The 104,737-nt window shown below is 38.5% G+C and overlaps 2 protein-coding genes across 2 annotated transcripts; both read right to left on the bottom strand.

Annotated features, from left to right (window-relative positions):
• Positions 1–11,704: 11,704 nt before the first annotated feature.
• LOC134841405 (NPC intracellular cholesterol transporter 1-like) lies at positions 11,705–48,510 on the bottom strand. Its single transcript, XM_063857375.1, has 18 exons — positions 47,673–48,510; positions 47,221–47,358; positions 42,535–42,700; positions 39,230–39,372; positions 31,419–31,560; positions 27,794–28,006; positions 25,886–26,009; positions 25,091–25,263; positions 24,404–24,655; positions 23,932–24,109; positions 23,045–23,209; positions 22,637–22,755; positions 18,813–18,971; positions 18,211–18,336; positions 13,672–13,816; positions 13,185–13,306; positions 12,527–12,709; positions 11,705–11,938 (listed from the first exon to the last, which is right to left on the bottom strand). The coding sequence occupies exons 1-18, from the start codon at positions 47,885–47,887 to the stop codon at positions 11,879–11,881; spliced, it is 2,823 nt and encodes a 940-aa protein (XP_063713445.1). The 5' UTR covers positions 47,888–48,510; the 3' UTR covers positions 11,705–11,878.
• A 5,131-nt stretch (positions 48,511–53,641) lies between these two features.
• On the bottom strand, positions 53,642–59,510 carry LOC134841771 (uncharacterized). The gene is made up of 3 exons (XM_063857808.1): positions 58,851–59,510; positions 58,398–58,535; positions 53,642–53,840 (listed from the first exon to the last, which is right to left on the bottom strand). The coding sequence occupies exons 1-3, from the start codon at positions 59,063–59,065 to the stop codon at positions 53,642–53,644; spliced, it is 552 nt and encodes a 183-aa protein (XP_063713878.1). The 5' UTR covers positions 59,066–59,510.
• Positions 59,511–104,737: the final 45,227 nt, after the last annotated feature.

Below are 104,737 nucleotides of genomic sequence, written 5' to 3'. Positions count from 1 at the left end.
TGTAAACGGAATAACTAGTTTTCCATCCATATATAATAGTCCGTCGGATTCATGAAGTTCTTTCGAAAATTGGTGTAGATAACGGGAATTTGCATTGATGTTATCTACTTTTTTCTGTAGAGCTTTAACAATTGGGTTTAATAATTCATCATCTTCCGTTAATAAAGCGACCAATTTTGCATTGAATAATGTATTTAAGTCCAAAGGTCTTTCGAGTAACTTGAGATTTTCTCGGAATTTAGTTACTAACTTCTTGTGTTCTGATGAAATTTGAAAATCGATAGAGACCTGTATCCCGGAAGTGGAAGGATTTACTACAATTTGGTTATTTGACATATTTACACTATTTATAAGTTTGAGATCCGAAGGATTACTAATTAAGCTACTGTTAAGGATTAAAAAATAGATAAAGGCTGAATTTGATAGGATAATTTTAGTAAAATCAGTGTTTGAGAAATCCGAAGGAATACATTTAGAATTACAAAGTTCTGTTCTATAATGTTTTTGATTGCAGATTGAAATGGAAGAGCTGACGAAATTCAATGCTGTGATTATTTGTGTGACAATGCTGTGATTATGCAATAAGATGTATTTATTGTTTCCCCAGTTGTTATCTAGTGGGCCGGCAAAATCAAGATTTATTTCCTCATTAGGTTCAAATAAGGTGGGAAGTTCACTAATTTGTGAAGTTGGAATGATGCTTTTTATGTTCTTACCGGTTTGCGTGCATTGTGTGCAATTAATCCCGTGGAAGTAAATTTGTCGATATATGTGTGGCCACCAAATGTATTGTGCCAAGTATTTCATACCGAATTGGCCAGGGTGAGATTCATGTAATGTTTTTAAAACGGCGTTTCTAAGTGTAAACGGAATAACTAGTTTTCCATCCATATATAATAGTCCGTCGGATTCATGAAGTTTTTTCGAAAATTGGTGTAGATAACGGGAATTTGCATTGATGTTATCTACTTTTTTCTGTAGAGCTTTAACAATTGGGTTTAATAATTCATCATCTTCCGTTAATAAAGCGACCAATTTTGCATTGAATAATGTATTTAAATCCAAAGGTCTTTCGAGTAACTTGAGATTTTCTCGGAATTTAGTTACTAACTTCTTGTGTTCTGATGAAATTTGAAAATCGATAGAGACCTGTATCCCGGAAGTGGAAGGATTTACTACAATTTGGTTATTTGACATATTTACACTATTTATAAGTTTGAGATCCGAAGGATTACTAATTAAGCTACTGTTAAGGATTAAAAAATAGATAAAGGCTGAATTTGATAGGATAATTTTAGTAAAATCAGTGTTTGAGAAATCCGAAGGAATACATTTAGAATTACAAAGTTCTGTTCTATAATATTTTTGATTGCAGATTGAAATGGAAGAGCTGACGAAATTCAATGCTGTGATTATTACGTGATTTCGTAATTTCATGTAATGGGAATTTTCCGAAATCGAATTAATTGAATTACGTAATGGATTTTCATTATCCGAAGGATTGAGTGCACTATATATTTTTTTTTGGTAGTAGTAGCTAGAAATTCTTCGTCGTAGTGTGATGAGGGAATTGCTTTACCCGAAGGAGTTCTTGAAATTAAGTCTGTAAAACCCATATCTTTTCCCGCTAAGTCTTTGATAGTAAAATTGAATGGTAGGAGACGATCTACCCATCTTGTCAATCGGCTATGGTATGTTTTGTTTCCGTGATTTGGTGACAAAGCGGAAAGGAGAGCTTTGTGGTCGGTGATAATTTCAAATTCGGAGCCATAGAGATAATTTTTGTAATGTTCAACCGCCCATACAACTCCTAATAACTCTAATTCGTTTGTTGAATATTTCGATTCGTGCGGATTTAAAAATCTTGAAGCAAATGACACTGTTTTCCAAACTTTCTCATGAAGTTGTTCAAGGGATGCACCTAATCCATTATGTGAAGCATCTGTTTTTACTCTCGTGGGCTTTTTTACGTCGAAATGAGTGTTTTCGGTAAGATTTACTATTTCAGATTTAATCTTGACAAAAGCTTTTGAGTGATCTTCATTCCAAAGGAAAATTGACTTCTAGTTTAAAAGAGGTCTAAGCGGGCTTCCGAGGGATGCTAGATTTGGTACAAATTTAATGTACTGATTAGTTGACCCGAAGAATGATCTTAATTCTTTTAGATTCTTTGGGGTTGGAATATCTTTGATTGCCTTGGTTTTATCGAATAATGGGGCGATTCCGGATTTCGATATTTTAAAACCGAGCCATTCAATTTCTTTTTGGAAGAATTTGCACTTCGACCATTTAACTGCGAAATTGTAAGTGTCTAACGTTGATAAAATTTTGTAAACGATTTTCTTGTGATCGTTAAAACTTCCTTTGGAAGCGACTAATATATCGTCGAGGTAGCAATTTGTAAAAGGAATGTTTCCCAAAGTTGAGTCCATGACTCTCTGAAACTCGTTTGGCATGTCGCCGAGTCCGTAAAAACCCGTTAAAAATTGATAAGTATCTCCGCCGACTAGACTAAAGTTGCATTGGCTGCTAGTAAAATTGTCCAGTGCGAGTTGACTATATGCGTTCTTTAGGTCTAGGTTTGTAAACCATACTTCTCCGGCGGAATTGTCCGAAATTTGAGCCGCCACGTTATCAACTAATTCGTGTATATTAGGCATCTGATATTTGTTCTTGTATATTTGTTTGTTGATGAATTTTGAATCAAGGGCTAACTTTATCGATTTGTCTTTTTTACAAGTAATAACTATCGGACTAATAAATCTGTCCTCGTCACAGTTTTCTAATTTTTTGATGTGTCCTTTGGATTTAAGCCTGTATAATTCTGTTTTTACTGAGTCTAGTAAGTGTAAAGGGACCCTCCTGCCTTTTAGTTGAATTGGCTTTAATGGTTCATGAAAATAAGTTATTTTTGTTTGATTCTTTATTTTTCCAATCCGAAGGAATAGTTGTTTGAAGGTTTTTCCAATCATTTCTATTTCATTATCTATGTCAAGTGAAGTAACGGATTTGATAAACTTACAAGTTCTCTTGTTGGTGAGTGTTGCGTATTGTTTTTGTGAAACTTCGATTCCGACTTTTGGTAAATTGTCGTTTCCCAAGATGTTTCTTTCATGACCTTGAGTTAGAAAGAAGTGGCATTCCTTGTGGGACCATACATTTGAGAAAATTGGGACAATTACTTTTCCAGTGATATTTATTGCATTGTTCGTAAATCCACAATAGAGTTCCTTGTTAGCTTTATCCACTGGATATATTTTCACGTAGGGGTCTCGTAGTCTCAACTCGTGTAACACATTCTGTTTAAGGAAGCTTACAGGGCTTGCTGAATCCACCTGTATGTTCAGAATTACTTGGTTTTCATTTCCTAAGCCGATATTTAGTAGTTTCTTTATCTCCTTTCCTTGATCATCGTAGATAGTTGTTACGTTTAATACTGAGTAATCGTCGTTATCGCTTTGTCCAGACTCTGACCATGCATTTATTACTCCACAGCATTCTCTATTAGCGTGGTCAATATGTACATCTGGTTGTTCCGAAGGATAATGATGATCCGTATTGTTTACAATTTGGCTATCCACAATATTTACATTTTTACGGCGTGATTTACAAAGTCTAGTAAAATGTCCTCGATATTTACAAGTCGTACATGTTGTATCTTTAGCAGGGCAAACCGCTAGATGTCCTTTTGTAAAACTTCCGCCGCATTTCATACATGTGTTGTTTCTTTCGATGTTTAGGGTGGGTTCTCTTTTTACATTAAAATGATTAAAAGATTTGTTGGAAGAATATCCGCTGGATTTAAAAGTACTCGTCATCTTTATGTGGTTTGTAATTCCTTTTTCATCAATCAGGGCTAGGTTTAAGGCTTCTAGTGGCGGTAAGGTTTCCGTGAGCAGTTTCCGTTGGATATCTGAATTCTTCATGTTATTAATAAAAATATCTCTAATCCATTCGTCTTCTCCTGTGGGAATGTTACATCGTTTTGCCATTTCAGCCAGTGCCCCCCAGAATTGTTCTAATGATTCTCTGTCCCTCTGTTTTCTGTTTAAGAGTTTGTGTCTTTCGAAGGTTATGTTTGTTTTTCTCACAAAAGCTGTGGACAAATTGTCCCAAAATTCTTTGAAAGAAATTTGTAGAACTTTGACTCTTGTGAACTTCTGGCCGAATATTTTCTTTCCTTCGTTTCCAAGGGCTAGATAAAGTATGGATCTTAGTTTTTTGTCCGCCTCTTCCAGTCTCATACCGTTGAATTTCTTGGTGTCTAACTTTATTGAGGCCATTTCTTCATCATCGAATCTCTTTTGTTCTTGGATATTCCTCTCGATGCGTGATGTTTTTTGAGCGTCGGATTCGTTTTCCGGCGGATTTTCCAATGTTGGGGGAGGTGGGTGATATCGTTCCGTTGGATTCAAGAGATTTTCGATGTCGATATTCTCTTTTGCGATTATCGCTAGCTGGAATAGATCGCTCCACTCTTCCCAAGGAATTGGTGGGTCCACTGTGTGGTTCTGCTAAAATGAAGGTATACCTCTCACGTTTGATTCGTTGCTGTTTGACTGCGCCATGATAAAATGTTCCTTTGTTACGGTTAATTCTACTTAGTTACAAATAAGATATGTTTAAAAAGTGAATTAATCTCTAAGTTAAAACATTAAAAAAGTGAGCGGTCATTCTCTCCGTCGGAGAGAATGAAGATAGCAAGGTCAAATCAAGATTAACCAGTTAAGATACTTTAAAGTAATTAGTGAAATAAAACAAATGGTAAGAATCACAACAATTTGCCATAATTGATTTGCTACTAGAAGCGAAGTTTATCACTTTGTTCTAAATATGGCATGAGGGGGGATGATTTTCACAAAAAATTTCAAATAAAAAAACTATTTTTTTTTTATTGTTTTACCTTTTATTTTTTCATGTGATTACTGCTCCATAGACTTGTATAAACTGAGGAATGTTAGTTGATAAAATTATTTTTTATCAAGTTTATTGGTACTGCTAATGTGTCATAATTGGCTTGCGTCACTTAGCAATTATGTAGAATCATAATTGGCGTGCGTCATTTCAGAAATTCTGTAGACTCCAAGTTTTATTCAGTTTTTCCCAGTAGAGTTATTGGTCAAATTTTTGCTAGTGTATGCGAAGTGCATCTTCGCTTCTTTGCATAAGTTTGTTCAGGTATTAAAAACACAATGGATCCTAAACTGCTACTCCTGCCATCCTGAAGAAAATTAGTTGAAAACCATCAAGGAAAGTGGTCGGACGTGAACTAGTTCGGCAGCAATTGACGTCACTTGAGACCCGTCGGCGTTCTCAAATTGGACTGGTGAGTTAAATTGCTTCAGAAATCTCAATGACGCTAAATTGAGCGAGACCAATTCAGTTATTATTCAGTTTTTACGTTTTGCTAGAAGAGGTGAGAGCGTGGTTTTACATGCTGAGTGATGGCAATATCCTACTGGAGTAATAAAATAGCTTTCTGATCCAGATTTCTTTAAATGAACTTTTTTCAGATTAAAAATCAATACAAAAAGTTTCATTTTAAAGTTTTTTTGAGTTGGGCAACATTTTTCTGACAATCCTGATATATCCTTTAAATTTTTCAACTTGGAAACTTTAAGAATTTTCTAAAACTAATATTATTTGAATAAGTAATTTGAAAATTTTCAATGACTTTTCTGTTCGACTTGCTCAATTGAAACTGTTCAAATCATGCAAGAAGGTAAAAATACTGAAGCAGAGCCGTTTCTTTATTTCAGGCAATCTAAATAGTTTTTCAATTGTTTCCAACCTCATCCCAATTGTTGAAAGTAAGCATTAGCATTTTTGATTGAGCTGAGTGAATTAAGTCCGCTGAAATAAAGGTAAGTCATTGTCGCCTGATATATACACTATAAGTATGCGAAATGAATTTTTGCTTGCAGAGCGATGAGTTAGGAGAAAAGTTTAACGAACTTTGCCAAATGAATTTTTCTTTTGAAAAAGTTGTGCTTCTGTGAAGTAAATTTGAATTTGTTGTGCTTATTCGCATGTTTGCATAGTATGAGTTAGTTAAGGTATTAAATTATGCAATGGAACTCAAACTTTTCATCCCGCTATCCTGAAAAAAAAATAGTTGAAAACCATCAAGAAGAAAAGTGTGCTGGGATGTGAACTATTTCGGCAGCAAAAGCCGTCACTTGAGAATTGTTGGCGTCATCAAATTTTAAGGTAATTTGAACTGTTTTTTGAATAAAATTTAAGGTTAGGGTAATAAACTGTGCAATGGATCTCAAACTGTTAATCCAGCTATGAGAAAAAAAGCTGTTGAAAACCATCAAGTGCGAAAGTAAGATCGTGAACTAGATCGGCAGCAATTGACGTCAATTGAGACCCGTCGGCGTCACCAAATTGTTGGAATCTTGATTTGAGTTGTTTCAGAAAACTTAATGTCGCAAAATAGAGCGAGAAAATTTTCCTTTTTATTCAGTTTTTATGTTGATATGGCAGAAGGCTTGAGATGTGGTTTCGGATGCTGAGTGATGGCAATAACCCTACTGGATTAATGAATTAGCTCTCTGATCCAATGATCTCTAATTGGACTTTTCTTTAGAAGAAAAATTTTTTGAAATACATTTTATGGTTGTGAACTTTATCGGATGTGAACTTAATCGGCAGCAATTGACGTCACTTGAGACTCGTCGGCGTCATCAAATTTTAAAGGTGATTTGAATTGTTTCAGAAATCTAATTAAACTAAACTGAGTGAGCCAAATTCCGTGTTTATTTATTTTTTACGATGTTATGGTAGAGGACGTGAGAATGTGGTTTCACATGCTGAGTGATGGCAAAAATCCTAGTTGAGTAATAAAATAGCTTTCTGATCAAATTTTTTCTAAGTGGACTTTTTTCAGATGAAAATTTAAATCAAAATTTTCATTTGAAGGTTTCTTTGAGTTGGATAGTAGTTTTACAGTCTTGATAGAGCATTTAATTTTGCAACTTGAAAACAAAATTTTTTTTCCAAAACCATTGTTATTTTTTAGGTAACTTGAAAATTTTCATTGATTTTTTTGTTCGACTTGCTCAATTCAAACCGCTCAAATCTTTTGAGAAGGTAAAAATACTGCAACAAAGCTGTTTATCTATTTGAGGCAACCTAAATATATATATTTTTTGTTTCCAACCTCATCCAATTATCGAAAATGAGCTTTAGCTTTTTTATTTGAGCAAATTGAGTTAAATCCGCTCAAAATAAGGTAAGTCGTTGTCGCCTGGTTAATACAATAACTCGTGCGAATTGAATTGTTGTTAACAAAGCAGTTATTTACGAAATGAGGTGCAAAGAAAACTTTGCATAATGCGTTTTTTTTGGAAAGGTTATGCTCCTGTGAAGGAATTTCGTATTTTCTGTGCTTTCTTTAAGTTCTGTGTTTTTCGCATAATACAGTTAGTTAAAGTTTTAAATTATGCAAGAGATCTCAAAGTGTTACTCCCGCCATCCTGAAAACAAAAGTAGTTGAAAATGTGATCGGATGTGAACTAGTTTGGCAGCACTTGATGTCACTTGAGGCTCGACGGCGTCATCAAATTGGAATGGTGAATTGAATTGTTTCAGAAAATAATGACGCTAAATTGAGTGAGCCAATTTCAGTTATCATTCAATTTTTACATTAGTATGGTAGAAGACATGGGAATGTGGTTTCACAAGCGGATTGATGGCAATAAACCTACTGGTCTAATAAAATAGCTTTCTGATCCAATTTTCTCTAATTGGACTTTTTTCAGATGAAAGTGAAATTGAATAATTTCATTTTATGGTTTCTTTGAGTTGAGGAAAAATTTTCTGACAGTCTTGATGGACCCTTTAATTTTTGCAATTTTGAAATGAAAAAGTTTGTTAAAAATCACTATTTTTTTAGGTAACTTGAAAATTTCAAACAATTTTTTGTTCGATTTTCTCAATTCAGACAGCTCAAATAATGCAAAAAGTTAGAACTACTGAAAATAAGCGTTATTTGATTCATGTAATCTTTTCAATCGTTAGCAACCTTCATTTACTTGCAATTTTTCAATTGTTTGCAAGCTTTCTCACAATTTTTTCAATTGTTTGCAGCCTTTCTCACAAAAAAATCTGAAACACAATTAATGGTTCTTGCCCCGCTTCTTTCTGATTCATTTTTCGTTTTTTCAGTTCATATTTTATAATCTTTGATTTATCTAAATTGAGAAAAACAAAATCATCATAGGCAATAATGTGTGTACATATTGAAAACCCAATATTTTTGAAAACTACGAATAGTTTGCCTAAATTTTCTGATTTTCTTGATAATCATTCACTATCCTCTTCAAGTTTTTGTGTATGAACTTTATGAATTTTTTCAGAAAGGCCAAATAGGTGCTCAAAATCATGATGGCACGATAAGCAAGCAGACTCGTCGATCTAGCAATTTTGCAATGAAACCCCTGTTTTCCCAGTCAATGAAAAGGCAGGAAAAAACGCGCCTGTACTGCATGGAGCCCTCTCCAGGAATAGAAATGAGTGATAAGTGATGATTGAAAATTTCAGTTAAGTTGTTAGAAACTTGATTTCAGTTATTGTTAATCTATTGAAGAACGAATTGAGGTCATCAAGATTTTCAATGGCAAAAGATGAAGTATTATAACTTAAGTCTGATTAAATGAACAGAGTCACGTCGGAGATTGATTTATTAGACTCTAAAAGCTGTCGTAAGGCATTGATGGATCGTGAAAATCTGGAAAACTATGAAGCAAAGAAAAAACAATTATAGTTATTGGCCTGAAAGAAAGTAGCAGATCAGGACTTCAAATGCAACAATGTGAAAAGTGAGAAGCATATCGAACGCGGTTAACACAGAAGCCTCTCTCGCAATTGGCAGTTGACGACCTTCTTTCTTTTTTTAGGTCAACCAAATTGATTTTCCGAGCTCTCCTAAAGCACTAAAAGACGCCAGGCAAATTTTTGAAAAAACAGGTGAACAAAAACCGTTTTAGGGCGTTTTTTGGAAAATTTTGGAAAATGTCGGTCAGCCAAAAATGGATTTCTTAAAAAGTACCAAAGGGGGCCCTTTGGGTAGGCAGGGGGTCGAATCTCTGAGAAAGGAGGGCGTCCGCCCGACCCCCCCCCCCCCCCCCCCCCCTTCGCCCCCTCACCCTAAATTCGCTTCTGGTCAACAGCACGTCGCTTACCCTCAAAAGATTATGTATCCAAGCCTATAAATACCCGATTCTCAATACCGCACACTAACATCTTCAGAAAGAATAAAGTGTTGCCGCAGAGTCAGAACCTGATGAAACTTGTACGAGTTTTTGAAAATGTTTTAAAGCCAAGAATGACTTTTTTCATATGATGAAACAAGATGAACACGGAGGAAAACTTTGAACTCGGGATGCGGTGATTAACTACATTTGGAAGGTTTTTGCACATGATAAACATCTTAAACGGTGGAGGAACCGTACTCGTCTACCTCATCAACAATTTCACGAGTTGATTTGGCAAGAAAATAGTTCTTCTAGGAAACAAAATACAAGAAATTACCTAAAAACTCAGGGGCAAAACTTCAAAAAAGTGTGATGTTAATTTTACTTTTTCCATCAATTAAAAAACATCTGGAACTTCTGGCAGCACATTTAAGTAATCGCGACTCTCCAATTAATATCCTGTACTTAACTGAAACATGGTTCAATGGAACAAACAAAATTCAGATATAAATTGAAAAAGTTCAGACAAATAACAGAAAAACTGGAGGAAGTGGAAGAATGGTTCGGTTCAGCTCAAATCAAAACAGTTCAAGCAGTCGAAATTGATTTACCCGTAGCAAATGCTACGATTGTAGAACTAGGACAGAAAATGATTGTATCAAGGTTTTATTTACCACCCCGCTATAAGACTTTTTTTTCAGGAACTAAGGAGTTAGAGTCCCATGCTGAAAAATTTACAATTTTGTCTTGTAGGCGAATATACTCTTAATATCTTCGAAAACAATTTGTTTCGGTCATAATTAAAAGCAATAATGGCTAATATTTTTGAATTTTTTGACAGTAGCGGAATTCGTGTTTGCGACACTTTGCATTGATGATGCTCTAGTAAGTATTTTTGTTTCTCTGCTCTGAAAGCAAAATCAGCAGAATCAAATTCATTGAATTATCTTTGTTTTTTCCCTGTACGATGTTTGAATGTTGCTCAACAAAAAAAACATAACTATGGATCGTGTTGAAAATAAGTTGCTAAACCTATTTCAAAGCTTTTTGGTCTCATAAAAATTTGAAGAAAGTTTTGTCCAAAACTTTCGCTGTAAAAAATCTAGAATAGGACAACGAAAACTATCATAAAAAGAAAAATTTATCTTAAGTGAAAAAAAGTGGCAAAATTCAATAAGGTTGACGTAATAAAAACTGTTTTTTTTTTAAATAATTTTATTAATTGTATATGAGACTCGAGACTAAAAAAATTGCACATAGCTTACTAATTTCGTTGCCTTGATCGTTGATGAGCAACCTGTTCAGAAACAGTTGTGTCAGCCTCCGTTTATGAATAATCAAAAAAGTACATATATAACCACAGACCATAAGGAGGGATTAATTGTAGAAATCCCGAGGTATCATTCGACGCTTAAATGTCAAACCCGTGAATGTTTCGACTGCCCTTGAGCTACTCTCGAAAAAATGTTGTTAGAAAAACATTTGATAGTTAGCAAATTTTAGACTGTAATATCAAATCTGAAGTCCGTCAAATTAATATGATCAAATGGTTTGCTTCAATTCAGTTTGAAACGATTAAGATTGTGGGATATGTCGCAACGCAAAAAAAGTACGCCAACTGAAACTATTAATTATTAATCGAGCTATTGTAACCGGTTCTAGCAGCAAGTCGACAACCGCGAAAGCAAACAGGTCAGTAAGCAGACAAATTTACTATTTTTTAATCTTAGGCGATCTTTTTTTCTTTCATTTTTAAACGAACTGTTTTTCATAACAGTCTCAAAAATCAACTGAGTTAGAGCTTTTCTGGTATATAAAAAAAGTGCTTTTCAAGCTTGTTTCAAAATCACTCTTGACATCGTTTTTTTAGTCCAAATTCGATTTTTTGCAAAAATTTGTCGCCTGCTTACTTGTTCAATTGCTGGCCGTACACCATTCCAGCCGCATTTAGACAAGTGGCAAGCACACTCGATTGGCAATCCACAACTCTGGGATAGATCCACTTTGTAAAATTGGTCTGAATATAATAAAAAAATACCCCATGTATAGATATTCCTCACTGTCTTCGAAATTCGGAAGAATAAGCAGCTTTTGATTGATCCTTTGCGTTTCGCAGAAGAGATTAACAAATTTATCTAAAATCAACCTTGGGTGAATTACGTGCAAAAACCTGCTTGGTTGGTCGTTCTTTTTTCTCAGGGATTCGACCCCATGCCGACCCAAAGGGTCCCCCTTTGTACTATTTTGAGATATCCCTTTTTGGCTGACTGACCCTAAAATTGTTCTAAAGGCGCCAAAATATACTCAAATTGATGGGGAGCGCGCGCCGAAAAAACTTTGGCTTGTTTTTCTTCGAAAATTTTGCTGCGGCGCAGAAACTTAGGTCAAAATGGGGTCTTCATAGATTTGGGAAAGCTCAGAAAATCAATTTGGTCGACCTAAAACCTAAAAAAGTCGACAAAATTTTCGACGAAAATTCTTTGACAATCCGCACCCCCCCCCCCCCCTCGAGAAAATCTTAGATCCGCCGCTGCTCTAATGCATACTGGTATAACTCAAGGAAGCTTCAGTTTTTTTCATCCAAATAAGGATATGATTATTGTTATCATTAATTATTTGGTAAGTTAGTTTTGAGATGTAGTCGGATGACTGTTTGGTCGTTGGTGATTTATGATTCATCACTCTTTGGTAACAAATCCAAAGTTGTTCACTCCGCCTTCCGTTGCTTTATCTTCTGCCTGAAAGACGAAAAGGTAACAGTTTTGAGAATGAAATTTTTAATACTGTTCAGAAAAAAAATTGCAGTTAATATTTTATTTCTAATTTTTGCCGACCGGCGCAAATAGCTGCGCAATGAGGACCGTAGCCTTCTTCTCAGTGACATGCGCAGAAATTTTTCCAGGGGAGCGGTTTTTTGAATGTTTTTAGGTTGACCAATTTCAGGTTTCCAAGCTCTCTGAAAATTTTATAAGGACTGTATTTCCCAAATTTTTCGGCGCGACAGGCGAAATTTTGACAAACAAACAGGCTAAAAGAGACGTTTTTTGCATTTAAAAAAAATGACCAAAAAATAGATTAATATTTTTAAGGTTGTTGGTCCGTTATAAATGGATTTCGGAAAATTATATCGAAGGGGGCCGTTTGGGAAAATTTAGCAACCAGAGTTAAGGGGACTGGAACAGTCGACCCGCCCCTCTCCTCGGCACGCTACTACTTTTCTAACAAACAGTCGTCTATAAAGAAATTTGGCTTTCGCTGAATCATCGTTTTGCCTACTTAAAAAAATGTGATATCTTTTCTCCCTACAGCGTGCAACTCAACCATACCTTGTGCATTTCATTTGATGACGATGTTGGGTTGATTGACTCTTTCTGATGTTGTTGTTGCTGTTGCTGTTGTTGTTGACGCTGTTGTGCCGACAGATAGGGGGAGGGGCCGACGAGACTGAGCATGACTGGGAGGAAAATGAGGCCATGGAACAGACCGAACAGGGAAACTAGGAAGAAGATCTACAGAAACAACCGAGAGAGCGTAAAAAGAGGGAAGGGGGCAAGGTATGGATTTGGTTTGCACGTATCGTTTGGTCATCCATGAAAATGCGAGTCAAATTGAATATCCTACTTGATTTTCTGAGGGTCTTTTTTATCTAATTGCACTGACACGCTCTCCCTCCGGTATTCATTCAATATTCGATTTCAAGTTTCGCGGCGCAGCGCCTTTTTATGCAAACTAAGTTTTGAGATTCGAACGAATAGAATCGATGAAAACTTCGGGATATAAGAATTGATGTACCAAGTCTTTCTTAACTTCTCGGGGTCAACAGAAAATGACCTGTGCTTTTATCATCTGGGTGCTTTTATCATCAGCAAATGACCTGTTCCCTTCTTGGTTATTTATACCTTGGGCAATATAAATTTTTTAACAGTGATAACGCTTGTCCGATATTTTGGGCGATGACATAAAAATTTGTCCTAGTTTGCATGCCTGAAAGAACTTCTGGAACACGAATGAGGTGGCGAACGCGAGGGGGAAGAATGCGAGGAATGTGCTGAAGCCACCGTTGAACACGGCTGTCCCGATGTCACGCAAGGTCACCCGCATTCTTTCTAAAACAAGATATTATAATCGACAGGCCGACAAAACCTACAGCAAACAAGTTCATCGTCGTTGTTTAGTTTTGGAAAACTCAAACTTCGAAAAACAAAAATCGGAAAAATATAAATTGTATTTTTTTTGTCAATCTCGTAGCTTGAGATATAAACTGAAATGCATTTCAATAGCATTTTTGGCTCAATAAAGTTACTGGTTTCCTTAGTTTCTTCTTGATTTACTTTTAAGATTTTATTTGTGAACTTATTTGAGGAAAAACTCGAAACTCAGAAAAAACCTCTGGCTGTTTTTAGTCAATTCAACCTTAAGGCACAAAATCAAGATCATATGGGTCGATCAAAATAAATGTATCACGGCTAACGTTGTTTGGTTCCGGTGGAGACCATGAATGTATGGCCTATGTGGGCAGCGTAGTCCACAGCCAGACCCACTGCCAGGATGACCATAATAGTGGTCACCACATTGATAGTATTTCCCCAGAAGTGCAGGAAACCAATCACGTCAACCTGCAACCACAGCAGAAAATTAGGAATGATTAGGTGTTGTTGTTTTTTTCGCTGTTGTATGTGCACCAGCTTAGTGTACAATTATGATGTGTACAATTAGAAACAGTGATGTGTAGTTATAGACTTAATTGTGTTCATCGGAACCAGGTCATGAATATTTTACCAAGTTTAATTATTAGCTAATTACTTGAGGTCGCTTGAACGTCATCGTCTAATTGTTTTGCCGCTGAGACAGCTCGTGATATTCTTGAGTGATAGACAATTTGTTACGCTAATTGTACATTTGAAAGCTGCCTATCGCTGTTTTACCAAGCAAATGCTGCGCATGTTTTCATTAAAAATTGCTCACACCCTTTCATTACAGACCAATACACTATTTTTGTTCCGACTTTCGATACGAAAGTAACGGAATGTTTGTGCTCGGGGTGGGTTTTTTTTTCTTCAGACAAATTTCGACTTTTTAGCTAGCAATTTTTTACGGAGTTATTTTATATCATTCGAAAGGTATTGTTGTCCTGAGCTCAAATTTGAAAAGATATTTCACCTGTGATCATTTTGCGTAAAGTTATGATGGTTTAAAGATTGCCATTTTGGCCATTTTGACCAATTTGGGACAATTAACGCGCGATATCATTCGCGCTATTAACGCGTAAGCGGAGATTTAATCCGTCGTATAAATCGTTCCAAATTGGTTGAAAGAAGCTTATTTGCCATAACTGATTTGTTACAAGGAACGAAATCTATCTTTTTGTACTTTATATGGCGTGTGGGGGGATGATTTTAATTTAAAAAATTCAAGATTAAAAAAAATTTTTCATTTAATTTTTTATGTTATTACTGCAGCACCATAAACCTTAAAAGGCAGTCGGAACATTCAGGGCTTCACCCTGATACGAGCAGTCTTGTTGTTTTTCCCTTTGAAAATAAAAATAGTGTAAAAATTCACTGACAAATGGTTACTAGGATAAAACAGTAACGCTCTAATACAGCGCTTTCTAACAGGCTGTAGAGCCTTCAGCGTCCGTTCAAGTTCCCTCGGTGCTCGATAATTGATGAATTATACCATATAATCAATCTAACAAACCGCAATTAAAAACAAGTTATTTTTTTATGATTATTGTCCCGACTTTCCTAACGAAAGTTAAAAAATATTTGTGCTCGGGGTGGTTGTTTTCTTCAGACAAATTTCGACTTTTTACTAGCCATTTTTGACGGAATTTTTTTATATCATTCAGTAATTAATGTTATACTGAGCTTAAACTTGAAAAGATAGTTCACTTGTGATCATTTTTTGTAAAATTATGGGGGCTTGAAGATGGCAACTTTGGCTAGATTGGGACAATTAACGCGCGATATATTTCGCGCTACTAACCTGTAACAGGAGATTCAATCCGTCTTAAAAATTGTTGACGAAAGCTTATTTGCCATAATTGATTTGTTACTAGGAGTAAAATTTATCACTTGTACTTTGTATGGCGTGTGGGGGATGGTTTTTACAAATCTCAATTTTCTATTAAAAAACGTTTATTTTGTTTTGTTACATTTAATTTGAACTTTTTTCATGTTATTACTGCTCCATAGACATTAAAGGCAGCCGAAGCATTCAGGGCTTCGCCTTGATGCGAGCAGTCTTATTATTTTTATCACTATTATTATGATGATTATGATTATTGTTCCGACTTTCGCAGAAAATCAGGAATATATATACCCGGGGCGTTTTCTTCACTCACGCCAATTTTAGAACAATAGAATGCGTATGGGCATCAATCCTGAAATATTGTGATTTCCAAGCGAGTATACTTACACTCGACTAAAGTGCGTCTTTGCTGCTGAAATAACAATATGATAATTTTTTTCATTATCGTTCGAAATTGAATTGAGGCGAGCTAATTGGTCTTATTAATTCCTTAAACGACTGAAGTTATAACTTTTTGATTTTATCAGCCTAAAATTTAGTTTGTAATAATTTCATGTACTAAAAACGATTTGAGACAAATTAATGGCCAGTTAGAATCTTCAGTGCTTTGCCCTGATAAAACAAGCCTGGTTATTGTTATTATGAATCATGTTATTTTCATTAAAATTATTATTATGATGATTATTAATTTTATTATGATTATTATTATTAATATAATTATGATTATCGTTCCAACTTTTGAAGAAAGTGACGGATTATTTGTGCTCGGGAATGTTTTTTCTTTACAAACGTTTCGAGTTTTTAACACAATTTTCTGACTGAATTTTTTCATATCAGTCAAAAGCTATTGTTGCATCGCTTTGAGTTCAAACTTAAAAAGATAAATTGTAAAGTTGTGCGGGTTTAAAGATCGTCAATTTGAGATAATTAACGCTCGGCATTTTTTGTGCTACTATACCGCGTACACGGAGGTTCGATCCATCTTAGAAATTGTTCCAAATTTATTGGATGCATGCTATTTGGTTCATTTAATCTTCTGCTATATGCGCATGGGAGATAATTTTCACTAATAAAGACTGAAAACAAAAGGTGTTTTGAAAATTTTATCTTTTTTTCAAAACAATCACTACTCTATGCAACTTAAAAGGCAGTCGGAACACTCAAGGTTTCGCCCTGATACGAGCAGTTTTGTTATTATTATTATTATGAGTTTTATATCATGTTTATTATGATTACCATTATGATTTTTTTTAAATATTTTTTTATGATTATGATTTTTATGATAATAATTTATATTGTTGTTGTTAAATTGCAAAACACAGCAGTAGTACCGACCAGCACTTTGGAACTACTCAAACTACTAGAACTGCTCAATCCATAGCTCAAATATCTCAACTAGTGCAGGAATTGAAAGCCCCTTGACAATCATTTAAAACTGTGAAAGAATCATACAATTTTTTTTTATTTGTGATAGTTTTTTTATAAAATTATATGGGTATAAAAAAATGCCAGTTAAGCTGGTTTTGGCCTGTTAGCACGCGATGTATTTTGTGCTATTAACAAGACAGCGGAAATATAATTCGGCATAGAAATTGTTCCAAAACAAGTTGAAGCGTGTTATTTGAGCTGTTTTGATTTGGCTATGTAGAAATTTCATTATTTGGTAGTTTGTAGCTTGTGGGGAAATGACTTTTAAAAAAAATACGACAAAAATTATGTTTTTTTTTTGACAACTTAACAATTTTTTTTGAAGGGAACGCTACTCCATAGACCTTGCTAGGCAGTCGGAATATCCAGGGTTTGGCCCTGATATGAACAGTTTTGTTGTTCAAATTATTGAAAAAAAAACGACGGAATATCGATATATTTTTACTTTACAAATCGTGTAGGGGGATGGTTTTGAAAAAAAAACAATTATTTTTTTCAGAGCAAACGCTACTCCACAGAACTTAAAAGGCAGTCGAAACATTCAGGGCTTCGCCCTGATATGAGCTTTTTTGTTCTAACTTGCTCATCCGACGAGAGTTTTTTTAATATCATCTCCAGTTACCCGGAGCCCAAATGAAAAAAAAACACCTTTTTTGTAAAAATATGGGGGTTTGAAGATTGCTAATTTGGCCACTTTGGGATAATTAACGCGCGATATTTTGCGTACCTATAAGACGCGTAAGTGGTGGATTGATGCGTTCCGAATTGAATTCAGGCAAGTCATTCGATCATATTGGTGGTACAGACGCTAAATAAATCCCTTGGCAGTTCATAGTACCGTTTGAGGGGATGAATTGATGAAAAAAAGTATTTTATTTTTTTTATTTAATTTTTTTGGTCAATTTTTTTGTTCAATCTGTTACAATTTTTTGGTAAAAAAGGTCAAAATATATCTATGTGGGATCAAAAAAGTACAAGATAATAAAAAATTATCAAATTTGATCAATAAATTAGAAACATGTGTCTGAACTGGGTCGAGCAACGTCGAACACTTTTTTCTTGGGTCGAGAAAGTCGGAACATACCGAAATTTGGCCGACAAAGTCAAATAATACCGAAATTTAGCATAGACGATCAAAACATGCCAATATTTGGTCGAGACGGTCCCAATATAAATGGAACACCTCGACCCAAGAATTTGTCGCGATACCATTAAAGTTAAATGGCGATGGGGAAAATATTTGAAGGTTAAGCTTGCAGCCCGAGCTCAAAACTTGATATTCGCAATCTTTTCTTAGTCAATTTTGATTTTATTTTAGCAGCTTCTTTTATTCAAACTGTATGAAAAAATAGCTGAAAATTAATCGGTCAGTTTTTTCAAGACAAATCATTTGACCACTGAGGAATGGAAAAATAATTTCGATCAAACCTTTGCATCCATCAGTTGTTAAACCATGGTGCAAAGGTACCAACTAAAGTTGCCTTCCATAAAAAGCAATGATATCAAAAGTTTCAATTAATTCGCATGAAATATGATTAAGTATACTGACTAGTGTGAACATGACACAAGCCAACACGAGTAGCACAGTGACGATGTTGGCGATTAGTACCATGCACACCAAGAAGACCACGACGAATGCCAGACCCACGTTCCGGAACAGTTCCAGTCTGATGACCTGCAGATAAGATATAACTTTTCGTCCATTTGAAGATCGCAGAAACTTCATAAACATTATACATTATAGACAGGTCGGTTTTAAGAAATTCTTGAGGGGGCGGGTAGTTTTTCAAGAAATAAAAACGATTTCAGACGTTTTTTGTTTCTTTGAATCGCAGAGGAACTACCAAAGGCTGCTCAGCCTATCAAAGGCTGCTAAAGATAGTCCCTATTATTTCTCACATTCCAACTGATTCATTTCGCTGAGCAAAGATCTTTTTGGCGACTCGAGAGAGTTTTTTGGTGTCAACAAAATCCCATATTGCAGCCTAAATCGGGCAGGCTGTTTTAGACCCGAAGCTGGTGGTCAACTGAGAGATCATCCTCCCGCCATTATTGCTATAGCAGGGAATCGAACACACGATCTGACGCTCTGAAAACTCAAGCCTTACCAACATGCATTGTTCTTGTGTTTTGTATCAAATGTGTATATACCTTGTCGCCCTCCCATGTGAGCATGGCATCTGTGAACACAAACACGTCTTCCGCACTCCACAGGGACCCATCGTCCACTGCGGCTCTGGCCCTGTCCATGGCTCCTATGCCCTCCGAGGAAGTTTCCGTCTTGGCAAACTTCACTGACATGCGGGACCTCTGCACACAACAATACCAAATTAATGACGGTTAGTCAATGAAAGACAACAAGAATCACAATAGTACCTAAAAAACGGCCATCATGGGCGTCCAACTACTAAGTTTAGTGTTTTCAGTCAAAAGTAAGTAAAGTTGCTGATTCTAATTATTAATGGAATTAAAGCATAAAAAGAATAAACATTAAAAAATCAAATATTTTGGCAGAAATCTACAATGCCCCTCTCAAATATCTATTCTACGCACATTAAGAGCACACTGTACAGCTCATCACGGCGAACCGCTGTTGTGCCCCTGTTTAAGAACTACATGCAATTTTTTTTGGTTATTTTTCTGGGCTGGGTAATATTGCCTCACCCTCAAGCAACGAGCACGGATCATGGTGGGCCGCGAACATCCGACCTTTCGATTGAGAGGCGGAGACGTAACCACTTCACCACCGCTCCCCTCAAGATTGTCTAGACACATTAAATTTTGTCAACTCGCGGTAAATTACGCCTTGATTTTCACCTGGCTTGTTTCATACGCGATGTGAAGAATTCAGGGCAAGTAATTGGTCAAATTATTATTTAACTCGAAAAAAAACTACATCTTTAACTTTTTAAAATGGTTTGTAATATTTTTAAGACCATTTATCCACTGGGTAAAGGACCAACACAAAAGCTGTACAGCTCATACGGCGAACAGCTGTTGTGCCCCTGTTTTAAACCGTTATTGGTATACTTTCTTTTTAGATAAAAAATCAATGTACCAATTATCATCACACATTCGTAATTGGTCAGTCGTAAAAACCATCGCAATTTCTTCACATCGCTGAGTAAATAACTGCGCTCACCTTATGCATGCAAACTGGAGACATCAAGGGAGTTTAAATTACCACGAGTAGACAAATCTAATTTTTGCATGACATGCCATCAATTGATTGTTTGGTAAAGATATTTTATTTGATTTTATAAGATCTTTTATTGGGTGTTCTTATGGGACAGCTCATTGCGATTAACAAAATCCGTCTGAAGAACGCAAAAACAGCCCCTATTGAGCAACTTCAGATAAAAAATGAAATTAAATAGTATAACATTGATTTAAGGTAACATATTTGCACAATGAAATTATTGGAATAGATTTCAACGGATTTTTTCAGCAGATGGAAAAAAAATCATTTTCTTTAGACATAAGAAGGAACAATTTTTGTAGATTTAAGATGCAAAGCTTGACATAAAATTGTCCTCAAGAATGATATTTCTGTCAGTGTAACAGGAAGCAAGGACAGTTATGTACCGCAAATCATACATTTCTGTGGAAAATTTGGTAGAAAAGAGAAAATTTTTTATTTTTTTCTTGATTTTTTTGTGTATATAATTTGTGTATTCGTTGAAATGTTCAGAAAGTTTTTGAGACTGAAACAGGTAAAAATCAGCATAAAATGCTTAGAAAATTTAGACTGTGAACTTTCAAAGTTTATATATTAAACATTTGAAAAGAGTCCTAAAAGGCATTTAAATCAATTCGAGTAAGTACAAAAATTGTATACAACTCTTTGTGAAAAACAGCAAAAATATCGTTTTGATTTGGCTTTGATGAAATTGAAATTGATTGTTGCAGCCAGCGGATGCCCCCCTCAGGGTATCGACCCCTGCTGACCCAAAGGGTCCCCCTTTGGCACTTCTTAAGAAATCCATGTTTGGCGGACTGACCCTAAAATATTTCTAAAGGTGCATTTGGCTCCAATATATATTAATTTTGAGGGGAGTGCGCTTTTTTAGTTGCAATTTTTTAAATCAAAATGCTCCAAAAAGTGCCTAAAAATAGTGCACGAAATTTTTTGTCCAAATAGAGTTTTTATAGCGTTCTGGGACCTCATCTCGGTAACTCAATTCGCCCCTACCCTCGAGAAAATCCTAGATCTGCCCCTGTTTGCTGCAATATTTTGGTATCAAACTTAAATTTTTATTTTGAATCAAATCAGAGTAATTTAATTTTTAAAAGTTTTTTCTAGATTATCTCTACATAAATCAATTTCAGTTCCTTTTTTGCCGGTACAGGTCATGCATTTTTTCATTATTTGATTTTAAAAAATCTTTTACAATGCCCCTCTCAGACCCTAATTTTAAGCTAAAAATTAAGAATCGTCTATGGAATCAATAAGACCAATTAGCCTGCCTCAATTGAACTTGGAACGATTTTGTGGTGCTGGATAATTTGCCACGCGTAAATAATGCGCGTTAACATTTCAGTATCAAAGTATCACATTGCTATTATAGTCCCATTAGTTTTTTAGTGAGCGGCTCACAACCATCTTTAAGTCAAGATATTCTAGTGGTGAGCGCGCTCCCTCTAAGACCAAAAACATTCATGTATTGATCACCCGAGGGAAACATTTTTGAGAATTGGTCTGAATAAAAACCACTCTGGATAGATAATTATTACTTTCTGGGAAAGTCGTAACAAAAATGAGATTATCTCACCGGGTACATGAGCTGGGTGGAAATTTTTACAATAGAGAGACCGAATGATGGAAAAAAAATTTCAGCTAATTAGAGTTAAGTGATCAAAAATCTCAGTTTAAGGAAATACATTCAGGCCATTAAAGTTAAAATTGAATGATTGCAAAGTAAGCAGACCAATGAAATTTAAAATTTTGTCAGATCCAAGACGTATTGCAAAAAACTTAAAACATTTCCATTTAAAAATTGAAAATTAAAACAAAATTTATTCAACACTTGCACGAATAAAATTGAATGTATTGCTAAAATTCATTTTCTGCTAATTTTGACATCAATTTTGTGCAAAATCATTTAGCAAATAGGCACGTTAGCGATTCTTATTGGTTGAAATTTTTCCATCATGTAAAAAGCACCCTTTATGCTGGAAAAATATCAAAAGGCTTAAATCACGATAAGAAAAAGGTAAAGTTTTCCTCAATAGCACAAGCGATACAGTACAACAGTGCCAAAGTACAACAGTGCAAAAGTACAACAGTACCGAAAATCAAAATGTAGTTCAACGGTGCCGAATATTATTTGAATACTGTTTTTAATCATCCCAAATCACTGACAAGAAAATTAACTCAAATAGACGGAAGTTGAAAAATCAAAAATGGCCATTTTAATTGATGCCGCTTGTTGTTACAAAAATTCCCGAGCCCGGTGTCATTAAATTTTCTGAATAAACAATTAACTCAGCAAATGGTCAAATTTTCTTCTCGGTTTCTCTCCAAAGCAAAACATTATTCAAGCAAATTGCCAACAATTTGAGACTAAGATTCAAAATTTTCAAATATCCTTAATTTTCGGCACTGGTGAACAATTTTCAGTTTCAGCACTGTTGTACTTCGGTACTGATAAACGCCCAGCACAAACTCCAAACAACTGCAATGCAATTATATTTTCCCCGAGAAAACTTTTTTATGCAGTAGTAAAAACATTTTTGTTGTCAATTGAATATGTGAGCGATATTTCATTTTAAATCTGCAGAACTTTATCAGTGCATTAAACTTACTGTAAGTTAATGATTTATAAACATTCAGTGTTGCGCGCCAAAAAAAAACATTTTTTGTCCAAATTATCCAAAATGCTCATTGACAAAACGATTTTTTCTACCAAAAAATTTTTTGTGGCGCAGAAAATTGCAAAATATGTTCACTCTAGGGTCAGTTAAAAATGACTCACGAGTACTCTGTTGTCTGCTTCGTTGAACTGTACATCAGACCTATAAGCACTGCCCTCTCCCACCTCAGTGATGAACTGGTGCACTAGGTGGTCGAAGTTGGCACTGCTACTCGGCTCACCTGACCAAATCGCATCACTCAAGAAGTTATCATTTGAAAGAAAAACCGACATACAGAAAGGAAGAAAACTGAGCCGGAAGAAAATTGAGCAAAAACAATCCTTAAAATTGGTCAAAAACTTTAGGAACTAATACAAATTCGTGAGGATGAAGGGAGCGCGTTAAAAACACGATATTTTTGATCTTAATGTACACCGTTCAAAAAGTGCCCTAAAACTACCAGTTTTATTGTCCTGTTTTTTCTTCATTAAAAAGTCAGTCAACTATATTAAACTATTATCTTCTTTTACCTGCAGTGATGTATGGAGTGTATGTGGAGTTGGTAGTGGCCGCAGTCCAGTCGTAGAATGCCTCTAGCCAGAAGTCCAGACTGGCTCCAGTCACCCCCCTCACCCCTCCCAGGTCACTCTCCATCGACAGCAGGGCATCCTTCCTGGAGTAGTAGTCGATGCTACCTGAATAAGGATTACCTGAATTAGATAAGAATAGTAGGCTCTTTTTCCTGCCCCCATCTGCCATTTTTTTATGTAAAAGATTTCTTTTGATTTTACCAACTTTTGTGAAAATTGGCATGCGGTATAACTAGGCCTTGACAAACATATTTGGTCTCGTTACTCAACCTTGTAAAACCACTAGCTTCACAATAAAATTGATGCTCATGCAAGGTGGGGGGGGGGGGATAAAAAGAGCTGAATAGTACTATTATAAGAGCAGAAACTCAGAAAATACTGGTCACGGGGTAGAAGTACCAGTCCTCAACAGTCTTTCATTCTTACTTTTCAAAATGAAGAAAAAAAGTTTTGTGGTAAGTATTAACTTTTGTTAAAAAGGGTGTCTGCATAAGCTTATGAATCGAAAATTTAGTTGAAGCATATCCCGCCAGTTAGGGGAAAACTGTTTTCGCGAAAATGACAACTTGTCAGAATTGCAATATCGATCCGTAATTGGGTAAACACTTTGCTTTAACGGCTCTGAAGTTGCAATGGTGATTCGACTACTTTTCAAATCAACATAGCCGTCTTGTTCTTTCATTTTTGGAAGCAATTATGAAAGGAATATCTAGAAAAGAAAGATGGAATTGTCAAAACATCATTAGCTTCTTTTGTTTTTGGAAGCAAAATCTTGAAAGGAATATACGGAAATATAGAATTGTAGAAATATACTTGGTTGTATTTACCCATGTAAACGTATCCGTCCCACCCGTCGTCTGGGAAGTACTCATTCGCAATCTGAAGGTAGTCGTAGAAGTAGTTGCCCTTGGGGATGAACCACTCTTGCTGATAGTCCTGCTCTATCTCCACAACCCCCCACACTCCGAACCCCAACAGAACCACAGCCACTCCAACCACCACTATCTGAACACAGAGAAAAGATATTAGACATTTTACCATGAGTCTTTTCGAACAAAAATCTGATCTATAAGAAACGAATAAGATCCCTTTAATCTTCAATTAAAACATTTTTTCGATTAAAAGACAATTGCTAGCGTTCTTTTAGAAATACATGAAAGTAATTGTGTGTAAGTTTCGGATTTGTAGCTCCCTGCTCCCTAGAAATCTAAGTCACCCCAACTTTCAAAGACAACCTCTTTTGCCAAATCGATTTTCGAACGCAAATCTATTTTGAAATCATAGATTTTTGATGCTAACCTTGACAGGCAAGTAGGAGAGCCCTCTGGCGATGACCTTGTCGAATACTCTTACTGAGAGAGGGTTCTCACTACACTGGTTCGGTTTATAATCCACTGGCAGTCTCAGACAGCACAGACAGGCGTCCCTGGAAGCGGCCGTTCGTTTCTGGTCGTAGGCGAAGCAGCCGGCGAAAAGGAAAAGGGTGACGGAGAAAATACCGAGGATTCCGAGAGCGGCGAAGATACAAAAGGAGCGAAGGGCAGGGATGATCTGAATAAAAAGTATCTTCACCGACAGTGCTTTATGAGCTATATTTGTATGTTATCGTTAAATTGAGATTTTGTGATCTACAAAGTCTTCTAAAAGTACTAGTACCTTCTTTAGATAATACCTGCAAAAAATAGCCCTAAAAATTCACTAATTGTTCAAAATTTGATTATTAAAGGCGCAAGGCGCTACAAATTTGATGATTATGGATTGATTCTTTGGATATTTTTAGCGTTTTATCAAGTCAAGTAACAAATAATTCTACTCTGCTGCAATATGGTTCAATGGGGAGAGAGAGAGGTGGGGGGGGGGGGGGGGGGGGTTATTGGAATATTATGTTTTCTTCTATCTATTTGCATTTTTGCTCAACCAAGCAAAATCTGTCAATCACGACTTTTAAAAAACGATTGATAAAGACTGAATAATTGCGTGAGTTACCGTGATGGCGCCGATGGTGAAAGCAGCGAAGTCGGTTAATGAGGTGATCAGAATGGAGACACCCGCATGTTTGGTCATGTGACCTATCTTCTCTCGCAGGGGGAGTGTCTTCTCGTGGGCACCGAGGTTGTCCCAGGCAGCCACGAACACAAACATGTCGTCCACTCCGATACCTACGACAGAATACTCGAATGTTACGACCGTAAAGAGATTCAGGATTTTTCCTGGTTTCTTTTCCGTATTATTTTTGTGTCTTATATTTAAAATATATTTTAATTCTGTAGAGGCTCCTAAAACATCCATAAACTTATTTCGTGAATTGATTGGTTCCATCGCCAATAAAAGGTCCAAAAATAATCTCTTTTCATTTTTTTTAAATGAATGGTTATTATATATGAATAGTTTTTGCGTTTGCGTCATACCTGGGTCGAAGTTTGCGATTTATGTTCCGACCGACTCGACCACAAACTGGTATGTTTTGACCGTCTCCACCCAGGCTTGATATGTTTCAGCCGTAAAATATTTTGGCCAAAACAAAACTGGCAAACATCGACCCGGAGAGTTCAGCGAATGGTTAATTATTTAAAATTTATATAAAAGCCAAATTCCAAAATAAAATTAATTACTGTAAAGTTCACCAAAAGGCAGTCCTAAAAAATCAAATAATTTTGTATCAAGAATTGCGTGAAAAAATCTTATTCAGACCACAATTTAGACAGCGGTGCTTTAAAACACATGCTAGGTAGGATTAGATGAAGGTGACCTAAGAGTTTGTTCAAGAGTCATTCTGTTTACCAAGTAGTAGAAATGGAAGGATGTTGTGTAGGGGAGAGTAGAACAGTCCGAATGCAGAGGAGAGGCCATAGGAGATGCCCATGGACATACCTATGCACACTATCCCACAAATGGCCATGTAGATCTAAAACAGTTTTTTATTCGATGTACTCGAGATTATACGAGATACTGAAATTTATTCGCAAAAATTTTAAGATCTGAGCACACAAGTGAATACATTGATGGTTTTATCTCTAAAGATTGAAGAGCAAAGTCTTAAAATGAGGAAAACAGAATGAAAAATTAAAGAAGTAAAGTTCGCTTAACAGCAACAAGTAAAAAATATATCAATTAGAGTTAGAATACTCTGCATTACATAGTTCGAGCCATCGGTAACTAAAACTTTTATCAACGTTGAGAAATCGAGGCTTGATGATTATATTCATAATATAAAAGATAATTATTTACATGGCTCTAGGTTATTTTGGTAATTAGTTTTTTTATGAACATTTACTAATGTCGATTAAGTATGATTTTGAGTTTTCCCTGGTGACAGTTTCGTTCCTGCAAATTTTGACATTTCCATCTTTGAAAAGAAAAATAAGCAAAGTTATATTCACTAAAAAATGGTAACAAGGCTGCTCGTATCAGGTCAAAGCCCTGATTGTTCCGACTGGGTTTAATTTTTATGGAGTAATTTAAAATAAATTAATGATGAAATTTTCAAAAAAACTTAACAATTTTTTTTGACGTTGTTTTTGTAAAAATCATCCCCCACACGCTATGTAATGTATAGAGTGATATATTTTGCATATAGCAAAAAAATTATATTGGCTAAAGAGCATGCCTCAATCCAACTTGGAATGATTTCTTCAACTAACTATAACTCCGCTTACGCGTTAATAGTTCGAAATATATCGCACGTTTTTTGTACCAAATTGGCCAAATTTGCAATTTTTAAGCCCTCATAATTTTACTAAAAACAATTCACACGAGAAAATTCTTTTTGAATTTGAGCCCAGAACAACAGTTCTTTTCGATTGCTATAAAATTCTCAACAACTGCTAGTTAAAAAGTCGAAAGTTGTCTGGAGAAAAAAACTCACCTCGAGCACAAATATTAGAAAGTAGGAACAACTAAGCAACACACTGATACGCCAATTTCTAAAAAGCTGTTTGAGAACAATTTTTTTATTATTTGTACTATGACTCAAATGCCACGGAAACAAAACTAGACGGTTTTACTGATATTTAAAAATTTCGAAAACCCTTGAAAATGACAATCGAAGAACAATTACATTTGAAGTGCAGTCTGAAATTCACCAGTCTTAAAAGTATTCTGAAAAACAGAAATTTTCAGACCAGCTTTTCCAGTAACTGTGACATATTTGCTGCAATTTTTAATTTCAAATGACGGCTGAAAAGGCTTTCAATTTTCAGGTAGTCAAAACCGGGTTGAAAAAAATTACAGTCTAATTGATAGATCCTTCGTTTCGGAACAATGCCTAATTAATTGACATAAAATATCTCATTCGATACCAAGTTCGGTGTTCGAACATCAGCGATTTTAAATCATCGTTTGAGTATTTTGTTTTTAAAAAAAGTTGCACACTTTCATATGAGCTGTATTTCGCCATATCAAATATGTGAACGGTTTAAGAGTTCACTCAATAGTTTAAGATCAGGAACCGAATTATCTGTCATATCTAGAGAGATACGCGATATTTCTATTTTCTTTTGTATTTGCCTGACTAAATATTTGTGCATTTATGGAGTCCAAAACGTTGTTCCATATTTTGAAGCCATCAAATACATCCTTCAGATGGGCCAGGGTTAAAATCGCTTGTGTAAGTATTCCGTATATTAAAATTAAAATGTATCTTTTATTTACTTTTGCTCTGAAAGTTTGTAAGAAAAACCCAAAAACGACCTTTTGATCGCGGCGATTGAATTTCCCCAGAGCCATGATGAGATATATGATGACCAGGAAGTATCCCCCTGCCAGAAACTGTAGATCCCCATCAATGGCACTTCCCCCTATGTCGCCCACGCTCCTGGCTGCGAAGTAGTAGACCGAAGCTCCTCCCCCGATACCTTCCTCGCAAATGTCCAGAAATTTCTGCTCCCACTCCAAAATGTAGTCCTATAATCAACATATATTTACCCTGTTATTGCTCTGACCATTTGAAAAATGGGGAGAAACTTTGTACTCGGGTGTTTTATTTTTTTAAATTTTTGTTTCCACGCAAAATCAAGTACCACAAATAATCATCGGACTGGGTTGAGCGATATATCAGATTGGAACCCTTTCAGTCGTGATTCAAAGCACATTAAAAATTCCCAAAATTTTTCTCTAGTGTCGAGAATAACCGATATGAAATTTTTGATTTTTCGTTTTATTTCGAGCAAATAAAGCAAGCGAGCAGGCTTACAACAGCTGAATTGTTGACTAATGCATAATTTAAGACCTTAAAATTTAATTTTAAGCAAGTAAAACTAATTTTTGGAGTTTTGTAAGCTCCGTTTTGGGAATCAAAAGCTTCAAAAAATTCAAAATTTTTCTACAAAATTTTTTGTACACGTTGCCTATATTATAATATGACAGTCTAATATGCCTAAATTATATTTTTACGTCAGATCTTTTCATCACAACAAGCAGAAAAAACTACACTAATTTGGAAAAAAAACGTTCTAAGCCGTAGTTTTCTAAACATTATGGTCGGAACATTCTGTGATATTTGTACAGTAACCGGCTATCCTTGTTTTCTATGTCCCAATCAGAAATCAAAACCTACAATTTGAGTCTTTTTGCGCCGATAGTTAATATTTTCCACTTGCTTTTTGGGCTCTTTTTCCTTCCCCCCCCCCACCTGCAAATTTTTCAATTTGAAATTTCTGTTCACTTTGTCCGATTGTCATGAAAATTGATGACTATCATGACTGATTAGGCCATGTCATGACTGATTAGGCCATAACAAACATATTTGGTTTTCATAATTAACCTTGTAAAACCACTCGTTGACCATAAAATTCATGTTGACCAGAAAAAGAGCCGCTTTTTGTTACAAATGATGACTCTATACACAAATGAATAATTCTCAAAAACATTCTCCACACCGTATAAAAAGTACAACATGAGAAACTCGTTACACCAATTTTTTTTTTCAATTTTAAATATTGCGAACTAAAAGTGTGGAATTTAAAAATATATATAATTTACAATGAGTCAGTTAACCGCTAGATATAATTATAGGCGGATGCTTCACTTCAGGGACTCGACCTCCTGCCGACCCAAAGGGTCCCCCTTTGGTAATCTTTCAAGATGTCCAGGTTTGGGTGACCAGACCGTAAAATTTTTCGGCTCTTTTCCAGTCCCCCCTTTCAAAATACCAAGCTTTATGTTCGTTTTACGTGTTATTACGGCTAAACGCGTGATGTTACGCTGTAAAGTATGAAGAACAAATCTGTTTAGAGTTGTCGATTTGTTCACCACGCCAAATTCTATTGCATTATGATAACGTTAAATAAGCTTTTCAAAATTGAATTTGAAAGGGGGGAACTGGAAAAGAGCCAATTTTTCTAAAGGAGCCTTTGGCGACAACATATATTATTTTTGAGGGGGGTGCGCTTGCAAAAAACGCGATTTTTGGTTAAAATATTCCAAAAAGGAACCACTTTGAAAAATAAAAAAAGGTCGACGAAACTTTGAACTTTTTTAAAAATACGCCGAGAAACTTCTAGATCCGTCCCTGTGTATAGACTAAAGACTAATTGGACCGGTGCTCTTCAAACAGATCGTCACTGCAAGAACAAATGTCATGACTTTAAACGCAACATTGGGCGTAAGGTGATAGAATTGCAATTGCAATTAGAGTGATTTTGCTGAAATTAACATGAGTGCCCCCTAATTTGGAATATATTTGTACCAAGGCCGCGCATATAGAAATTTTGGGGTCGGTCGCCCAAAAATTGAATGGGTGCCGCAAAACAGTACCAAAGGGGAACCTTTGGGTGTTCGAGCTGGATGAAACTCATTTTTGGCAAAACCAGACATGTGGTTTAAATTTTTTTAGAGCAGATACACGTGTAGCTTCTTTTTTTGTAATAATTTTTTCGAAAAAAAAACGAACGAATAAATGAAAAACGCACGTGTTGGCTCTTTTTTCTTACATTGGTTTATCATTTGCAGTTATGCACTTTTTGTTCAGCTAATAAAACCAAAACTCAAAAATGGCTTTTGATTTAGATGAAAAAGATACATACGCTCAAAAAGAAGAATGTTTGGTGTTTTAAAAGTGATCTTACATTCGGACCATTTCAGTTTAATGAGCGATAGGTCAGATAAACAAAAAACGCATCAAGTTTAACATTTATAAACACTTCCAAAAAAGCGATTTTACAGACTTTCTCCGTGGTGCTATTTTTCTTGCTTCTCTTTGTATTACCTGGTTGTATGAGTTTGAAACCGGTATATTCATGTTATTTCTGACAATCATTGACTTATCTTCAACAATTTTTTTAAAATCTTCAACACAATGAGTGTGCGCTCCGAGATATTTGTCAAAATAAAACAAAATTACAAAATCTTTTAACTGAATTAGTGTGTTTATCATTGAACTTTTAATCTGTATACAGGGCTGGCTCTACAACTTTTGCTGTTAAATAATATAAGACCAGTAGCATGCTGAAGAAGAGGGTATCCCTCCTTTGGTATAATTTTTCTTCTCCCATTTTTGGCTCGCCAACAACAAAAAAGTTTTAAAGGCACTTTCGGCGCATAAATAACTAATTTTGAAGGATGAGTGCGCGCCAAAAATACGCAAATTTTTGGTCAGTTTTTAAAAAGTTCTCAAAACGTCTTTTTGCAAATTTAAATGAAAGACACGCAAATGATAAGAGAAAAATTATCAATCAATTTTCGAAAATGTTTCAGTCTGACAATATATGTCGAATTAGAACAGCTGAAATTCTCTGATATCATGATATGATACCGTATCGGCCCAAACTATACTTTGAGGCACTTTGAGTTTGCCCTGAAAATACCCACTGTACGCCATAGTTCTTTTTCACTCTTCGAGTAGTCGCAACAGCACGACTGCTCGTATAAGAGAAAAAAACTGAAGGATCTAGTTGCGCACTCTCAAACTGCCCCAAGTAGTTTTTGCTGAAGGTTCGATGAAATCGAAAAAGAATGATTTTTTTAACTCTTCTTCCCACTCGTGTTGGGAAGATTTGCCAGCGGTCCAGATAAATTGTGATAAAATTGGGTCGTTTTAGTATTTTCGGAGAGCTCGGAAAATCAAATGTGTCTACCTAAAAAAAAACGTTTTCAAAAAAACTGACTCCCCCCCAAAAAAAATTCTGCGCACGCCTCTGTATAAGACTGTACCGTCCCAAACTTTAAATGTACCGAAAAAAACCATGGGCAAACTTTTGAGGCATGTTTAAAATCCTTTGCGCACTTCTGGAATTCTCAATGAGTTTTTTTATAGTTTTTTTTTTCAGTTTTCTCAAATACTCAAATATTGGTGTGAATGGGTGACTCACGAACTGACCTCTGGGTCATCTCCAGATCTGAAGGTCTTAATGAAGTAAGTCAGAGACATAGCCCTGGCTGAATCTATTTTGGCGTCCCCGTCTGCGTCATCGGTTCCTCCCAACCACAGGCTCGCATCTATCTCAGAGTTAGTCACTGGGCTAAAAGAACAAACTGCTATTAATTTGTTTTCATTTGAATTAATAATATAGTGAGTGCACAAAAAAACATAGGACATAAAAATACTCACAGGGATAAGACTCACGTACCATAAAGCCTCTCGAGGAGTCCCAATTACTTAGCAATGAAGTCACAAAACAAAAGGTGAAAAAAAAAATAAAAATGGGTTTAAAGTTTTTTTTTTTAAAAAAGTAGGTTCTTTTTTCAATTCTTTTTAAAAGCACAGGCTTATTTCAATAGCGGAGGTTGCCACCTTGCTCAGTACAAAAAAGCAATGAAGCATTACTAAACAATGCTTCAAAGATTAAAAATTTTCAAATGAGTAAGTTTTTTATCAAATAAGGCCAAGGCAACGTGCTTATGGAAAAAATTTTGCCGTTCATCGACAATAGATTTTCGACAGAGCTAGTAAAATTCGAATGTCTTGACTCTAAAAAAATGTCGATAGAATTTATCAAAAACCGCTTTCGTCAAAAATGGCTGAACGCAAAAATCCGTGCGCAGGGCATTTAGATAAAGAAGAATTTTGCGTCCAAATGCCCCCAAACAATCTTTATGTCTATATTACGTTCGATTGACCTTACATGAATAGAATAACAGCTTCGATATTGTAAATTAATCAGAGGCATAAATTATCAGACAGGCGGAGTTATTTTAGATCTGCATCTTTAAACCAGATTGTAGCCTTATAAGTAGCCCTATAGTTTCAGTAACTTCTTCTCCAAATACCTGCCTGGATATATTTGCCCGAATATTGAAACAACCTCAAAACGTATACCATTCACCTCACAGCTTATACACTTTTATCAATAATTATGGCAAGTAACCTTACCACCTGAGCAATTTCAGTTACCTTAAAATGAACAGCCGACAAAATGGAGCATTTCTGAATTTAAAGAAACGCACATTCGTTATCGAGTTAAGGTTTCAAATTTTTGAAACTTACCATGTATAATGATACTTTTACGGCAATACTGTTAGGTGAAAACTTCACTTTGAATTCGCTTTATTAGGATCTTCGATAATTATACACACCCTAAATTAAACTTGTTTGACCCGTGATATCATATCGTCACAATCGTTAGAGTCAATTGCTTAGCTTAAGGTCGAGCTTGCGAGCTCTTGCTTACCAATATTTATACCATCGAAATTAATTATCTCCTTTCTTACCAGGTACAAGTTAATTATGCGATAATTGTTTTACCTTTTTGTCAACTACTACCTTACAATTACTGAAACTAAATTAATTTAGAACGACACTGAGAATTAGAAAAATGCTGGACCGGAAAAGCGTACTGAAGGTATTTTTTGCCAGCTTTGCCGGAAGTTTTATCACGGTGCTATGTGGAACCATAGCCAAAGTATCTCGGCTTAGAGGGATCGAAATCAACTTCTGCTTTGCTGTTTCGTCGGTGCTTTTATCTTGTGTAGGCCTTCTAAAGAACAACAAAAGCTCACAACTTTCAGCTCACAATTTCCGAAAGCTTCTTAGGTCGGCTCTCAATGGGACAATAGTTAATGGAGTAGCGCAGTTTTGCTTTTTCAGATCTTTCGACCTTTTACCCTATTCGGATGTTTATGCTATTTGCAATATCAGTTTTTTCGTCACAACAATCGCGGTCGAAAGTGTTAAACTAAAAAAGGTACCGCGACCTTTGACATGTCTTGCCGCTGGAGTTAGCTTAAGCGGGCTTATATTTTTTTCGCAGCCCGAAAACTTTGTGCAAAACGTGAAAACTTCAGTATTCGCAACTCTTGTTGGTGTGTTTTTTGCCTCTTGTTCGGGAGTTAGCTTTGCATTGTTCTATCTCAATTTGCAATTTATGAAAACATATCCGATCGAGTTTCATTGGTTGGCCTTTTCTCTTGGATCGTTAGCCTCTAGTTTTGTTAATATTGCCTTAAATGGAATAGCCTTATCACAGTGCCTGCCGTCGACAAGGATCGTCAAAATTAAATTTATAAAGCTGATAAAGTCTCTCTAAAAAATCAATCAAATACTTGCCGCTTAACTGAACTATGAGTTATGAATCGCCTCAACCGGGTACTTCAGTGGACATGACTTAGGATTCGGGCATGTTTTTTCACGCAAAAAAAGGTACCACAAATGAACCTGAGATAACACCGAGCTCTAAAAGCTCAGAAACTTTTTTGAGTCGTTATTTGCACCGGAAGATGTTCCAAAGGTATGAGTTATTGGTCTTAAATGCAAAGAGAGAAAAAAGGATCCAAGACCGAGTCACAAAAAACTCTGTACAAAATCATAATTCATAGCGCTTATAAAACCTTATTTTTTCATCGTGATTAGATCAGGAAAATCCGTCCGTAATAAACTAAATAAGCAAAATTCATTGATCGAAAAAGTAATCTTTTGGATTTCTTACACATGAAAAAAAAACGTTGATAACTGGGGAAAAAATCTATACTCTTTTAGACAAAAATTCATTGCCGCGTTAAGTCTATTTATTCTTTTCCAAGTGTTCAAACAACTTCATATCACTGCTGTTTCTGTAACCATCGTTTTGATCGACTTAATTTCGATCCACTTAAACCCAATGCAGAGTAAAATGCTGTACCGCTTCTACTTTTTAACTTTACCAAAAGTATATTGACGATCCCGTTTTGCTATGCAATTAGACTGATCTGTTCCCTGTCCTGTCTTCTTTGGCCTTTTTACTCTCTCAGCTCAATAATCGGATCCCAACTATCTCTTCCTTCCATCATGCAACTGTTACGACTTATCTCTATCGTCATGAGTTACTTACTGCAGGCAAGGCTTTTGTTTTTTCATCCAAATTCCAAAACTGACTAGAACCAGCTGAGGATTTAGAAAAAAATAGCGGGAAATTCCTTCAGGTATTCTGCCCTTCACTGCTCAAAAAAATTACCCGTTTGGTTTTTTTTTGCAAACTTTTGAGCTTCAATTATTCTAAAGCGTCGCTGGTGCCAATAGATGCCAAGTTTAAAAAAGGAGAGCGCAAGAAAAATTCGTGAACGTGAAATTTTACTAAAGATGAAATTTAATTTGGATTCAGCAAAAACTGAGTTGAAAAATAAAGTGCCGCAGCCTTGTTACAGGTCTTTCTGCTGGACGAAAAACCGAATGTGTTCTCGTGTCTTGGAGCCCTCTCAATTTGTGTGGGAGTGTCGATTCAAGTGATTGCCATGTGCCGACAGACAGCTCAGCCGAAAGTGACTTCTACAAAACGAAGCGATAGTATTCGCAAGTGGTTCAGCATCAAACATTGAGCATAGGGGAAACAAACTTGTATTAAATCACTATCAACTCATCGCAGCAAATTGAAACAACTAAGAAGTTTTAACAACTTTGATCGACTTTTTTCAATTTTGTAAATATTATTAGAATATTAAAATTTTGAGGAAAAAAAATAACACAAAATTTCTCAAAATTTGAAGTTAGAAAAATCATGACCAAAAATATTCATCTCATAAATGCAACTAGGTAAAGCCGGCATAAAGGGTAAACTTCTTTTATCAGAAACTTTATTTTCAGTTACCGAAAGTGTGCTTTTATACATTTTTTTGTAAATAAATTATTACCTTCTTTTGTAATCTATGATAAACCCAGCAGTATTACCGAGAGTCTGAAGAGTATTGGCGAACGCCTTTTGTTCGCTAACTCAAAGTACTACTTTTTCTGGTGCTCCATAAATTGTTCAACACTATCTGCTAGTTAATGCTAGCAAACAGTTCTGAGCCAAAAACTACTTTAGATGAATTAGAGAGCAATTGGATATTCGAGGCTCCGCCCTTATACGAACAGTCTTGTCTCGGTTTTTTGGGTATTGAAATAAGCAGGGATGCAATCTAATGAAATTGGTCCATTTTATGCCACAATGCCAGCCCTCTACAGCATTTGTTGTTCTGGCCAAACCGGATGATGCCGCATGCCTTTGATTCCATAGTGAAAATTATGGTTGCTGGAGAGACTGATAAAACCTGTTTTCTTATTTTCGTTGCATGCTGACTCGTTCTGCAGTTCGAACTATTTTCTTAGTTGCTTGGGCTAGTTGAGGGGCAATGTCGTCTGTAACGGGCTGAATTAAGGTTGCGACTGCGACCTTGGGTATTACTATTGCTCAAATCCTTGATGTTTTGAAAAAATAGTCGAGCATCAAATTTTTCCGTAGAAAAGTTGTAATTAAGTTCACCCCTCATTTCAAAAAAAAACTGCCGCCATCTGTAATTACTGTTGCTCGACAATTAAGAGTTTTGCGTTTAAGATGAAACTCGTGGCCTGGTACTACTAGTATTTGTTTGTCCTTCGTAGATAAGGTAAAATGGAAGGAAGCTTCAAATATTATAGCATTTAATGGTATAACAATAGTAAAAGAGTAAGGAAGCTTGATTTTTCTAAATACAGCTGACAAACGTCCTTTTTTGCCTTTTGTTCTCACCATGTAGTTTATCTCTGTTTTAAACGCATGAAATAGGGATTATTTCTTTAGCTAATCGAAATGCAGTTATTTTTGAGTGACTAAACGCATGAAGTGAATTAAGAATAGCTTTTCTGACCTCAATTTGTACCCGTAATTGGAATACTACTCTCGCTGTAAAAAGGTTTAATTTGAAACAAATTATTGGTAATAAAAGGGGGTTATTTTGATGTGGGGTTATTTTGTTACGGTGTTATAAAAAGGAGGTTAGGGAACATAGGGATTTAATAATGACAGTTGAAAGAGTGGGACGTGATCTTAGAAAGCATTGGGATATTCAGCGCTTGGCCCTGATACGAACATGTTTTAACTGTTGGAATGAGCATCAAATGGAAGTTTTTTATGCTGTATACTGCACAACGCCCTTTTTCGACTGATACGCGCCAACTATTGCTGTTCTTGAATGCAAGTTGCTTGCCTAAAAATTTCCTAATCATTTTTTTTCAAATGTCAATCAAAATGGCCTAGGTGTCACAAACTTACCCAAAACAATTTTCCTGTGGCACAAGTAAAAAAACTTTTTACAAAAAAGCCGTGAAATTTATAAGCAATGATCAAAAATCGCTCAAAATTTAGTTTACTCATGATCAATCCGAGGTTTCTAAATTATCGGTTTGAATATTGCTGATTATACTAGTTGATTTTTGAAAAGAAATGAGTTCATTGTGAAAAACTTATAATTTGAGTCCCAGATGTTCCTGCAGCCTCAAGAGAACCACGATGGTCTAATGCTGGTAGAATAGTACTACAAAGGTAAAACTTTTAATCCAAAATGGTTTCTTTTGTAGATTTTTTGGAGGATCTCCCTCAAATAGTTGATATGTTTGAAACTAACTTTTACGAGCTTGATTTTTGTAGAAAAGAAACTAACTGGGATTCGATCAATAGATATGGTTCTTGACAACTAATCTGTCAATAAAGGATTGGATTATCAAAAATAACAACTCCACAGCTTTACTCATATGATGAGGCAGGCTGCGCAACGTTGTCTAAATAGTTTTTAAAATTAAAATCAGTTTGATTTCGGGCCAATTAGTCAAATATTAACTTGGTAGAACATACCAATGCACTCGCAGCTTCGCTAACAATTGTAATAATTGGGGAATTCCCATACTTAAGTTTTCAGGTGCGAAATACACCAGATGATGGCTTTATTCAGCTCAATTGAGGGGAAAAGTTTAATAACCAGCTTTCGTGATATCTTAAAAAATTTTAGGCCATATCGCCGCCAAAACTCATCAATTTTTAACCACTTTTTCGAAGTTCTAAGTGGCAAAAGGTATCCCGGCCAAAGGGCATCCCTTCGGTACTTTCTTACCGCACCTTTATATATTTGAGCTGAGATGGATGCAGGCACTCAAAAAACTCAATTTTTTGGTCAAAACTTAAACAACCGCCTTTTAACACCTAACTCCCCGAGGTAATCTTGTAGGACTTTTATATTTTAAAAAACAATAATGGAACGGAGCTAATAATGGCATTTGAAACCTTCGAAAATGGATACGTGAGAAAAAATTGCTTTTTTAAGCGAATACCAGCGTTGAGTTTTATTAAAAGCAAATATTGTTTCAAATCTAATTTGAGGCGAAAACGTCAGTCAGAAGCAAACATGGATGACTAGACCAAACGGATATCAAAAAATGAGTAATATCGTTTGATTTTTTGCTAGCTCTAGACTTCTTACCACCGTGGACATTGTATAAGCTCACTCCTATGGAAACAAACGTAATCTGGTAACTTATTTTCTAAAACGGAACTCCTAATAAATATATTTTCAAGACCATATATTCAGAGGAAGGAAATCGACAATCATGATTTATTAGCTCTTAAACGAGAACGGCTATTATGCCGTTTTAGAAGTGCATGCAATGTTTTTGGTTTGACCTTTATGGGCTGCGAATTGTTGCCTTTAGAAATGAGAATTCAAAACCCAGAGCACAACAACTGTTCTCCGCGAAAACAGCGTGTATGCTGGTTTGTTTTTTTCCCACGTGGAGAAAGAACGTTTTGAGCCTCGCCATAAAAAATCTTCAAGAATTCATACCCGCGCGCGTTGAAACTTGCTATTAAAATTAAAGGGTATCTATTGGAAGGAGGAAAGCGGCGATTCGAGGCCCACTATCATCCGTTCTCATTTTATGAGGGTTACACAACATTCCCCTGTCCAGAAAAACAACCAAAAAATGTGAACAGAAAATTCCATTCATTACCAGGCACAACAACGGCTCTCCATGAAAAACTGAGCACCTCGTATGTTGGTCCTTTCTATTGTGGATAAATCGACTTAAGCCAAAGTTGGAAACATTTTGGTTGAAACATAAACTCAGCCAAAAACTGGAAACTTAACGCAAACAGAAACTAAGTCGCAACACAGCCAAAACTCTAACTTGAGCTCAGAAGGCTGAAATTTTCAGCCACTAAAAAACCTGGAGATATTTACCCGAGTTGCTACAAATTGCTAGCTTGACCAATGACATACTATGGCCCATACCTTTCATAGATATAGAAAAATAGCAAAAACAATCTCTTAAAGACTTTGTATTGCAAATAAACATGATTTATTTTGTTTAAAAAAATTCATTTTCAGAAAATTTCAAGTCCCAAATCAGAAAAAAAGAAGAACCAATACTTTTGGGCTCACTTATCTAAAAACGAACTACAAATATTATCAATTGATAGTTGGCCTTGGTGTGTTTTTGCAACGCGTAGTTTCAAGTCAAAAAGAATTCTCGTGGAATCAAGTTTTTGATCAATTTTTCAGAAGAAATAGATAGGACCTTCCCGACCATGCTGACTGTATGCGCGCTACTGAATTCATCAAAAGGAGTAACCAAATAGCAAATAAGCTGAGTTACTACTGAATGACGCTAATAATGAATTCCCGAGTTGATTGACGGTTTTTGAGCGGTTTTTGAGTTTTTAGAAAACGTTAAGAACCTTGACGACTGCGTTTTGGACCCTAAAACATGTTAGGTTGGTTTTTAGTTTTTATTTTGGTATTACGGAAGGTTAGAAGATCAAAGTTTTACAGATTTAGCGGTTTGAGCGATTCTTGCTAGAATTTTAGCAGCTTCGAACGGTCTGATGGTTTCTTTCGAATATTTTGAGCGGTTTGAGCGCAATCGTCTAAAAAACCGCTCAAACCGTTCAAATCTTGAGCGGTTTTTAAGCGGGGCCTCGACTAGGGTTGTACCTTGTAGTGATGGTGTCGATATCCGTCTCGATGGTAGTTTTAGTGAGTGCCTGGATAGTGGTTCGATCGTAAGACCATACCTCCAGCACTGAATTATGTAGACAGTAGGGTCCCGTCTTCTTACACGTATCATCCCACGTCAACTGAAAGCAAAGTGAATAAATATTTTAAAGCCAACAGTGCCATTTGCAAGCATTTGAGTAAAACAGAGCACACAGATCACAAATTCTAAGAGTTTATCAGAAGTTTCGCAAAGTAAACAGATTTCTTTTTGCTAATAGTCAGCTGCAATTTGCTGTTTTATTTAGTTTTGTATGAACATTCGCTGTCAGGACAAAAGATACTACACCAAAAGCCCCCATGGTAAAAGATACCTTACCAAAAAATATCATTTATTAAAATCGCCCATACCATATTACCCTATGCCAATTATAAAAATCCTTTGAATTAATAACAAAAGACATCATCAAAGTGTAATTATACGTAAATCTAGAGCAATGATGCCTCGCCTCAATTAGGTTCATGCTAATAATAAACGAAGCAAAATTACAATAGCAAAATTTGTGTTGAACTCATTCTTAGGATTAACATACCACCAGCTTGTATTAAAATCAATGTTAATACGATCCTGAAGTTGCATTCATTATCTCCTTTTTCAACTTATTGAAAATCTGAAAATGAATTGTTTTTATTGAAGGAACATCACAAAAAAGCCAAATAGTTAGTGTTCTTGACGGCCATGAATACCTGAAAGAAGCGCAAAAAAAGTCAACACACTTCAGCTGCAGCATGTGGGGTAGATCTAATCTCGCTCGAACAGCAACATGCATTGCCACAAGTTCAACGCCGGAAGCTCAGAAGCTCGACTATTAGTTCAACTAATGAAGAACACAATCAGAACTTTCAGAAATTAATTAAATCCAGATCAACGCAAAAAGTTTACAAATGGTGCAGGACGACAATGCAACCAAAATGTCCTTAACATCCCGGTCGGCAATAACGAGATCTCTTAACAGAAGTAATCAAAAGTCATCCCTGCCCACTAATGCAACAGATGCCGTATCCCTGTAATATCGGATTTTTTGTTTACAATTTTTTTTGGTGCCCGAAAACGGAAGGCGGAACGCATATTTATTTTTGGCGATATTGAGAGCCTCCACTCACTCAAAGTGTTCGAAAGAACCTGGATTGTGAACAATAATTTCAAATTTTGTCCCACCCAGTTTTACCTGCTCTGTGTACACTCAGATTGGTGGATTTCTTCTACCTTGCGCTACGCCCTGCTCAGCAATAAAAAAAATAACAACATGTGTCGGCTTTCTAACCGCAATTAAATTACTTAGCAATGACGTAACACCGGAAAAAATTCGAGTTAACTTTGAAATTGCGGCGTTGAATTTTTTTGTGTCTCATTACTGAACTGATATCAAAGAATGTTTGTTTCATCTCTGTCAGAGCTATATGCAAAAAATTCTGTTTTGGACTTTAGAGGACACTCAAATCGAACATCGAGCTAGTCTTAGCGCTGAAAGTGATTCCTACTCTTTATTTTGTGCCAGAATTGAAAAACGGGATCTAGGTGTTTTCGCTTTTTTTGTTTGTTCCTTCAATATATACCTTTACTGAGACAATTCAACTATATTCCTGCAATCAACAATTGAACAGCTTGAAAAAATCCAGCGTTACTATCAACCTATTTCGGAAAAAGTACCGCAATTTGATTGACAAAGTTAAACAGATAACTAGTTGGCACAAAGACTGAAACATATTATCTTATATTCGTTCATTTGCTCATATAACTAATTAAAATACGTTTTACCTTCAGCTATTTTACCTTTATATTAATTTTGTTTGATCAACTTGTTTAATAATGTTTCCATCCAACCTCCAAAAACCCCGAAACGCAACAAAAATGCAGTCTGTAGCAGTTTAATCCAAGATTAATTGTACTTATTTACGGGACGCTACTTTGAGTGCAGGCTCTGATGGCCCTTTGAGTGTTGCGTCTAGCAAAAAATTTGATCAAAAATGAGAAACAATTTTTCTAATCAATGGAACGACAATTGATTTGCAGTGAAAAAGATTTCAAAATTTTTGTGATTTTTGTAAGACCTAATCTTTTTGTAACCAATTGATTTGTCGAAACAATTTGAACATTTTTGGTAAAGCTGTTTTTGTCTAATTGGAACAATTTTTTCAAGTTCAGTTGTAATCTAGTCTGTTTTGAAATTTGAGTTTAATTTTGAAGGCCATGTGATTAGCAACGTAATTTGTGTTCGAAAGTATGCAGCGTATTTTTTGCCGTTTTTTTCATTTTCACTGGCATTCTTTTTGCTTGTTTAGTAAACCGCCTTTATATTCAACTTGTTGATAATTTCGTTTACTTTGTTTTTTATTATAGTATTTTAAGTTGTGGGCGATTGTAGAACGACGTATTTTTTTACTGGGATCTTAAGGTAATGGATTTTTGCCATGTAACCGATCATTCAGTTGATCAGTCCTAAAATACTTGATTGAACGCTACACGTGACAAAATCGTATCTAATTAACAATAGCTTCGCTATTGTTTCTAGTAAAGAACCTCCTTCTCAACAAAAATGGCGAATAAGCAATATAGGTTGCTGCACTCTGGTTGATCTAAAATTGATTGATTTGATGAACTTAACATATCTCTTCCCGTTTCTTAAGAAGGGAGGATTATCGAGATTGTCCACCGGAATAATAGACCTCAGCGTCAAAGACCGATAAGTGAAAATTGATCAGTTGAATGTAATTTTTTGGTAAACCTACTGTTTAAGCCATGTCGATTGGATGTTACCGTCCTGAAAAATACCATCTCATAAATCTTGTAAGGTCTCAAAAGAACACTCTCTGCGGATTTACCTAATTCGCTTTGGCAGCGGAAATGAGGAAAACACGGAAGAAAAGGGTATCTGAAAAGTATTTTAGTTGATTAAACTTTATGCTTACTGTTCTGGGTCATACAAAAAAAGGCAAAAATTTACTTTTCAATGAATCGTTCAAAAAGTTTCGTCCATCCTTGGGAGTTTGATACAGCCGGGAAAAGTTGTAAGCCAGAAATGATCAATTTATTTGTCAAAAAAAGATCAAAAGAAAATTTTTCTTTTAAGCCTGCCTTTACGAAAAGGCAAAAAACGCTACAAATACGGTAAAGTACACTATTTCGTTTGCGGGTCAATTTTCAGAACAAAATGGCTGACTTACACAAATGTTCACTGGCGTATCGCAAACATATTTAAACGTTTTTAAATTTACGTTTGATTCAACTTAATCACTTTACTCACATTTTGATTTCCGCTCTGCACAGTTATGGCTTTGATCTTCTCATCTAGAGTGAGTGCTTCTGTGAGTATGGCGGAGTCCAGCACATCTGTGGCCACTACTATGACCTGTGCTATCCTCTGGTAGCCAGGGAACCAGTCAGTGGACCGCCTGTAGTCCGCAACTGCCCTGCAAACAACAACCAAACCGAATATTACTTTCAGCTTTGTTGAAGGTCTCTTCGACCGTTCCGATTTTTGAAGAAATCTGGATTATCTGAGGCAGCTGAGCATTTTCAACAGCATCCTTTCGACTACAAGGAATTAACGGATGAATTGAGCGTGAAAGATTTTGATTCATGTGGCCAGTAGCGTATGTAGGCAGGAGTCGGGCGATATGACCCGCTCACCAGCCAAATTGATTACAGCTTTGACCCACTAACCAGGCAAATAGTATAGAGATTTGACCCCCTCAATAGGCAAGTCGTCCTTATTTGGTACTACTTACGAGTTTTTTTGACGCCCAAAATTACCACGCCTCCCACCACTGATTTGCGCCAACATCGGGCCATTTTCCAAAGACTTGGTAATAATTGGATTCGAATTCTCTTCAATTAGACTTGAATGTTTAACAAAAATTGTTACTTTTGTATGATAAACGTATAACAAGACTGCTCGTATCAGGGTGAAGCTCTGAATGTTCCGACTGCCTTTTTAAGGTCTATGGAGCAGTAATAACATGAAAAAATTAAATATAATAAGAATACAATGAACTTTTTTTAATTTGAGATTCTTTTTGCAAAAATTATCCCCCCACACATAAAGTACAAAGTGATAAATTCGCTCACAGTAACAAGAATTTTTGCCAAATAATCTTCCTTCAACCAATTTGGAACGATTTTTAAGACGATTTAAATCTCCGCTCACGCATTATTAACGCGAAAAACATCGCTCATTAATTATCCCAAATTGGCCAAAATGGCAACCTTCAAACCCCAATAGCTAAACAAAAAATGATCACAGATGAATTACCTCTTCAAATTTAAGCTCAGGAAACAATACCTTTATTCAAAAAAATTTCATCAAAAATGGCCAATTAAAAAGTCGCAATTTTTCTGAAGAAAAAAACCACCCCGAGCACAAACATTCCATTACTTTCGTTAGAAGAGTCGGAACAAAAAAGAAAAGTCGACCAGAAATTTTGAGCTGCGCTTTTATCTCTTTTGAGCAAACTTTCTGCATATATTTTAAAATGCAGGCAAAAAAAGAAAAGTGAATATTTTTGAATTAGTTTCCCCACACTCAATGTAAACTACACAGAGACTTATTTGGCACAAATCGAAACGTTGTTGTTCCAATTTTCGAACAAAACGGAATATTTAAGCTTGGTGTGGTTCTCTTTTATTCAGTCAGTTTTCGGTGATCAAAATAATAGTTTTTAACAAAAAAAATTATGCCCAAATGAAGATATCGACAATCCGATATCAAATTTAAAAACATTTTACTTCCGATCTTTTTTGCAACATTTTGGGAGTTTGAAAATGGCCAATATATTTTGGGTATACTCTGGACTATTTTATGTGCGCTTTGAGGATTTTATCTATCACCGTGAAAGCGTAAAGCGAATTTCTTATGCATGGTGAATTATTCCGCACAACAAAATTGTTCCAAATTGAATTGAGGCTAGGTAATCGGTAGTATCAGTTTCGTAAGATTCAAAATTTCTCACTTGACATTTGCTATTGTCGAAAATTTAAAGTTTGTCAATATTTTATTTTCCGGAAAAAAATTCGATATGGGAAAGTTGGATCATTCAGGGCTTTGCTTTGATATACGAGCAGTCTTGTTTCTATGAACGAGCGTACCTTCAGTCACTTTACGGCAATCGAAATCATAGTTTTAACAAAGTTTTATTTGCCCCATTGAAAATAATGACTCTCTGAAATTCGATTTAAGGATATATTTTACTTCCAACGTTCTTTTTGCAAAAATTTGGAGGTTTGGAAATTGCCAATATGGCGATGATCTGGGATAATTTATAAGCGCTTTGAAGATTTTCTTCATAATATTGAAAGCGTAACGCGAGTTAATTATTCGTGGCGAATTAACCCGCACAACGAAATCGTGTTAATATGAAGTGAGGATAGCTAATCGGTTGTAATAATTTCGTACGACTCAAACCTTCATTCTTGATATTTTATATTGTCCAAACATTATTGTTTTTCAATATTTTCCCCAAAAACTATTCGATATGTATTAGACGGCACTCGGAACTTTCAGCGCTTTGGTCCGATATACGAGCGGTTTTTTTTGCTGCCTCTGCTACGCATTTTGATTTAAAAATTGAAAATTGAGCGCACTTGTTTATCCCCACACAGTCAAACTGCCCTTGTTCAAAGTCTTATTACATCACAAATTATCATATAGTTTTAATTTGAGCTCTATGCAAAGATTTTTATCAGATGATTAAAAATCACAATTGGTCTGAACAAAAACTGCACAGGCCCTAATTGGTCTAAATATTCCGTCCATTTTTTCAAAGCCGTAAGAAAAAATTTACGAAACTGTTTTGCTGAATAATTGCAGGCAAAAGTGTGTTCGCAATAATTGTTCCGACTTTCGATACGAAAGTAACGGAATATTTGTGCTCGGGTGGGTTTTTTTTCTTCAGACAAATTTCGACTTTTTAACTAGCAATTTTTGACGGAGTTATTTTATATCATTCGAAAGGTATTGTTGTCCTGAGCTCAAATTTGAAAAGATATTTCACCTGTGATCATTTTTCGTAAAGTTATGGGGGTTTAAAAATTGCCATTTTGGCCAATTTGGGACAATTAACGCGCGATATATTTCGCGCTATTAACGCGTAAGCGGAGAGTTAATCCGTCTTAAAAATTGTTCCAAATTGATTCAACGAAGCTTATTTGCCATAATTGATTTGTTACAAGTAGCGAAATCTATCCTTTTGTACTTTATATGGCGTGTGGGGGGATGATTTTTATAAAAAACTTCAAATTTTTGAAGAAAAAAAAATTATTGTGTTATATTACTTTTAGTTTTTATTGATATTACTGCTCCATAAACCTTAATAGGCAGTCGGAACATTCAGGGCTTCGCCCTGATACGAGCAGTCTTGTTTTTTTTTGGAGCCGACTAGAGCTTTAAATTTTACAATAACACAGTTTCAAATTGATTCTTCGATCCTAATTGATTCTTCGATATTTTCAGCTTACCCAATTCACAAATTAAAGTGTTATGAGTTAATTTTTCAAGTTTTGTGCAGAAATTTTGGTCAAAACATGGACTTTTTGTTGCTCAAGGAGAGCTCGGAAAATCAAAAAAAGGTCGACAAAGTTTCGAAAATTTTTTGAAAATCCAAACCCCCCCACAAAACGTGCTCGCCTATTTTGTGAATCAATTTACAAAAGTTTATAACTTTAAACATCCCCATCAAGCAAAAGATCTTCGAAAATTATCCTGTTTTTTCATAGCTTCGATTACTTCAACATCATATAAGTTTTCGGCTTTTTAGAGAATAAAAAAAATTATGCCAGAACTGTCGGTTCAATTGTTGTCGAAACTACATCAAAATAAGCCTCTTATGTGGCCAAACAAATTATACGAATATCCTAACTTAAATTATCCGGAAAAAAACGAAATAAAATGGAAAGTTAAAACTCCAATCCTATTTGCTCGTTTGTCCAATCCTATTTGTTCCAAAATTTTAAATTAGCACTATACTTTTGAAATTTAGCCTAAATAAATTGATTTTTGCTTGATCAATTGCCAAAAAATGTCATTCATACTAAATAAAAATCAATTTTTTGTCTAAACAGATTTGAAATGTTTTGCTCAAACTTTTAGAGCTTATACCCCTCTTAAGCTTTGTTAGGCGAAAAAAGAGGCTCATTTTGATTAAGTGTTTAGAGCAATAAAACGGAAAGTAATGTCGTATTTTTACAGTGACTAAAAAATCTAAAATTGATTGATTTTGGGGTAAAATTTAGGCCCAATTTTTGCAAAACAAATTATACTTCTCCGGGGTTTGTCTAACGCCAACTTAAGTTGTGAACAACGCGTCTTAAGTTCCAAGTTTTGTTCGTTATGTCAGGATAATTTAAATCAGCACCGTAAGGGAAAAATTCGTTTCAAACGTTAAAGATAGCAGCTTTTACCTAATAGGAGCCGAGACCAGGAGAATATTTTAATTGATTTTTCATCGAGAATTCAAATTTGATTTAATTCGTGCCCAAAATTTCTAGGAGCTCAAAATCATGCGTCAATTTTGTGTCTAGAGGTCTAAATTTTGTTGGCCAACGAAAAGATTACAGACGATTTGGCATTTAAAATAGATCAAAATTATCTGAAAAATTAATGAAGTGCCTGGATTTGATCTGGTTTGGAAATCAAGATTATCAAAGTTGTCATTATTTAGTAACAATTATAGAGTGCTAAAACATTTTCATCTAGAATTTTATTTTAAAGAGTAAGCTGGATTGTTTTGACATTATATGCAGTTAAATGACATTTAACTTTAAATCGATTTCGAGATTTGAATTGTCATTGAAATTTCTACTTCGGCATGGAAGTTTTGCTATATATCTGTTTGTGTTTAGAATTAGAAATCAAACTGTTTTTTTAACTAAACTTCTATGATCTATCCGATTTCTATGACAAAAAGTTTTTTCTCTTGCAAAAGTAGAGTTCTACCTTGAGTCCTGAGGAACCCACAGTTTGGACCCGTCTGTCTCCTCGTTGTAGCGGGCAATGCCTGCCAGAGGAATGAAGAAAATGGCCAGACCAATCAGGATACCTGCCCAGGGATAGGATCCAGTGAACAGGCCGATCCTGTTAAAAAAAGCCAAGCAGGGTCATTCATCATTGGAAATTAACCACCGGAGTTGGGTGTGCAAATAAAATGAAGTACTCCTCAGGAATGTCGATAGATAACTTGAGCGACGCTGTCGTTTATTCTCGATTCAATTCAAAATTGTAAAATAATGAGCAATTTACTGCAGTTACCAGCTGAAGACCTATTGTGGACGGTATCTTGGAAAAAATCATCTTTAGAACATTTGGCACAAAAGGAGTCTGGTTCGAATCTTGGGCTCTCCTGCAAAGACCGAAACGTAAGAAAAAAACATAATAAAATCAACTCTTACTTGTAGAAAATGCCCTCGATGAATCCAGTTACAACGTTAGAGAAGGTCTCCAGACAACCGCAGTTCAGGAAGTTGCAGGCGTCATCCTCGCCTCCGCTTCCATCCGAGGAGCTTTCCCGGGTGGTGACTATAGTTGAACTTGATGTCGAATCCTTCTTCCTCAGGTCAACTTCTGTGGGTTGCTTGATCGCCGCGACAGCTGGTGGCGAACTCATAACGTCGGTTTTTTTTTATTTTCGGTCAAGTTTTCTGAGGTCAAATTTGGACTGTTTTTTTTTTGTTTAAGCTGTCATCAGTTTGTTTTTAGTTGCAAGACTGTAATAGCGAGAAAGTAAAATACATTTTTCAACTTCGTACAATTGATTTGAAAGAATTAATAGCTTTCAAATGCTCAAATCAAATTTTCTGTTTCAATAGTACGAACGTACAGCCATTTAATGTTAAAAAGTTAGACGAAGAAAGTAAATATCAGTAAATTCACGCAGAAGGAGCCAAAGCCTCGGCGTCGTCAGACTAAACAAAATTAATTTTCATGTACATCGAAAGTTCACTTAAACTGCTTATTCAGTTTAAAAGGCGTGATAAATGAAGTAGTTTAATAGAGAAAGGGACTTTTCTATTTTTTATATTTCGCTACAAGGACTCAATCGCTTTTTGCGTTCGCTTATTATTTAGAAAATTTTTATTCAATAGTCAACATAACATCCCCACAATTAAATACTTTTTTCCCTTACTTTGAAATAGGGGGAAAACTATGAGCCGATAACATATTTGGGACGTTAAAAAAAGGAAACGATAATATAGAAACAGCATCCTGTGATTAAGGCGAAATCTCTTCCTAGAAAACTGCAAATAAGACGACGGCTGTTGAGACGACAACGGTTTTTGGGACTTTCAGTCCCACACAACTCTTCATTTTTATTGAGAAATGTAAACCGCTTAAATTCCAACAGCTCGTTTTAAACGTTTAAACGCTCATATGGCGTCTCATTATTATATCACTTAATGCCCTGTCGTCATTTTTACCTAGCATCGTAAAAGACAGGTAACGGTTGCGCAGCATAATTTTATGAAACCAATGTGGTAGTATTTTTCATTAGTGAATCTAATTCAAGAGCGCATCATGCGACTACCAAAATGGATAAAAGACTGCTTCTGAAACGAAATAATGAAAGGTACGTCAGAAATGAATTTTCTTCACCGTTTCATTCTCCATTCAAATTGCAACCGCTTTCAAAAATATAATCAAAGCTTTTTACATAAAATGCTTGATAGTCAGTCATGCTAAAAAACGGTATGTTTCGGAGTGTTGCGAGTTACATGGCGGTGTACTATTATATGCGGAAACATTTTCAGCGCAGTTTTGTAGAAAGTATAGCAGTATAGCAATCAGGCAAATTTTTCCAATCAACTCAAATCTCAATTAGAGAACGTTAAGGCGCCATAAAATGTTCTTAAGGCGCCATAAGCCATTTAGGTGTGAATGCTGTGATATTTTTGGTATTCATATGTAATTGTTTTAAAAATAAGAAGGAATATATGAAAATTTCAAATTTTCTAATTCTTAAGAACGCATAAATTGGACCAGTTGGCATTTTTGATTTATTTTGGAATGTTTTACCAGCGGGATGAATTCACCGCCTACACGTGAATGAAAACCTGGAAATAATGCGCCCGCCTTAAATTATCGAAGCTGGTAGAAATGACAATTCTCAGAGCCCCAAACTTGTGTCAAAAAAATCCACCGAGAACAGTTTTTGATCCGACTATAAAACAATTTTTTTCCGACTACTTGTGGTTGGGTGTTCGGGATGGTTTCTTACTCCAGATAAATTTGGCTTCTTTAAATAGCAATTTTTTGATGAATTTTTGAATTATTATTCATAACGTATTGTTATCCTGATCTCAAATTTAAAAAAAGTTTTTCTCCTGTGATAATTTTTGTAAAGTTATAGGATTTAAACATTGACAAGTTGGCCAATCTGGGACAAGTAACGCGCCATGTATTTCGTGTTATAAACATTTTAAGCGTCTACTCTCAATTTAACACCAAAATTTAAGGCTGTGAATTAAGGAGTCTTTTAGTATAAATTCTTTGAGTCTAATTCTCACTGCAGAAAGCTATCAACAATATCTGCTGAACAAACACGTCTTGCCAGTTTGGGATGGCATCGAGACGACTCTTCCGCTGCGCCGACGGAAAGCACGTTCAGAGGGAAAATGCGCTGATACGATCTCAAATTTGGTGAAAAAGAAATGGACTTGCTTCAAGTCATGATGAGTGCAAAACAAGTAGGAAATTGATGCTTTCATACTGCAAAGGCTCAACGATTTCCTGAACAAAGGTCAATTCTGTGGGCAAGATCAAAAACCCCACAGTGCGAGACGGAACACTGGAAACTACGAAAGGAAGGACCATGCTGATCTGAACTATGAAGACATTGACCGTGTATTTCGAGGAAATAGCTGAGGACCAATAGTTGGAACTGATTGATTGAAAATATGGTCAACGAAGTCAACTCATTCTCTCCGCATGGCAGTGGATGGATTATCAATAGAATTAAACACTGCAAACCAGTTTCGCGGTCTTCTCGCCAATAAGAGCAGGTTCCTACCTCCAGCTACATGATGCCCACAGCGCTGCTTCTACTCTGCTCACGAATATCGAAACTAAAGATGATGAACGTTGCTTTCTATACTGCTTTGCTGCAACATGCCACAACTTAAGATTTCGACAAAAAGGAACTGTGAAGTGAATAGGGAATACAAAAAGCCATTGGGTGTGATGGATATGGGCAGATTTGAAAAGCTGAACAATTGTCAAATCTACGTCTTTCGGTAAGCAACCTCTGCATGACTTTTGAAAATCTTATTGGTTCTTCATTTTTATTCTTCCCCTATCCAAAACTACTTTCATATTCCAAACCAAATCTAGATATTAAATTTAAATTTCTGTCCAGGTTCAACGAAGGCGAACCGTTACCCTTAAGAGTATCGAACAGATTCACCACTGCCAGTCTGATCGTGTCTTGTTGCTGTAGAAAAATGGGTCAAAGTATTAATATGTGCTGATAAAGGGTCTCCAGAAACTGGCTGAGTACGGGCGACCACAAGTTGCGTCGATTCAACCTGAGATTTGCTGCAAATTTTTTTAAACAAGCACTTCTTTCGAAACTCTGAAAAGACATCTAGAACTGCGATAGCAAGACAAAGATGTCGTCAACACAGAGCCCAATCCCAGAAAAGATGACCTCAAGCTTAAAAACTGAACAGCTCGATGGTTCGTTCCCAGAATATTTTACTACGATTTGAAGTCACTGATCTTGCAAGTTGACAGACCGCAGTCTGATCCGCAGAAATCTAGCAAGCAAACATTTAAAGTCTATCAATAATGCGACTACGCTTTATTCTGACGTTTTTTAAATTGAATTTGGGAAAAAAAAGACCTGTTAACGTTTGATCTTAAAAAAGGACCGGATGTGATGGACTAGCTTAAGCTTATTACCTCCTTTGAATCGTCAGCGAGACAAATTTTTGTAGAAAAAAAAGTACTACACTTTCACCAATGTAACAGGCACGAACGAGAAGTTGCTGCGGTTTGTTGCATAAGCGTTAAGATTTTTTCAGACATAGATCAATTGGCATTTGATCATTGCAATTACACGAAAAAGTTTCTGGGTTGGACGCATAATTTGTGTAACGGTTAATAGACAAACAACGAATTACAATTTAGTGACCGCTCATGATTTGCCGAATTATGACTTACTTTTCATATTCAAGAGATTCGGAAAGCACTTTTTCTGTTACACATGCATCTGTAGAAAAAAAATACAATCTGGGTATGTTTAAAAACCTGAAAAAAAAAACCAAAGAATCCTTCAGAATTTGATTAGTATGGATTCAATCGATTCGGTATCGATTAGTATAAGTTCATCAATTAGTATCAATTCAAGCTGGCGCCGCTGGCGAATTTTGTCGATAACTGGCAGCACAAAAAACTTTTCTGCTGGAGAACAGTTTTGCAAAAGTCGACAGCTACCCCAAAAAAGTCAGTAAACCGAAACGAAAAGGCATAATCCCTAATCATACTTCAACTCCTTCACCAAGTTCCGACAAACTCAACATCCCCTCGAGCAATGTGAATAATTCCTCTAACAGCAGGATATGCGAGTGTTATCACAATTTGTACTTGACTACAGATGTGATGTTATTTGCTTTTGTTTTGAAAATTTTGCGTACCATTTTAGTATTTGATGTAATTGGTTTATTTTTTGGCTTTCAGAGTTTGTTATCAGGATTTCATCAAGTTACTTTTTTTGTGGCAATTCAAGTTTTTTTTTGTAGCAGTTGTTGGAAACTTTTGCATTCGTTTGTTTTTAGTTCTGTGATTATGTAATTTTTCAGTATGATGCTACATTATAGCAATTAGAGAAAAGGGCACTTTCTTAACCCCAATGCAGGTTGTTTTGTTGCAAATTGTTCATCAATATTTTTGATTTCATTTAGGATCATTTGGGACTCCAAAACGTGAGAAAAAAACCAAGGTCATGACAAAAAAAAAGAATTGAAATTGCGTAGCACCAATCCTTTTTCTGTGTACGTTACTTGATTGTTATAACATTAGATTGTTTTAAATTCATTTCAGTTTTTCACTTTTCCGTTCAGACTTTTTATGCATTATGTTTTGTATTGAAAGTGGTGCGAAGCTCAGCTTCCTCTCTGTGTTCATTTTTTTGAAGTTTTTTTGGCTTTGGTGTACTGCAAGAGGTTGTGTCGCAAGTTTTTTTTATAACCGCCGAGACCCGAGTTACATATCAGTTTTTCTCGAGAACGTATTGAAACGTTTATGAAATGATTGTGCGTGTTTGAGGACTTTTCACGCTTGTGATTAGAAGGGGTTCGTAAATCGGTGTAACATTCGCCCAAATACTACATAGTGACGGAGCGTAGAAAAAGCACCTATTGACGACTGGCCGGCTTCAGTTGCCTAATTGCTACTCGTTTTTCACCGCCTAGACTTAGCAGGTAGATTTCTGGTCTGTTCAGGGCTATGTAAAAATTACCATTTTTAGGCCATCAGTCAAATAACTTTTGATCAGCTTCCGTTTGCATGGAAAGATAATCTCATAGCTGGGTCTCAAATTTTGAAAAACTTCCTTCTAGAATATTCCGACCCTCCTTTTTGTGATAAGTTTGTCATTAACAACGCTAATGTTCTTTTTCTTGCTCTTCGGAGGGTTCGGCTGTGTCAATCTGACGGAATGAGACACGGAACATAATTTGTGACGTTCGACCAGAATGTACGGAAATGCAAAATCGAATTCGAAATTTTATTGTTAGATCGGAGTGGGCAGATTAACGGTTTTAACGAATTAGAGGGTCTTAATCGTTCATTTCGACGAACACGGAAGGGTTAATTTATAGCTTAAAGCTAATTTGTAAAATTTCGTTAAAAAAAGACACGTCGCGACCTTGAGATTTCGCGACAACTGAAAATGAAAAAAAAAATAAGAACAACAAGGTTCGTTGAAATAGACGAAGTGAACGACAAGCTTACGATACAAAGTGAAATAGCAATTGAGATTTTTGTCGGAAGACCATTCCGGTTTGTAACGATTGTGCAGCTACAATCTTTACAAAGCATTTCCCGAGAACCAGGAAGGGTGTTGGGACGACGTGACCAGCCTTCCTGAAAGAAATAAGGACAGAGGCAGCAAATAATAAGTTTCGTCCATCCTTGGGAGTTTGATACAGCCGGGAAAAGTTGTAAGCCAGAAATGATCAATTTATTTGTCAAAAAAAGATCAAAAGAAAATTTTTCTTTTAAGCCTGCCTTTACGAAAAGGCAAAAAACGCTACAAATACGGTAAAGTACACTATTTCGTTTGCGGGTCAATTTTCAGAACAAAATGGCTGACTTACACAAATGTTCACTGGCATATCGCAAACATATTTAAACGTTTTTAAATTTACGTTTGATTCAACTTAATCACTTTACTCACATTTTGATTTCCGCTCTGCACAGTTATGGCTTTGATCTTCTCATCTAGAGTGAGTGCTTCTGTGAGTATGGCGGAGTCCAGCACATCTGTGGCCACTACTATGACCTGTGCTATCCTCTGGTAGCCAGGGAACAAGTCAGTGGACCGCCTGTAGTCCGCAACTGCCCTGCAAACAACAACCAAACCGAATATTACTTTCAGCTTTGTTGAAGGTCTCTTCGACCGTTCCGATTTTTGAAGAAATCTGGATTATCTGAGGCAGCTGAGCATTTTCAACAGCATCCTTTCGACCACAAGGAATTAACGGATGAATTGAGCGTGAAAGATTTTGATTCATGTGGCCAGTAGCGTATGTAGGCAGGAGTCGGGCGATATGACCCGCTCACCAGCCAAATTGATTACAGCTTTGACCCACTAACCAGGCAAATAGTATAGAGATTTGACCCCCTCAATAGGCAAGTCGTCCTTATTTGGTACTACTTACGAGTTTTTTTGACGCCCAAAATTACCACGCCTCCCACCACTGATTTGCGCCAACATCGGGCCATTTTCCAAAGACTTGGTAATAATTGGATTCGAATTCTCTTCAATTAGACTTGAATGTTTAACAAAAATTGTTACTTTTGTATGATAAACGTATAACAAGACTGCTCGTATCAGGGTGAAGCTCTGAATGTTCCGACTGCCTTTTTAAGGTCTATGGAGCAGTAATAACATGAAAAAATTAAATATAATAAGAATACAATGAACTTTTTTTAATTTGAGATTCTTTTTGCAAAAATTATCCCCCCACACATAAAGTACAAAGTGATAAATTCGCTCACAGTAACAAGAATTTTTGCCAAATAATCTTCCTTCAACCAATTTGGAACGATTTTTAAGACGATTTAAATCTCCGCTCACGCATTATTAACGCGAAAAACATCGCTCATTAATTATCCCAAATTGGCCAAAATGGCAACCTTCAAACCCCAATAGCTAAACAAAAAATGATCACAGATGAATTACCTCTTCAAATTTAAGCTCAGGAAACAATACCTTTATTCAAAAAAATTTCATCAAAAATGGCCAATTAAAAAGTCGCAATTTGTCTGAAGAAAAAAACCACCCCGAGCACAAACATTCCATTACTTTCGTTAGAAGAGTCGGAACAAAAAAGAAAAGTCGACCAGAAATTTTGAGCTGCGCTTTTATCTCTTTTGAGCAAACTTTCTGCATATATTTTAAAATGCAGGCAAAAAAAGAAAAGTGAATATTTTTGAATTAGTTTCCCCACACTCAATGTAAACTACACAGAGACTTATTTGGCACAAATCGAAACGTTGTTGTTCCAATTTTCGAACAAAACGGAATATTTAAGCTTGGTGTGGTTCTCTTTTATTCAGTCAGTTTTCGGTGATCAAAATAATAGTTTTTAACAAAAAAAATTATGCCCAAATGAAGATATCGACAATCCGATATCAAATTTAAAAACATTTTACTTCCGATCTTTTTTGCAACATTTTGGGAGTTTGAAAATGGCCAATATATTTTGGGTATACTCTGGACTATTTTATGTGCGCTTTGAGGATTTTATCTATCACCGTGAAAGCGTAAAGCGAATTTCTTATGCATGGTGAATTATTCCGCACAACAAAATTGTTCCAAATTGAATTGAGGCTAGGTAATCGGTAGTATCAGTTTCGTAAGATTCAAAATTTCTCACTTGACATTTGCTATTGTCGAAAATTTAAAGTTTGTCAATATTTTATTTTCCGGAAAAAAATTCGATATGGGAAAGTTGGATCATTCAGGGCTTTGCTTTGATATACGAGCAGTCTTGTTTCTATGAACGAGCGTACCTTCAGTCACTTTACGGCAATCGAAATCATAGTTTTAACAAAGTTTTATTTGCCCCATTGAAAATAATGACTCTCTGAAATTCGATTTAAGGATATATTTTACTTCCAACGTTCTTTTTGCAAAAATTTGGAGGTTTGGAAATTGCCAATATGGCGATGATCTGGGATAATTTATAAGCGCTTTGAAGATTTTCTTCATAATATTGAAAGCGTAACGCGAGTTAATTATTCGTGGCGAATTAACCCGCACAACGAAATCGTGTTAATATGAAGTGAGGATAGCTAATCGGTTGTAATAATTTCGTACGACTCAAACCTTCATTCTTGATATTTTATATTGTCCAAACATTATTGTTTTTCAATATTTTCCCCAAAAACTATTCGATATGTATTAGACGGCACTCGGAACTTTCAGCGCTTTGGTCCGATATACGAGCGGTTTTTTTTGCTGCCTCTGCTACGCATTTTGATTTAAGAATTGAAAATTGAGCGCACTTGTTTATCCCCACACAGTCAAACTGCCCTTGTTCAAAGTCTTATTACATCACAAATTATCATATAGTTTTAATTTGAGCTCTATGCAAAGATTTTTATCAGATGATTAAAAATCACAATTGGTCTGAACAAAAACTGCACAGGCCCTAATTGGTCTAAATATTCCGTCCATTTTTTCAAAGCCGTAAGAAAAAATTTACGAAACTGTTTTGCTGAATAATTGCAGGCAAAAGTGTGTTCGCAATAATTGTTCCGACTTTCGATACGAAAGTAACGGAATATTTGTGCTCGGGTGGGTTTTTTTTCTTCAGACAAATTTCGACTTTTTAACTAGCAATTTTTGACGGAGTTATTTTATATCATTCGAAAGGTATTGTTGTCCTGAGCTCAAATTTGAAAAGATATTTCACCTGTGATCATTTTTCGTAAAGTTATGGGGGTTTAAAAATTGCCATTTTGGCCAATTTGGGACAATTAACGCGCGATATATTTCGCGCTATTAACGCGTAAGCGGAGAGTTAATCCGTCTTAAAAATTGTTCCAAATTGATTCAACGAAGCTTATTTGCCATAATTGATTTGTTACAAGTAGCGAAATCTATCCTTTTGTACTTTATATGGCGTGTGGGGGGATGATTTTTATAAAAAACTTCAAATTTTTGAAGAAAAAAAAATTATTGTGTTATATTACTTTTAGTTTTTATTGATATTACTGCTCCATAAACCTTAATAGGCAGTCGGAACATTCAGGGCTTCGCCCTGATACGAGCAGTCTTGTTTTTTTTTTGGAGCCGACTAGAGCTTTAAATTTTACAATAACACAGTTTCAAATTGATTCTTCGATCCTGACTAAGTGAAAACCATTAAAACTTAAGTTGGAACACTTTGGGAAAACAATATTTTCAGCTTACCCAATTCACAAATTAAAGTGTTATGAGTTAATTTTTCAAGTTTTGTGCAGAAATTTTGGTCAAAACATGGACTTTTTGTTGCTCAAGGAGAGCTCGGAAAATCAAAAAAAGGTCGACAAAGTTTCGAAAATTTTTTGAAAATCCAAACCCCCCCACAAAACGTGCTCGCCTATTTTGTGAATCAATTTACAAAAGTTTATAACTTTAAACATCCCCATCAAGCAAAAGATCTTCGAAAATTATCCTGTTTTTTCATAGCTTCGATTACTTCAACATCATATAAGTTTTCGGCTTTTTAGAGAATAAAAAAAATTATGCCAGAACTGTCGGTTCAATTGTTGTCGAAACTACATCAAAATAAGCCTCTTATGTGGCCAAACAAATTATACGAATATCCTAACTTAAATTATCCGGAAAAAAACGAAATAAAATGGAAAGTTAAAACTCCAATCCTATTTGCTCGTTTGTCCAATCCTATTTGTTCCAAAATTTTAAATTAGCACTATACTTTTGAAATTTAGCCTAAATAAATTGATTTTTGCTTGATCAATTGCCAAAAAATGTCATTCATACTAAATAAAAATCAATTTTTTGTCTAAACAGATTTGAAATGTTTTGCTCAAACTTTTAGAGCTTATACCCCTCTTAAGCTTTGTTAGGCGAAAAAAGAGGCTCATTTTGATTAAGTGTTTAGAGCAATAAAACGGAAAGTAATGTCGTATTTTTACAGTGACTAAAAAATCTAAAATTGATTGATTTTGGGGTAAAATTTAGGCCCAATTTTTGCAAAACAAATTATACTTCTCCGGGGTTTGTCTAACGCCAACTTAAGTTGTGAACAACGCGTCTTAAGTTCCAAGTTTTGTTCGTTATGTCAGGATAATTTAAATCAGCACCGTAAGGGAAAAATTCGTTTCAAACGTTAAAGATAGCAGCTTTTACCTAATAGGAGCCGAGACCAGGAGAATATTTTAATTGATTTTTCATCGAGAATTCAAATTTGATTTAATTCGTGCCCAAAATTTCTAGGAGCTCAAAATCATGCGTCAATTTTGTGTCTAGAGGTCTAAATTTTGTTGGCCAACGAAAAGATTACAGACGATTTGGCATTTAAAATAGATCAAAATTATCTGAAAAATTAATGAAGTGCCTGGATTTGATCTGGTTTGGAAATCAAGATTATCAAAGTTGTCATTATTTAGTAACAATTATAGAGTGCTAAAACATTTTCATCTAGAATTTTATTTTAAAGAGTAAGCTGGATTGTTTTGACATTATATGCAGTTAAATGACATTTAACTTTAAATCGATTTCGAGATTTGAATTGTCATTGAAATTTCTACTTCGGCATGGAAGTTTTGCTATATATCTGTTTGTGTTTAGAATTAGAAATCAAACTGTTTTTTTAACTAAACTTCTATGATCTATCCGATTTCTATGACAAAAAGTTTTTTCTCTTGCAAAAGTAGAGTTCTACCTTGAGTCCTGAGGAACCCACAGTTTGGACCCGTCTGTCTCCTCGTTGTAGCGGGCAATGCCTGCCAGAGGAATGAAGAAAATGGCCAGACCAATCAGGATACCTGCCCAGGGATAGGATCCAGTGAACAGGCCGATCCTGTTAAAAAAAGCCAAGCAGGGTCATTCATCATTGGAAATTAACCACCGGAGTTGGGTGTGCAAATAAAATGAAGTACTCCTCAGGAATGTCGATAGATAACTTGAGCGACGCTGTCGTTTATTCTCGATTCAATTCAAAATTGTAAAATAATGAGCAATTTACTGCAGTTACCAGCTGAAGACCTATTGTGGACGGTATCTTGGAAAAAATCATCTTTAGAACATTTGGCACAAAAGGAGTCTGGTTCGAATCTTGGGCTCTCCTGCAAAGACCGAAACGTAAGAAAAAAAACATAATAAAATCAACTCTTACTTGTAGAAAATGCCCTCGATGAATCCAGTTACAACGTTAGAGAAGGTCTCCAGACAACCGCAGTTCAGGAAGTTGCAGGCGTCATCCTCGCCTCCGCTTCCATCCGAGGAGCTTTCCCGGGTGGTGACTATAGTTGAACTTGATGTCGAATCCTTCTTCCTCAGGTCAACTTCTGTGGGTTGCTTGATCGCCGCGACAGCTGGTGGCGAACTCATAACGTCGGTTTTTTTTTATTTTCGGTCAAGTTTTCTGAGGTCAAATTTGGACTGTTTTTTTTTTTGTTTAAGCTGTCATCAGTTTGTTTTTAGTTGCAAGACTGTAATAGCGAGAAAGTAAAATACATTTTTCAACTTCGTACAATTGATTTGAAAGAATTAATAGCTTTCAAATGCTCAAATCAAATTTTCTGTTTCAATAGTACGAACGTACAGCCATTTAATGTTAAAAAGTTAGACGAAGAAAGTAAATATCAGTAAATTCACGCAGAAGGAGCCAAAGCCTCGGCGTCGTCAGACTAAACAAAATTAATTTTCATGTACATCGAAAGTTCACTTAAACTGCTTATTCAGTTTAAAAGGCGTGATAAATGAAGTAGTTTAATAGAGAAAGGGACTTTTCTATTTTTTATATTTCGCTACAAGGACTCAATCGCTTTTTGCGTTCGCTTATTATTTAGAAAATTTTTATTCAATAGTCAACAAAACATCCCCACAATTAAATACTTTTTTCCCTTACTTTGAAATAGGGGGAAAACTATGAGCCGATAACATATTTGGGACGTTAAAAAAAGGAAACGATAATATAGAAACAGCATCCTGTGATTAAGGCGAAATCTCTTCCTAGAAAACTGCAAATAAGACGACGGCTGTTGAGACGACAACGGTTTTTGGGACTTTCAGTCCCACACAACTCTTCATTTTTATTGAGAAATGTAAACCGCTTAAATTCCAACAGCTCGTTTTAAACGTTTAAACGCTCATATGGCGTCTCATTATTATATCACTTAATGCCCTGTCGTCATTTTTACCTAGCATCGTAAAAGACAGGTAACGGTTGCGCAGCATAATTTTATGAAACCAATGTGGTAGTATTTTTCATTAGTGAATCTAATTCAAGAGCGCATCATGCGACTACCAAAATGGATAAAAGACTGCTTCTGAAACGAAATAATGAAAGGTACGTCAGAAATGAATTTTCTTCACCGTTTCATTCTCCATTCAAATTGCAACCGCTTTCAAAAATATAATCAAAGCTTTTTACATAAAATGCTTGATAGTCAGTCATGCTAAAAAACGGTATGTTTCGGAGTGTTGCGAGTTACATGGCGGTGTACTATTATATGCGGAAACATTTTCAGCGCAGTTTTGTAGAAAGTATAGCAGTATAGCAATCAGGCAAATTTTTCCAATCAACTCAAATCTCAATTAGAGAACGTTAAGGCGCCATAAAATGTTCTTAAGGCGCCATAAGCCATTTAGGTGTGAATGCTGTGATATTTTTGGTATTCATATGTAATTGTTTTAAAAATAAGAAGGAATATATGAAAATTTCAAATTTTCTAATTCTTAAGAACGCATAAATTGGACCAGTTGGCATTTTTGATTTATTTTGGAATGTTTTACCAGCGGGATGAATTCACCGCCTACACGTGAATGAAAACCTGGAAATAATGCGCCCGCCTTAAATTATCGAAGCTGGTAGAAATGACAATTCTCAGAGCCCCAAACTTGTGTCAAAAAAATCCACCGAGAACAGTTTTTGATCCGACTATAAAACAATTTTTTTCCGACTACTTGTGGTTGGGTGTTCGGGATGGTTTCTTACTCCAGATAAATTTGGCTTCTTTAAATAGCAATTTTTTGATGAATTTTTGAATTATTATTCATAACGTATTGTTATCCTGATCTCAAATTTAAAAAAAGTTTTTCTCCTGTGATAATTTTTGTAAAGTTATAGGATTTAAACATTGACAAGTTGGCCAATCTGGGACAAGTAACGCGCCATGTATTTCGTGTTATAAACATTTTAAGCGTCTACTCTCAATTTAACACCAAAATTTAAGGCTGTGAATTAAGGAGTCTTTTAGTATAAATTCTTTGAGTCTAATTCTCACTGCAGAAAGCTATCAACAATATCTGCTGAACAAACACGTCTTGCCAGTTTGGGATGGCATCGAGACGACTCTTCCGCTGCGCCGACGGAAAGCACGTTCAGAGGGAAAATGCGCTGATACGATCTCAAATTTGGTGAAAAAGAAATGGACTTGCTTCAAGTCATGATGAGTGCAAAACAAGTAGGAAATTGATGCTTTCATACTGCAAAGGCTCAACGATTTCCTGAACAAAGGTCAATTCTGTGGGCAAGATCAAAAACCCCACAGTGCGAGACGGAACACTGGAAACTACGAAAGGAAGGACCATGCTGATCTGAACTATGAAGACATTGACCGTGTATTTCGAGGAAATAGCTGAGGACCAATAGTTGGAACTGATTGATTGAAAATATGGTCAACGAAGTCAACTCATTCTCTCCGCATGGCAGTGGATGGATTATCAATAGAATTAAACACTGCAAACCAGTTTCGCGGTCTTCTCGCCAATAAGAGCAGGTTCCTACCTCCAGCTACATGATGCCCACAGCGCTGCTTCTACTCTGCTCACGAATATCGAAACTAAAGATGATGAACGTTGCTTTCTATACTGCTTTGCTGCAACATGCCACAACTTAAGATTTCGACAAAAAGGAACTGTGAAGTGAATAGGGAATACAAAAAGCCATTGGGTGTGATGGATATGGGCAGATTTGAAAAGCTGAACAATTGTCAAATCTACGTCTTTCGGTAAGCAACCTCTGCATGACTTTTGAAAATCTTATTGGTTCTTCATTTTTATTCTTCCCCTATCCAAAACTACTTTCATATTCCAAACCAAATCTAGATATTAAATTTAAATTTCTGTCCAGGTTCAACGAAGGCGAACCGTTACCCTTAAGAGTATCGAACAGATTCACCACTGCCAGTCTGATCGTGTCTTGTTGCTGTAGAAAAATGGGTCAAAGTATTAATATGTGCTGATAAAGGGTCTCCAGAAACTGGCTGAGTACGGGCGACCACAAGTTGCGTCGATTCAACCTGAGATTTGCTGCAAATATTTTTAAACAAGCACTTCTTTCGAAACTCTGAAAAGACATCTAGAACTGCGATAGCAAGACAAAGATGTCGTCAACACAGAGCCCAATCCCAGAAAAGATGACCTCAAGCTTAAAAACTGAACAGCTCGATGGTTCGTTCCCAGAATATTTTACTACGATTTGAAGTCACTGATCTTGCAAGTTGACAGACCGCAGTCTGATCCGCAGAAATCTAGCAAGCAAACATTTAAAGTCTATCAATAATGCGACTACGCTTTATTCTGACGTTTTTTAAATTGAATTTGGGAAAAAAAAGACCTGTTAACGTTTGATCTTAAAAAAGGACCGGATGTGATGGACTAGCTTAAGCTTATTACCTCCTTTGAATCGTCAGCGAGACAAATTTTTGTAGAAAAAAAAGTACTACACTTTCACCAATGTAACAGGCACGAACGAGAAGTTGCTGCGGTTTGTTGCATAAGCGTTAAGATTTTTTCAGACATAGATCAATTGGCATTTGATCATTGCAATTACACGAAAAAGTTTCTGGGTTGGACGCATAATTTGTGTAACGGTTAATAGACAAACAACGAATTACAATTTAGTGACCGCTCATGATTTGCCGAATTATGACTTACTTTTCATATTCAAGAGATTCGGAAAGCACTTTTTCTGTTACACATGCATCTGTAGAAAAAAAATACAATCTGGGTATGTTTAAAAACCTGAAAAAAAAACCAAAGAATCCTTCAGAATTTGATTAGTATGGATTCAATCGATTCGGTATCGATTAGTATAAGTTCATCAATTAGTATCAATTCAAGCTGGCGCCGCTGGCGAATTTTGTCGATAACTGGCAGCACAAAAAACTTTTCTGCTGGAGAACAGTTTTGCAAAAGTCGACAGCTACCCCAAAAAAGTCAGTAAACCGAAACGAAAAGGCATAATCCCTAATCATACTTCAACTCCTTCACCAAGTTCCGACAAACTCAACATCCCCTCGAGCAATGTGAATAATTCCTCTAACAGCAGGATATGCGAGTGTTATCACAATTTGTACTTGACTACAGATGTGATGTTATTTGCTTTTGTTTTGAAAATTTTGCGTACCATTTTAGTATTTGATGTAATTGGTTTATTTTTTGGCTTTCAGAGTTTGTTATCAGGATTTCATCAAGTTACTTTTTTTGTGGCAATTCAAGTTTTTTTTTGTAGCAGTTGTTGGAAACTTTTGCATTCGTTTGTTTTTAGTTCTGTGATTATGTAATTTTTCAGTATGATGCTACATTATAGCAATTAGAGAAAAGGGCACTTTCTTAACCCCAATGCAGGTTGTTTTGTTGCAAATTGTTCATCAATATTTTTGATTTCATTTAGGATCATTTGGGACTCCAAAACGTGAGAAAAAAACCAAGGTCATGACAAAAAAAAAGAATTGAAATTGCGTAGCACCAATCCTTTTTCTGTGTACGTTACTTGATTGTTATAACATTAGATTGTTTTAAATTCATTTCAGTTTTTCACTTTTCCGTTCAGACTTTTTATGCATTATGTTTTGTATTGAAAGTGGTGCGAAGCTCAGCTTCCTCTCTGTGTTCATTTTTTTGAAGTTTTTTTGGCTTTGGTGTACTGCAAGAGGTTGTGTCGCAAGTTTTTTTTTATAACCGCCGAGACCCGAGTTACATATCAGTTTTTCTCGAGAACGTATTGAAACGTTTATGAAATGATTGTGCGTGTTTGAGGACTTTTCACGCTTGTGATTAGAAGGGGTTCGTAAATCGGTGTAACATTCGCCCAAATACTACATAGTGACGGAGCGTAGAAAAAGCACCTATTGACGACTGGCCGGCGTCAGTTGCCTAATTGCTACTCGTTTTTCACCGCCTAGACTTAGCAGGTAGATTTCTGGTCTGTTCAGGGCTATGTAAAAATTACCATTTTTAGGCCATCAGTCAAATAACTTTTGATCAGCTTCCGTTTGCATGGAAAGATAATCTCATAGCTGGGTCTCAAATTTTGAAAAACTTCCTTCTAGAATATTCCGACCCTCCTTTTTGTGATAAGTTTGTCATTAACAACGCTAATGTTCTTTTTCTTGCTCTTCGGAGGGTTCGGCTGTGTCAATCTGACGGAATGAGACACGGAACATAATTTGTGACGTTCGACCAGAATGTACGGAAATGCAAAATCGAATTCGAAATTTTATTGTTAGATCGGAGTGGGCAGATTAACGGTTTTAACGAATTAGAGGGTCTTAATCGTTCATTTCGACGAACACGGAAGGGTTAATTTATAGCTTAAAGCTAATTTGTAAAATTTCGTTAAAAAAAGACACGTCGCGACCTTGAGATTTCGCGACAACTGAAAATGAAAAAAAAAATAAGAACAACAAGGTTCGTTGAAATAGACGAAGTGAACGACAAGCTTACGATACAAAGTGAAATAGCAATTGAGATTTTTGTCGGAAGACCATTCCGGTTTGTAACGATTGTGCAGCTACAATCTTTACAAAGCATTTCCCGAGAACCAGGAAGGGTGTTGGGACGACGTGACCAGCCTTCCTGAAAGAAATAAGGACGTAATTCCCTGGGTTCCAGAATCCGGAGGGGTCTCGGGAGGAGAACTAGAATTGCATTTTATAAATTTTTAGCTTCCTGGACATTTCCTTAATTGAATTAGTAACATCTAAATTCGTTTTCGCGAAGCTAGGATTTGAGGGAAAGGGTTGATCCATCTTCGATGGAGATGATGATTTTCATCTGCTGAATAAAATCAATAGTAATATAATAAATAAGTTGTAGCCGTGATTTTAGGAGTGTTAGGAGTGTTAAATAAGTTAATTAGAGCGTTCTGATCGAAGCCGGAAACAGTAACGTTTTTTTATCGACCCGATGTTAGAAAAACCACCAAAAGAACTGGCTTTGGCAGAGACGGTGAAAAGCATGTAGAGCTGCGTTTAGTCGCTGCCCAGTCGTTTTAGAACCCAGCTTTTTTTTCCGTCGATATGTACTTCCGAGTGAATGCTACATAGATGTTTTTATGGCGCTTCTGGGTGTTATTCGTTTTTTGAACATCATGACCGGCAGAACCCTTAACGAGCATTCTGCGCCGAGCGGATGCTCAAAACAAGGCCCTAACCACCGGCGCGGAAGGGTAGTTTGGAACGCGGAAGCCTTCCGGATTCCCGTGAATAGCTTTTCAACCTAGTTAAGACCGAAAATTCACGAACCAGGAAGGGTGGGGGGATTCGCGGTCCCGTCTTTCCCTGAGTGGAACCTGAACAAAAACAGTTAAAGATATACAGAAAACCAAATTAAAGTAGTATAGTGGCTAAGAAAAATAGAAAAAAAATAAAAAAAAAGAACCGAAAAACCAAAAACAGTAAAAAGTATAAAATCAGTAGAAATTACCCCCCCCAGACGGTAGATGTGATCCGACCCTCCTGTTCTTTGTTCTTAGATATATTGTTGTTACAGGCATTTATATCAGTCAGAATCGTTACGATCAAATATATGGCCCGTTTGGGGTTTTTGTAATGTAGGGTTATTTGAGTGTTTAAGCACGTTAATGCTAATTTGTGCTCAATTCGGAAGGTTCTCGGGATTAGAGAAGAAGACTGAACCGGCAAGCAGTGCAAGAAAGTTCTCAAGGACAACAACAATCGACTGTTGGGCATCGTTAACAAATTTTGAGTCCCTTTTGGTACAAAAACTTAGATATCAATCTGTGGGGAGCTCGACAGTGACTGCACTGTAGTGACCCTTCACCGAATTAAGAATATCCGAGTTAAGCACCTTAATTCGGGTATTGAACAAACCCAGAGAAATATAATATTACTAGTATTACCGTTCATACAGCCTATCTTAATACTCCTATACCGTTTTTCAGTGAAAAACACAGTAAGCAAACCGGTTTTTAGGGTCAAAATAGCGATATTTTGATCCGCCACAAATCGCGATTTTTGAGATATCGATATTTTTTGAAATGGAAAAAAGCAAAAAATTAGTAAATTAAATCGTTACTGTACTAGTATAATAGGTAGAACCGATTGAGTTTAGCTCAGAAAAGGTTGGAACTAATTGGGTACCAAAAACCTAAATTTTTTGATTTTTGAAAAAACGAACGCTACAAAATAGGAAAAAAAATATCTAAATTTTTGAGTTAGGACAATAAAAATTGTTGTTCGAACAACTTTCGCTAGTGAATAGACAGGTTTTAAAACCCGTTTGCCGATAACCTTCCGGGTTACAGTGAAATCGGACTTAACGGGTTTGATTTAGTGAGTTCATCGATCCGGAAGGGTCCAAATAGCATTGTTTTTGGTAAATTTTTTCAGCTGCAACGTTTTAGATCGGATCTTTTGCATCGAACTAGAAGAGTATAGGTTTTCTGAGCTCGGTTAAAAAAAATTTTTGTTGAAAAGATTAGAATTGCGAAAAAAGTTAGGCGCAACCTATAAGAGAGAAATTTTTTTGACTTTAGAAAAAAAACATTTTGTTTAACAACTTTGAAACCACTGGACAGATCCAGTTGATCTTAGTACCATTAGATCAAAAATTAAATGAGCTTTCTCATAAAATCTTCAATTTTTCAAAAAATAAGCGTGAAATTTTTTTTTTAAATTGTTTTTAGCAATTTTACCAATTAGTGAAGGTAGAACCTCCACGTTTTGTAAATTTCTTTTTTCGAAAGCCCTTATACCCCACCAAAGTGTAGTAACGGTTGAATAAGGCAACTGTACGCTGTTTAAGACACAAATGGAGGGCTGAGGAACCCAGAAAACCATAGTAGAGTCGAAACTAGGCTAGTTACAAGACCCTTCACAGTTGAGTAGAGTAGCAAAATAAAAGGCTTAGCTTCGATCCAGAAGGGTCTAGGGACGGAAAAAACACCCTTACTAGTTAGTCCCTACAGCATATTAGCATCGGAGAACTTATCCGGAAGGGTCTCGGGTGAGCTTTTTAAAAGTATCGGAAAAGCTATTTTTGTCAATCCGGAGGGTTCCTTTTTTTGCCAATCCGGAAGGGTCCTATTTTTGCGAATCCGGAAGGGTCCTATTTTTACCAATCCGGAGGCGTCCTATTTTCCAATCCGGAGGGGTCCAATTTTCGCCAATCCAGAAGGGTGCTATTTTTGTCAATCCGGAGGGGTCCTATTTTTGCCAATCTGGAGGGGTCCTATTTTTGTCAATCCGGAGGGGTCCTGTTTTTACAAATCTAAACCCGGATATTCGCGACACTAAGTCTAAATTGAACAAGAATTTATCACTGATTTGTGTGGATTGAAATCCAAATCAGTTTTTTTTGGAAAAGTGATTGCCTTGATAATTTTAGTAGGTCGAGCTCGCGCAATCCGAAGGCAGATAGGTAACACAGGATTCGGTGGGTGCAATAGACGCCCACTTGAGAAAAAAACTGTCTTCAAGTTTTGTCTGTTTGGTGCGGCACCAAACAAGGAAAGCTCTTCTTTAGAAACAAGTTCGATTAATATATTGCGACTAACTAAAGTACAAAACACAAACGTTTTTCATTGAAAACATTTCTGTTTTTCTTCATTTTTTGTTTTAAATTAATAATATCTGCTCTTGATTGGGTAGTTAGCGCACTATCTCTTAAATATATTGATATCATCAGACTGTACAAGCTTCATATCTTTACAACCAATAATCGCTCTGTGAATAATTTGTATATACGTTGTACTGAGATAACATAGAAGTATTCGGGGTCACTATTTAGGTGAAACTTTTGGAATTTATTGTGTTGTGTTATTATTATCAGTAGTCAAACAAAAGGGACACTAGCAATCGAATTGGGTGTTTAGGCAGTAAGAAGTGATAAATTGGAAATGAGTTTATTCAAGTCAAGGATACCTAAGCTAAGTGATAGCTCTAGGAAATGCAAACCAGAGAAACAAAGAAAAACAATGAGGGACCCTTTTGTGGAAAGGATTGCACGAACTCGGATTGACAAGGGGATGAAAGTTTCAGGCGGAATGGTTGAAACCAGGAGTCAAAATCCTCAGAAGGACAAAAAGCAAGGTTAGAGGTAGAGGTCCATTTGGACCCTGCCTGGATGAGAAACAGGAGGGACATGGACCGGAAGGGAGAGGAAACAGAAGAATGGCGAGTGAATCTACTCAGGTAGAACTAGGCCATGATTTTGCCACTTCCACCGGGACACTAGACCGAGAAGAGATGTCGGAACTATCCGACATCTCAACTGAAAACGTGGCGACTACGAGATTACCCACAGACATGACTATGATGCATGGTGTGACGGAGAAACCGGCGACGTCCTCCTCCTTTTGAGAAAGAGTGAAGAACACTTTGGGAAGCATCTTTCCATTTACCATAGAAACGGAGACAGGCGATGAAGCAGAAACCCAGAAAGAGGAGGAGGACGACGACGAGCAAGATGAATTCGGATCTCAAGTCAGCCTCAATAGTTCGACTCAGGAAAATGATGCCTACACCAATAGAGAGACATGCTCCAAGGACCGATTTGGTGTGGTCAAAACAAAAAGCAAGACCACAAATGGATCAGGCGAATCAGATGACTTTGTAACCATGACAAATTCGGAGATGCGAACTGGGAAGAACAGAAACACAGGGCTATGTAACCCACCTGCGGATCCAGAAGTGGATCATGGAGAGACGTCGAGGCAGTGAATCAGGACCCGAGTCTCGACCAGCACCAAGCTATCTGGAACCTGTGACGCCACCACTTGTGACGCCACTAGTGGACAACGGATCATCAATCGAAGAGGCCTTGACCAACATAGTGGACAGCATACGAGAACAGAATGAACAGATGTCTTTAAGAATGAGTGAACTAGAGAGGCAGTCAACGTCGAGAGAGAAAGCCTGCCGGAAGAGATCAACCGCAACAGACAAGAAGTTAGAAGAAGCAAAAAACGCTTGAAGGAGAGGACGGATGAACACTTGGCCAAGAACTTGTCGCGAATGACGAGGGAAGCTGAGCAGAGAGAGTTACGGTTGAGAGACGAAATGGAGAAGTTGAGAATTAAACAAGAGCAGACTATTGGGACTTTTGACACAACGATAGACGCGATGATGGAGAGGCGAATTCAGGCTATCATGGATAGGTTGGATGGGCTACTAGGAAGCAGGAGTGGATCGAAGACTGGGTAGACAAACTCAGGAGAGCCCGAAAGGGAGCCGAGAGTGAACTTCAATGAACAACACCCAATAGAAGAAGGACATATGGATGCACTAGAGGAAGAGGCAGTTCATCCAGCTATGCCAGAGGGGACAAAAGGCCACGGGCTCAAACATCAGATGAAGTTCGACTGACAACAGACCAACCTCAAACGAACTCCGACGCAAGACACACATGTGACTGGGAGATGTGATTCCAGTAACTGGAGTCATGCGAGTCAAGGAAGAAATCATCCCAGCGACTCGGACAGGAGGGAAAATCCAGAGCCTCTAACAGAGGGCAATGATGCTCAAGCGGGGCATTCAAGGGACGCGACATCAATAGCCACAGCCTTTGAACCTCTGAAGAGGTCCTTGGAAACATTCCTAACGAGGTTATCTAGAACCATGGAACTCAGTGAAAAGTCCAGAAGGGTTTTTAAGAAAACAAGATGCTATAAAGATGAATCTGATGGCTGTTTTGATACCTAAATAGAGGTAATGAAACTGCATTTTGAAGAGGAGGACTTGACAGAAAGACAAGAATACAGTGCTCTCACCAGTAACCTGGAAGGGACAGCCCTAAACTGTGTGATGGCCAAAAAGCAGAACCAGCGGGACACTGTTGGCAAAATTTTTGAAATCTTGTTAAATCGTTTTGGCTCAGGGGTGCAAGGACACCAGGCAATGATGCGCTTTGAGAAACGGAGGCAACGTGGTGACGAGACAATAGACAAGTTCCTAGACAATTTGGAGATGCTTAGAAAGCGTAGCCAACCAGATGAGTCGAACAGAAGGATGAACCTAGTAGTATCCTCAAAATCCATCGATGATGTGAAGAATGATGAGCTTCGAACGATGTTAGCGACACATTACACACCACTTTCAACCCATGCACCAACACCAGAGGAGTTGAGACTCAAGTCAAAGGATACTTTTTACTGAAGCCTCCATCGAGATCTGGATATTACAAAAACAGTTATGGCAATTTTAACAATGGACCAGCAAACCAAGGTAACAATTGGTACAAACCAAGGGACGATATGGACAAGAGAAGCTCTTGTGCAAATTGCAGTTCGACGGACCATCAAGTGTCAGCAGCCCATCCTACAAACACGGCATGAAAGCACTAGGCTTTAGCCTCCAGGATGAAGATGCGTCAGAGGTCGATTATGAAGATTTCATGCGAGGATTAATTGCAAAATTCGGCCCAAGGTGTTTCTTTTGTAATTTGGAAGGTCATTTTAAATCGGAGTATCCACAATTTTGGGTTGCTGTAGCAGATATCAAGCATCCAAGGCACGAGGAGGTTTTATTGGATGTGAAAGCCAGCAAGGCTCGCCTGTTGAGTGAAGCGGAGGCAAGCAGAAAGGAGAAACCGCAAGAGCTGGCAATAAAAAAGATGCAAGCAGTAACTGAAGAAATGCGTGAACCTGAACCAGTGACGGCGGCAGATGACTTCAAGATCGACTAATGGGCAGCCGCGAGAGATGGTTTAAACAGAGTCCAGCAGGAGATCGAACAAAAGGAGATCGAACAAAAGGAGATCGAACAAAAGGTGAAGCTCGAACTAGATAACGAGTAAACTCAGGAAAAGCTAAACGCCTTCGAGGCATCAGAAGTCGAAGAAAATAAAACACCAGGCAGTTTGACTATGAAACTAAACGTGATCTCTGGGCTGACGTTCGGCTTGGTGCCAGAAGGAAGCAGAATACAGTCAATAATTTCAGTTGCGGGATATCATGTGATCAGCAAACTAAGTGAACCGTCAGAATTCGCTATGATGCATTTAGATACATATACAGATTAGCTGAGAAAAGTAGAGCCACGCACTGAGTCGAGGGCTTTGCGAGCGTTGTTGACAACGGGTGGCCCTCGAACAAAGAAACTCCACGGGGGCTACGTGGAAGTCTATGGACCGTAGCAGGTGATGTTGAACGCTGACGGAATCAGTATCTATACTAGGACCTACGTCACTACCGATAGTGACCAAATGGGGCAGATGTATTTGGGTCAGGAAGAACTCAAGGTCCGTAGAATTGGCCATGATGCCATGATGGAACAAGATGCAGTACAAATAGGGTACGAGGCAGATGTGACTGCAAATCTGCTAGACACCAATGGGAAGAAAATTGGAGTAACCGGACTACTGGATACAGGAGCAGTGGTAAGCGTGATGCCAATAAAGACTTGGGAAAGAACGGGCTTCACGAGGGAAGATCTAATTCCAGCGAACCTCAGATTGGCGGCCGCCAACCGCGGAGCAATCTACGTGGCCGGAAGGACACCAATAACGGTCCTTCACTTGGGAGGACGCGATATTTGCTTTAACTTTCTGGTGGTTGAGAACTTAGACGACTCAGACCAATCCATCTAAGGCCTTGATTTTGTCCGGAATTTTGATGTGACGATTGACTTGAACAAAGGCCTAATAAAGATTAGAAATCCGGACCGGAAGTATGTTAGGAGACCAATTAATAGAATAATAACAGATGAAAACAAGGTACCAATTTTTGTAGATAAAAAATTTAAAACTACAGCCGGGACAAGCTGTAATAGCAATTTTTAGGATGAGAAATTAAATTTCGTTAAGTGATAGTGAACAGGTTTGTCTGTTACCCAACCCAAATAGCCAAAGCTCGGTGATTTGAGACTGGAGCTTTTGAGTAACATGAAACGGGCTGTGTGCCACTGTGTTGTTGAACACACTGGACACTACGGTTCCGATCCAGTGTGGAAAGAAACTTGATTACGCTTTGCCGATGAAAATTGACTATGAGGAGACACAAAACTTGAAGCGATATAACGTGAAAGACTGCCCGAATCATGCTGATAAAGATAAAATTTTAAAGAGAATTGATGAATTTAAATCTATTAATAAACTGTTTTCAATAAAATCGAAACGGATGACGGCTTGTCGAGCTGCTAGAATTTCCCGGAACACCCCTTGTAAAATGAACTAGAGTCCGACAACCCGGTTTTCCCGGAGATAGAACACTTGAGAGGGAAAATAGGTGAGAAAGAGTTTGAATCATTAAGAGCGGTTTTAAATCGCGGACGTATTTTCAAAACATAAGAGGGATATCGGTTGTTGCAACTTCGTTGAACACGAAATAGAATTAGAGGAAGGCGACATTCCTCATAGGGAAGGGGCAAGGCGAATGATGCCTCATAAATTGGAAGCGTGCCGAACAGAAATAGAAATGTTGCTCGAATACGACATGATAGAACCCTCGAAATCGCTTTGGGCTTGCGGGGTAGTCACTGACAAGAAGAAAGGGGGGCAGCTTAGGTTCTGTTGCGACTTTCGTTACCTGAACAAAGTGATAATAAAAAATGCGTACCCGATACCGCGAATAAATTAGAGCCTCTCGAAACTTGGTGACGCCAAGTTCTTCACCCCACTGGACTTGAGTTCTGCCTTCTGGCAGGTCCCTCTGCGGAAGAAGGACAGAGAAAAGACGGATTCGCATGTGAATTGGGATTGTACCAGTGGAAGAAGATGCCTTTTGGCTTGTGCAACGCCACGGCCACTTTTCAAAGACTGATGGCTCAGGCTTTGACCAGAGTGACGAAGAAGTACGGGAACCTTGTGACGTGTTACGTGGATGACGTGGTCAAAGCAACACCCACCTTAGAAGACCACATTGATTGGCTCAATGAGGTCTTTGCTTGCATGAAAAGAGCAGGCTTGAAATGCAAACCATCGAAATGTGAAGTCCTTAGGTATTCTATTAAGTATCTGGGAAGAATGGTGGACAGGCAGGGCGTAAGGCCGGACCCGGAAGCAGTGGAGGCTGTGCTGACATGGAAGGCTCCCAGAATGGACACACATATCATGAGCTTCCTAGGGTTTGCCAATTATTACCGCGAGTTCATAAAAGGATACGCAGACAAGGTGTATCCCATGCAGAAACTGATGCGCAACAAAGGAGAGAAGTGCGAAAGGAATGAAGAAGCTCAAGCTGCCTTCGAGAACAAAAAGCGGGAACTGTGCGAAGCGCCGGTGCTAGGCATGCCTACAGAGAAGGGCATGTATGTTCTTGACACAGATGCATCAGTAGTAGCCATCTCAGGAATGCTGCAACAGTTCTCCGTCCCATTACATATGGCAGTAAAGTGCTAAGTGACACTGAAATGAAATATGGTGCACCAAAGGCAGAAATGTTTGCAGTGGTCACATTCGTGGAGAAGTACCGCGCATACTTAGGGAGCGCTCCCTTCAAGCTACGCGTGGACAACAGAGCGTTATCCTGGTTCAATACGTACTCGATGGACCACAGTTATATTGGTCGGTGGATAGTCAGGTTAGACGGCTACCACATGATAATAGTGCACAGGATGCGTGACAAACACCAGCAAAAGACTCAGTTTTATGAAAAGACTAGAACAGAAACAAGCCAATCAGGCGGAAACCAAGGAAGGATTCTCGTTTCTGAACATAGAAACCTTCGAGGCGCTTCCCCTGACGAGATGGTTGACAAATCTGGACATCCGATTCCGGGACAACATGAGTTACCGGTGGAAAAGGCAGCGGAAATAAGTTTTTATCAAAGAAGGACCCGGTGCCTCCGGATCTGTTGCTACGTTCGAACCTGGTCCAACAGGAACTCTCTCGTATTTTACATAAACAGCCTCTCATTGCTGGATAAAACGGTGAGGGTCACTCCGCAGGTGATGCGGATGCTGGGTGGATTGTAGGAGAGAGAAGTGAATAGAGTTGACCCCGAGTGGGCAGCAGCCATGGCATCGCTAACAGTCAGTGAGAAAATAAAAGTTAAAACATCAAGACGTCAACACAAGGAAAATGGAAGGGATTGTAGGACAAGAGTTCAGCAACTAGTGTCCTCGATAACAAAAAATGTCTTGACAAGTACATAATACAAACGAAAAGAACAGGTGAAAGGGACACAAAGGAAAACCGTCACCTTTGAGGATCAGGATCAGAAAGGCGAAGAGTTTGAACAAAACCTGGGGCAAGAAAGTTTGTCCGGGGAGGAGTCTAGAAGAAATTGGTGGGTCTAGAAGAAATAACCGTGTCACAAGACATCAACATAGTCGACGACCGCGACGAGGAGTGGATCGATGACCGATCTAAATCCGAGGTAGAATTCGACGACGAGCAACAACAGTCTTACGAACAAGTCTTGGGCTGTGTCTTGGAATGGCTGAACAAAATGACGTCGGACCCAAAAGAGATCAGTGTCACAGTTCAATATGTAGACCGTGAGAGCAGTAAATACATAAAAACCGAAAGGGATGGTCCTTCCCGGTTTGACCAGGAAGGACATTTACTCATTGCTGCATCCAACCTCGATTTTATATCCGGTATGCGATCGACGGGGACGTCAGCGGATATTTTTGTCCGGGGAGTGGGGGTGATACGTACCCACACTGAGAAATTTTATTAAAAGAAGTAAAGATATCAAGAGAGACCGGACAAAGATTTTAAGAGAAAATATAAAAACATAGAATTCCTTTGGAAGCAAAGACCAGGAATAGGAGGCGTAGCAGCCTTGCCTCCGGTGGCGTCAGAGATACCGGGAAAGTGTTTATGCTTCTTGGTGACGAGGGCGACGGAGAAGCAGCATGTGGACCCGGAAAACTTAGTCTTGTCCTTAGCGAGACTGAGGGACTTACTTGTGGAAAGGGAGGTAAAGAAACTATCGCTTCCGCTATACGACCCGGTTCGAGGACGACTGCGTCCACGGGAGCTGTATGCACTGATACACGTAATCTTTTCTGATACTAACATACAAGTATACTTACATCAGAAATATTATTTGAGTATAGGCTGAGTTTAGGTTGCATGCAGGAAGGTGTCATACTATGTGTGTTGTGTGTGATATGTGTGTTGTGTTATATTATTAGGAACCTGGGTACGAAAGGATTAGTGACCATGAACAATCGAATGACGATCTTAGAAATAGATCCAAAATTTGGACTGTCCATTCTTAGGTCGAATTCCAAAATTTTAGCAATAAACTGATTTATTACATTTTAGATCAAAATATTTTATCTGACTGTTTTAAATAAATTTTTTAAAAAAACTAGAGTAATGCTGACCAATGTGATATTCGTGACCTCTTTTCTAGATCCTGATTGATCATTTAACAATTCATCAGAGTTCATTGGAGCAAACTGATAATCAAACCGAATCTAACGGAATGGACAACTTCGATTTGAATAAACTGATGGACCTAGCGGAGGCATATGTAGAACCGATGATAGATGCGATCTGTCGTCGGCTGATGGATCGATCGAGACTTCTCTCTGGAGGACCCAGAGGTAGCCATGTTGCTGGTCGCCTTAATAAACATCTTAGGGCATGATAACCGTGGGGACCGCCCCACGTAAGATTTATTGATGGCTGCATTTGGAAAAATAGGAGTGCTAGACCGCCCAAACATGAGGATAATGAAGTGGAGAAACGGGGCTCTGTCAGGAAGTGACTTGGCGAACGAGCCTGGATTGGGAAGTTCCAGGACCTAGCAACCAGGTGAGATGCCTCTACCAACCAAGCCAAGGCCTGTTCTAAGAAGAATGCATCAGGAGATGAAAAGCAAGGCTGCCTCGTCTAGTTCACAACTGAGAGCAGCTGTGCCACCAAAAAGGGCGAGAGTAGAAGAAGAAGTTCAGACGTACGAGACGATGCAAGACCTCAATTGTGCAAAAGCAGATACCCAGTGCACTTCGTAGCGGTGGATGTGAAAAGTGCGAGGACCATTTCAGTGAAAAAGATATGGGCCAGAAGACGACTGATGCCATGGTTCAGTGCCAACATGACTGCATGGTTGTACGAGTATGCCAAGAAGCATATGTGGAAGCACAGCAGAGTGTACAGTGCGTATCAGCTGGACATTGGAGCAGGAGCTTTCAAGCGAGCTTCTGTAACTCATCGGAATGCAGTAACCACCGCAGTGAGGAGGACTTCTGGAACGAAAGAATGTGACGGGAGAGAAAGAGAAGAGATTTTGACGGAAGACTTGGAGACAAACGTGACGTTGTGCCTCCACAACAGCTCTTCTGCCGAAACAGAGAGACTAAATTTGATCATCTGCCTCGACGAACACGGAAGGGTTAATTTGGGGCTTCAAGTTAATTTGTAAAAATTCGTTTAAAAAAGACACGTCGCGACCTTGAGATTTCGCGACAACTGAAAATGAAAAAAACAAGAACAACAAGATTCGTTGAATTCGACGAGGTGAACGACAATTGTAATAGATGAAAAACACACTGAGGCTAAAAAGTATTCAAAATTACCGAAACTGAATTTAAGAAAGGAGCCAGAGTACTTGGTTCTGTCATAGGATCCGAGACTGAAGTTAAAACTTTCTTAGAAATTCAGTTAGAAGAATATAATAAAATACTGAAAAAACTTGGCAAGATCACGAAAACATCGCCACAAAACATGTACTCCTGCTACACCAAAGGGGTGCAAGGAAAGTTACTGTTTTTAGCTAGAACTACCCTCAATATCACATAAGATATTCAGGCCTGTGAGACGATACTGCAGGAAAATTTAATTCCAAATTTTATCAGCCATCAATTCAGAGACGTCGCTTCTTTGCCACTGAAAATGGGTGGCCTAAATGTCAAGCTACCTTTTGACTTTGAGAATTCTTTAGAATGGTCAATAAAACATCGTCAGTCCTAGACACATACGACCCATTAACAGCTATAACTGAGCAAGAAAAAAAATCTATACAAAAATCAAAACACTTAAAACTGAAAGAACAAACCAAAAGAGAACTAACATTAAGAACAACCTGAGCGACAATGAAAAATACGCACATGAGCTGGCCTCCGAAAAAAGAGCCTGAAACTGGTCAAATGCACTGCCTCTTAGCAGATATAGTTTTAACCTAAAAAAATCCGAATTCCGGGAAGGAATTTATCTCAGATATGGATGAGAACCAACCAACATTCCACTCACTTGTGTGACATTCGAGCAGAATGTACGAAAATGCAGTTTCGCGTTCGGAATTTTATCGAACAGAAAAAGAACATTTGACCTGGATGATTGATGGTTTTAAAGGATTAGCGACGTTATTGGAACGATTAGACAATTCGGGAAGGGTTAGTTTCAACTGACATGCTAATTTTTAAAATTTGGATTCGGACGTGAACGACACGTAACCTTTTTGAATTTTGCACACATTGAAACGGTGAAACAGAACAACAATAGTGGCAGTGGAAACAACTACGAGAAAACAACAACAGATTGAAACTGTGATTGAAATTTGTCAGGAACCATTCCGAGTTGTAATGGTTGTGCCGCCACAATCGTTACAACGCAGAACCCGAGAACCAGGAAGGGTATTGGGACTAAAAAGCACTAAAAAAGCACTAAAAATCACTTTAATTATATTTTCATATTTGTCCTTGTAAGACGTACAATTAACCAATTTATATTTTGTACAATTCATGTTGGGACAATTAGATCACTATCCCCAGTACCACCACTTGAAATTCCGCAAAACCCAAACTTATTGATCAAAATTTTTAGTTATTGGCCCCCTTATAATTGCCTCTCTTTACTAATCCAATGCAAGTCGAAATGGGACTTGTTAGCAAGTGTCTGGTGATCCCCTGTTCTTCAAAAGCCGATAAAATTAGTTACAAAAACGTTAAAAAAATTTAGGCGATAAACAATAAAAGTTCTGAAACAAAAAAGATGAACCTACCTAAAATTCATAGTTGACCAATGTCGTCCTTTCGTAAAAAAATGTCGGCTACCTAATCGTCACGCGTTTACCTCCCCTACTAACAATCTTATCGGGTATTCTCCTTTTGGGTTTGAAAAACGTCTATTTCCGATCCCCCCACCCGATCCTACCAGGTCACCACCCTAATTCGATCTTAAATTTGGATATCCTCGCGTTGCAACTCTTGTTCTGGGTCTAGAGATGAAACTTTCTCTGGCTCTATGATGTAACTATAATCGACGATATCGATTATAGTTACTATATTGTTTCCCCCTTTTTACAATTTGCAACCGCCAAACTCTAACTTAACCAGCCCCCTTCAAACCTCCCCTATTTAGCCCCCTTCTTAAGCCAAAAAAAACCCTAAGCATGATGGGTGCTAAACCTCTTGAGAGAAAACCGTAGAACCTGTTTCCAAGCTCTGCTCAAGTAAAAACAGTGGGTATCCGCTTATCCAATTTTACACTTACATCCTATAATGTAATGTGGATTTTAACGATACCCGATTAACCAAACAGAACGCCCCTCTGATTGTTCTGACTCTGTGCTGGTTGTCTCTTTGGCGTTTCCAGCACCACTTTCCCACTTGGCTGGTCACCTGTTCCAGTCAAATCTCCTAATGTCCGTCGATTGACCAAAAAGAACACTCCTGTGTGCCCTTCTCTGTTTGTTCTTGTCCGTGCAAAAAGATGTCTCTTTGGTGTTTCCAGCACTTCTTGGGTCCCCTTCCTGGGAACACCTTTCCCACTTGGCTGGTCACCTGTTCCAGTCAAGTCTCCTAGTGGTCCGGTGAAGTTGCAAGCTATCTGAAAACCCTTCACAACGCCCCACACTCGGGCACCTGTGAAAAGTTACTGACTTGATGACTTGATCGAAACGATCGGTCTTTTTGGAAAGGAGTATGGGTATTTTATTTCAATTAATAGTAAGGTTTGATCCACCCAATCTGGAAGTCAAAGCCACTGTCATTTTTTATGTTTTATAGTTTTTTGTTCTTTTTCTATTCTTTTTTGGTTTTTTGCTTAGCTTTTTTGTCTTTTGCTTGTTTTTTTTGTTTCCCTAGTTACCCCCCTTACTCGGTTAGCTAGGCCTCGTTCGGAGAGCGTATCCGGAAGTTTTCTCGAGTTTTCTTAAAAAGCTATCACGGTACAAACGGAAAATTTGCACGTTCCCGCTGAACCGTACCACCGGTACTCTAGAATGGGCATGTAGCCCAGAGTTGTGTCAAGTGGGTTTGATCCCGTAGTCTTGATGTCGTAAAACCACCCAGGAGCGCCATAAAAAGACTATGTAACAGTCGCCTACTTAACTCACATATGAGGTTAGTGAAAAATAGGCCCTAAAACTATTGGCTCAAGAGTCAGGGACACTATCTCTTGTGTTTTTCCACCTCAAACAGTGGGAGCCAATTCGGTTCACTTGCGACATGAGACTCAAACCTTTGTTACAGCTTAAAAGCCTCTACCAAAATACCCTCCCACTCTAGAAATTAAGAACATCCCCATGCTTAGGTCTCAAAATACCTTAAACACGCGAACGCCGTAAACAGGGTCGTAACAATCCGCATAGTTACTTTATATTAGATAGTGGAACTTCGATTCATTTCAGATGGATCAACCTAAAACTCGCCTTACCTCAAAATAAAAATATAAAACACACTCAAGAAACTTAAATTCGGTACTCACATACCGGCACACTCTAGAGTTCGGGTAACTAAATTAATAAGTAACACCCAAATAACTATGGAATTGAGTTTTGACTCCAGGAGTTTTAATTTAATAAGTCCCAGTTTGAGAAATGAGTTTTGACTTGAGAAATAAATTTTTGGGGCTAGACCATTGGGAGACTTCGGTTGTCTACCTTTCCACCGAAGGTTCACTCTGGTCCACTTCTTATTTCTTTCTTCATGTTCGTAATTGCTCTGCCTTCTAGTTCGAACAAGACAGCTTTACTGTCGTGTGTTTATATGCCTGGAAATTGCGAATAATAATTTCCCGCTGCTTTTTTCGACCACTTTTCCGCGATTGTAAATCGGTTCTTCTGCTTTTATTAATTTTGTTTTTTCTATTGTCGCGAGAAACTTGAGCATGACATGTCCAATTCGAATTTTTGAAAAATTTCATTTCACCCTAAATCATGTTTCTTGTGTTGCTCAAGGTCAAACTTCCAAATATGACCAACTGGCACAATTACAATTGGGACGATGTGTCCAGCCTTCCGAGAAGAAATAAGAGTGTTATTTGCCCGGATTCGCAAATCCTGAGGGGTCTCGGGGAAAAAAATGTAACTCGCTGTTTTATGAACTTTTGGCTTCTGGTCATGTCTTGAATTGAATTGATAACATTTAAAATAGCTAGGAGTTAAGGTAAAAGGTTGATTCATCTTCGATGGAGATGATGATTTTCTATCTACTGAACAAAAACAATAGTAATATATTGAGAATGCGTTAAAATTGTAAATTCAAACAAACGTTTTCGCATTTTTTGTGCACCTTCAGGTTTTAAAAATTCTAAACTATCTGTACAAAATGATCAAAGATCATAAAAAGTGTCACACACATCATTATTTCAAAATTTTAAAAATTCAACCAATCAAAACTTTTCAAATATCACTGAAATTATGTAACAACTATTATGTAACATTTTTGAACATTTTGTCACTGTTCATTTTTATTTTCTTCATTTTTATTTTCACATTTTTGTTTTATGGCTAATTTTTATTTTCACATTTTTCTTCATTTTTATTTTCACATTTTTGTTTTATGGCTAATTTTTATGGTAACATGTAAGTTGTTTCAAAATTTTGGTGTTTTAGCCAGGATTTTTTGATTCTGGAACTATAGCCTTAGTGTCAGCTCCCTGTTTCTAAACTCGTCGCGCGTGTTAATTGCCGGTCTCTCTTTCCTAATGTGCAGCGCCTCTAATGTAAGTAACTTGATGCTGCTGGACGCCTGGTCGGTTATTTTCCAATTAAACTCAGACTTACCACTCTCACTACCACACTGCTTTATATGCTGTCCAACTGGGGTATCCTCTTTTCGGTGTTCCTCAATCCTTGTGGTGAGATGTCGGACCGTCTGGCCAACATAGATGGATTTGCACCCACAACATTCAAGTCTGTACACCATTTTCGATTCCAGTTCACTGGAAAAGGAGGATTTTAGAGAGGGCATACAAGTTTTCAATTTCCTCGTCGTGAATATTATCAGCACATTGGTGATATCGCGCACTTTTTTTTGCTAATGTCTGACGGTGATTCCCCCTATATTGGACCATCAAGATGGGTGGTGAATCACTGCTATAATCACAGGGTTTCTTTTTCTCAGCCATGTTCTTTTTGTTTTTGCCCTCGCTAATGATCTTTTCAAGGGCATGGGATGCAACCCGCGACGACCAACTTTCCGGATATTTGTTATCCAACCACTGCTCACGGTTGATTTTCATGGCTTTATCATATTCTTCCCATGTTGACGTACTGCGGAAAACCCGGTGAACAGTTTCTTCAATCACACTTCTCTTGCACTGAAGGGGGGCGCAGCTTCTAAAATTGAGTATGGTACCTGTATCTGTTGGTTTTTGATACCACCCACAGCTAATTTTCCTGCTTTTGTCAATACTAAATTGTAAATCCAAAGATTCCAAATTTCCGTTTGTGTTTGGTGTCTCTATTGTGAACTGTAAACTTGGATGTAGTAAGTTTACAGCCCGTAGCACTTTTTCAGGATCACTCTTCACTGTTCTCACTATATAATCAACGTAACGGAGAAACAATTTAGATTGTTGCCCTGACTTATTTTTCTCCCTTATTGCGATGCATTTTCTGCAGTACCAGACGGTTTCACTTATATTTCGATACTCATCATCTGATATATCACCGCATTTTACGTGATACCAGTTCAAACAGCATTCACATTCTACACCTTTTGACCTGTACGTGACCTTCTTATTGCACTCGGGACATATTCCGTGAAGATCTTTCTCGGGCAAAAACATTTCGGGAATTTCCCCTGATAGTGCAGTTTCGTACTGCTTCAGCCAAAAGATTTGCTAAAATAACGGCAAGAGATGCCCCCATTGCCAAACCATCTTTCTGATTGTACCATGTTTCATTGCACTTGAAATGGACTTGACTAACTGCCATGTTCAACAGTCTCTTCATGGTTTTCCTAGCAATTGACGGTGGTTCATCTTGCTCATACAGTTTTCTCAGAGCTATGTCTATCGCTTCTTTCAGTGGAACATTTGTGTACCAACTCTTCACATCTAGAGATATCAAGTTTTCATTGAGCTCAAGATTAGTGTTCTCTAAGATTTCTCTCGCATCTAGTGAGCTGGTTTCGATGTTTGCGCCATCAATTTTCTCAAAAAATTTAGTAAGAACTTTGTTCAAGTTATAGTAAGAGCTACCAGGCAAGGAGAGGACCGGTCATAATGGGGTATTCACTTTATGCACTTTCGCCAACCCATAAAGCCTGGCGGGCTGCCCCCCAGTAGACCTCTCATTGTGTAGAGACTCTCACTTATTTCATCTTTTTTCCTCATAGCCAACAACTCCTTATTGATGTCTCTTTCTATCTTCAAAACAATCGCATCACTTGTTTCTTTACTTTTGCTGAATTGATTTGAATCCAATATATCCGACAACTTGTTCTCGTAGGTGTCCTTTCTCATTACACAGAAACCCACGCCTTTGTCATACGGTACCGCAACTAACCCATTACTCTTCAGATACTTTCGGGCCTTCTCAACGCCTTTGTCAGATGGTGTTTGTTTCACCCTCTTCGCATCGGCTTTTGCCACAGCTTCGATCTTACAAAGGGCCTCCCCGGAGACTTTACGATTTCCGAGATCCAATAGAAAGATGTCAATGTCGGCGAGAAAGTGTGTCTCATTAATTTTGTCCCTGACGGGATGCTTTGGCCCTAATGCCAACACTTGTTGTACCCAATTTGGTAATTCAACATCATCAAGAGCTCTTACCGAACCCTCACCTTGCTTCCCTAGAGGTCGGTCTTGCCTTTCTGATAGTTTCATTAGCTTCTTCTGATGGGTCTCTTTGACTGTTGCTGTTTGTCTTTGTCCCCTAAGACTTAAATAATTAATTACCGAAGGCCAAAACTTCTCATCTACACCCCTCTGTACTGCGCCTCTCGCCCTTTCTAGTTTGACTTCAACGTTTTTCTCATCTGTCCTTCCATTGTTTATCTCCGTTCTTAGAAGTTTTGTCTGAAAACTGTGTACCGCTTGGTTCGAAAACACCCCATTTTCCGGTACTCTGAACCTCAAAAAATCAAATGTAGTTTTCTAGACAAACTCTCAAAAAGTTAACACGTTGGTGACAGTTGATAAATTTAACATATATGGACGCATAATCACGGACTAATTTCCAAATGAGTTTGTTTTTCAAATTCCAAATCAAGAATGGAGGTGGAAGTACAACTGTGCTCATTGGTTTGCAGGCCACGAGGAATAAACCTCACGTGACACAAAGCAACTCAAATAACACAAGTTTAACTCACCCTCTCCGTTGAAGCCTCCTCGTCAGTCCGACCAACAGTTGCTTCGCCTATGTTCACCAGTCTTCTTTTCTCCGCCCTCCTTCTCGATTGAGATTTCTTTTTCGTGTTTGAACGAAGCTTGGACAAGACAGCTGGCAGGTTGTCTTGGTGTTCGAACACAATCCTCAATGACTTCAGCTCCAGCTGGACGTCCTGGTGCAGTGCCTGATATTCTTTGACCAGCTATGTTCTTCTCTTCCTCTTTGAAATGAGACACTTTGTAATAGGAATGACAAGAATACCCGAGCTGATCAGCTGGTTCCTGATACCCGGTGTACCGTTTCTCTGACAGTATACAATTGCGCTGATATTTGTCAGTGTCTTCAGGATTTCTGACAATTCCTCTGCAGTGCAGGCTCTGAAATTGTTTGTGCGGTGGCTGTTGATAGAATTATTGATGATGTCGTGCCACACCACCACTTGACATTTTTCTGCTAGAGGTGCCCTGCAGAGTAGGCTTGCGAGGTTCTTCTGTGGGTTCGTGGTGTTCGGGTTTAAGGAAAGTCCCGGAATAGTCGATTGTTGTTGTCGTTGAGCCTCTTCTTGTTGCTCCTTGTACTGCTTGCCGGATCAGCCTTCTCCCAAGACCCTTCCGAATTGAGCGCAAATCAGCTGACCCTTCCGGATTGAGCGCAATTTATCATTAACGTGCTTAAATGCTCAAATAACCCTACAGTACAAGCCTCACAAACGGGCTACAAAACTGATCGTAACGATCCTGACCGATATAAATGCCTGTAACAACAATATATCTATCAACAACAAACGGGGGGGTTGGATCACATCTTGTCTGGAGGGATGATTTCTACTGATTTTCTACTTTTTTACTGTTTTTGGTTTTTTCGGCAATTTTTTATGTTTTTTTGTTTTTCTTGGGTACTATACTACTTTTTGTTTGGTTTTACTTATATCTTTAAGTGTTTTTGGTCACAAACTACTCAGGGGATGAGGGGTTCGCGATTCCCCCCACCCTTCCTGGTTCGTGAATTTTTGGTCTTAACTAGGTTAAAAAACTATTCCCGGTAATCCGGAAGGCTTCCGCGTTCCGAACTACCCTTCCGCCCCGGCGGTTTAGGCCTATTAAGGGCGTTAATGTGAGCATCCGCTCGGCGCGGAGTGCTCGTTAACGGTTCTGCCAGTCATGATGTTAAAAAAGAATAACACCCAGGAGCGCCATAAAAACATGTATGTAACATTCGCCCGGAAGATACTTATCGACGGAAAACAAAACTAAGTCTTAAGACGACTGGCTAACGTCTAAACAGAGCTTTGTATGCTTTTCACCGTCTCTACCAAGCCAGTACTTTCGGTGGTTTTTCTAACATCGGGTCGACAAAAACGTTACTGCTCTCCGGCTTCGACCAGAACGCTCAAATTAACTTAATTACATGCAAATAGTGAGCTCATGGCTGGGTCTCAGTATCCCCAGACCACGAGGTCACTCCTAAAAAACAGGGTTACTACTTATTATATTAACTATTGTTTTTGTTCAGTAGATAAAAATCATCATCTCCATCGAAGATGGATCAACCCTCTCCCCCCAACTCCTAGCTTCTCATCCTTATCAAAATGATCTAGATGTTAATTAAATTCAAGTCAGGACATGACAGGAAGCTAAAAGTTTATGTAACAGGATAAAAGTTTCAGTTCCTTTACCCTTCCGGATTGATGAATCCGCTGAATCAAGCACGTTAATCTTGATTTCCTCCTATTCCGGAAGTCTGTCTCTTACCCTTCACTGTTGTTCGCAACGGCCTTGCAACTATTGTAGCAGCACAATAGTTGCAACTCGGAACGTCCTCGGCTATTCTGTAGTTCGTTGTCGTTTTTAATATCGAATTTTCGTCCTGTTCGCTATCGCAGATAAAGTTGTTCTTGTGTTCTTCTTTCTCGTTTTTGCCAAAATGGCCGTTTCTGACGTTTCTCAGAAATATGACGTCATAATTCGAATTTTTGAAATTTAAAAATACCAGAATATTCCAGCCCTCACCGTCTGGCCAATCGTTCCAATAACGTTCTTAGTTCTTAATAACCACCAATCCGGAAGGCTTACTGCTAAAAATTCGACTTCTGCACAAACTGCATTTTGGCCATTCTGGTCGAATGCCACACTAAAAAGATTTCTCCACTAAAACAAGGGAAAAGTAAATTTAATATTACGTCTCCTTGTAGGGGAGACTGTAATTGAGAATTGGCTCAACGCCGTAGGGTTTCAAAATTTTACATCTAAATATTTAAATTCAAACAAACATTTTCGCACATTTTGTGCATCTTCAGGTTTTAAAAATTCTAAACTATCTGTACAAAATGATCAACGATCATAAAAAGTGTCACACACATCATTACTTCAAAATTTCAAAAATTCAACCAATCAAAATTTTAAAAATATCACTGAAATTATGTAACAACTGTTATGTAACATTTTAAAACATTTTGTCACAAATTTCTGAGAGTTTTCTTCTTTTTTAATTTCGCGTTTTCGTTTTATGGCTAATTTTTATGGTAACATGTAAGTTGTTTCAAAATTTTGTTGTTTTAGCCAGAATTTTTCGATTCTGGAACTATAGCCTTAGTGCCACGCCATAGTAATATAATAAATAAGTATTAGCCCTGTTTTTAGGAGTGACCTCGTGGTCTGGGGATACTGAGACCCAGCCATGAGCTCACTATTTCTGCATGTATTTAAGTTAATTAGAGCGTTCTGAGCGAAGACGGAAACAGTAACGTTTTTGTCGACCCAATGTAAGAAAGACAATCAAAAGAACGGGCTCTGACAGAGACGGTGAAAAGCCTGTAGAGTTGTGTTTAGAGCTGTGGCCAGTCTTTTTAGAACCTAGCTTTATTTTCCGTTGATATGTACTTCCGGGCAATGTTACAGTTTTTTTTTAGGGTTAACAACTATTTAAACAAAATCAGTTGAATTTGTTATGACGATGCTATGCTCCTGAGATGCTCAATTTCTTGATGATTCACATTTAACTGCTAGGTACTAGTTCTCGGGGTAAGGGCTTTTTATAGAACGCAAACCATTGTATTTATAAATTTGGAGTTTCGATATTTATTTTCCGCTGATGATTTTCCGGCTTCATGGTTGTTGGTTCAAACTCTAGCTCTGTCGGTTTAGTTTCCATATTCTGTAGTCAACTTTGCGCACGCATTCTATATAGCTATCGTGGATTCTTCTGGGTGTACATGTAATTTTTTAATATAAATTTTTGAGGAAAAGTTTGTAATTTTTTCCAGTATGATTTTTTGGTAAGCATTTTTTGGTGAGCATTTTTTTTTCAGTTTCAGCTTTTTTTGGCTGTCGGCTTTTATTCTGTCGGCTTTAATAGGTACAAATTTTTATCTTTAATTGACCGCTCAGGTAGAATTTTTGACATCGCTAAGACTTTGGCACCAGATTTTGAATGCCCAAAGGCAACCCCACTAAAACCTTTGTGACATTCGACCAGAATGGCCAAAATGCAATCTCTGCAGACTTCGAAATTTTAGCAGTGAACCTTCCGAGTTAATGATTTTGAAAGATTAACGACGTTATTCGGATGATTAGCAGAACGGTGAAGGTCAGGATATTCCCGTATTTTAAAATTTTAAATTTTCGAAGTGATGACGTAACATTTCTGAGAAATGCTGAAACGGCCATTTTTAACAAAAAACGAGAGAGAAAACACAACAACATTAGTTGCGCTGACGAGAACAACTTTATCGAAATTGAGGAAATCGAAATTGAAGAAGACGACAACGAATTACAGAGAACGTTCCGAGTTGCAACTATTGTGCTGCTACAATAGTTGCAAGGCCGTTGCGAGCAACGGTGAAGGGTGGAAACCAGCCTTCCGTGTTATCGTGAAATCGAACTTAAGGAGCTTGATTCACCGGATTCAAGAATTCGGAAGGGTCTCGGGACGGAAAACTTTTATTGACTCGTGTGAACTTTTAGCATCATGTCATGTCCTGACTTGAATTTAATTGATATTTGGATTAGTTTTGACAAGGATGAGGTGCTAGGAGTGGGGGAGAGGGTTGATCCATCTTCGATGGAGATGATGATTTTTATCTACTGAACAAAAACAATAGTAATATAATAAGTAGTAGCCCTGTTTTTAGGAGTGACCTCGTGGTCTGGGGATACTGAGACCCAGCCATGAGCTCACTATTTTTGCATGTAATTCAGTTAATTTGAGCGTTCTGGTCGAAGCCGGAGAACAGTAACGTTTTTGTCGACCCGATGTTAGAAAAGACCACCGAAAAGTACTGGCTTGGTAGAGACGGTGAAAAACATGCAAAGCTCTGTTTAGACGCTAGCCAGTCGTCTTAAGACTTAGTTTTGTTATCCGTCGATATGTATCTTCCGGGCGAATGTTACATGTATGTTTTTATGGCGCTCCTGGGTGTTATTCTTTTATAACATCATGACCGGCGGAACCGTTAACGAGCACTCCGCGCCGAGCGGATGCTCACATTAAAGCCCTTAATAGGCCTAAACCGCCGGGGCGGAAGTGTAGTTCGGAACGCGGAGGCCTTCCGGATTGCCGTGAATAGTTTTTTAACCTAGTTAAGACCGAAAATTCACGAACCAGGAAGGGTGGGGGGATCGGCCGTCTCCTCGTCCCCTGAGTGGTTGGTGACCAAAAACACTTAAAGATATAAGTAAAACCAAACAAAAAATAGTATAGTACCCAAGAAAAACAAAAAACATGAAAAATAACCGAAAAAACCAAAAACAGTAAAAAAAAAAAAGTAAAAAATCAGTAGAAATCATCCCCCCAGACAAGATGTGATTCAACCCCCCCGTTTGTTGTTGATAGATATATTGTTGTTACAGGCATTTATATCAGTCAGGATTGTTACGATCAATTTTTTGGCCCGTTTGTGAGGCTTGTACTGTAGGGTTATTTGAGCATTTAAGCACGTTAATGATAAATTGCGCTCAATCCGGAAGGGTCAGCTGATTTGCGCTCAATTCGGAAGGGTCCTGGGTGAAGACCGATCCGGCAAGCAGTACAAGGAGCAACAAGAAGGGGCTCAACGACAACAACAATCGACTGTTGGGTATCGTTAACAAGTTTTGTATCCCTTTTGGTACAAAAAGTAAGATAGTATTCTGTGGGGGGCTCGACAGTGCTGCACTGTAGTGACCCTTCACCGAACTGCGAATATCTGAGTTAAGCACCTTAATTCGGATAATAAACAAACCCGGAGGGGTATAGTATTACTAATATTATTACTTATATAGCCTATATTAATAGTCTTATATCGTTTTTCAGTGAAAAACAACGAAAACAGACCGGTTTTTAGGGTCAAAATAGCGATATTTTGATCCCCCACAAGTCGCGATTTTTGAGATATCGATATTTTTTGAAACGGAAAAAAGCGCTAAGTTAGTGTGTTACATCGTAACTGCACTACTGTAATAAGTAGAACCGGTTAACTTTAGTTCGGAAGTGGTTGGAACTAGTTTGGTACCAAAAACCAAATTTTCCCATTTTTTGATAGTAAGAAACACTATAAAATCAGAAAATTTTTTGAAATCTTTGAGTTAGGACAGTAAAAATAGTTGTTCGGACAACGTCCACTAGTGAATCTACGAGTTTTAAAACCCGCTACCCGAAAGCCTTCCGGGTTGCAGAGAAATCGAACATAACGTGTTTGATTTGGTGGATTCATCAATCCGGAGGGGTCCAGGTAGCATAGTTTTTCGCAAATTTTTTCTACAAAAGCGTTTTAGATCGGGTCTTTTGCTTTGAACTAGAAGAGTATAGGCCTTCTGAGCTCAGATCAATAATTTTTAGGTCGAAAGGACCAGATTTGCGGAAAAAGTTAGGCGGAACCTATAAGAGAGAAAATTTTTGAGTTTGGAAAAAAGACGTTTTGGTTAATAACTTTGGAACTACAGAGCATATCGAGTTGATCTTGGTACCAATAGATCAGAGATAAGCTGAGCTTACTAGTAGGAAAGAGAATTACTCGAAAAAGCGAGCGAGAAAATTTTTTGAGATTGTTTTTAGCAAATTACACAAATCCGGAGGGGTACACCCTTCACGTTTTATAAATTTTTCTGAAAAACCCTTATACCCCTACCAAAAGTTGATAGCGATTGAACTAAGTAATTTAGGACAGTTCTACACAAAAACGGAGGGCTGAAGGCACAAGACAACCATAATAGAGTCGAAATTAGGCAAGTGATAAGACCCTTCACCGTTAGTGTGAATTGTCAAATAAGTGCCTTAACTTCAATCTGGAGGGGTCTAGGAAAGGACCCTATACCCTTCCCAGTTAATTCAAACAGCATAAAAGCAACGCAGAACGTATCCGGAGGGGTATAAGCTGAAATTAAGAAAACTACGAAAAGCTACTTTGACAGAGCTAAGGGCTCCGAATCCGGAGGGGTCTACTTTCCACAAAACCGGAGGGGTCCGAATCCGGAGGGGTCCGAATCCGGAGGGGTCTTATAGTTGCTAATTCGGAGGGGTCCAAATCCGGAGGGGTCTACTATTAACTAACTCGGAGGGGTCCCAATCCGGAGGGGTCTATATTCTGACAGTCCGGAAGGGTCCTATTTGTGCCAATCCGGAGGGGTATTATTTTATTAAGGACTTAGGTAAACGAAAGAAAGACTAAAAAGCGAGAGGTATTAGGTTATTAATACACAGGCTAGGTATCAGTGACTGCACTGGTAACTTGCCTTTCAAAAAGAACCAGACTAATACAAAACAGGTCCGAACTCGGATATTCGCGACACTAAGTCTAAATTAAAAAGAGCGTGACTCATTGGTGTGGATTGAAACATAATACGTTTTTGGGAAAAGTGACTGCCCTGAGGATTTTAGTAGGTCTAGCTCGGGCAGTCCGGAGGCAGATAGGTAACACAGTACTCGGTGGGTGCAATAGACGCCCACTTGAGAAAATTACTGCCTTCAAAGTTTTGTCTGTTTGGTGCAGCACCAAGCAGGGAAAGCTTTTTCTTTAAAAGACAGGTTCGACTATTGTACTGCGACCGACTAAGAGTACAAGACACATACGTTTTTTTATATATACATTCATATTGTGTCAATATATATTTTTGTTTTTGATTTTAAATCAACGTAAATTGTGCTTGATTGGGTAGTGAATACACTATTTTTTAAATTGACTGATAACATCATATTGTGCTAGTTTCCAGATCTTTGGACCGATAATCGGTTAGTGTGAATAAATTTTATACAAACTGTACTCTGACAACATACAGGGATTCTTGGTCACTATTTAATAGAATCTGGTGAAATTTATTGTGTTGTGTCATTATTATTGTTAATAAAACTATAAGGTCTCTAGCAATTGAGTCAAGAGTAGGCATAGGAAAGTGACAAATAGAGAATGAGTTTAGACAAGTCAAGGATACCAAAACGAGGTAATAGCTCTAGGAAATTCATACCTGAAAAGCAAAGAAAAACGATGACCGATCCTTTTGTGGATTGGATCAAGCGATCCCGGTCTGACAAAAGGGGGACGGTTTCAGGCAGAATGGTTGAAACGAGAAGTCAAAAGACCTCAGAAGAGCGAAGAGAACTGTTAGAAGTGGAGGTAAATACGGACCATACCATGAATGATAACCAGGAAGTAAATGAACTGGAAGGGAGAGGCAGAAGGCTGGCGAGTGAATCTACCCCGGTAGAACAAGGCCATGATTTTGCCACTTCCACCGGGACATTGGATCGAGAAGAGATGTCGGAACTGTCCGACATCTCAACTGAGGTAGCGGCAACGAGAAGATCTCCGACAGATAACACTATGATGGCAAGCGGAACTGGGAAACAAACGACATCATCATCGTTCTCAGAAAGAATGAAGAACACCTTCGGAAACATCTTTCCATTCAGCATGGGAGGAGGAGCAGGAAACGATGGTGAGTCTCAGGAGGAAGAAGATGAAGAGGAGCAAGGGGACTCTGGATCTCAAGTAAGCCTCAATAGTTCGATCCAGGAGAGTGAGGCACACGTCGGAAGAGAGACTGGAACCATTGACAAATTTGGTGTAGTGACAACGATAAGCAAAGAGGCAAACACACCAGGCCAGTCAAAAGACTTCGCGATTAGAGCAAGTTCGGAGCCACAACCTGGTGAGAATAAAACCAGAGTGCTCGGCAACGCGTTAATTGATCCTGAAATAAATAAAGAAAAGACGTTGAAGCAGAGAGTCAAGGCCCGGATCTCGACAAGCACGAAGTTACCTGGGGCCGACAGGGTTACACCACCACTAGTAACGCCACTCGTGGATAACGGGGCAGCACTAGAGGAAGCCTTAAACAACATAGTGGACAGTTTAGGAGAACAAAACGAGCAAATGTCAATAAGGATGAGTGAACTAGAAAGAGCAGTTCACATTGAGAGGGAAAGGCTGCGGGAAGAAATAAACCGCAACAGACAAGAAGTTGACAGGAGCGAAAAACGCTTGAAAGAAAGAACGGACGAACATATGACGAGGAACTTGTCGCGAATTACAAGAGAGGCGGAACAGAGGGAGTTACGCTTAAGAGCCGACATGGAGAAATTAAGAATTCAGCAAGAGCAGTCTCTTGGGTCTCTTGACACAAAGATAGACGCGATGATGGAGAGGCGAACTCAGGCTATCATGGATAGGTTGGACGGGCTACTTAGCAGCAAGAGTGGACCAAAAGAAGGAGAGCCGAACTCGGGAGGTCCCAGCAGGGAACCGAGGGTGAACTTCAATGAAAATCAAAGGAGGAAGACGTATGGATCCACTAGAGGCAGGGGCAGTTCATCAGGCTATGCCACAATGGGTAATACAGCATGGGGCCCGAACAGTAGAGCAAGTTCAACGGGGAACAGACAGACCTCTAACGAGCGACCAACGCAAGGCACACATGCGACTGGGAGAAGTGATTCCGGCAACAGGGGGCATGCAAGCCCGAAGAGGAGTCATGTAGGTCAAGAGGGAAACACTCACGGCGATTCGGATTGCAGGGATGCACCTCATACAGAGCCTTCGACGAGGTGTGAGGACACTCAAGCAGGACACTCAAGGGATGCTACGGCAATGGCCACAGCATTTGAACCCCTGAACAGGTCTTTCGAGACATTCCTGACGAGGTTATCAAGAACCAATGAACCCAGTGAGAAGTCCAGAAGAGTCTTTAAGAAACCAAGATGCTACAAAGACGAATCTGATGGCTGTATTGATACCTGGATAGAGGTAATGAAGCTGCATTTCGAGGAAGAGGACTTGTCGGAGAGACAGGAATGCAGCGCGCTCACCAGCAACTTAGAAGGGACAGCCCTGAACTGTGTCATGGCCAAGAAACAGTATCAACGTGACACTGCTGAGAAAATCTTCGAAATCTTGTTAAACCGTTTCGGATCAGGGGTGCAGGGGCACCAGGCGATGATGCGCTTCGAGAAACGGAGGCAACGAGAAGATGAAACAATAGACAAGTTTCTCGATGATTTGGAAATGCTGAGAAGACGCAGCCAACCGGATGAGTCAAACCGAAGGATGAACCTGGCCGTAGCCTCAAAATTCATCGATGGTGTGAAAAATGATGAACTTCCTACGATGCTAGCAACGCATTACACACCACTATCAACTAATGCGCCAACACCGGAGGAGTTGAGGCTCAAATCAAAAGAGTATCTGTTGTTGAAACCTCCTTCGAGATCTGGATATTACAAGAACAATTATGGAAATTTTAACAACGGACCAGCCAACCAAGGGAACAATTGGTACAAACCGAGGGATGATATGGACAAGAGACGTTCTTGTGCTAATTGCAGTTCAACAGACCATCATGTGTCAGCATGCCCAACTTACAAACAAGGCATGAAAGCAATAGGCTTTAGCCTCGAGGACGAAGATGCGTCAGATTTGGATCATGAGGATTTCATGAGAGGAGTAATTGCAAAATTCGGCCCGAGGTGTTTCTTTTGTAACTTGGAAGGTCATTTTAAATCAGATTGTCCGCAATTCTGGGATGCAGTGGCAGACATCAAGCATCCAAGACATGAAGAAGCTTTGTCAGGAGTGAAAGCCAGCAAGGCTCGACTTTTGAGTGAAGCGGAGTCACGCAGAAAGGATAAACCTCAAGAGCTGGTGGCAAAGAAGATGCAAGCGGTAACAGAGGAAGCACGTGAACCGGAACCAGCAACTGCGGCCGATGACTTCAAAATCGATTATAGGGCAGCTGCGAGGGATGCTATAAATAGAGTACAGCAGGAACTAGTGACGAAAGAGATTGAACAAAAGGTGAAACTCAAGCTGGAGAATGAAAAATTACAGGAACAACTGAACGCCTTCGAAGCAACGGAAGTTGAAGAGGTAAAAGCACCAAGCAGCTTGAGCATGAAACTTAATGTTATCTCTGGTCAGAGGTTCGGTATGGCACCGCAAGGAAGTAAAATACAGTCGATAATCTCGGTGGCAGGGCATCAGGTAATCAGAAATCTGAGTGAACCGTCTGAGTTCACTTTGATGCATTTGGACACATATGCAGACTATCTGAGGCAGATGGAGCCACGCACCGAGTCGAGGGCTGTGAGGGCACTACTAACGACGGGTGGCCCTCGCATGAAGAAACTTCATGGACGCTACCTAGAAGTCTATGGGCCGTATCAAGTGATGCTGAACGTGGATGGGATCAGCATCTACACCAGGACTTATGTAACAACAGATGATGACCAAATAGGGCAGATCTATTTGGGAGAAGAGGAACTCAAGGTCCGCAGGATAGGCCATGACGCCATGATGGAACAAGACGCAGTACACATTGGATATGAAGCAGATGTGACAGCACATCTGCTCGACACCAACGGAACAAAAATCGGAGTCACAGGGCTTCTGGACACAGGAGCGGTAGTGAGTGTGATGCCGATAAAAACTTGGGAAAGAATGGGCTTCACGCGGGAAGATCTGATTCCAACGAATCTCCGACTGGCTGCAGCCAATCGAGGAGCTATCTACGTAGCCGGAAGAACACCAATAACGGTCCTCCACATGGGAGGACGGGATCTTTGGATGAGCTTCCTGGTGGTAGAGAATCTGGACGATGCCGACCAATTCATCTTGGGCAGAGATTTTGTCAGGAATTTTGACGTGATGATTGATTTGAACAACGGTCTGATACGGATTAGAAACCCGGACCGAAGGTATGTTAAGAGACCAATTAATAGGATAATAACAGACGAAAATAAGGTACCAGTTTTTTTGGATAGAAAAGTAAAATTACAACCAGGACAAGCTGTAGTAGCAAATTTTAGAATGAGAAATCTAAATTCGTTGAGTGATAGTAAACAGGTTTGCTTAGTACCGAATCCAAATAGTCAGAGTTCGGTGATTTTAGGCCGGAGCTTCTCGGTAACGCGAAACGGACTGTGTGTCAGTGTGTTGTTGAACACACTGGACACCACGGTTTCAATCCAGCGTGGAAAGAAGCTTGGCTACGCCTTGCCGATGAGGACCGACTATGAGGAGACAGAAAACTTGAAGAAATTTAGTGTGAAAGACTGTCCTTATCATGCAAATAAAGATAAAATCTTAAAGAGAATTAATGAATTAAAATCTATTCATAAATTGTTTTCAATGAAATCCGAAACGGACGACGGCTTATCAAGCTGCTCGAATTTTCCGGAACGCCCCTCGTCATATGAACTAGATTCTGACAAACCGGTTTTGCCAGAAATAGAACATTTAAAAGGAAAAATAGGTGAGGGAGATTTTGAAAAATTGCGGGACCTCCTAAATCGGAACGCCGAGGTATTTTCAAAACATAAGGCGGACATCGGTTGCTGTAATTTCGTCGAACACGAAATCGAACTAGAAGAGGGCGCCGTTCCCCATAGGGAAGGCGCAAGGCGAATGACGCCACATAAATCGGAAGCGTGCCGAGCGGAAATAGAAATGTTGCTTGAATACGACATGATAGAACCCTCGAAATCGCCGTGGGCTTGCGGGGTAGTCATGGCGAAAAAGAAAGGGGGGCAGCTTAGATTTTGTTGCGACTTTCGTTACTTGAACGCGGTAACGATTAAAGATGCGTACCCGATACCGCGAATAGACGAGAGCCTATCTAAACTTGGTGATGCCAAGTTCTTCACCACATTGGACTTAGGCTCTGCCTTCTGGCAGGTTCCTTTGCGGAAAAAGAAAAAAGATAGGGAAAAAACCGGTTTCGCGTGCGAATTGGGGTTGTACCAGTGGAAGAGGATGCCCTTCGGCTTGTGCAATGCAACAGCAACTTTTCAAAGGCTGATGGCTCAGGCTTTGACAGGAGTGACCAAAAAGTACGGGAATCTCTTGATGTGCTACGTGGATGATGTAGTCATTGCGACACCGACCCTGGAGGATCACATTGATCGGCTCGATAAGGTCTTCGGATGTATGAAAAGAGCAGGATTAAAGTGCAAACCATCGAAATGGGAAATCCTTAGGGATTCGATAAAGTACCTAGGAAGGATGGTGGATAGGCATGGCGTGAGGCCGGACCCGGAGGCAGTGGAAGCAGTGTTGACATGGAAAGCTCCTAGAACGGACACACAGCTCATGAGCTTCCTAGGGTTTGCCAATTACTACCGTGAATTCATTAAAGGATATGCGGACAAGGTGTATCCAATGCAGAAGCTGATGCGCAACAAAGGGAAGAAGTTCGAATGGAACGATGAGGCACAAGTTGCTTTCGAGAACATAAAGCGGGAACTGTGCGAAGCGCCAGTGCTGGGCATGCCTACAGAAAAGAGCATGTATGTTCTTGACACAGACGCATCGGTGGTGGCCATCTCAGGAATATTGCATCAAGAGCAAGAATGGAACGGAAGAACAGTTCTCCGTCCCATTGCATACGGCAGCAAAGTCTTGAGTGACACAGAGATGAAATATGGCGCACCAAAAGCAGAAATGTTTGCAGTAGTCACCTTCGTGGAGAAGTACCGTGCATACTTGGGGAGCGCTCCCTTCAAGTTACGCGTGGACAACAGAGCGTTATCCTGGTTGAAGACCTACTCGATGGATCAGAGTTATATTGGTAGATGGATAGTAAGACTGGATGGCTACCACATGATAATCGAACATAGGATGCGTGATAAACACCAGAATGCTGACAGCCTCAGCAAGAAAACTGAGTTCTATGAAAGATTGGAGCAGAAGCAGGCCAATCAGGCGGAAATAAAGGAGGGATTCTCGTTTCTGGACAAAGAAACTTATGAAGCGCTTCCCTTAACGAGATGGTTGGATAAATCAGGACATCCAATCCCAGGGCACCCTGAGCTACCTGTAGAGAAAGCAGCCGAGATAAAGATCCTGTCCAAGGAGGACACGGTCCCCTTGGATTTGTTGCTGCGCTCGAACCTGGTCCAGCAAGAACTCTCTCGCATGAATATAAACAGCCTCTCATTATTGGATAAAACGGTGCAAGTCACACCACAAGTAATGCGGATGCTGGGTGGATTGTTAGAAAGAGAAGTGACCAGAGATGACCCCGAGTGGACAGCAGCAATGGCATCGCTAACAGTCAGTGAGAAGGTGAAGATCATGCCGTCCAGACGACATCACGAAGAGAACGAAAGGGATTGTAGGACAATAGTTCAGCAACTAGTATCCTCAATACCCCAGGAGATTTTAACCAGTACTTCTTACGGACAGAAAAGACAGGAGAGCGGCAAGCAAAAGAAAACTGTCACCTTTGTATACCGGGATAAAGAGGGTGAAGTTGTAGAACAAAATCGGCTGCAAGACTATTTGTCCGGGGAGAAGGATAAGGAGAAAAACCAGCGATCACAAGATCAACACCCGGGACAAGTGAATTCGTCCGGGGAGTCCGAGATAGACGAGAAAATTCCTGATGAGAAACAGGACCCAGAGAACAAGGTTTTGTCCGGGGAGTTCAGATGGATGCGATGGAAATACAGACATGATCTGGAGGAGCGTGCAGTCTCCAGCACAACACCTTCGACGGATGATGATTCCCGAAACTCAGGAATGCATACCTATTCCGACAGGAATTCGACCTCGGGATCAGAACTGTCAGAACTAGCGATACACACGCTACTAGTGGAAACTCGGGCAAGGGACCTGGACAGAGAAGTGTACCAGGATCCTGACAGTGATCGCTACCTAATACCAAGCGAAAGTGTCTTTGACAACGCAGCGGATGACTTGGAGACAATAGCGGTATCGAAACGCTCGATAAGCTTATTGACACAGAAAGAGGCAGTCAGAACTGATCTTCAACCGTTTCAGCAAGAAACACAACCGTTGGCGAAGATTTGGTGCGTTAAGATGGAGGAAGACACACATCAGCCCAACGAGCTGAATAGTCAAATGAGAGTCATGAAGACGTACTTGAAGGCGAGATACAGACTCTCGGACCTTCTAAGGGCGCAGAGAAATGATCGCATGACAAGCAACCTAAAAAGGTGGATAGAAAACGGTGCACCTGACAAAGGTGACCTAGAAGAAGACAGCTATAGGATCCTGAGACAATACTTCATGCAGAAGGAGGGGAGATTATATCTGAACAAGGACGGGATCGTGGCCTGCAGGAGAAGAGAAGAAGACAAGGTCTTATACAAATATAACGCGATAGTGTTGCCGCAACTCTATCAGACAGAACTATTATTCAGGTCGCATGATCAGATGGGCCATCAAGGGATCGACAAAGTGTATCAGAGGATCCTGAAGCGCTTTGAGTGGCCTGGGATGAAAAAGGCATGCGAGAAATGGGTGACAGCATGTCTGTCATGCCAACAGGTCAAGGATCCTAGGAAGTTGCGATTTCCTTTACAATCGATTGAGTCGTCTGAATTCAACGAGGTGGTGCAGATAGATCACCAGAAGATATGCATGACAGACAGCGGTTATAACCAAGTCTTGGTCATGATAGATCACTTCACGAAGTATGCAGAGGCCGTGCCCTGCATAACTGCCTCGGCGGAAGAGACATGCGACCACCTGATCAACACGTGGATAGCAAGACATGGTTGTCCGATGACGTTTCAATCGGATAATGGAACAGCTTTCGTAGGAGAGCTTACGAAAGAGCTTATGAGACGCTCACAGGTCGCTCAGGCTCACTCCACGACATACCACCCTCAGACGAATGGCTTGGTGGAAAGACAGAATAGGACGTTAGTGTCGATGCTGAGGGTATATTGTTCCAGGTACATGACCGATTGGGACAGATACCTTCCACAGGTGATGGGAGCTTATAATAGCACGCAACATTCCACCACTGGAGTCAGTCCACACATGATGCTGACGGGACACGAGAAGTCTTTACCCTTGACATTCTTCTACCCAGAGTATGAGGGAAAGAAAACATCTCCACAGGTTTACGTAAGGGATGTGATCAGACGTCAACAGGAGTTGAACGATCTGTGCAGACGAAATACTCAGCAAGCACAGGCAAAGCAAAGGAAAAGATTCGACAAGAAAGCAGCTGGCGCAAAAGCTTACTCGGTGGGAGACTATGTATGGGTATTTCAGAACGTTATACCACCGAAAGGGACAAAGAAACTTCTAAAGAAATGGAGGGGACCCTTCATGATTACGGAGGTGCACCAGGAGGGATGCTTTTATAGACTGAGTACTGGCCGAGCCGCCCACTACGAGAACATCAAGCCACACAATCCATCGACAGAAGACTGGTGTATACCTGCAGACATGGAAGAAGGGGATTATCTAATGATGGATCCTGCTTGTGAGGTCAATGAAAAAGGCACCAGGGAGAAGAACGATGGAAACGAAGTCGTAGAGGAAGGTACGGATACACCATTGGACCTGGATCCAAACGAACAGATCGAAGCGGACGATGAAACCTTACCCTACGCAGAGGAAGATTGGCAGGATCCCGAACAGACAGAGGTTCCCAAGAACTTCGAACCGGACCTTCCGTTCACGATGCAGACTCGTCAGAAGGACGGGACGAGACCAAGAAAGAAATACAATCCTTACGGTGACGACTTTGTAGTGGATAGGATAGATCTAAAGAAAATAGTGGAGGAAGTAGTGGGTTTAGAGGAAATAACCGTGTCACAAGACATTGACATAGTCGATGATCACAACGATGAGTGGGTTGACGACTGGTCGAAACCCGAGGTAGAATTCGACGATGAGCAACAGCAGTCAAATGAACAAGACCTGACGAACTTGCGTGTCTTAGAGTGGCTGAACGAAATGACATCAGACCCTAAAAAGACCAGCGTTACGATTCAAGACGTAGATCGTGAAAGCGCGAAATACATTAAGACCGAACGAGATGATCCTTCCTGGGCTGCCCAGGAAGGACAACTTCTCATTCCAGCTTCTAACCTTGACTTGATATCCTGTATGCGATCGACGGGGACGCCGATGGATATTTTTGTCCGGGGAGTGGGGGTAGGACTTATCCACACTGAAAACCTGATAATAAAAAAATTGAGAATAGCAAGAGAAACAGGAGAGTTAGAAGCAGAAACAGGCGAAGAACCTAAGAAACCTGACATAGGCAGGGTAGTTGAGTCATATTTTAACTTACCAAATGAATATTCAAGTAACATAATACTAACAGACAGTGATTTCATACTCACAAACAGAACATGTGCGATAACAATCACCGCAGACATGAGTTTTAGGACAGCGTTAGCGGCAGACTTTAAGAGAGAATACAAAAACGTGGAATTCCTTTGGAAGCAAAGACCAGGGATAGGGGGCGTAGCAGCCTTACCTCCGGCGGTGTCGCAGATACCGGGAAAGTACTTATGCTTCTTGGTAACGAGGGCGACAGAGAAGCAGCACGTGGACCCAGAAAACCTAGTCTTGTCTTTGACGAGGCTGAGGGACTTCCTTGTGGAAATGGACGTGAAGGAGCTCTCGCTTCCAGTGTACGATCCAAATAGAGGAAGACTGCATCCTCGGTAATTGTACGCGCTTGTACACGTGATATTCTCTGATACGAACATACAAGTACATCTACATAAGAAATATTACTTAAGTATAGGCTGAGTGATGTGCGAAAGAGTGTTAGGCCAAAGACCAAGTTGCATGTAATATGTGATATGTGTGTGATGTTATGTTATGTGTTAGGTTATTAAGATCATGGGTATGTAGGGGTTAGTGACCATGAACAACTAGATGACGATCTTGGGAATAGATCCAAAGTTTGGACTGTCCAATCTTAGGTCGAATTCCAAAATTTTAGAAACCAATTGATTTTAATAAATTTTAGGATAAATATCTTTTTATCTGAACTGTTTTAAGCAAATTTTAACGATATATGTTAAGGTGAAACTGACAAGTGTGACATTCGTGATTGCTTTTCTAGATCCTGATTGATCATTTAAATTACTCACTTGAGTCAAAGAATCGAATCAAATCAAACTTGAAAAGAATAGAATGGACAACTTCAACCTGGATGAATTGATGGACCTGGCAGAGGCATATGTAGGACCGATGGTAGATGCGATCTATCGTCGGCTGATCGAACGAGACTTCGCTCTGGAGGACCCAGAGGTGGTCATGTTGCTGACCGCCCTGATCAACATCTTGGGGCACGACAACCGTGGGGACCGCCCCACGGAAGTCCTCTTGATGGCAGCATATGGAGAAAGAGGAGTACTAGACCGCCCGAACATGAGAGTGATGAGGTGGAGAAACGGGGCTCTCTCAGGGAGTGACTTGGCGAATGAGCCTGGATTGGGAAGTTCTAGGACTTGCCAACCAGGTGAGATGCCAATGCCCTCTAAGCCTAAACCTGGGCTGACGAGAATGCATCGGGAGATGAACAGCGAGGCGACCTCGTCTGGTTCACCACTGAGAGCAGCTGTGCCACCAAAAAGGGCGAAAGTAACACAGAAGGTTCAGACGAACCAAACCATACAAGATCTGGACGAGATGAACGATCAGCTGAGAAGTACGAAGAAGGAGCTGGACGAGATGACCAGAAGCATGCTCCAGATGGAGGAAGATCGGGACATGTGGAGAAAGTTGTTTGAAGACTGCAACAAAAAGCAGGGTCAAGAGATTGAGCGCTTAAAGCAGAACTACATAGGAAAATGGAGGGAAGCAATCGAAACAGAGATGAACATCAGACACAGCGAAACTTATTGTAGACCATCAGGAGCACGATATTTGGTGGGCTCAACGTTGGCTCCAATGTGCAAGAGCAGATATCCTGTACATTTCGTAGCTGTGGACGTGAAGAGTACAAGAACGATTGTGGATCAAGCCTTCTCAGTGCCGAAGTGTGTGAGATTGGCGAGAATGTCTGAAAAGTCTTACGAGTTACTATGTAAGATGTTCTCAGCAATTCCAGAGAGGACCAAAGAGGAGTTGGAGTCAATACTAGGAAAGAAGTTCATGGGATATGTGAGCGGGAACTTCAATGACTTTGAAAAACAGAAACAGAGAGGATCAACTGTCACAGATTACAATGCAGTAGATTCAGAATGATGAAATCCACCGAGTGATGATGGAAGTGGAACCATTGCTGGAAGCTTCGGGAAAACGTAATTGGAGGAGCATCATTTTGACGCATGACGAGTTTCCTTGCCACTCCTTGCTGCAGACCTGGTGGTATCCCAAGCGTAGTAATCTGATGTTGATCTGGGACTCTGGAGAGCTGCTCTCCATGGGTTTACCAGATTCATCACAGCCCGTAACAATAGTGATAGTGGGAGTTATGATGGCGATACGATGGCTGGAAGCTCATGTGAGAAAAAATAATAGGCAGGAGGCGCCGACGAGAGAACAATTGCGGAAATTAGATTGTCTAAAAGATTTAGATCTTTTTGAGACAATGTGCAAAGTTCTAACCATTCCGATGGAAGTGAAGAAGTTATGGGCGAGAAAACGATTGATGCCATGGCTCAGAGCCAACATGACTGCATGGTTGTACGAGTATGCGAAAAAGCATATGTCGAAGCACGGCAGGGTGTACAGTGAATATCAGCTGGACATTGGGGCAGGAGCTTTCAAGCGAGCTCTCGTGACTCATCGGAATGCAGTGACCACCGCCGTGAAAAGAATTTCCAGAACGAGTGAGCGTGGTAAAAATGAGAAGGCAGAGATGCTGAAAGAAGATCTGGAGAGAAACGTGACGTTGTGTCTCCGCAACAGCTTCTGTAGAAACAGAGAATCCAACGTGGATCCCCTACCTTGCTGTAAACAGAGGGTAGAAGAGCAGAAGTGTTGGAGGACGGCTTCCAACAGCGTCAAGATAGCCAACGACGTGCTACAAGACACGGAAACCGAAAGTGCGGAGTCAGCATCACAGGAGGAGGAAATGGAACATTGACGAATGGTCGAGAAAACAAGAGGCAACAAGAAAGAAAATTAGAAGAATTTAGAAGTTTTAGAACTTCTAAACGACGAAAAAAGCAGAGAACAAAGAAATGATGAAGAAAAGTCAAAACTCAGAATTGTTTTATGTGTGTGAAAAACTCAAGTGAGAAACCAAGCAACCAAGTTGTAATTGAAAACTGAAACATTTTGTTGAGTTTTGAAATTGTTGCATTTATAAATTTGCATTTTGATTTTAGTTGAAGTGGCTTTAGAGACACTCACTTATTATTTATTTAGAAAGGCTTGAGGGAAGAGTATATTTAAATATTCCAGCCTGCATGATTGTTTTTAATCACTTAGGAAGACTGATCACTTTGTGGTGACGTGGAAGGCTTGAGTAATCTCTCGAAGAGGGAGATTGTTTCATTGTTCTTTCTAACCACAAAGTTTCTTAGTTTTAATATTCAGGACAATAAACAAGCAAGATTTCCGAAGGGAAGGAGCATAGTAGGATAATTTTAGCTTGTTGGTTGGCAGGACTGTCCTGCAAGCCAACACCTTTTAAATCTAGGAGAAAAAGTTTTAATCGGGACATTGACACTGGAAGTCAGAAAAAATGTTTTATCTTAAGTCATATCCTCAATGTGCAGATTAATGACAGATTTTGAAGGCTATAGTGATGTGGTATGATGCCATTTATATTCTGCAGTGAGTCGATGTGACGTGGATAAAAGTAATTTCGTGCATTTTGTAAATTCTGTTCGATGACACTGTAACCATTTTACGAATATTGCGCGATTCAATGAGGACATTGACCGGACTGTCCGGGGAGTTTGTGACATTCGACCTGAATGGCCAAAATGCAATCTCTGCAGACTTCGAAATTTTAGCAGTGAACCTTCCGAGTTAATGATTTTGAAGGATTAACGACGTTATTCGGATGATTAGCAGAACGGTGAAGGTCAGGATATTCCCGTATTTTAAAATTTTAAATTTTCGAAGTGATGACGTAACATTTCTGAGAAATGCTGAAACGGCCATTTTTAACAAAAAACGAGAGAGAAAACACAACAACATTAGTTGCGCTGACGAGAACAACTTTATCGAAATTGAGGAAATCGAAATTGAAGAAGACGACAACGAATTACAGAGAACGTTCCGAGTTGCAACTATTGTGCTGCTACAATAGTTGCAAGGCCGTTGCGAGCAACGGTGAAGGGTGGAAACCAGCCTTCCGTGTTATCGTGAAATCGAACTTAAGGAGCTTGATTCACCGGATTCAAGAATTCGGAAGGGTCTCGGGACGGAAAACTTTTATTGACTCGTGTGAACTTTTAGCATCATGTCATGTCCTGACTTGAATTTAATTGATATTTGGATTAGTTTTGACAAGGATGAGGTGCTAGGAGTGGGGGAGAGGGTTGATCCATCTTCGATGGAGATGATGATTTTTATCTACTGAACAAAAACAATAGTAATATAATAAGTAGTAGCCCTGTTTTTAGGAGTGACCTCGTGGTCTGGGGATACTGAGACCCAGCCATGAGCTCACTATTTTTGCATGTAATTCAGTTAATTTGAGCGTTCTGGTCGAAGCCGGAGAACAGTAACGTTTTTGTCGACCCGATGTTAGAAAAGACCACGGAAAAGTACTGGCTTGGTAGAGACGGTGAAAAACATGCAAAGCTCTGTTTAGACGCTAGCCAGTCGTCTTAAGACTTAGTTTTGTTATCCGTCGATATGTATCTTCCGGGCGAATGTTACACTTTCGAAAACGTTAATTAATTTAAACACGAAAAATATTGTTTTTTTCTTTTTTCCACTTCTTCAATTTTAAAATCGTTTGAAGTTCTGTTGGCTTATATTTAAGCGTCATGGTGCTTTATCCTATAATTGTTGTATCGCAAGTGGTGCAAAATTTTCAGAAGCTGTTTTATTAAAGAATGCAAGGAATGGTCCGTGCATTTGAAGCAGTGGTAACACCCATGCTTGACTACTAATCCGGGAAGTTCCATTCCAGTTGGGACCTTTTTTTGTGGAATTTGAAAATTGACGACTATTTTTTAGACTTCCGTGTCTAAAAGCTTCGTTT

The sequence above is a fragment of the Symsagittifera roscoffensis genome, chromosome 3 (assembly GCF_963678635.1).
Source record: "Symsagittifera roscoffensis chromosome 3, txSymRosc1.1, whole genome shotgun sequence".
Lineage (NCBI taxonomy): Eukaryota > Metazoa > Xenacoelomorpha > Acoela > Convolutidae > Symsagittifera > Symsagittifera roscoffensis.
This window is presented reverse-complemented; position numbering and strand designations above follow the sequence as displayed.

Coding starts and splice junctions, on each gene's coding strand:
- LOC134841405 (XM_063857375.1), bottom strand. CDS start 47,887: ATGAGTTCGCCACCAGCTGTCGCGGCGATCAAGCAACCCACAGAAGTT. Junction 47,359..47,672: donor ATCGAGGGCATTTTCTACAA/GTAAGAGTTGAT, acceptor TTTTTTTAACAG/GATCGGCCTGTTCACTGGAT. Junction 39,373..42,534: donor TGCAGAGCGGAAATCAAAAT/GTGAGTAAAGTG, acceptor CTTTGCTTTCAG/TTGACGTGGGATGATACGTG.
- LOC134841771 (XM_063857808.1), bottom strand. CDS start 59,065: ATGAGTTCGCCACCAGCTGTCGCGGCGATCAAGCAACCCACAGAAGTT. Junction 58,536..58,850: donor ATCGAGGGCATTTTCTACAA/GTAAGAGTTGAT, acceptor TTTTTTTAACAG/GATCGGCCTGTTCACTGGAT. Junction 53,841..58,397: donor TGGGTTCCTCAGGACTCAAG/GTAGAACTCTAC, acceptor TGTTGTTTGCAG/GGCAGTTGCGGACTACAGGC.